This window comes from Carassius carassius, chromosome 3 (assembly GCF_963082965.1).
Source record: "Carassius carassius chromosome 3, fCarCar2.1, whole genome shotgun sequence".
NCBI classification, from domain to species: Eukaryota; Metazoa; Chordata; class Actinopteri; order Cypriniformes; family Cyprinidae; genus Carassius; species Carassius carassius.
Genome location: NC_081757.1, coordinates 6,579,581 through 6,683,132, shown reverse-complemented (window position 1 = coordinate 6,683,132; position 103,552 = coordinate 6,579,581). Strand labels below are relative to the sequence as shown.

General features: G+C 37.2%; 2 protein-coding genes and 1 long non-coding RNA gene across 4 annotated transcripts; all 3 read right to left on the bottom strand.

Annotated features, from left to right (window-relative positions):
* Positions 1–1,074: 1,074 nt before the first annotated feature.
* Positions 1,075–17,160, bottom strand: LOC132113845 (uncharacterized). The gene is made up of 3 exons (XR_009425217.1): positions 17,023–17,160; positions 1,535–1,702; positions 1,075–1,438 (listed from the first exon to the last, which is right to left on the bottom strand). It is a non-coding gene; the product is annotated as an uncharacterized LOC132113845 (long non-coding RNA).
* A 1,570-nt stretch (positions 17,161–18,730) lies between these two features.
* On the bottom strand, positions 18,731–33,881 carry LOC132117548 (A-kinase anchor protein 13-like). 2 transcript variants are annotated; one of them, XM_059526907.1, is made up of 19 exons: positions 33,833–33,881; positions 33,603–33,747; positions 32,381–32,484; positions 31,982–32,128; positions 30,475–30,722; positions 30,062–30,187; positions 29,857–29,974; positions 28,237–28,488; positions 26,650–26,726; positions 25,882–26,063; positions 25,593–25,675; positions 24,803–24,979; positions 24,461–24,613; positions 24,214–24,275; positions 23,281–23,325; positions 23,020–23,070; positions 22,497–22,934; positions 20,787–21,081; positions 18,731–20,525 (listed from the first exon to the last, which is right to left on the bottom strand). In XM_059526907.1, exons 1-19 carry the CDS (start codon positions 33,858–33,860, stop codon positions 20,467–20,469), a joined length of 2,790 nt encoding a protein of 929 aa, XP_059382890.1. In that variant the 5' UTR covers positions 33,861–33,881; the 3' UTR covers positions 18,731–20,466. The 2 variants fall into 2 exon arrangements, with proteins under 2 accessions (XP_059382890.1, XP_059382899.1); XM_059526916.1 differs by having other exon boundaries at positions 23,020–23,067.
* Positions 33,882–34,006: 125 nt separating this feature from the next.
* Positions 34,007–102,332, bottom strand: LOC132128713 (A-kinase anchor protein 13-like). Its single transcript, XM_059540188.1, has 19 exons — positions 102,171–102,332; positions 90,299–90,342; positions 87,854–88,010; positions 80,562–80,849; positions 79,286–79,469; positions 78,291–78,486; positions 75,122–76,877; positions 72,303–72,385; positions 61,468–61,531; positions 52,809–52,930; positions 47,003–47,268; positions 45,457–45,504; positions 41,042–41,101; positions 39,206–39,392; positions 38,896–38,998; positions 37,491–37,533; positions 37,286–37,394; positions 35,431–35,593; positions 34,007–34,077 (listed from the first exon to the last, which is right to left on the bottom strand). Exons 2-19 carry the CDS (start codon positions 90,329–90,331, stop codon positions 34,007–34,009), a joined length of 3,933 nt encoding a protein of 1,310 aa, XP_059396171.1. The 5' UTR covers positions 90,332–90,342; positions 102,171–102,332.
* Positions 102,333–103,552: the final 1,220 nt, after the last annotated feature.

Here is a 103,552-nt window from a genome sequence, read left to right as displayed (position 1 = left end):
GTTTGATCGATGTAATGGAGTCCGTTTAAGAAGCGGAGGGTGCGTGGCCAATTCCCTGGAGCACAGAGAGAGTAAGTTTGATATGATAATGCACCTCGTGCCAGTTCTGTGCACCATATGCCCATCCTTTCATTGGGGAGATTGGTGCAGATGGTCGGCTTGCTGCTAATAAGGGGAATAGAGCAGGATGGGAAAAGGGGTGAATGATCCCTGGTGCAACATTAATGACAAGCCCAATGACAACACCTTCAGTCTAGAACAGCAGGGTCAACTTGTCCTGCCTTCTTCCCAAAATCACAGAAATCTGTCTTGTTGACTACAGGCTGAACTCCTCTTGACTCTTGAATGATTATGTTAGCGGTAAAACGAGTAATTTCTGTGCCAATAGCGGCACCACATGATGGACTCGCTAAAATAATGATTGTTTCCAAACAGGTCTCATAAGGGAAGTGTGCTTTTATATTTATACCACCAAACAATCTGGTGCCACATTCACCCACATTGATATTATTGGATATTATTAGGTGTGAATGATTGCAAATACAGAAATACAGTAGCATGTTTTTGGTTCACTAAAAGGAACCAACTTTTCACAAAAAATTTTTGTGAAAAGTAGATCACTAAAAATATCCAGCACAATTGTTTGTAAATCATAATTTCATTGATTCACCAAAAAGAACTGGCTCATAGTCATTTGTTTGTGAATCACCAGTGGTTGTGCTACTTTTTGATTCACTAACAAGAACCTGCTCAGAAGAGTCATTTGTTTGTGAACAGAAATTGGCCATGCTGCATTTTATTGATTCACTAAAAATAACTGGCTCATGAGAGTCATATGTTCGGGTATCGGACTAATGTACTGATCATGCTTTATGTTTTTTATTAAATAAAAGAACCAATTCATAAGAAGCATTTGTTTGTAAATTGGAATAATCTGGTCGCACTGCGACATATATATATATATATATATATATATATATCATTTCAAATAATGTTTAATTTATTTAAAGCAACAAACTGTTTTTAATGGTTTTAGTTTTAGTTTAGTTGAGAGGAAGGTCTACACAGCTCTGCACTGCATCCATTAGAAACTGCCCGGTGACTGCATCAATAAACATGATATCTTGACACTACACCTACTATTAAAAGGATTCAGTATACAATTCCTTTAAAAGCAGTGAGGTCAGAGGACTGGACATTACTGATGGATACCTTAGGGTATCTGTCCCTTTCATCAGCATCTCTGCTGATATTTCCATGCTTGTTTTCTCACTGTCAGCGGCCATCTGCTGTGCCAAAGTGTAAGCAGTGTTAAGTGACGGCAGCGTGGCAGAGCTGTGGGGAACCTTTGATAAAGATTCATTCTCTCTGACTGACATACAGTACATGTCAACAACTCAATACCTGGTGGAGCACTGATTTTTCACGCAAAGACCATCTGTCAAGAAAGAATAAACGTTCACCCAAAACTCAATGAATGATTTGCAGAAAAACATCTCTACTGTGTGAAAAATAAAAATAGCTGAAAATGTACCTTCAGGCCATCCAAGATTGGAAACACAACGTCTTGCTTCACAAGACATTAATTGATGGACTGGAGTCTTGTAGATTATTGTGATATTTCTATCAGCTGTCTGGACTCTCATTCTGATGGCACCCATTCACTGCAGAGGAGCAAGTAATGTAATGCTATTTTCCAAATCTGTTTCAGAAATGAAGATACAAATTAATTTACATCTTGGATGGCCTGAGGGTGAGTAAATCTTTAGCTAACTTTAATTCTGTGGGTGAACTATTCCTTTAATCTTAAGCTTAAGACTAGTCCTAGACTAAAATGTAAGTCTGAGCTGTTTCCACTGAAATAAACTTGCACTGACTGATCTTAAAAATATATCAGTGCCTTTTTAGTTTTAAGATGCACATCGGTAATGTTTTTTTTCTAAGCATGTTTATAAAAATTACTTAAATGTCCTAATTGATCTATGGTCTAATCCTGGCTTAGTCTAAGCCCTGTCTGTGAAACCGGGCCTTAAAGTTTTTATTTCATTTTGAAGCTGAAGTGTACGATGCAGAGCACAGTATTATTCTTAATCAGGGCAGAATCAATTTGGTCATGCAATGATATTATTAAGCTCTTCACAAACACTCTTATGTGTTAGCACTCCAACTGTTTGGATATGCAGCCAACAGCAACTGGCACCGCAGGGTTCTAATGCGCACAAGTCAGACATCAAATGTGCCAGCTGAAAACTTGGTGTAATGCTTCCAGCTACAGATTCTACAACGAAACTGCATTTTAGTTTCTCAATAGAGTAAAAACCAACCAGCATCCCCATGGTGTGGAATGTTAAATGTGTAGATGCACTAGACCTCTATCACGCGCAATCCTAAGTAAGAAATGTCAAAGCCTGGTACGATGAGAATTCATTACCTTATGTTCCGTGACACTTCATTTCATAGTTAAATAAAAAATAAAAATCACAGTAATAGTTTCCTAGAATACTCTCAATATTTACAATTGTCAGAAAATAATTTATATTTATACTCACAAAGACTGCATTTATTTAATCAACAATACAGTAAAATTTATATATAACACACAATGCTATAATAATATTGTGAAATATATTATAATTTAAAATAACTGCTTTCTATTGTAATATATTTTAAAATATAATTTATTATGATGCAAAGTTGAGTTTTTAGTATCATTTCTCCAGTCTTCATTGTCACATGATCCTACAGAAATCTATATTTGGTTCTTAAGAAACAAATATTATTATCAATGTAGCTGCTCAAAATGTTTTGGAATTTGTTTGTAACAATGTAAAAACAGAGATTATCACTTACTGTGTCAATTATATGTTTAAATAAATATGCAAAAATAAATATTTATAAATATACATGTAATTATGGTGATATCATAATTTGGCAAAATATATGTAATCCTAACAATAATTATTCCATCTCTCTCTCTCTGTTTTTTTTTTTTTTTTTTTTTTTTTTTTTTTTACTTTTTTTTTTATTGTTATTCATGAATTCACCTTCCGGGGAAAGAGAGCTGTCTAATCATGCTAATTGCATTACATACAAAATGCAAAGTTCATTAGAAGATTTTGCGGTTTATTTAATGTTGTTTTTATTATATTAACATGGTCAAATATTAGAGCAACACTGGGATGGTTTGTTTCCCTGAAAGCTGAATAATTAGCTAAATGGGTTTCTCTATTACCAGACAATTTGTTAACATGCATAAGTGATGTGCAAGAATAAATACTGCTACTTTTTGCATTTGTTTTATCTTCAAGGCGGGCACAAATTACAAATATGTAATATTACAAATGTCCAACATTATGATGTGATTTGAGACAAAGCCTGACCCTCGACCATTACACTTTGCTTTGCTGTTAAACTCATTCTAGAAGCCAAATGTCCTACAGATAGCAAAAAAGAAAACCAATGAATACTAAATATTCCAAAAAGCATTTTGACATTTCATGTCATAAACTTTGTATTTGCTACTGCTTAAGGGGTTTTCAGATGGAATTTAAAACATACAGTCTTGAGATGTTTTGAGGTCCAGTGGAAATGATATTCATACATCCATGCCTTACAGATGTGAAATAATTACTTGTATCCTTCATATGCTGTTTGTAGTTGTAAAATGGCTATACGCACACCACACGTACATGAAAGTGTTTTCATTTTATACATGAACATTATTTTTGACAATATTTATGAATCTCTGCTGGGTGTGTTGAATATAACTGCTGGGTCAGTACTTCTATACCATTAACATGAAACATGTTTGCATCTCAATAACTACCTTTGCATGCACAGCACATACGTGCTTTAAATATGTAAACGGTAAGCCATGTGTTACTGGTGTTAGCACTGGTTGCTTAATGAATGTCTCATTAATTGCATTTATTACTGTCACACTAGCTGTGATTCAAATGCCTCAAAGAGCAGCTGAAGTCAAGAGCACCTCATGGTATCAGAAAAGTGCAAAGAATATGACAGATGTCAGAGAAGTTGCCTGGGCCAACAGGGATTTTTGTTCTGTGATTGATTCACTGCAGTCACCTGCCAGACATTACAAATGAGTCAGAGAAATGAGTCCCCAGGAATTATTAATGCTGACTAATCAGCTGCGGGGAATGTAGACGAGGAACTGTAAAAACAGCGAGTGGGTCTGAAAGGCTCCACTTACTCAATGGCTGAAGCAGCCACATGCATAACATCTTTTATCCACTTAAGATCGCAATTCCCGAAAAAAAAGTTTTTGTTAGATTTTGCTGTGAAACTGCATTTGCATATGATGTGAAACAGGTAGGCAAAGACTATTATGTACTCCACATAATAAAGTCAAGTACATCTTAAACATTTTTCATTTAATTATTATTAAATATTTAATAATAAACATATATATATATATATATATATATATATACACACACACACCAGTTTTCATTTTAGTTTAGGTTTAAGTAATTTTGTTATGCACTTGTCATTTTTAGTAAAAAAAATTGTTTTAATATTTCTACTCATCTTTATTTCAGTTTTAATTTACCTTTAGATTTTGTATTGTAAAATAAAATAAAAAAACAGAGTATTTAATCATTTACTTTTATGCATTTGGCAGGTTATAATAAATAACTAAAAAGTTCAAAATACTTTTTTTATTTTATTTAAATTATAAAATTGAAACAATAGAGATATTACTTACGGAGCCCCGCACATGACATGCAGGAAAAAATGTTAGGCTAAATCGTGTGCACGATTTACTAATTTGTTCTCTCAATGTACTAAAACGTGCACACGTTCCCTCGATTTACTATTTAGTTCACTCGATTTATAAATTGTGCGTACAATTTCCTAATTCGTTCACTCGATTTGCTAAATCGTGCGCACGATTTAGTACATTGAGGGAACGAATTTGTAAATCGTGCGCACAATTTATTTATTTTTTCTTGCATGTCATGTGTGGGGCTCCGTAATTACTACTGCAATAAGCTTATTTTATTTTAGTTACTTAATATTTACCAATGCTACATTATTTAAAGTTTCTAATCTGAAGTTTTTCATCTCATGTTTATATTTTGTTTGACCTTATTTCAGCTCAGAATGAAAATATTAATTTTAATTGCTTGTTTTATTTAACAATAAAAACAATGATTCCAGACATGGTGCTTGGATCAGGATGCATCATGGGACCACGGCGTTACCAATTGCTTTTGGAACCGATTCTTAATACTTGAATAAATATCACATCCGAGGAGGGTTTTGATATCCAGTCAGTGCAGTATTGTGAGGAATGCTTAACACTGATCAAACGAGGAATATTCAGCTCCTCACATTGCACACAATTCAAAGCAAAATGGTGTTTTTCTTCAGGGATAATTTCACAGAGCGACGCAGGTCAATTCTGCTCCAAAAAAATATCGACGTACAATACATCTCCTTAGCTCCATAATAGAAATATCCTGAATTCCCTGATTTAATGGAAAGAAAAGTGAAAGCTCTCTGTTGCCAGTGGGAAGCAGAGAAATTTAGTTTGGTAGTAATGAGAGAGTTAGTAAATGAGTCATTTCACTAGCAGTGGAGGAAATGATTTCATAGAGTTAAAAAGTGGATTGACTGAAACAGTATCAGACCCCATTCAATACAACACACTGCGGCTCTATTGAGAGTTGCTTAACTAAAGTCATTTAATTGTAATATCCGGTTTTAACAGGGTTTCTGTTTCTCGGGGGAACAGACGTCCTTTTTTGATTACAAATGGCAAGTGGGTTTTTTTTTCAATTAGGGCTTTAAAAACTACAATCAATGATCAGCTATAAGGACAAAAATAGAAAACTCATTCCCCCATTCAATAAGATAATAATAATAATAATAAGAAGAAGAATATAATTAATTGATCAGTACAGAAATACTATTGCAATAATACTATTGTACTGTAAAATTAAAACTTTAATAATAATTTAAATGCATTTGGTAGTTATTATTATTATAATAATTATTGATATTATATATGCAATAAAAACTAAAAAGTGAATTTACTTTCATGTATTTGTCATTGTATTTTATTACTAATTGTTTCATAATTCATTTGTATGCATTTGGCAGATAATACTACTACTACTACTACTAATAATAATAATAATATCAGGAAAATGTGTTTACAGAACAGTAAAACTATTCAATGATTCATAGAGCTTTTTATTTATTTATTCATTAATATATCATTTAAACAAGTATTTCATAAGATAAGAAGAATAAGAAAACATTTGTTTACAGAACAAAGAGTAAAATTACAATACTACAATATTTAATCTTGATTTATTTGCTTTCAAAGATTAGAACCACAAAGCATTTTTCTTTTTGTCACCAAAGGGTGTATAAATGTATACAGTATACATTTATATAATTAAACTGCCAGTCACGTTTGTCTGAAAAATAAAATGGCTTTAATCTCCACTCAGTGGACATTTCACTTCAAGAAATCTGAACTAAATCCTCTGGATCATCCCATTTCTGCTAAAGGCTCAAATAAGCAGCGTACATTGCTATTGAACGAGTTAAGAGCCAAGCTCCACTCAGGCTTGAGGAGTGGAGTTGGAGAGTGTTTGTCTTTGACTTTTAATGACAGTGATCAAGCACATAAGCATGACTGGAATCGACACGAAGATCATTACCACCCACTGCCATCAGCTCTATTAAGTCTCAACTATTACGTTTCTGTTTATGCAAACAGAAGCTCTGAAGTTTTTATAAATGCAGGTTCATGCGAGCTCCATTGCCCCAAGGACACTTGTTCCAAAGGCCAGACTTGAGTGAAAAGTTAGAGAAGGAAGCTCAGGTTTTTAGCTCTGCTCCCCCGAGGAGAGTTATGTATCTGCAATTCATTCAAGTAGACCCTACTGTCTCATATTAAGAAAAATGATTTAGGCTCATTATGTACTAGACTGTGTTATAATACACTCGATGAAATGACAAATGTCTTTATAGTATTGCAAATGAAATTCACACTATAAACCAGGGCATGTATGCAATATTAAATGCTGAATTTTCCACGTACTGTAGAATAAATAATTTATGTGAGAAAATAATACATTCCTTTTCTCAAAACTGTTGTGTGTAATTTATTACCACACCTGTTCAAAATGTTTTTTTTATATCAATGATTAATATGTAGAGTGGAGTTAGGCTGACTTGCAAAACACTAATCATAATTATATTTAATTATGTATTATGGATTTGGTTGGTAACAATAATAAAGTGTGACTTTAAAATTACAATATTTATTAATAAAAAAAAACATTTGATGTACTGTAGATAGACTGGCTGATTTTAGTTACATTTGTTGAAAATAGTTAAAGTTGTGGATGAAAATACAATCCTTTCCTCAAACTTGGAGACTTTCATTTTTTATCTATGCTTGCGAGAGAAAAAAAAAAGAAAAAAAATTCATATCAAGAGTCTATTACTAGTAAGTTATTAGATTGAGAAGGGTAAACACTGTGGTGCTTGCAAAACACTATATGTACTGCAATTATTTATTTTTATGCATATGGCAGTGAAATGTGTGCGGAACAGCAGTAAAAAAAACAAATGTAATATGAATTAAAAATACAACTCTGATGTACTGAAGCTAGACTGGATGATTTTGGTTAAATTGTTAAATAAGTTATGGATGAAAAATACATTCTTGACCTCAAAACTAAAGTGTGTAATTTTTTATGCTTGTTAAAATATTAAAATGTCTTTACATATTAATCAGGGATATGTGGAGTCAACTATGCACAAGTTATTAGGCTGATTCCTCTAACAGTATGACACAGTATGCAGAAATGCAACGTGATCTCATGAGAATACGTGTGTATTTTTACGTTAAATGTGGTTCTACCACACGTACATTTACTTACGTTTTCATGCACATAAAAACGTACAACTTAGACGTATTTATAGCAGTAAAACGTACAAATACTTACGTGTTAAAAAAACGTAAATAATCTAACGTAAAGTGTGAATTTATATGAATCCCCATGTATTCATATTAAAATCGTGGCTTTAATGATTTAAATCTGTAGTATATAATTGTCATATCAATAAATGTTTTTATTGAATTTATTGAAAGCAGTACTCATCTACTTAATAGGAAATAACATTTCTGTGCATGCTGCAAACCATAGATACACAAAAGCACAACATACAATTACAAATCACATCCATTTTATTTGTTTGCTGTACTCCATATCTTTAGAATCCAGATGTTTGCAAGGAACATATCCATATCAATCGATCTTCATCTTCGTTCTCAGCTATGGAAGGCATTTTCTGCCAAATTTAAATAAATAAATGAAATGATTAAAATTAAAATTAAAACCAGATTAACGATTTCATTACAGAAAACTGTACGCAAAATATGTGACAAAATTGAGAATGAAATTAAATGATTTCATTTTCACTGTGACATACCTGTCAAATTGAAAAATAAAATGCAATTGGTGATTTCACATTTCATTTTCAATACAGTCTCAAGGCAAGACTGCCAATATTAAAATGAAAAGCCAAACGTGAAAAAGAAACTACACATACAGTTTTTACAAAGCTCTTTATTAACGCTCACGCAATAATAGTGACACAATTCAAATTGAAATGTAAATTTTACTTGTCATTTTAATTCCTCTTTTTTTTCACTGTTTTGATTTTCGTTTTCATTTTCAAAGACAACCTGCATGCAAATTATATGTTAATGAGTGGGTGTGGCTCAATTACGTTGTTACGTGGAGGAGCTATAATGGCGATTATGGCCAGTATAGCAGCAGAATTAAACCAGCTAGCAAACATTTCGGATGATAATGACTTCATTTTGCTACGAGTTGAATCAATCTTGGATACACTTGGACATTTTGCAGCCGTCACAAACTCACTTGGACATTTTGCAGCCGTCACAAACTCAGCAGACAGCAGATTTTCCGGGGAGTCTCGTGGAGGCTCAGGCCGAGGAACTGCAGTGGGTCGAGGGTTTGACGCATGCTGGTCAGGCTGGTTGTGTCTTCCACGTTCTAATGCTGCAGCAGCTTCCCGCAAAAGCTCACTAGCAGATTCGCCATGTCTCGATTACAATATATTCACATTTTAATGTCGTTTCACACATTGTTTCAACCACCATTCAACTCATGCTCACGAGACTTCGACGACTGTCTCTAGCGCCGTTACTAGAATAAGCCACTCATTAACATATCATTTGCATGCAGGTTGTCTTTGAAAATGAAAACGAAAATGAAAACAGAGAAATAAAAGAGGAATTAAAATGACAAGTAAAATTTACATTTCAATTTGAATTGTGTCACTATTATTGCGTGAGCGTTAATAAAGAGCTTTGTAAAAACTGTATGTGTAGTTTCTTTTTCACGTTTGCTTTTCATTTTAATATTGGTAGTCTTGCCTTGAGACTGTATTGAAAATGAAATGTGAAATCATCAATTGCATTTTATTTTTCAATTTGACAGGTATGTCACCGTGAAAATGAAATCATTTAATTTCATTCTCAATTTTGTCACATATTTTGCGTACAGCTTTCTTTAATGAAATAGTTAATCTGGTTTTAATTTTAATTTTAATCATTTCATTTATTTATTTAAATTTGGCAGAAAATGCCTTCCATACTCAGCAACAGCGTCCATCACAGTCAAAGCCCGCGCTCGTTATGATTCGAATTTGAAAATAGCGCCAGTGCGCCACAGGAATGTTAGGACATGGTTTACGGCACTAATATCGAACTCTCATTGGTTCTCACATAAATCGTCACAGATTGCGACATGTCGTGTTTCAGTTGATAGACATTTGAAATCAGTACTGCTACTGCGCCAGTGCGCCTTCACGGAGAAAAGACAGATTCATAATTTCACGGATTAATAAATTAAATTCTGCTCTGTACCCTATAAAAACTATTACCTCCAGAGAGGACTGCGACTGGAACTCATTATCATTTGAACTACTTTTGGTACCACTTTTGATATTTTTTCGCAAAAAATAAATGATTGACATTATGTTTGTTTGTCTGTTATTTGTTTATTTATAACAGTAACTTTATGTAGTTTTAAGAAATGGTTATGGGTAGGTTTAGGGGTAGGTGTAAGATTAACGTTAGTGGCTCAAAATAACGTTTTAATGTTATATTTTTACTAAAATTGTTTTATTAAAAATTCATTTTAATAAGTTTTATTCTTGTATAAAATGGGTAGGTTTAGGTTCGGGTGAGGTATAGGGATCTTACATTTATCAAAAAAAAATTATAAAAAGGGAAAGTATACATAAATATTTAAAAAAGTAATCTGATACGCATTGAAAAGCAGCTTCATGAGCAAATTTCTATGGATAACTGACTGGTCAGAGAATACGTTCTATCTGTACGTATTTGAGGTTGTTTTTACGTAAATTTCGATACGTATCGAACCTGTAATTATGTCCAGATAATACGTAAATGACACTGTAAATACGTAAAGGCACATACGTATTGGACAGTTTTAATTTACGTCTAAATATGTACGTTTTGATTGTGAGATCAGGCTGAGAAATGACACATTTCTCCTATAAAAATAAAATAAAAAATGTTGGTGACATCAGGATGCTTTTAGGCCAGCACTGTGCTAATCAAATTATGATATTATCAGTACACTGATATTGATCAATATTGCCCCACCATATCCCATATAAAGTTTTTGTTCCCCTGGTGCAAAATTTTCACATGCTGAAATGCAATTATAGATATGTGTTTTGTGTTACTGGTACAGTGCTTTCATGATGACTGATAAACTATTAGGAGAAATCTCCATCAGTGATGCAAACTTCAAAGTTCACTTCTGAGAACAAAGATTATCTCTACACTACTGACAAAGCTTCTGCTTTCAATCATTTTATATATATTTTCCATACAAGGATCAAAGTTTTTTTTTTTTTATCTCACTTCCACCACATCTCAAAATAAATGAATAAAATGGCTAAATCTTTGCCAGTCTTATAGCCATAGCTTAAATAGATCTGGATCAGAACTATTTATTTATTTATTTGTTTATTTGAAAAGAATTTCATATTTTATTCAGTAAGAACACATTTACTGATCAAAAATGACAATAAAGACTTTCAAACTGTTATAAATTAAAAACCAAATAAATGCTCTATTTTTTTTTCTATTCCTATTTTTTTAAATATTCAAATGTACAATTATGTTACATTGCAATGATATTTCAATGCTTATTTCACAGTAAACTGTAATAATAATAACGTAATATTGTTTATTTGAAATGCAGTCTTAATAACAATTTTAAAACCCAAACATTTGACCAGTAGTGCATACAGGGCACAAATAAATGATAATTTATTCCTTTTTGCTTCACTTAAAATTACAGCTTGATCCACAATAAAAATTATATCATAACTGATATTTACATTGATTTGTTTTTGCAGTTTCTCATTATATATTTTTATTTTATACCACATTGTTGTCTCCTTCATAACCAAGTACACACACACAAAAGTTATTAAACTGTAGAGAGTGGTGGAAATGATGCCATAACTGAGAGACAGACATTAAAATGTATATTAATTCAAATGCTACAAGTATGCAACTTTTATGTGTTAAAGTCAACAGCAACTTGTGTTTTATATAAAACTTTGGCTAAAATTAATGTTTGATTGGGGGGGTAGTGTTACAATACATTACAACTTGAGCTCTGGGTCACAACTAATTAACAACAGAGGGGGTTTTAATAATAAAAAAACTGTAGTGGTACTACTATTTACTGGCCTATTTTCTAACAAGCCAGAACCCATCAGAATCCCTCACACAGAATGAAGTAATCAAGCAGAAATTCACACATGACTGAGCCAGTTGTAAAAATACTGAAAATGCTGATTGCCTTTAACCTAACTCTTAGCAGTTTGTAGCAAACATCTAAAAATCACTCATTCAATAAATCTTGATGACATTCGGTGATCCCTGCATGCATGCATGCACTCACTCTCTTCCCTGCAATCTAGTTGGACTGTTACCTTAGCAACAGGTTTCACAGCATTGCAACCAACAGTTGGAAAAGCCGCATCACTGCCATGAAACTAATGGCTGCAGGGAAACACAGCACAGAGCTTTTACACACAAGCAATGCATTAATCATATGAACGTCAGTGCCAATCACAGGCCATCAGCTCACAGACCTGGGCTCAATCCTGTTATGCAACACCTCAAAAATATGCTTGAATATGCATATGCTGTGATATAAGTATTTCTAAATGATGGATGTTTTCAGAAATATTCTCTGGTCAGTTAAATATTGGATCGGTTAGAAACAGAGCTAAAGTTTGTGATGGGCACTTTCGAAACATTGTTTTAGTACAGTGTTTTACAATCGTAAAGGACACATTTCTCAATGCTAAGGTCATTTTCTCCAACATTCAGCTTGGCACAGCAGTAAATTTCACATCCAAAATGCACTAAAACTACCAAAACACTTCATACAGGTCTTAAATCAAGTCACTCTTCCATAACACTAGGAAAACAAACTTATGAAACAATGACAAGAGAACATTATACTTATTCTGTCAAATGTAAACAATTAAGCCATTTTAGAGGTAACAGAGCTTACTAGAAGCTGCTTTGAATTATGTGTTTTGTGGATGCTGTGCAAATAAAATATCTTGACTTGAATGAGATCTTACTAGATGCTGAACTGTGATGGCCTGGATTTAAACCACACAATGCGTATACATTCATCTTTGTAGTTAGACAGTGCACGGGCTTAGTTATTTGGCTTAAGGTTAAAACATTAACAGCAGATAAAATTCCTCTTTGGCTAAAATGTAATTTTATACAAACAGCAATTTGTTAAAGTTCATTCTTGTAATTAAAATGACTTGAAATGTTTAATACCTGTTGTGTTGTGGGAATGGACCTGCCTAGTGACAAAGATGGAGGACAACATTCCACACCACCTTTACCAGGATACAATAAGTAACAACCTCACTAGACAAAACATACACTGAATTTATAGGAGGTGGCCAGCACCATGAAACAAGACAAGAGGAAACAAAACAATACACATTTTCACAACAACAAATTTGGAATGAACAATACATTTAACTAAATTTAGAGCCATGGATAAATTTTAGTTGATGAAAAAGGATTCTATTAGACTTATTAACTTTCTGGACATGGACAGTAGACCATACACACAATGGAGGGACTGAGAGCTCTCAGACTAAATCTAAAATATCTTAAACCGTGTTCCGAAGATAAATGGAGGTCTCACGGGTTTGGAACGACATGAGGGTGAGTCTTTAATGACATAATTTAAATTTTTCAGTGAACTAACCCTTTATACGAAAGTATCGTGTGCATCATACATACCTAGACGCCTCATTGGCCACTTTGAACCATTGCTGCGATACGGCAACGCATCTGCCATGTTTTTGAGGGAAAGCTGCCTTAAAAATACATGGAAGTAAATGGGGGAGCTGGGATAATAATTTACAAGCCATGATAACGTTTACATTTATCAACCGGTTTCAGAGGTTTGTGATCTACGTGCAGTTAAAAATAACTATGTCTCCAGTTATTTAGTTAGGTTTGGAAAATTATTAATTTTCGTAAGAAATTGTGATCTCACACTTATAATTGAGAGATCTCACTTGTTGATTTTGTTGATATTTTTTCGATTTACAATTCTAATGTTAATGTAGTATAACTGTGATATATAATTGTAATATAAGTTGAATGTACAATAAATTAAGTTATTTCATTGCTTTCTCTGTCTTCAGCCCCGACATTTGAGGTTTTCTTGTGCTTCAGATCAGAACACAGCTCATTCCCTTTGAAATACTGGAAGAAAATCGAAATAATACATCTTTAAACACTAATAATTTACCATCATTGAGAAAATTAAATACAACCAGTGAATACAAAATAAAAAAAGTGACACACTGGTAGCTTTTTATTTTGATAGCACTCTATAGCCTGGATAAACTCCACAAAAACCCACAACAAATCCAGCTGATAAGCCTTTATGGATCCAGTAAAACTTACACTTACACTGGTAAAATATTATGCACTGATACAGTGCACAGTAAAAATATAGTAAAAGTGATATGTAATATTAAAAAGTACATGTAGTACAACTTGTAGTAAAGTGAATATTCTAAAAAGCGAGTAAAATAACATAAGTAATATAATAGATTTATAATAGCACAAATTATATGCATAATACCATAATAAATAAATAAATAACCATAGATGAATAAAATAGCAAGAATGTAATATCAAGGGTTAAATAATAAAGAATAAACAATAATGAAGAATAAATTAACAGTCAATTATAAAGTGAAATAAATAATCATGAAATGTAGTTTTATAATAGTATTTTATGTCATAATTATTAAACCAATTAAGACCTAACTAATGACACAACACAAAAAAATTGTGGAATTCCAAATTGTGTTTAATTAATGAGCTATTATATATACATGTACACACACACACACACACACATACACACACATACACACACATATATATATATATATATATATATATATATATATATATATATATATATATATATATATATATATATCTATATATATATATATATATATATATAAAATAAAAAAATCCTCTGAATAAATCTCAGCTCAAGATACACATTTTATTCCAAGTTTCAATGCTAGCTTTCCCTGGGAATTGAGTGGTTTCGTTGATGACAAAACCTGACTAATAAAGATTAATTCTCCACCACTTCCCTCAAGATTTTCCTATATTTTATTGAATTAATGAGTAAAATAATGTAAAAAACTTGACAATGATTGACAATTTGTTCTATAATGCACAATTAAAGACACGATGCAAAACACAAATTTTGAAACAGTTGTTTTTTTTCCATATATGTTAATACATATGAATGTTTGAGTGAGTGCAGTTTGTTATACAACAAAATGTCAAAGTATAGATATGTTTATCACAGACCAGAATATGAGTGTTATGAAGAGAGTCAGAGGCGTTCGGATCCAAATGCAGTATTTATTTAGAGAATGGTCAAACAGGCAGAAATCAGGAATGGCGTCAGGTGTGTCAGGGACAACCAGAAACAAGCGTAGATCAGGGCAGGCAGCAGAGAAATCAGAGTCGAATACACAGTCCAGAGGTCAAACACGGGAATGACAATCACAGGGGAAAAACATTTGGAAATGTCAGACAGGCTAAACAAGACTTCGCAGTGAGTGAGAGTAATTGTGGTGCTTGTATGTGTGTGTAAATGAGGTGCAGGTGTGGTAAGGAAATTGGCTGATGAATGAGGTGCAGGTGTGGCAAGGTGTTTGTGATGCAGTGACTCATGGGAGATGTAGTTCGGGTGTGGTGCAACAGTATGAGAAGTGCTAGTGTCCAAGTGATGATATGGTGACATCTGGTGGTTGATGGGTAGAATGGTCCTGAGTGGAGTGCCCTCTATTGAAGTTCATGGGCACTCCAGCTAATGATCGTGACGAGATGCTCCCCCTCAAAAAAAAACATGTTCTATTAATCAAAATTAATAATAATTATTACTACATCAAGAGCAATAATAAAAAATTATTTTATCATGATATTTCAGTTGGACTCACTATGAGTTTTTAATTTCTAGGCTATTTACATTATGTAGTTTTTGTGTAAAGACACATACAGCACATGATCAGCATTAAACAGCCTGTGTAAATCATTTTAAATGCAGTCTATAGTATTGTGATCGACTGAAGAAACTGGTTAGATTTAAATAATTAATAATTCCTTACATTTATATAGCGCTTTTCTGGGAACTCAAAAGTGCTTCACATTGAAGGGGGAATCTCCTCATCCTCCAGCAGTGTGCAGCATCCACCTAGCATCCCTAACAACAGAAACATTTAATAAGGTAATTATATTAAATGATATTGTTATAAAAATCACCTTTACAAAGGGGAAAGAGTGAATATGACAAGGGTCATTCTGGCCATTCATACACAGCTGCTCTGGGCTTTAACCATAGACTGTATAAAAACAGGTTTTAACTATTACAAATACAACATTAGTCTGTGGAAGTATAGTCTTGTCTGTTGGAAATTCAGAGAACAGGCTTTTTTCAGCTTTCCTTAAAGGCTGTCCTTTAGGGTGACCATATGAGCCATTTTCCCAGGACGCATCCTTGCCAGGATTTCTATATTGCCTAGAACATCCAAAGTAATTTGACCAATAACATGCATATGTTACATAATCAACCAATCGTGGTGTGTGAGAAGGTGAGATCTGCAGAGAACGATCAAAGCAATGCAAATACACGTACATGTTAGGTGTTTGTTCGTTCATTCAACTTGAAGCGTCGCTGCGCACCGATCATTGTATGACACCAAAGTACCAAGAGAGTGATTTTAATGCATAAGGAACCGTCTGCTCTGCTCTCTATAGCTCTTATGAATGTCATACAATGATCGATCTGCACAGCACAAGCAGCCAAAATCTGGATAATTTAGGCAATATAAAAATCATGGCAAGGACGCGTCCTGGGAAAATGGCTCGTATGGCCACCCTACCTTGTCCTATTTGTAATTGACTAAAAAGGGGAAAAAATATATCCATATAATCACTTCACAGTTTTAAGATAAGCTATGAAATCCTTATAATTAAGTGATAATAAACTTAATCTTTGTAAATGAGCAACGTTAGTGAAATTAAAGAGAGATGCTTTAGCTCCATCACTAATCCTGACATCTTGTCAAAGTGCTCGCTGTACATATTGTGCTCATAACAGAATTTAGTTTATGATATAAACTGCAATATAAAGTTAAAACTTAATAAGAATTTGTTTAAACTTTGAATTATTATAAGTGTCAGCTTTCACAGCTAACTAGCAATATCGTTATCTATTTGTCTGACACTGGTGGTGACTAATTAAGCTATCAACATAATGTTAAAAAATTACCAAAAAACATACAGAAACAATCGTCAAGTCTTACGTGTGAAAGATTATACCCCGAGATCTGTTTTTATTATTGTGTGACGGTCTGTAGATGCCCAAGCTGGCGACGAGTCAGGTAGGCCTATGTTTTCCTGATGTGAGAGTTGCCCACTCCAATATGGCGGCGACGTTGAAGTGCGGTCGAGTGGCGAATGAAGCTTTTAGGTATTTATGTCTATGGTGTGCATTGTAATGTTCAAGGCGGATCTTATAACTGATGTCCGTAGACGGGGAAGATTTTAAAACGAGAGGCTCATTCATAAATTCGTAAGAACTTACCTTAAAGGGATAGTTCACCCAAAAATGAAAATTATTAATTAATCATTAATAAATTCATTATTAATTATTCACCCTCATGTCGTTCCAAACCCGTAAGACCTTTGTTCGTCTTCAGAACACAAATTAAAGTATTGTTGATGAAATCCGAGAGCTTTCGGACATAAACCGCAAGGGAACTGAGGGGCACCTAGTAACATGACCATCTGACAGCTTAAAATGTCTGATCTAATGAAAAATATTTTGTCAATAAAATAAAATTAACTTTTTCAAATAAAATAATGGTTGTTTTAACAGGTTAAAAATAATCTGATTTAGAAGTTTGTCACTAACCACATTGCAACCATGCTTGGGATGGCCCACATAAACAAGTCGAAATGCTATACATTTCTTGAAATAATAATTTCTGAACATTAAACATTGACTGTCAGTCTTCATTCACTGGTTTCTCGAGGTTTCTCTATACAGTTCATTAAAGTAAATTGTGTCACATCGCTAATGTAATATAATAGCATAGTTTCATTATAGCGGGACGCATTTTAACACAGTGTTTTCAATGTTCCCCATCTGCGCATCTGGAATTTATAACTGGTTTAATAGTGTCTTCTGCTAGTTAGCAGCTCTTGCCACCGAACTCAACAAATCCAGTACTCGCCTATGTTTGTGCTGTTGTTGTCCCTCCAAAATGAAGTCACTCCTAAGATGATGAAGTCACCATGGAACTTGAATATTCAAACAATTTTGGTCTGAACTTGGATCTCATATTTTTTATTCTGCCACTGTTTTATAATTTTTTTTGTGGCTTTTTTATTATAATGACATTAAACCTCTCGCATAAATATTAAAACAAAAACCTTAATATTGCTTAAATATTACTATATCTGAAACAAATCCCAGTGTTTTCCTTGTGTGTGTTTTTGTGCTTGTATTATGTTTCCCTGACATGTAACACTTTGATTTGTCTCAGCAAATTGGTCAGAATTTGGCAAAAAAATAACAAAAAACAAAATGCCAACATCTCCTCAAACCTTAAATCATCCCTGTGTCCTCTTAATTGTAAAAATTGTTAAGAATTTTGAAATTGAGTTTAATATTTTTTCAGTATATGAAGACATGATGATGAGGGACATGAAAAGTAGAAATGACCCACCTAATATCTAATCTCTGTCCATCAGTTAGAGGTTATAGTGGAGTCATATTGCATGAAGATGACAGATCAAAGGTCATGCTTATACTTTATTCTACCGTGGCAATTTCTTTAAAAAATGCTTTAATCTTTTTTAAAAGGAAAAGGTAGCCTTGATCTGTTTGTCCAGTGAATTTGAATGAAACATACAATAACCTGCAGTTCAATGGACAGAATAAAAACGAGAGAGAGAGAGAGAGAGAGAGAGAGAGAGAGAGAGAGAGAGAAACAATACAAGCCAAAAAAAATTGCAACAGCTTTTAATGTGAGGAAATATTGTCTTCTTAAGGGGATCACTGATAAATAAAGCCTTACGTCTCACAAAACACATTTTACAAAATTAATCACAAATTAAACAACATTGTCAGAATTTTACATTTAAACATTTATTAAAATATTTACATAATATTCATTCTTCCTTTTTTCTGCAAGAAAACGGATGTACCTCAATGTACAAATGAAACCTTCCTTTCAAAACAAAGATGAAAAAACTAACCTATTCTCCTGAGAAAATGCTGGGTTGTATTTTAGTGCACACCATCATTTCTTTAAGGCTAAGCAACTTAAGTTTACACTTACGCATGAGAGACGGCAACAATACGTATCCCGTCTGGACTGAGTTTTCCCTGTTTGTTCCTGAGGACAAGTGTCGCTGACAGTTCTGTAAGGCCATAGGCACCGTTTTCCTTAAATGATGAACCAATGATTCTCTTTGTACATATGAAGAAATAAAAATTCCTGCACTGCTTCACTGTGTCTCCTCTGACATCATCACTGAGAGGTTATGTAAATCCACAGAGGAGCCTTCAATTATAAAACGCTTCTCTGCTGCCCCCTCATGGAAGAATTAAGTCAGCGCAGGTCAAAGCTGCAACGCAAGCCTGCGCAAATGGGACTTTGAGAGCATGTACTGCATTAAAAAAAAAAAAAAATCTCATTGAACAATAAATAAAACAGGCCAACAGACCGTCTAGCTGAACAAATTCCTGTAGGATTGCAAGGTGAATATTCACACGTGATGAGTGCAAAAAAGACACTCTGAGTGCAAAAACGGTGTTAATTGCATTATTGATATTTAGATATAATATGGTGCATTTGATCCATAATGGTGGATGTATAGGTGAGGTACACTATCCTGCGTGAATGTTTCTCTCTTTTACCTGTCCAGCAGGTTGCTTTAAATATCCCTCAGGGGGTCTACAGTTCATACAGTATTTACAGCTTATCTGTCCTGATAAAGTCATGAAGAATTCAACGCAGAAGGATGAAAATCTCAAACTAGCATGAAATGCCATGGTATGTTATACAATTGCCCCAAAAACTGTCCTTAGGGCTTTATCTTTGGAATGCAAATGAAAAATTGATTTGTCATTTTCCGGGGCAAGGGTAACATGTGAATGGTGTTAAAGTGCTCGTGGCATTTCTAAGACGGGACTCCTTCGAGGAACTAAAATAGAATAGGGGTGATAATTACTAATTATTTTTCCCAATGGTTATTCTCATTACTGTGATGGGGAAATCTTTATTACAGCAAAAAACTACTGTAATAAAACACTATTTAAATGCAGAAAAAGATTTACCTTAGTTTATAAATACTTTACAATTAAAATAATATTTCTACTATTTATACATACGGTAATGAGAATTTGGGGACTAAATTGTTATTAAAATAATGTAATAAAAAATAAAAACAATTCTAGAATATTTCTCATTTGAGTTTGAACATGTTTTGTGAGAATGATTATATTGTAGAAAGTTTGTCTAGAGTCTGATTATATTAATTTGGGTTTGGCAAAATATATTTTGTTCATTTTTCTTTTGGTTTTGGGGTGTGATGCGACTAGGACATGTTTTGTGAGATTTATTATATTGTAGAAAGATTGCCAAAAAAATGTGAAGAGGGCACTTTGGGTGTCTTCCTACATGATTTAATAGAGTCCATGAGAGGGAATGATGTGGACAGAAGGGCTGATGGGTAAATCAGCAGAAGAAGATCTCTCCGTCCATTGAAGGCTCTGTCAGGGGCAGCAGATGTGATGCTGGAGACAAAAAAACAGCAAGATTTGAGGAGAAAATGTATCTATACTGTAAATACATAACACATGACTCAGATCAGAAATCCTATTAGACCTTCAAAAGCAAACCCTTTCCTTCTGGAAACATGTGATGTTCTGTTACAGAGAACTTGTTACCAATTCCAGTCAGAACGGATACAGCGGTAGAGGTTTGCAGACTAATTGAATCAATTATTTATCATTATCTCTATTGAATTAACGTGTGTGTGTGTTCACGGTGTTCACCTGCATCCTGAGGAGGCTGGCTCTTACTCTTCTTCTTCTTTTTGTCCTTCTTCTCCTTGGATGAAGCCAGCTGAAGCAGTCGTGTGGGGATCGGGTTTTGTCCTTCTAAGCTCTGAGCTTTGCTGCCCAGGGAGAAGAGGCTGCGGCCCTTCTGTTTGGAGTCCATCCTGGACAGAGAGTTCTTCCTGGGGCTGGACGATAAGTCGCCCTCCCCGATCTCTCGCTCGATGGAGCTGCTGCTCTGGAGCTTCAGGGAGTCCTCTGATGTGCTGGAGGGCGTGCGCTGAAGCCGAGCCTGGGGAAGAAATTAAAAGAGAATAAATGGTTACGTTAAGGTGCAAAACACATGTTCTGTGAGCTTGGAACTTGTCATTTATTATATTCTACATTAATATTCAAAACTATTATTTGAAGAACGTATATGTAAGGTAATATTAAAATTTAGGACAAATATTGATAAGCCAATAATTATACATATGTGTGTGTGTGTTATGGCAGACAATATATAAATGGCCAATGTTAAACTTCTATACTATTTTGACTAAATACATTTAAAATAATATTATATACAATTGGAGGCAGTACGTTTTTTTTATTTGTTTTTGTAGAATATATTCATTATTTCAATCAGTAAGAAGGCAATAAATTGAGTAAAGACTTTCACATTTGCACAAAAACATGTCTTTCAAATTAATGCTGCTATTTTCCATGTAACAAAAAAAGAACGTGTGTAGGTTCAAGTGACTCTGAAGACTTGAATAATAATGCTGAAAATGCAGGAATGCATCACATGAATAAATTCCATTTTTAAAACATTCAAATATAAAACAAATATTTTCATTTGTAGTAATATTTCAAAATTTTACTGTTTTTACTCTATTTTTGATCAAATAAATGCAGCTTTGCTGAGCATAAGAGACTTTTCAAAAACAAATTCTTAAGATCTCATACTTTTGAACTGTAATATAATTTCCCCATTTTAAAGTATGTCTTTCTATCTATCTATCTATCTATCTATCTATCTATCTATCTATCTATCTATCTATCTATCTATCTATCTATCTATCTATCTATCTATCTGTCTGTCTGTCTGTCTGTCTGTCTGTCTGTCTGTCTGTCTATCTGTCTATCTATCTTTATATACGTGTGTGTGTATTTGTATGTATTATTTATTAGTCCGCATCAAAATGCATGGTAAGAAAAAAATATTTTTATTTAGAAATTAACTATTGATTGCATTTAACAGTGCTATTATCATTGTTTCTAAAGTAAAAAATAATAAAAAATCTAATATTGTACAATAACTGATACAGTTCCAAAGTATTCTGCATCCCTAACTTGTGATATTTTTTAGCATGCAAGTTTTTATCTCATTATAAAATGTTTTTCAAGATGCTATTTCAGTAGTCAAACATCTGTCAATGGTTCATGTCACGTCAAGTTTAAAACTAGACATTACTCATCTCATCCCATTTTATTCAGTCCTAAACAGTCATTGGATAAATTTGCCTGCCTCAAAATATTTCTAATGTGTTTGAATGCTCTCAGTGCCAAAGAGAGAAGAATTCTCAATAAAATACTGCATAAACAAAGATGATGTGAAGTTTAATATTGTGAGTGAATTAATATTGTGAATGAGTTACAGTAATAAGTAATGCATAGATGATTAGGAGGCACAAAACCTTCTTCCGTGTGCAGTTGAAGACTCACCTCCACCTCGCGGAGGTGCTCCACTCTCTCCACCTCCCTCTGTAGCTGCTCCCTGTCCCTCTCCAGCCTCCTCTGAGCATCCCTCAATCTCTCTAGATCCCTCTGATAGTCCTCCTTCCTCCCCAGCAGCTCCTGCTGCGCCTCCTCCAGCTCCTTGTTCCTCCTGTGCATCTCCTCCTCCTTCACGTGCAGCAGCACCTCGCGATCCGTCAGCTCCTGCTCCTTCACATCCCACTCTTTTTCCTTGCGCCGCTTCTCTTCAGCGTGGGCGGCCTGCTGGCGCTGCAGAGCCGTGGCCTCCTGTCGGTGCCGCTCTAAGCTGCGCTGTTTCTCCTGCTCCACCAGCGATGGGGGACGAGAGGAGGAGCGGGACGGGGTGCGCTCGCTCAGAGCCTGACGCTGGTCCTCGATAAAAGTGTCCTGCTGCAGCACTACGGCCTGCAAACAAAATCCATATATTAACCATTTAGATATTGTATATATATATATATATATGTGTGTGTGTATATATATTAATACACACCTGAAGTAAGCTCAGGAGGTCATGAAGGTGAGTGACACTAGTCAGGATCTGCTGTCAGGAAAACAAGCCATCAAGAAAGACAGTCATTTGTCTCAATCTCAAAAAAGCAAGCAAAAAGTCATGAAAATGTATATACTCATCACAAAGGATATATACAACTGAAAATATCTTATTCAAAGAGTCATCCACATTATAAAAGCATCATCCACAGCCCCAAGGAGTGCTGAAGGATAACACCCTGAACTCTAAAAGAAGCATTACCTCGCTGTTTCTCTTCAGCAGGAGCTGCAGGTTGGCGTTTCCTCCCTGTGGAGCAGATAAGCAGAGACAGCTGAGTGTGTTTAATCAGCCCAGCAGAAGACAGAGCAAAGGCCTGAGCCCAGCACACCGCTGCTCATTACACACATTACAGAGTCAGCCGATGCTGGGCGCATTCAGCCCTAATGACTCCCATTAGCTACAAAACCTGACAGGATGTTATGACAGCACTTGACACTGGGGGGCAGGGTGACTCAGTTTGGGTCTGTTTATTGGGATAAAATTTTAAAATGTTGTTTTAAAATACACTGGGAAAACACACGTTTATAGTCTTTGTTTGACTTTATTTAGAACAGAAGTCCAGCAGTCATTAGAAATGAATATTGAAGAAAAATACATCACGCTATTTCTAAGAGTGCCGGATGTTATCGATTTATTTATTCACTTTCTAACGCCATGCCTTTCACCTGGATGTTGTGTGAACAAAACTGTGGCAGAATGTGTAAAACAATGAGTTTAAAACCAGCAAGCTTCCAGTCGCATCAACTTAAAAACAGATAAGTAGCAATCCTACTAAAGTTGGAGAATATTACAAATAATGAATAGACCTGATTAATATTCAGATTAGTTCTTCGTATATGTGACTGATATGAATCCATTAAAACGGAAAATGCCTTTGTTCAGACTCAACAGCTTACATGGTGAGAGTTCAGTGAGATATTTATATTTATAAATGTATAACATTACTGTTGAAATGTTTGGGTCTGTAAAAAATATATATTTTGAAAGTAGGCATAACATGCATTTATTTGATTAAAAATGCAGTAATAACAGCAATATGATTTTTTTTTTTATAATAACAAGAAATAATACGAATAATAATGATCAACTAAATATAAAAGAATGAATCTGAACTGACATTAAAAATATTATTACCTTCTTCAGAACGCTGTCAGATTCTGTCCTCCGAAGATCTTCAGCTTCCTCTTTGTCACCATCTACATACACACACACACACGACTGTGAGCAGGATCGAATCAGCAACTCTGCTTCACATACAGAAGATTTACAATGTTTTGTGAAAGAAATGAAGAAGAAAAAAAACACTTTGTAAGAGGTGCATAAAGTTATTTTGCAAGCTATACAGCCTGAATAGACACATGAAGTACATGAAATGTCTCACGTTTGCAGATGTTCATCTGGTGGCTGTCAAACCCTCCGAAGGTCTCGGCTCTGCGTGGCAGACACACGGGTCCCATGTTCCCCGGTGCACAGGCAACCTGCTGTCCCACCGCCCCTCCCAGAATGCTGTTCACCAGTGCCTGCAACATCTCCACTGCCACACACACACACAAACACGTCACTAACTGCATTATATTAAGTGAGTTACTAGCCCTGGTTGAACATTAGAGCCGGAAATGAGATGTTGCCACAGCTGCCACCAAACACAAATAACTCATAAATAACACATCAGCTTCCAGACAACAGGTGAGGAGCAGCTGAAGACGCTGGTGGCATTGCTTACCCTCTCTGAGAGCGTCCATCATGACGGGTTCCCCCTTGGGGACGTCCTCGTTGTTGGCCCTGAAGAACATTTTGACCGCTGAAGCGGTGTCGTCGGACGAGCCGCACATTTCACGGAAAAGCTTCATCTTCTCCAGCAGTAGTGATACGATCTGTTCATCTTTCCTCTGGAGCATGTCTAACAAACAAAGAAGGTTGTTTTGTTATTTGCTGATTTATCATAAAAACATTCAAATTAAAGCTTTTAGTTTTATAAAAATGCAGATGTGATGAGAAAACCACAAAATAAGAGAAAGATCAAAAACTGATCAAAATGATCTTGCATCGTCTTTGCTGACTGTATGCAATATACAGTGATTCAAGTGATTTATAAACAAACAAACCTTATGAATCAGTTCATTTTAATGGCAAAAAGACTCACAAATCAGTCTCAAATTCCTCAGTTACATTTTAATTGTGGCTTTAATGCTTCTGTTTTCATTAAAAAAAGTAGTGCATATCTATAAACAGACTTTACTAAAAAAAACAAAAAACAATTTGGATAACTTGTTTTTAGAATTATTCATTTATACTATAAAAATATATGGTATATTACTTTGGATAATTGCAATAATTTGAAATAAATTATATATATATATATATATATATATATATATATATATATATATATATATATATATATATATATATACATACATATATATACATACATACATACATACATACACACACACACACACACACTATGAAAAAAGGCAAAGAGCTAAACTAACAGAAAGAAAGCTGTTCACCTCTCATTTCTTTTGTTTTTGTTTCAAGTAGCTTCCTGTCTTCTTCTGTTTCACTCGGGATCCCCTCATCATCATCCTTTTCTCTGTGTGAACACACATACACACACACAAAATATTTCACTTTTTATTGTACATTTTTGGGTATTTTCTGAATGATACCATTAAACTACCCTTGTTTATAAACAATTTTGCTTCTCAAATATCTTGTTTTCAGCTTTAGCTATTTCTTCAATAATTTGCAGTGAATGTCCCTGATGTAAAGGTAAGTTTGTGTATATCTGGTACTCACATTGAGTGCATGGCGTCCTGAATGAGCTGCATCCAGGTGTTGCGCTCCTCTCGGGAACTGGCGTGTACCTCCACCATCTCAGGGTTTGCGATGCCGGCGGTGATGAGGAAGAGGCCGCGCTCCTCGTGGGCTACCTCTCGCACGATCAGCTTCTGCAGGGAGATAACGGTGGCTCGCTGGTCCTGTCGATGAGAAGAGAACATGTGAGACACAGAATGAGGAGGGCGGAGCGAAGCCGAAACAATATGCAGAGAGAGAAAGAGAGAGATGGGAAACAGGGGAGGAGAGAAAACATAAACACTGTAGTCTAAAATGTGTCAGTATTTTCAGTCATATCTAAACCAAAGTATTCAACTTGATAAAACATCATTTAGCCACATTTTATAATAAACACACTATTTCCTCAGACATTAGGTTAAATTAAACACCTATGTTTCTCCAAATGCAAAACATAGGTCTATTTAGAAATTCATGATGAAACAAATCCAAATTAGCTGTGAATGCAACTTTCTTTCTTAGTGCATCATGAAATAGAAAAATTATTTTTTTTAAAAGAAAAAGCCGCCAAGAAACTTGACAAAAGTATTTTTACAATAAGGTTTCGTTTGTTAACTACATTATAGTTACCATGAATTAATAATAAACAGTACTTCTACAGCATTTGTAGAATGAAACCTTAATTCATGTAAATGTCAACATATACAGGACTAATGCGTTTTTAAAACCTCCTTTCTAGTAAAGAAGACACCACAGAATCCAATCACTCACCAAAGATGCAAAAACATATTTCTGGTCTTTTTCTTGGAGGAACAAAAAGATATCAGAAAGAAGAAGTGCATGGACATCTAAGGAAAAAAAAAAAGAAAAGAAAAAATGATGATGCTGCTGTTACAGTAAACATTGAATAAAAAAAATATTACATTATATTTAGAACCATTAATATCAAATACAGATAAATCATTTATTAATACTATTTATGTGAAAATATGCAATATTTTGTGTGTACCTTTGATTAAGTTGTATTATAATCTTATGATTAAGTGATAAAAAAATAAAAAAGTTAAACAAAAAGCTTTACACTGGTGATTTTTTTCCTTGTGAGGATAATGTAAATGAATAAATTTGAGCTTAATGTAAATAGAGATATGCTATAAGTGAAAATCGCAGTATTTTCTTAGTGATATGCTATTTACACTAACCGCAAATAGCTATAGATTCTATTTACATTATGTTAAAATAGTGTGTTTTTCTGCTACTTATACTACTGATAGCAAACAGTAGCAATTATCTGTGCCTCAGTATTGTATTGCATTACAAAACAGTATGCAATAATAATGTATTGAGTGTAAATTATCATTTTAATTCAAATTATTAAATGAATGTCACCTTACTGGGACAATAAAGCCCACCCTAACTGTGTAAATAGACAGCCTGTAAATAAATAAATAAATACTATTCTTTTGTTCCTTTAAATAGTTTTTCCTAAAAAAATATCAGTTTTCTCTTTATTTGTAAACATTAATTGAATGGTTTATTCAACCTTTCCCTCAAAAAGTGAAAAATGCCATTACAATCACACATTATTACCAACTCTCAGTAATCTCAATTGAAGGCTGATCCACAGAGAGTTTTCCGTCGCTACGATGGATTTCCGTCAGTTCATAAAGACAGTCACTTGCTTCATTCCTAAATGATTCAACGGTTCGAACGAATCAGTTGAATGAATGATATAGTGATAAAATCAGTGACTTGCCGCCACCTGCTGGCAGATTTAAGTTTAATTTTTAGCATATCATTTCAGTTATTTAAATCATGTAATATTTCTGTTTTCAAAATTGTATATTCAAAAAATTAATCTCCACATGAATTTAATAGCACTCATGCTTTTGTGTTCTTCTGTGCCACCTCTGTAGTACAAACTAATTTTCTAATACTAATTTCATATGATTGGTAACTTATTTGTCTTATTAAATAAATATTAAATGATTTAAATAACTGAAATTATACACTAAAAATGAAACTAAATCCACCAGCAGGTGGTGGCAAGTCACTGATTTTATCACTGAATCATTCATTTATTTGATTCGTTCAAACGGCTGAATCATTCGTCTTAATGAACTGACGGAAATCCGTCGTAGCGATGGAAAGCTTTAATCCCTGCAGATCGAGCACATGTTCAGATTTCAGCACATAGGATCTTTAACACATTTAGCATAGTATGAAGGTGTTTCATTTTTTTGAAATGGAAGAATCACCCACATATAAAAGTTGTAAGAAGTGGACAGTTTTTTTCAACACGCTGTTAAAGAAATGACGTCTATCAAGATTTACATTAACAGAATTAAGGAGTTTTACCCTTCAGTCTCCCTGCAGTGTTCTTCAGCTGCAGAGGACCGTCATGGAGAAGCCTGCGACTGCGCAGCAGATCCTCTCGGGCGAACATCTGGCCACTCTTCATCCGCGTGATGGACTTGCTGTCCATACGACCGTAGATCTCTTTCAGCCTTTTCTTTTTCTCATGCTCGTTCACTTTATTATCCACTGAAGCAATGATATCTTTCAACAGCTGTAGTGCCTGCGTCAAGTCCTCAAAATCCTTCTCTGTCTCTGCACAAACACACATAGGTTCATATGAAATTGAATTGTGATAAAATCCTATAAACAATAAACCAGTCCACTTTGTTTCATTATAGTATTAGAGTGGCAGGATAAAATCCTCTTGAGAGCTATAATCCCCTTCTCAAATTGCCCCTGAAAGGATATTTGTTACACTTGATGCTCTAATTCACTTTAAAATCTCTTTGTTGGGAACGTGACCAAAAAGTCTTTCAGACTGGCTGTGCAACAGTTGGAAGTGATTTGTGGTAAATGTGGAATGTTTAGACGCTGCGTCTCTGGGCCCATCCATAAGACAAGCATGTTTACTGAGAGTGAAATACTGGAGCGCTATTTAAACACTGACAGACGAGTCGCTTTGGAGAACGCAGGCTTGACTTTGCTTTTCGCCAGCGGCTCTGGCTCAAGTCCAATTTTAAGTGTCTGCTTGTCTCATCTTCTTCTTGTTTTGTTATTTCTTCATCTCTGTGTATTTGGAAAGGACACTGAGAACAAACAAAATCGGAGGAGTTCACGACCTTCGAAAGTGGCCATCATATAGAATAGTACCAGCAAAAAACTGGTAAAAACTGACACTATTGAGAAAGATTTTTACAATTCTGAATAATTGTTTTCTACTTTTTTAACATTCAAATGTTCAGAGTCTTTACTTAAAAGCACAAATAACAATGCAAAACTATTTATGTTGACGTTAGCAATGTTTTGTGTGTAGCTTTGATGAAAATTTAAATTTAAATTTTATGACTTAGTAAAAATTAAATAAAATAAATGTTTACATGAGTAGTTTACATGAGTGTGAATATACATTTCTTTTAAATGCAATTTAAAATGTAAAAATGCTATTTAAAATGTAAATATTTATTTTAAAATGTAATTTATTCCTGTGATTGTACAGTTACAATTTACAGCAGCTACTTCACTCTCACAGTCACATGGTCCTTCAAAAAAAAATCACTCTAATATGCTGTTATAGTGCCCAAGATATATTTTGTATAATCTCAAAAGAAACGTTAAGTCTGAAATCTTTTGTAACACTTTAAATGTCTTTACAGTCAATTTTGATCAATTTAATGCATTCTTGCTGAATACAAATATTTTCTTTCAAAAGAAATTTTTTTTTATTACTTTTTTGTCTATTTATTAAAAATGATTTGGAATTAGAGGGGAAATTAGACTGTCTCACATAGGTCACAACATGAATCTGAGCTCCCACAAAATTAAATTTTCTGCTAGAGTAACCATTTAGCCCAAACACCATTGCTAAGAATTGACTGACTGGTTTCTTTAAAAATAAGATTTAAGACTAAACCGCTTTGTGGTCAGCAGAAGACGCTAGAACCCCTGACAGCTAAACCTCACCTTTGGTGTGCTGCAGGATTCTCTGTAAAAGCACCGGGTACTTTGTTATGCGCTGAGTCACCAGTAATATGCACTCTGGGATGCCCAGACGCCGGACAACACTGCTGCTCATTTTTTTCTGGAAACAAGAGCACACTGAGGATCATTAGGTATCTTCGTGAATTTACTGGGAGCAATGACCAGCATAATGAAGTGAGGCATTTACCCTGATGAATGCCTGGAAGTGTTTGTCTCTGGCATGCAGCTCCTTGTAAAAGTTCACTGCTTCACTGTGTCGACTGCAAAATCTGCCATAGATTTTCTTCATGCTTTCTGCATTGGAGTCTGAGAACTGAAGCACATCATGTGGCATAAATCAAAACAGGAGCTTGGATGTGAACAATGAATCCTCTGTATAATTCAAGTTGACGTATGCTTGTCAAACTGAACAAAATGCCTTTTTTTTTTTCATCCATTAAACATGCCATAACAACATTTAGAATTTCTACTCAATTTCTACCATTTTTTGGAGATTCAACCCCACTAGTAAGCAAACTTTGCTAGTAAGCAAAAAAAAAAAAAAAGGTCCTTAAAATGAAACACTGAAACGCATTAATGTATATAATCAAATGTCCTCACCTGACTGACCAGCACATCTCCTATCCTGTTGATTATAAATCCACCCGTCTCTTCCAGCTTGCCTTCCTTCTTCCTCTCTAGCAGAGCACTAAAGAAGAACGAATGGAGCTCCAGGAGATCTTCCAGCATGGGGAACATCTTCTCCACCATCTGGCCCTCCAGCTGGAGATCTGTCAGCAGGCCCCTACTGTACACATCAGACATGATCCGTAACGTCCGCAGGTGATGCATCTCCGTCTGGATCAGCTCTGGATTGATAAAGGAAGAGGATGTTTAGATCCAGACATCTGAAAAAAAAGCAGTATTTATCATACTTATTGCTTCTGAGTCTGTGAATGAAGATGTAAACTCTTTGAGATTTCCATGTAAAAGTTGGATACTGGCTGTTTTACATAAAGTCAACATTTTCACAACCAAAAATCTATCAATCAATCAAAAATTATCACAGTTATTTTAGTATCCTTGAACTACTATTTTATTTTTATTATTACTTTTATTATTCACTATTATATTTTTTATCATCTTAGTTTTTATTTTCTTAAAAAAAAATGTTTGTTGAATTTGTTTGAATTTTTTATATGAAAATTATAAATACATTTTGTTACATTTTTATTCATTTTTTTATTTATATTTTTATTTTAGTACATTAAGTTGAACTAAATGAAAATGAGAAATGTGGCTAGTGCCAATAAAGTACTATACATAAAAAATATTTTATTATTTTATATATATATATACACACACACACATACAGTACAGACCAAAAGTTTGGACACACCTTCTCATTCAAAGAGTTTTCTTTATTTTTATGACTATGAAAATTGTAGAGTCACACTGAAGGCATCAAGGGCTATTTGACCAAGAAGGAGAGTGATGGGGTGCTGCGCCAGATGACCTGGTCTCCACAGTCACCGGACCTGAACCCAATCGAGATGGTTTAGGGGTGACCTGGACCGCAGACAGAAGACAAAAGGACCAACAAGTGCTAAGCATCTCTCGGGGAACTCCTTCAAGACTGTTGGAAGACCATTTCAGGTGACTACCTCTTGAAGCTCATCAAGAGAATGCCAAGAGTGTGCAAAGCAGTAATCAAAGCAAAAGGTGGCTACTTTGAAGAACCTAGAATATGACATATTTTCAGTTGTTTCACACTTTTCTGTTATGTATATAATTCAATTTATAATTCCACATGTGTTAATTCATAGTTTTGATGCCTTCAGTGTGAATTTACAATTTTTATAATCATGAAAATTATATATATACACACACACACACACACACACACACACACACACACACACACACACACACACATACATATATATATATATATATATATATATATATATATATATATAGTAGTAAACTATAGTAACCCTGTTTAGTAGACACTTTACCCTGGACACATTCTGCATTCATTTAGACAGAGTTTGTGAATAAAAACTCACAAAACAGCAAATGCTTTTGAACATAACTGGAAACGCATTCAATTCCTCCATTGTCCTACCATAGATGACATCTTGTCTCTTGATGACGTCCTTTTTGAGTTGCTTCAGATATTTCTTATCTACAGTAAGGCTCCAGGAGTCAGCCTCCAGTTCCTTAGCATCTGTTTCAAAGTCTCCCATCAGCCGGCTGTCAACCATTTCAGTTCCTTCAGCAACAAAGAAAATGTTTACCCATGCATTACTGGAAAAATTAACACAACTTTACACTTTAAATAGCCTTTTCACTGATAGCGAAAGTGAGGAATGACAGGAAATAAGAAGAACATCATGACAAAACACAGGCCAGATTTAAACCCAGTCTCCCAGATGAGCACTAAATTAATTACTTGTTAATTTCCCCCTTAAACATCTCAGTTTGAAAGCTCTTTGAAGCTTGGGAGAGAAATATAGCTGCTTACCTTCATCTAGAGACTCAGTGGACGCGGTCACCTTGATGGGTTTGTGGAGGGAGTCTGTGGATTGAGACAGATACCACCTGCTTCTCAGAGGCGCATCGTCAAACCTGAAGGAAGAGGTCGAGGTGCTGTGGTTATAACAGAAGGCCAGTAAGGTCAAGTGTCCTACTGACAGATTCACTGGCTGTCAATCAGTATCTTGATTTGTAAGAGTCAGCGATACATTTGTATGTTGGGAATGGCATAATACCACACTTCTCCTACTAAGAAAGCAGTATGCATGCTGCTTACAGTATATACTGTATGCACTTAACATCAATATAACCTATTATATTTTACCAAATGTGAATAATATTAGGGAAGCTGTGCTAAATATGGTTTCCCACAATGTTATAAGCTTGACTTGATCTTTTTATCATGATTATAATGTCTACAACCATCTACTTAGTGGTTTACTTGATCGAACTTCCAAAAGTTAGGAAGTTTCAACAAAATTAATTAAAAAAAACCCTTCTGAACAAACTGGCAAGATGATAAAGGTGATAAGGTGTGTGTGTGTGTGTGTGTGTGTGTGTGCATATGCATATATATATATATATATATATATATATATACACACACACACACACACACACACACACACACATATATATACATATATATATATATATATATATATATCGTAGGGAAGTCGTGGCCTAATGGTTAGAGAGTCGGACTCCCAATCGAAAGGTTGTGAGTTCGAGTCCCGGGCCGGCAGGAATTGTGGGTGGGGGGAGTGCATGTACAGTTCTCTCTCCACCTTCAATACCACGACTTAGGTGCCCTTGAGCAAGGCATCGAACCCCCAACTGCTCCCCGGGCGCCGCAGCATAAAAGGCTGCCCACTGCTCCGGGTGTGTGCTCACAGTGTGTGTGTGTGTTCACTGCTGTGTGTGTGCACTTCGGATGGGTTAAATGCAGAGCACAAATTCTGAGTATGGGTCACCATACTTGGCTGAATGTCACTTCACTCACCTTCACTCACCATATATATATATATATATATATATGCATATGCAAATTTATACATATACATATTTATACATATATATGAAATATAAATGAATACATAAATATTAAAATATATAAAATATTAAAACCTGACAATACTAATAAATACTAAAATATATATAAAAATGAAAATCCTGACAATACTTTTTGGTGTATGTGTTTATGCACTAACATTGCAATATTGTTGATGGACATGCTTTTTGAGAGGTTGCTGCCGTGGAAGGGCATAATACTGGCAGGTCGTCTGGACGGGACAATCACAGAATGTTCCTCTGGAGAAAAGATAGCAGACCAGGGCCGATCCCGCAGTGTGGACGCTGCACACAAAAATCTCATGCAACATTAGGATCAGCTGACATAAAAATAAGAGTATAGAAAGAGAAAGAAAGCCAGCAAACCCACATTTTGTTCGTAGAGTGACGTCAGGCATAGTGGTGGACTCTGGTATCCCAAACTGTCGTTTATGAAACAGAAAAAAGGAAGAGATTTGAAACAGAACACAATGCAAACAATTCTCTAGATGTGTAACACAGCATATGGTACATTTAAAAAATAATAATAATAAAATAAAAAACCTCAAACCTTTCTGCTTTTGGAACAAACTGGGAGGCTTTCTCTACAACTCTTGTGAACTCTCACATTGCAATCTGCAAAAACACGTCAATAGAAAACATCAGGAATGTACTCATTTGCAGTTCACTTCTTCAATAAAGATGCTACATTCTAGATGCTGCAAGCATACAGTATTAAGATGCAGTCACATTTGCAGTGACTTTTGTCTCTCCATTGAAATGAATGGGATTCTGTTGCTTTTTTTGTAGCGTGTAGCTTGTAGTGTGAACAGGGCTTTATATTTCAGTTTTGCCACCCAAGCATAAAAACAGCTTTTTCTCTTTGCAAAGATTTCTCCTCTTTGACACAAGGTGTTAATATAGTTTAACGCAAGTATTTGTGTTTGCTATTCTGGCTCTTGGTCAAAGTAGTAAAGATAGCAGTAGGGCTTAGGCTTAGGAATTCCTTCCAGTGAGGAAACTCCACCAAACGCACATTTTAAATGCCACGAACATCCCAACAAGCTCTAGAAATAAACATTTGTCCTAAAGATCATTGATCATGTCGTCAGATGGATCCTGGAGGAAATACTGTATTCATAAACACAGCAACACTTTCAAACCCAAAAGCATCTCCATGACAATAAAACTACAGCAAGAATAAAAGTTACGGCTTCTTTCTTTGCATAAACATTTGGGCGATGTTATGCAAATCTTCCCACATCGTGACGTAGAGATGTGGGGGCATGTTAGAACGAGGCGGTTTAGGAGGGCGTGGACAATTTTTAACTTTTATAAAGAATATCTCTTTGGATTTGAGACTTTAGTCTTTGCAACTTATCAACTCTGTTTCATTATCACGGAGCTTATCTATTCACGAACGGCATGTAGGAAAACAAGAAATCGCGTCATAGGACCCCTTTAAAATAACTGCATTTACGGTTTATAATTTATTTATTTCTATTTTTATATAGATATATTGGTCGGGATATAAGGCTATGGAGAGATTTCAGTGAGGACTTACAGGAATTTTATACACACAAATATGAATATGCGATTAAAATATAAAACAAACAAAGAGGGGGAAAAGAATAGAAACAATACAACAAAGACTTCTCCCTGAATGAACAGGATTTTCTCTTCAGCAGCTCCATGAGGAAGTGAATGATGTTACCAGAACTGCTTCCTATTTTTAAGCAACGAGTCTTTTGAAATACATGACACAACAGTTCAGATATTTAAAAAAAATGTTTTCTTATTCTATTTTCTTACTAAAAAAACAAAAATATGTTTTATTATATGCATTCTGCACATGATTCTGCTATCTTTTAAATAAAGATGATGAAAGGATATACCCACTATAATCTAGTATTAGGGTATAAATAACAAAAACGGCATTGACACCCGGTGTGCATGTACTGAAACCCTCAATGATGAAGTGTTTCTTACTTGTGCAGTTGACAGTATCTTTAGTGTTGAGGGTTTTGTTGCATTGCTGGCACAAAGCTGGATGCAGCAAGCTTGATGTGCTGAACACGTGTCCATTCACTGATTTCTTCTCTCTCTCTTTGGCCTCTCGGTCTTTCTCCCGATTCTTTTCCTTTTCTCTTTCCTGCGCCAGAAAAAGAATAAGAAATATTACAACAGGTGACAGCCGTTAACACTTAGTGCTCAAATATGCTGAGCACCGTAATGGCATGTCAGTTTAAACCCATTAACTTGAATTGCTCATCATTTTCTTTAATGGTGTTTCTGCAAAGTCATTTACTGCACAACCCTGTCTTCATGCTCCAAAACAAGGTGCTTGTTTGCTATTACTAAATGTACAGGACTTAAGCACCCCAGATTGGAGCTAATAAGTATGCAATGCAAAAAATTACCTTAGTGGGCACACCAGACAACAACCCTGCTTGTTTGTGCAATATGGTAAAAAATGAAAAAAGGTGCAATGTCATTTCAAACTGAGGACATGTTCATTGTGATTCAGTGAGTCATGAACAAACATCCTCTCTATAGTTGTCAAGTTCTCTTGTAACAAAGTTCAGCTTCCTACTTGTAAAAACAGCAACTGTACAGAAACAACAATTTTTGGTAATAAAAAGTCAAAGAAACAAATATCATCTGGCTTACTTTAAACATGAAATATTAATTTATTACGCACCATAATTCAAAAACACTACTGTCAATAATGTGTCGGTTGTGGATGAAATGCACTAAAAAGATCATCACTATGACAAATAAACAGTGAGCAAGTCATTGGACTCCAATGTTAGGCAACTAAGGAGTTAACCATTTCAGAAAATGTGAACATCTAGAGGTGAGAAGAGACAAAACACACACACACACACAGACTAAACAAACCATAAGAAAAGTCAACAGGGCAAACTGTCACTCTCCTCAATCGAGGCAGTGTCTGAGATTCGGCCTACCTCTTCTCCTTTCAAGCTCCTTATCCTCTGATAGCGGCCCTGCACCTCGCAAAACTTTCTATATAACATTACTGTAGGAGGCAGAGCCTTTGCAAGACTCTCGACTGAGACAAGAAGTTCAGCATCACCTCAGATTCAAGAGGAAGTGATCCAATTTGAGCTGGGAGGTGCTGTGACTCTAACTTCCTTTTTTTATTGCACTGTTCTCAGAACGGCAAAGTGCTAATGAAATCTGTACATTTTGGTGTAAAAACGCCCTTATGAAAACATTTCTAGACACGAAGAAGAACTGCGATCCTTTCAGGGTATAAACTGAATGTTTAAAGTGTATTCAACTCCAAAGTTCCTGTATGATGCAGAGGGATTGATTTTAGTGCTTCATTTTACATTGCACAAAATGTTTTCAAACATCTTGAAATCCGAGTCCTGAATGGCTTTTGGGAAGTTCCGAGTATTAATAGGAGGCCAATTCAGAAATAATATATGTAAAGTAGCCTAAAAATATATATTTAAAAAAATTACATATAAAATATTTTGAATAAGCATTACTTTTGTGCCCCACTTCACATTATGCCTCTGCAGTTTGTAAATAAAGTGCTGGCCCTTTAAATGGGTAAAATGCTGAGCTATGAGCAAAGGATGAAACATTATTGTGCCTCCACTTCCTGTCTTATTTCCTCTAGTGCTCAGAAAGAACCTGACACAATATACTTCTTCATTCAGTTTAGTAAATCCCTGTCTTTCAGTTGATTGACCGGGTGATAATTTGCACCCAGTCATCAGTATGAATGATCTAACAGATTATCTAATCTACATTCTTGGAAGAGAGGAAATGACTTGACCACAAAAAAAGTTGACCACAAAAGTAAACTTACTCTGGCTTTCTTGTACATTTTGTTCTTCAAGTAGCTGAACGTCCGGCTCACTTTAGTGGTACTTTTTTCAAATTCTCCTCTTAAAGGTCCAGGTTCCTCCTCTGTGATGCTAAAAAAACAAGATATAAAGGCATGAATTGCTGTGCTTCCAGTGGTTCCAGAAATGTCAATATGAAATGAGCCAAAATATTAATAGTCGTCTTACCTGTATCCCATTGATCTGGTGGTACTGGTGAATGATGTCATGCCTACAAGCACAATGATGGAGTCAAATTAGCATCCGCAACAACAAACAGCCTCCATCGCCCCGTGGTAGAGCCTGATTTACGTACACATGCAAAACTGGCTTTTTGAGAAAGAGTTAAGATTGGTTAAGCAATCGACCAGATTAAAATGACTCTGTGTGATTATCATATTCAATTTATATCATCAAATCATATTTAGTTGCATGTATAGGGGAAACATGCTATATTAAAAATAGTTAAATTCATTAAAAAAAAAAAAAAAAAATGTTTACATGCATGGTTTTGTCTGCTCTAATAATTTTTTAATGTGATTATAAATATTTATTAAAAAATTCAATTAACAACAGTAATCGTTTCAAATAAAATAAAATGTTTTTAGTTTTACCAAAACTAAAATGAATGTTTTCATGAAAACCAAAACTAAAAATGCAATTTTGGTCATTAAATTTGGGTAATTAGGAAATGAACTCAGAATGTTTTTCAGGGTGTCATGTTGTCATTAAATGATAAATTAAACCATTCTCTTAATATTTCAGCTGAACAAATTGTACATATTTAAAAATGTTTTGGATATTTAAATTTATTTTTGGTATTGTAAAAATGCTAGATAGATAGATAGATAGATAGATAGATAGATAGATAGATAGATAGATAGATAGATAGATAGATAGATAGATAGATAGATAGATAGATAGACAGATAGATGCTAGAAATGCTAAAGAAATGCTAACTAAACAGCACTGTTTCTGTCAATAATTTCAGCCAAAACTAAAAATTTGTTTTGATCGCATGTTTTTGGTTGCACTCCTTTATTATATGAAAGAAAAGACAGTTGAAAACTGTTCCAGAAAATGTATTGGTCTATAAGAGGGATGGGTTTTAAAGGAGGGGGGCATATTTCATCTATCTCTACATCTACTGTTCTGTGAATCACAGGACATCATCTAGGGACGAGATGCTGGAGGTTACTATGCTGAGGATGCCATTATCCTGAAGATCCTACTGCAACTTACTTATGATGTCCTCCTCATCACTAGATGAAGAGCTGACAGTAAAGACACTTTTAGATTTGGGGAGGAGCGGAGAGAGTTTGAAGGTAAAAGAGATCTGCCTCTTTCGCCGAATCCTTCCTATCGCAGGGCAGCCGCATCGGGGATGGAAAAATCAGAGCAAGTACTTTATAACCCAGATGATTTATGGCCTGAGAAACGGGTGGAGAATGACTAACACAAACCAGATGAAGAAAACTAATTATGTTATACTGGTACCACCTGTACTCCTACAACCTCTGAAACAAGGAATTAATAAGATGTTTCCAGTACAAAATCTGTTGTATAATCAATCCACAGAAGCAGCTTTACTTACCATCTATGTCCCGTTGGCTGATGGAAAGCATAGAGACTGATTTTTTGAGGGGGAGGGTCACAGAGGGACCACTGCGTCTGAACTGATGGTACTTCCTCGATTTCTGAAAACACAAACTCAGATGCTCAGTGCTTAAGTTAAGTGCATGGAAACATACTGCTCACTCTACTTTTTCCACCTAAAGTGCTTTCAGGAAAACAGAGTGCTAGGGATTGTTAACTGTTTTTGCTCAGGTTGTTTTAAGTTGGTACATTTCAAATGGTTTGTTTATTTTAACCCAAATGTCATGGTTCGGAGACTCTTGTCTTACCTGTTCAGCTGGACTGCTGCATTCTCCCAAATCGGACTCGGGACCTTCTTCTGTGAGGGACATCAGTGAGCCCCTCTCCTCACTCTCCTGCCTCTGAACCCCTCTCTGATCCTCGGACGGACCTCCGGACTGTTGTATCCAACGTTTGCCATCCTCAATCCCTGCTGCTAGACCCTCCAAACTATAACTACAACAGAACACATCATAAAGAACTCAGTTACGCTATGAATGAATTAAAAAAAAAAAAAAATTAAAAAGAAAACAAATTATAAATAAATATAAAAACAATACAATTATTGTTAAAATATTAACAAATAAATTACAACAAAATATATATGAAAAAAAAGTTTATAAAAATAGTGTATGAAAACACAAAAGAAAGAAAGAAAGAACTTTGAGAGCCGTCTTATTTAAAGCAACAGAAATAAATAAAGTACATGCTGTTTTGTACTTGCTGATCATCATGTCTAATATTTCCAAAACTATCCGGAGAACTCTAGACTTTCACACATCTGTCCCTCACTATTTTTAAATCACTTCAAAATAAATAATGTTTTTACATGGTTTCCTTTTCACCCAAAAAGGCATAGGCATGTGTCTGTGTGCGGTGTACTACTGACCAACCAGATGCAAAATATGCAAAGCGGATGTTCATACTGCACTACACCCAACACAGATGTATCCACACTAAAAATGCATTACTTATTATTATACAATAAGATAACTTTTAGAAAATAACTATTATGCGCAGCTACTTAAATACTGCAATATAATTAAAAAACTTCTTGGGAAATTATTAATTAAAGTACTAAAAGTGCAGAATCAAAATGTAGCTGGGTGGTCTGAGACTATACAAAGCTAACAGGTTTAGGCTATTTCTTTAAAGTCTAGTATTTGAAAATAGTGAATTTCCCCAACAGAATGGCTGCTGTTAGTACAAGACACCAAGACCTTATCTTAGAACCAATGTCATATACAAAACACAAGCTCAAAGCAGCACATTGAAGAGCACAAGAGCAAACCAAGGCAAATGGAGAAGTGTTTTGGGATGCTAATATATACACGAGCATGTATTCCACATTCAAACCACAAAATAAATTAAAATACAAACACTCAATTACCTAAGAGAAATAAAAAACAAACAAATATATATATATATATATATATATATATATATATATATATATATATATATATATATATATATATATATATATATATATATATACAGTAGTTGCTAGAATTTTTTTCAAATGTGGAAATTTTAATTACATACAGGTCACAATTATTGTAAACCTCAAAATAAATACATAAATTTCATAGCAAAAAAAAAAAAACTACTACTACACTACTACACTACACTGTACACAAGTGAAAATGTTAATTATTTCTTACTGACCTGGAATTTAAAAATGACTTTAAAAATGCTGTAACCTACTGTAGTCATGCCAAATCAATACTATTTTACATTTCAGTGAAACAATCTGAAGCAGGTTTGTTACAAACATCCTCTTACCTGACATTCGGACCAGTTACGAGGACAACAATATTAGTCATCATGTAATGATAAACAAAAAAAAAAGGTACAACAAAACCTACACAGAAAAAAGCAGCTCCTCTAATTATCTCGGCAGCAACACATCGAACCTTTAGAAGCCATCATTTCTCTAAGCTTTACTGAGGCTGACTGAAGCAGCACAGAATAAGGCCTAAACAAACGCTTCTCTTTGCTCTGACAAACAGGTAATGCAAATGATGATGCAAAAGCTCTTTGTGCTAGTTAGAGGGGTTGGCTCTTCGGTTGGATTTACAGGAAGCTTGCACACAACGCAGTACCTGATGAGCTCTCTAATTTCTTCCAGTTCTCGACAGGGTTCACTGGGGCACCAGCTCAGACTGACCGAAAAAAAGGGGCACCAATGGGCACAAACCAGTTAGAGGGTTAGTAGAATGGAAAAATGAGCATTTATTCAGTGAACAGTTTGTTGAAAGTTACTGGATAGATTATTACACTCAAATAGAGCACAATAGCAGGGTTCCAGAAGTTCAAATCCTATTCATTTTTTTTATTTGATTTATTTATTGGATTAGTTTTTTTGAGGGGGGGCTATATATATATATATATAAACAATTAATTCACGATTAATCGCATCCAAATTGTTTTAGATAACGTGTGTATAGTGTGTACATTATGTATATATAAATACAAACAAATGAATGTATATATTTAAGAAAAATATGTAATGTTTATTCAATTACTATTAAATATATTATAAATATATTTTATACATAATATAAAATATAAAAATATTCATACATAAATGTACATACATACTCATGAAAATATTTTCAAAATATATACTTTGTATTTTTATCTATGCATAATAAATATACACAGTACACATAAAGTTTTATTTTAGATGTGATTAATCGCAAATAATCATTTGACAGAACTAATTAATTAATTAATTAATAATAATAATAATAATAATAATAATAAATATATATATATATTTTATATATATATATATATATATATATATATATATATAATTTTATTAATATAAGAATAAAATTGTCACGTTTGGTGTTACAGAACACACAGGAGAGAGAACCAATTGCGTGTATGTCTTTATTAGGGGTTAATCCACAGAGAATAAACAGTCCAGGCGTGAGTCGAAAACCAGAAGAGCAATCCAAACATAAACTAAACAAGACGGCAAGGCAAGGCAAGGCAAGGCAAGATGACGGACAAGAATTAACGTTTAACATTAAACAAGGACTCCGTGACTAAGACTCAGACAGACCAGGTATAAATACACACAAGGATGATGGGGAAACAGGAGACAGGTGGGGAACAATCAATTACCTAAACAAGGAGGAAGGTGACCAAATAAGGAGACAGGAAGTGATAAGGTGACAGACACCGTGAGAAAGGAGGACATCTAGTGGACACCCAGGGACACAACCCAGACACTGTGACAGAACCCCCCCTCTACGGAGCGGCTCCCAGACGCTCCACGACAGACACAAAACAGACCAGGAGGGAGGCGGACAGGTGGAGGCTCAGGGGGAGGGACGGAGGGCCAGAAAAGAAAGACATTGGAAACAGGCACCAGACAGTAAACACAAAACAGGAAGACCAGGAGGGAGGAGGACTGGAGAAGGTTCAGGGGGAGGGATGGAGGGCCAGACTACAGAGAGGAACAGGGACAGGAGTAAATACAAAAACAACAGACAAAAAACAACATGAAGCCCCCCAGGGCGGGGCAGAAGACCACCATGTCCGTGTGGTCAGAGCAGAAGCCCCCCAGGGTGGAGCAGAAGACCACCACATCCTCGTGGTCAGAGCGGACGCCCCCCAGGGCGGAATGGAAGACCACCACGTCCTCGTGGTCAGAGCGGAAGCCCCCCAGGGTGGAGCGGAGGACCACCACGTCCTCGTGGTCGACGCCAGAGTCCCCCAGGGCGGAGCGGATGACCACCACCCCCCTGTGGTCGATGCCGGAGTCCAACAGGCCCGAGCAGCAGCCCACCCAGTGACTTGACTTGACTCCGAACTTCCCACGGTGACCCGCCCTGACTCTGGAAGGTCATAAGTGGCTGGCCCTGACTCTAGACCGGTCTTGGGCACCGAATCGGGAACGGCATCGGGCACCGCCTCGGCCTCGGGAACGGCATCGGGCACCGCCTCGGCCTCGGGAACGGCATCGGGCACCGCCTCGCCCTCCGGAACCGCCTCGCCCTCCGGAACAGCATCGGCCTCGGGCACCGCCTCGCCCTCCGGAACAGCATCGGCCTCGGGCACCGCCTCGCCCTCCGGAACAGCATCGGCCTCGGGCACCGCCTCGGCCTCCGGAACAGCATCGGCCTCGGGCACCGCCTCGGCCTCCGGAACAGCATCGGCCTCGGGCACCGCCTCGGCCTCCGGAACAGCATCGGGCACCGCCTCGGCATCGGGCACCGCATCGCCCTCCGGACCAGCATCGGGCACCGCCTCGGCCTCCGGAACCGCATCGGGCACCGCCTCGGCATCGGACACCGCCTCGGCCTCCGGAACAGCATCGGCCTCCGGAACAGCATCGGCCTCCGGAACAGCATCGGGCACCGCCTCGGCCTCCGGAACAGCATCGGGCACCGCCTCGGCCTCCGGAACAGCATCGGGCACCGCCTCGGCATCGGGCACCGCCTCGGCCTCCGGAACCGCATCGGGCACCGCCTCGGCCTCGGGAACAGCATCGGGCACCGCCTCGGCTTCGGGCACCGCCTCGGCCTCGGGAACAGCATCGGGCACCGCCTCGGCCTCGGGAACAGCATCGGGCACCGCCTCGGCCTCGGGAACAGCATCGGGCACCGCCTCGGCCTCGGGAACAGCCTCGGGCACCGCCTCGGCCTCGGGAACAGCCTCGGGCACAGCCTCGGCCTCGGGAACAGCCTCGGGCACCGCCTCGGCTTCGGGAACAGCCTCGGGCACCGCCTCGGCCTCGGGAACAGCCTCGGGCACCGCCTCGGCCTCGGGAACAGCATCGGGCACCGCCTCGGGAACGTCCTCTGGGCTTTGAGGAACGGTAGACGCCTGTCTCCTCCTCCTCCGCCCTCTATGTTGGCGAGTCGGTGACACCTTGTCTGGAGACTCAGGCGTTGGGTCGGCCATCTTGTGCTGTGGCGCTGGGCTGGCGGCCATCTTGTGCTGTGGCGCTGGGCTGGCGGCCATCTTGTGCTGTGGCGCTGGGCTGGCGGCCATCTTGTGCTGTGGCGCTGGGCTGGTGGCCATCTTGTGCTGTGGCTCTGGGCTGGCGGCCATCTTGTGCTGTGGCTCTGGGCTGGCGGCCATCTTGTGCTGTGGCTCTGGGCTGACGGCCATCTTGTGCTGTGGCTCTGGGCTGGCAGCCATCTTGTGCTGTGGCGCTGGCTCAGCAGCCATGACATTAACCGTCTTGGGAATCTCTAGGATCTTGGACAGCGTAGCGAAATAATCCAAGAAGGAGTCAGCGGCCCTCTTGGGCGTTGGCGCTGAGCTGGCGGCCATCTTGCACCGTGGCGCTGGGCTGGTGGCCATCTTGTGCTGTGGTGCTGGACCCGCGTTCATCATGGGCAGTGTCGCTGGCTTTCTCCTTCTGCCCTGGCGAGACGGCGGCTCTGGTCCCTCCCACGTGAGCCCAGAGTCAAAGGGGGGCCATGGTGGAGAGCGATGCTGGGCTTCCTCTCGCCCACCTCCCCCTCGGCGCCCTCCCCTGGTTCCGCGAAACACGACCAGGCGGGTTCCCTCAAACTGAATGCCTCTTTCCCGCTCGGTGGCTGGGGAAGAAGCGTAAATCGACATACCGCTGGATCTCAAAGAGACGGAGTCCTTCTGTCACGTTTGGTGTTACAGAACACACAGGAGAGAGAACCAATTGCGTGTATGTCTTTATTAGGGGTTAATCCACAGAGAATAAACAGTCCAGGCGTGAGTCGAAAACCAGAAGAGCAATCCAAACATAAACTAAACAAGACGGCAAGGCAAGGCAAGGCAAGGCAAGATGACGGACAAGAATTAACGTTTAACATTAAACAAGGACTCCGTGACTAAGACTCAGACAGACCAGGTATAAATACACACAAGGATGATGGGGAAACAGGAGACAGGTGGGGAACAATCAATTACCTAAACAAGGAGGAAGGTGACCAAATAAGGAGACAGGAAGTGATAAGGTGACAGACACCGTGAGAAAGGAGGACATCTAGTGGACACCCAGGGACACAACCCAGACACTGTGACAAAAATTGCATGGAAATTGATATATAAATATAAAAATATTAATTATAAAAAATGAATAGACAGACAGACAAATGCTGTAGATAGTATGGAAATGAATAAATTCATATAAAATATACAAAATATATTTCATACAAAATTAAAAAAAATATTTAATACATAAAACATTTACAAATTATAAAAATAAATACATTTTAAATAAATGTATGAATTATACAATAAATAATTCAAATTTAAAAAAAATTAAGTACTGTGTTACTTAACTGTAGGGAAAAACTATGGAGAACATTACTTTATTACTTCTGGCAAATATTTATTTATTTTAATACACATTTAGTTTTTAAACCAAATAAAACTGTGTTTTAACTGCCAATTTCTCAGTACTGTGATTTCTGTGATGCGTGGAAATGGAAATCACTGTTGTGCTCTATAAGGACTTCAGATACTAATGAACTTCTCAAAATACTCAAGAATATAAAAGAAAACAGGATACCTTCTTCGGTAAAACACAGGCTTTTCCTCTCCTGCACTTCGTACAGAACTGGAAATGGAAAGATGACGAGAGAAAATATGAGATGTTTAATCTACTACGACTATAATAAGAGTCTCTGAAAGGTCAAAGTGAAACTAGTAAAGTATGAAATGTGAATTCAAATGAGTAACAGAGGGAAGAGCAGGGTGAGAACGACTGCAAAGACATCAGGGTGTCACATGATGGAGAAGTGTGAGCGACGTCATTCTCAGAGCAAGGCATGCTTTGGTGTGTTGTGTTTAAAGTGCTAAAGCATTAGCATTCAGTGTGTACTGAGACAGTGTGAATTCAGAGCCTCAAAACCTGAAAACCCAAACACAATTTGGGCAGTTGTCTGTGAAAAGATGTACATTTCCATCATATTCATTTACCCTATAGCTCTAGCATTTACAAATGGATTACAAACCCATTGAATTTGGCAACACTTTACTTATTTACGCACATACATTTACACTACCATTCAAAAGTTTGGGATCATGAATTGTGTTTAAATAAATTAATACTTCTATTTAGCAAGAATGCATTCAACTGATCAGATGGGATGGTCAAGACATTTATAATGCTAAAAGATTTCCATTTCAAATAAATGCTGCTCTTTTGCTTTTAAAGTATCACAATTCCACAAAAATATGCATCTAGACTTCCATTTCAAAATGCATAATTATAAATGAAAATGATTCTTGAGCAGCAAATCAGCATATTAGAATGATTTCTGAAGGATTATGTCACATTGAAGACTAAAAATTCAGCATTTCCATCACAGAAATAAATTACATTTTAAAATATATTGAAATTAACAACAGGTATTTTCAACTGAAATAATATTTCACAATTTTACCACTTTTTGCTGTATTTTTAAACAAATAAATACTGCCCCTGTGAGAATAAGAGGCTTTTAGCAAAAGCATAAAAAAAAATCTCGGTAACACTTTAGTATAGGGTCCAATTCACACTAATAAGTAGTTGCTTATTAGCATGTCTATTATTAACATATTGGCTGTTTATTAGTGCTTATAAAGTACATATAATGCATGACATCCATAATCCTACACAATACCCTAAACTTAACAACTACCTTATAAACTATTAATAAGCAGCAAATAAGGAGTTAATTGAGGCAAAAGTCATAGTTAATGGTTAGTTAATAGTGAGAATTGGACCTTAAAATAAAGTGTGACCAAAATCTCATCGACCCCAAAACTTTGAATTGTAGTTTGTCTGTATATCATATGTTAGTACCAATAAGACATCTTGCATTGCAACATTATGACAACTAAGCACGCCTAAAAAAAAAAAAAAAAAAAGACTAAATATTTTTCTTAAGAATTATCTTATAATATATCATTTTCATTATTATTTAAATCCAGTATGTTAAATACTACTTTGATGTTTAAATATACAATTTTCAAAATATTTTCGAATTCATATATTAAATAATGCACTGAGAGTCAGTTTTCACAGAGCAGAAAGTATGCATGGTCCTAATAAGAACCATGAAGTCAGGTACCTGCGCTGGTTCATCTCTTCTTCCCCTCCCTGGTTCTTCCCAGGACCCCAGCTGTGTCTGCGGAAGGGAGAGAGCGAGTGTACGGTGGGCAGCGGCCCCTCTGTTAAGCTGTCTTTGGCCTCCTCTTCCGCCTCCCCTCCGTGCCGCACCTCCTCTGAGCTCTCGGCCGAGGAGCTGGGATGGCCCACGCTTGCCGTGTCGTCTGTGGAGGAGCAGGAGACGGACACCTCGCTCGTGCTGTCGCCTCCCCCTACTGCCTCCTGCCCCTGAGCAAGAAACAATCAGACACACAAATGAACAAATACCGTTTTGTTCAGACATGAAAATTACTCAGTAAAGTGCTACAGTGCTACAAAACCTGGATATGTCTGAATAATAAACGGACAGTGTGCAAAAGAAAAAAAAAATGATTCAACTTAAACAACTATGGTAGTTATGCTGCCAAAAATGCCATTACAAGTAATCAAGTATATAATTTTTTTTTTAAGTGTATCACAGTATGACAGGAAAAAAATATTTGAAAAGATTCTATGTTCTTTATGATAGAACTATGCTGATTCTATCGCTATCATTTATATACCATTCTCAAATTTTAGAAATTTTGTTTCGTGCTTTTGTCATTTTTATACATTTCTTTTTAACTTTAAATCTGAATTTAACTGAATTAAAAAAATAAATTAGTCAACTTATTTTATTTCATTTAGATGCCAAAGCAACATTTCAAATTTTTGTTAAAGTTTGTTGTAAGTTTTTCATCTAAGAAAAAACTTTGTTTTTGTTAAATGAAATAAAGAAGCTCATATTCTTTAAAAGCTTGAGATTTAGATTACAATAATTATATATATATAACCCAACCCATCCATTCCTCCCTGTGCTGAACCATCCCAGCCCAAGTCCACCAGCTATGTACCTAATTTCCCAAACAATCGTTCCCTCCCCAATTCCACTAATCGCCGCCCCCCCTTCTTTCTCTGGCAGGCAACTCTGCATCAGCTTCAATGCCGGCAGGTGATCAAGACAACGCTGCCAGTCATGCATATTTGCAACTTTTGCGGCGGCGCTCACGCCCGCTTGATTTGTCCTGTACAAAAAGAAAGAATTAATTAAGAAAGAAATAGACGCTGATTTCATGATCAGCCCTTTTTCCGTTCCCCCCTTCAACATCTTCCGCGTCAGCCCCATAGGCGTAGCAACTAGAAAATTTTCTGGTAAAAAATGCCTCATAATCGATCTTTCTTCCCCACATAATTCCCCGCTCCCGAGCATTAACAGCCTCATCCCACTCGATGAATTTTCTCTTCACTACCACGACATCGACCAAGTCATCACTATGATCAAAGACGCAGGACGCGGCGCTTGGATGGCCAAAGTCGACATCACCTCTGCGTTTAAAGTGATGCCCATCCACCCAGATTTTTGGCACTTATTCGGCGTCTGCTGGAGAAAGAAATTTGACTTTTCCGTCCGCCTCACGTTCGGCTGCAGAAGCAGCCCAAAGATTTTTGACATGTTGTCAGAAGCAATTTGCTGGATCCTTTCCAACAATTACGCCGTACCCTAGCTAATTCACCTCTTAGACGATTTCTTAATCATATCACCGCCTGACTCCATCCAGGCAGCAAGCCTCATGACAACTCAAAAGGTTTTCGAAGCGCTCAGGATTCCCCTCACTCAGGAAAAAACTTCAGGTCCAAGCACTTCCATCGAATTTTTGGGAATCAACCTAGATTAACAAAAGTTTCAAGCTTCTCTACCCCAGGAAAAAATCGACAGAACTATTCTGGTGGCTTCCACTCTCTTAGCAAATCCAAATTGCTCCAAACGTGAGCTGCTATCCGTCCTCGGTCATTTAAATTTCGCGATGCGCATAATCCCTCAAGGCCGCCCCTTCTTCTCTCACCTCCTCTCTCTCACGACCTCCGTTCACGAGCTAGAGGACCATTTATTCATAACCAATCCATGGGGAGACGAGCTCAGTTTGTGGATATCCTTCCTTAATCAATGGAACGGATTATCCTTCTTTTACAGTGATTTGGTTTCATCCCCAACCGACATCCAATTATTTAAAGACGCCGCCCCCTCCATCGGTTTCTGAGGATTTTACCAAAACCGCTGGTTCGCTTCTACATGGCCCTCCCAGCTGTTAGATTTACCCCAGCCATTAATATCCTCAGCCCTTTTCGAGCTATATCCTATCGTTGTGGCAGCCTTTCTATGGGGAAAAGAGTGGTCCACCACCAGCATTGCTATTCACTGCGATAACGAGGATACCGTACATTGCATTAATAACGGCCGTTCTCATTCCCCCACCTTAATGCCCTTACTAAGACGTCTAATCTGGATTTCAGCTTCCAATCAGTTCATCATAACCGCAAAACACATTCCCAGGGTAAAGAACCAAATAGCTGACTCTCTCTCTCGTTTTGCCTTTCAGAAATTCAGGCTGTTGGCACCGCAGGCGGAACCATTCCCAATCCCAGTGCCTCCTTATTCAGAGCTAATATTCCTCTGAATCATCCTCTGAGACCCCTTCTTGAAACTTCAAGAAATTCTATTCTCCAAGCCATTTCCCCCAGTACCCTGCAGTCATACTTCACAGCATGGAAATGCTTTAAAACATTCCACGCCACCTATAATCTACCGTTCCCTGATTTTTCCCTGCTCTCCATCACCTCATTTATATCGCACCTCAACATTAACAAAACCCTCCAAGTCAGCTCCATTAAAAGCTATCTAAGTGGAATCCAATTTTTCCATAAACTCATATTTGCTTCACCCTCACCCCAAATAGCCAATTCACAGACCTCCCTTCTCATCAAAGGCATACAAAGAGCCCACCCCACGCGCCCAGACTCCAGGCAGCCCATAATCTTTGAAATCCTGACTAAATGCATTTCTACGCTTCGCAAAGGTTACCATTCCGTCCACACTGCTCGAACGCTAGATGCCATGTTTATTCTAGCCTTCTTCGGCTTTCTCAGATGCTCAGAGTTCACTACCACTTCCAGCTTTAAACCGAATATCCACCCCACCAATTTTGATCTAGCAGTCCTGGACGATGAAACCATGTCATTTCATATAAAACGAAGTAAAACAGATCAGACCATGAAGGGCCACTTTATTTATATTTTTAACCTCCAATCACCTATTCTCCAATACCAAACTCTCCTAGCCTTCCTCCAGCTCAGGAAAGCCCAAGCTAAATCCCTTTCCGACCCTCTTTTCACAGATGACTGTAGCCGCCCTGTCTCCCGTTTTTGGTTCCAAAAACACTTAAAATCTGTCTTACGTCTGTCCGGCATCTCAGCTGACAATTTCTCCAGCCATTCCTTGAGAATAGGTGCAGCCACCACAGCGGCTCAAAATGGCCTTTCCCAACATCAGATCCAAACACTCGGTCGCTGGTCATCAGAAACTTTTAAGAGCTACATCCGATCAGACTGCTTAAATCTCAAGAAAGCCCACCAAACCCTCATCAGCCACCCATTTTTTCCCTAGCCATCTCCATTTCCCAATCCAACAGCCCCCCGCTACTTCAGGAGCCATTATATCTCTCTCCCACTGCTACAGCAGTGTCAGCTCCCGCAGGAGCCTTTAAGTATTTTCTCACTGCCGCAGCAGTGCCAGCTCCCGCAGGAGCCTTTACGTATTTCCTCACTGCCGCAGCAGCGTCAGCTCCCGCAGGAGCCTTTACGAATTTCCTCACTGCCGCAGCAGCTTCAGCTCTCGCAGGAGCCTTTATGAATTTCCTCACTGCCGCAGCAGCGTCAGCTCCCACAGGAGCCTTTACGAATTTCCTCACTGCCGCAGCAGCGTCAGCTCCCGCAGGAGCCTTTACGTATTTCCCCACTGCCGCAGCAGCGTCAGCTCCCGCAGGAGCCTTTCCGTATTTCCCCACTGCTGCAGCAGTGTCAGCTCCCGCAGGAGCCTTTCCGTATTTCCTCACTAACGCAGCAGTGTCAGCTCCCGCAGGAGCCTTTACATATTTCCTCTCTGCCGCAGCAGTGTCAGCTCCCGCAGGAGCCTTTCCGTATTTCCTCTCTGCCGCAGCAGTGTCAGCTCCCGCAGGAGCCTTTCCGTATTTCCTCACTGCCCCAGCAGCGTCAGCTCCCGCAGGAGCCTTTCCGTATTTCCTCACTACCGCAGCAGTGTCAGCTCCCGCAGGAGCCTTTACGTATTTCCTCACTACCGCAGCAGTGTCAGCTCCCGCAGGAGCCTTTACGTATTTCCTCACTGCCGCAGCAGTGTCAGCTCCCGCAGGAGCCTTTCCGTATTTCCTCACTGCCCCAGTCTCGGGAGTCTTGCCGGGCTCAGAGCTCTCTCCCCGGACAGCACGCCAAATATGCTTAACCTTTATTTAATTATAAGTAAATGTGAACTCGTGAATCAATAACACTCACTCCTGTCTGACTCCTACAGTCCACTCTGTTTCCCTCAGACTTGTGTGCATCTCTCACACTTCTGTCTGTCACTTTAAAGTGAAAAGTATGTCACTGAATCATCAGAAGGCTGAAATGAGTCTGCTAGACTGACCGAGACGTCTACACACCAACACACACTCACAGACTCCTAATTTTCATCCATCCAGGCATCCTGTGACACACACAGACCGTAACCTATGATCTCTAAAACCTAAACTTAAAGCAGTGGTGAGGTTTTGATGAGTCTATTGTGTCAAGCGCTGGTGCCATGAGAGACAAGGGGAAGAGGATTTGAGCTTCTGACACACACTGAGGTTTTTGTCAGTGCTCTGGGGGGATGAAAGCCCTCTATTCATGTGCCCCTGAAACAGCTTCTATTGAGCATGTGTACAAGGAAGCAGAGGGGGTGGTTTATAAGCGTGTGTGTGTGAGTGTGCAAGAGGTTTAAAAGGGTTCTAGAGAACTTAGAACCACGTGACCCAGTGGAAAAAAACCCTCCGGTGGATTTTAACATTTAGGTGTCCTAAAAATCACCAACAAAAAAACCCAGACCTGGTGTCACATGAACACAAGAATGACCAATTCAGCGTGCATCATCGGATATGTATCATAATTCTTAATTTCTTCTCTGCATTATGTGGTTATTAGTGTTTTTTGGGTTCACAAATGGGTGCACTTTACAGAGAGAGAGAAAAAATATATTATAAAATTAAATTATTAAATTAAATTAAAATATACATACATACAGTACATACATACTGAATGTCTCATTATTACTCATGTACTGTATTCTTTATTCTAAAGACTGGTCCAAAATCGTGACATTAATCACAACTTTTTTATTCGATTGGTTTATTGTTTTATATCTAGTAGTACTGTAATGCTGAGTAGAAACAGACCTTTTTTATATATAAAATGCAAGAAATATGTTTTTAAATATTATTTGAAAAGCTTTTCTTTTTAATTATTAATTTACAACATATACAGTCCTTGCAAAAGGATCGTATTATCAAAATTTTTTTAATAAGGAATCGCTTTTATTATTCCTCATACTTAAAGTTAGGGACTTTTCAAAGCTCTTATGCATGAGTCATTGCACATTCTGCACAGACATGGATGAAACCGCAAATCATGCAGCTTGTTGTGCCCTATTATTTTTTAAGCGAACAGACTAACAATTTTTATTGGTGGACCAGAAAAAATACAATTTAAAAATGTAAAAATCAAAAAAAATAAATAAATAAATAAAAATAAACTAAAAAATAAAAACGTATAATAATAAAATAAAATAAATTAAAAACTTAAGCAGTAAGCAACCACATAACAATGCCCAATGTGGCAAACAACTCACACTTCTTCAGAAAAGGTACAAATCTTTCTCTCACCTTTCTGAAGATGTTGTCTTCTCCAGTGTCGGGACTGAGAAATCCATCCGTATCGCTTCCTGAGTCTCGAAATGGGACCGTTTCTGAATTGCAAGTGTGAAACTCAGGATACTGTGAACTTTCTGCAACAAACACACAGTTTTACACAATGACAGACCAATGTACAGCTACTATAAAAAGCTGTGCAAAAAATTTTTTTTATTGTTTATCCAGTTAAAATCAGTCATAACTGTCTCTTACTAAAGCCCAATGTCCTCTTAAACAAAACATGCGATTTCCTCTTCAGAACAGATCTTCGTACAACAGCACATGTATTCACGACAGCGAAGTCTGACAGTCTTCATAAGAAATGTATCTGATTCATCTGTCAGTACCATACCGTCGCGTGGGTAACAAAACCATATCACGTGGGAGACAAAACCATCATGATAAGCCTCAACAGATTCCATCACCTAGAAAAATACCGCCTGTTTCCCTTCCTCTCTCACTTTCACTTTCGTCTAGTCATTCAAAGTGCAGCACACTCTCTGTGTAAGTATATAGAGTCAGAGAAGAGAGCGAATGTTATGGAAGTAAAATAATGACTTATGTCTTTGAAACAAAAAAGCATGCTGAATAGCACTAACTGAAAAATAATGCATTGCATTAACAGTACTTGCATTTTAATGCCTTGAATTTCCAGGGCTAGCATTGTTAGGACATGAAATTTTATATAGTTGTTCATTTAAGCTGTGAATATTTAAATTGAAAATATTTCACACACCTTTTCATAATTAAAAAATCAATAATTCATATTCACGTTCCAGAATTCACTTCCAAAATATTAAATCGGTTAAAAAATACGATGTATAATATTCAACAGGCAAATTTCGGTCCATTTTATTTTACTTTACAAATTCGCTTCCACAAATTCAGTGGTAAAAATTCGGCAGATAATTCGCCCTTTCACATCCGGGAGCTGCAGGAATAGCAGTAGAGCACAGAGGCATAATCTCCAACTGCTGTCAATTGCTCACCAGCAGGTGGTGCAAGCGGCTTCTGATGAAGACCAAAGCAACAGGTGGATTAAGTAATACAGTTACAAAAACTGATCTGCAGAAATTAAGCAAGCGCTAAGTAGAAGTTTTGATTATCGGGGCATGTGGAAAAGCTGATTGTGTGTATGTTTATTTCAACCTCTTTGCTGTTACCAAGCAAGCAGCATTCAAAGGAGATTATAATGGTGTTTTACCCAACGCTGAATTACAGAACTAACATTACATCTAAGGAAGACACATATTGCTTTCGGTTGTTTAGTTTCCGTAACTTTGTGTCATGGCTTTTGCGTCGCTGAGCTGTAATACTGGGGATCCCCTCACATCACACTCCAGGATTCCCCAATGACGAGTAATGCTTCTCAGTCAAATAATACTGTGATATAAGACCTCAGATCTCAGAATAGATTTTATTGATGATTATGCAAACTATATACAGGCAAGCAAATTGGGTCAAAAAGAATCCAATGCGCTGCATTTTCTTTATAATTGATTTCCATTACCGCTGATCTATAAAGTCGACAGTCACACAAAGATATCAATACCATGATTAGTTTTAACAATATGCAACCAATTTATATTAACATAAAAAAATGAGTTAAAAACAATCTAGGTATATTCTGAAAATTTAAACTGAAGAAATTATTGACGTGCTACCGCACCCAAGGGACCGTCTGACAATTCCACTGACTGGGTTAAAAGGTCCAATGTGTTTTAATAAAAATTTTAAATAACACAGTCAAATTCTTAATCTTGTATTTTCTCATAGTGATTTTCTACAGGTGAGATTTTGCCAATACCTCCCTTCATATATTTACAGTATACAATTATTTACTAGGGATGGGCATTTTCTACAAATATCACATTCGAATATTTGAGCTCACAAAAAAAAGAATATTCGAATATTCGTTTATTTAAATTAAGTTTAATGAGTCATACGTTATTTTTCAGCAACATTTGTTTTCGACATTTTGAACAAGCTTACACACAATAAGCTTGAACATTACACATCGTGTTTTGTAGCTGAAAACCTTTAACAATGCGTGCAAACAAATAAAAGTACAAATTAAAAGCAAAAAAATAATAATAATAAGTGAACAAAGAAAAAACGTAAAGCAGCATGCAGCAATTAGGCTATTTTACACTTAACTTTTAAACTGTCAGCAAATCTTTTTTGCTTTTTTTTCTATTGTTTTACATGTTCTTGTTAAGAAATATGGGCATGAAAACATGATCGGGGGAAAGTCGGCTCCTTAGTCTGTTAACACTAAGGCCGGCCGCGGAGAAAACGCGCTCTGACGGCACAGACGTTGTCGGGACTCACAAATAACGGTGTGCTAAGCGAATAAGTTTTGTGAAGCGCTTCGTGTTTTCGTTTCACCACTAAATGGGATCCTCATCTGGTGGAATACATGGAATACATGGCTCCAGCAAGAACTGTTCCCACTCGTCTCGGCTGGACTCTCTGTAATCATCGCTGAAGAACTGGCTCAGCCTTTTCCAACGAGTGGGCATTGCATCCTCTTCATCGTTGGTGACGGCGGCTGCATCCGCACCACTCGCATCAAGAAAAATGTTCTGATGATGTTCAAAAAAAGTGTTTTTTTTCTTACTTCTCTCATGTTTTCATCGAGAAACCTGAGATGTTTGTGCCGAGGGTCTAGGGCAGACACGAGAAGAGGAGTTTTCACTGCATTCTCCAAGTTAGCCGTGTTTATTCGTTGCTTGAGAGATGCCGCAACAATGTTCTTGAATTCGGTCACTTTCTGTGATTCTCCACGGCATATTTGAAGTAGAAGCCTGCAGTTCTTAGGGGGCGTTCACATATCGCGTCTTTTGCATGCTCAAGTTCGTTATTTCCAATGTAGGTGCGCGGTATGCGCGCTCATAATGGAAGCGACGCGGTCGCGATGCGCACGCGGTGCGATGCGCCGCAACGCGCCGCGACGCGCCCGTTTTTTCCAGGCGCGTCCGCACTGCATCGAGTTAAAAACATCTCAACTTTCATAATGCCACAAGCGCACCGCAGGTTATGTGACAAGAACTAAACATTCAGCTTCATCCTTTCCCGTAAACGTTTAAAGCTCAGCCAAGATGAAGGAACTGCTGATCATAGCTGTATATGGATTGCCATTTTGAAATAAATTTCAAATTTTTTTTCTTTTGTGCTGCAAATCCATTTATCCTTTGCTGAAATTTCCGCGTCTTCATGGAGAGAGCAGGTCATTGTTGCTTAGCCTCAGGAGAGCTTCTGCCCGAGCGCTTTGGAAAAAAGGAGAAAGCGGCGCGCATAGCCTTTTCCATGCGTTATTAGGCGCAATACGTGAATGGCCCCTTAGTCATTCATTAATTATTTTTTAAATAAATTATTTTATATATATAACATGCACTTTTTCTTGTTCCGTAACTTGCGTTCATATCCTCATCAGTCTGTATATAGTTTGCATCATCAGTAAGATGCGAGTTTGTCTTTTAATCGCTCACTGTTAGTGCGCTGAGCCACATAGGCTAATGTGTTTTCTTTTCTTTAACAGATTTCTGAGGGAAACCGCGTGAAACCTTGAGCGTTCGTTCATATTTTACATCTGCTTAACTGTCTATATAGTTTGCATAATCATCAATAAAATGTATTCTGAGGTCTTATATCGCAGTATTAGCTGATTGAGGGAGTCATTGGGGAATCCTGGAGTGTGACGTGAGGGGATCCCCAGTATTAGGGTACAGCACAGCGACGCAAAAGCCATGACACAAAGTTACTGAAACTAAACAACCGAAAGCAATATGTGTCTTCCTTAGATGTAATGTTAGTTCTGTAATTCAAGCATTGGGTAAAACACCATTATAATCTCCTTTGAATGCTGCTTACTTGGTAACAGCAAAGAGGTTGAAATAAACATACGCACAATCAGCTTTTCCACATGCCCCGATAATCAAAACTTCTACTTAGCGCTTGCTTAATTTCTGCAGATCAGTTTTTGTAACTGTATTACTTAATCCACCTGTTGCTTTGGTCTTCATCAGAAGCCGCTTGCACCACCTGCTGGTGAGCAATTGACAGCAGTTGGAGATTATGCCTCTGTGCTCTACTGCTATTCCTGCAGCTCCCGGATGTGAAAGGGCGAATTATCTGCCGAATTTTAACCACTGAATTTGTGGAAGCGAATTTGGAAAGTGAAATAAAATGGACCGAAATTTGCCTGTCGAATATTATACATCGTATTTTTTAACCGATTTAATATTTTGGAAGTGAATTCTGGAACGTGAATATGAATTAGTGATTTTTTAATTATGAAAAAGTGTGTGAAATATTTTTAATTGAAATATTCACAGCTTAAACGAACAACTATATTAAATTTCAGGACCTAAAGATGCAAGCCCTGGAAATACAAGGTATTAAAATGCAAGTACTGTTAATTTAATGCATTATTTTTTCAGATAGTGCTATTCAGCATGCTTTTTTGTTTCAAAGACATAAGTCATTATTTTACTTCCATAGAATGTGAAGGCTGGGATCAGCACTCGGAGATCTATCAAGAGAGTGTGAGCTTTGTCAGCTGTCACACAACACACAGGTGGCTCCATGTTTTGGGATGTGAAAGAGGGACCGCCACAGCTGCCCTTTCTCTACGTGTGTCAATGCTGGAGTAAAAGCAAACGTCATGACCTCAGCTGCTGATAAACAACTGTCAACATAAACACAGGTCATGACAGGCCTCTGAGAAGAAAGTCAGCTTATTGTATCTATATATAATCCCAGGTATATTTCAGTATTTTTATTAATATGTCCCAGTACTTGGAAACAGTAAACATTGTGGCTCTGCTTCTTTAAAACATTGAAAAATAAAATAAAAATACTTTTTGCATGTTAATGAAAGTAGAAAAGTAAAAAATATTTTATATGTTAAAAAATGTCTCTTGTCCCAGTACTTTGAAACTGTAAACATTGTGGCCCTGCAGCTTTTAAATAAAATAAAATAAAATAAAATAAAATAAAATAAAATAAAATAAAATAAAATAAAATAAAATAAAATAAAATAAAATAAAATAAAATAAAATAAAATAAAATAAAATAAAATAAAATAAAATAAAATAAAATAAAATAAAATAAAATAAAATAAAATAAAATAAAATAAAATAAAATAAAATAAAATTAAAATTAAATAAATTAAATAAAAATTAAAATAAAATATTTTAAAATAAAAATACTTTTTTGCATGTTAATAAAAGTAGAAAAGTAAAAAACATATATTTTTTAGAACATTAGTAAATGACGAAAGTTCCGAAAATGTAAATTAAATATTTAAAATGTTTAATAAATTTGTGATGAATCTTGAACCATGAAATTAGAATGACATTTCACATGAATAATAATAAAGAGCTATTATTAATCATTTTTTCCACATATATATATATATTTTATATATATTATATAAAGTAAATATATATATATATAAAATTATATATATATTACGAACATATTAAGTGGCGGAAGTCTCCACGTTTAGCGCAAATCCGGCCCTGCAGATGATTCTAAGGCCGGTGACACACTGGATGCGTGGCGCAAGCGTCTCAGCTGCGTGGCGTGTCCGTTTTTAATTCAGCTCCCATGTTAACAGGTTAGAGCTTGCAGACTGCCTGTGTGAGACGCGCATCTCAGGCGCGGCTCGAGCCGCGCGGAAAACGCGTGCATGCTAAAAATAAAACTGATGCCTATTTTTCACGTGACACGCAAGCGTGTTGGAAGCGTTTCCAGGCAAAATAGAATAGGAAAATATGTTTATATGTCATTTTGTACACAGATACATGTTAATTCATGACACTTTGATGTTTGAATGTCTATAGGTTGACATAAATTCAGATATAAATGTAATTTAAAAAATAAATTAATAATTATTGATTTTTTAAATATTGCACCTGTCAAACATAGTCTATTTTGCCGTCAATACTGTTGACGGTGTCCTTTATCAGTAGGCTTTATATTTATGCTCAACATGAAGTGTAGTTGTTTTTCTTGAGAGGTCCTTGTATTTGAATGATTTTTGAATGATTGGATGTGTGTATGTTTTTAGCTATGTTATGTTTATGTATGCCTGCTATCTTGTATGTAGCATTTTAATATGTTGTTTATGTATGGCTGCTACCTTGGCCAATGTTTGCATTTCTTTCCCTTACTGTATCGAAAATGAACCAACCGTGACTTTAAAACCGAGGTACGTACCGAACCGTGATTTTTGCGTACCGTTACACCCCTAATATATATATATATATATTTTTTTTTTTTTTTCAGTTTAACTAAAAAGTAAACAATAATTTTTTTTTATAAATAAATAATAAAATACAATAAAACAATTGTTAATGAAAATTTTTACTTTAAATAAAATGCTAAAATATATATTTTTTTATTTATGATGGTTTTAAAAGCACTGCACTGACAAAACTGAAACCATGCAACTATATTGCAAAATTGTTAAATGTTGTAAACATGTTTGACGCTTGCAAAGAAGTGATTTATAAATCTCAACCCACTTCCTACATTTACAAAAAAATAGCAGTGATAAGTGATAAAGTGATATGTGATAAAGCTGTGAGTTCAAGACGATCCAGTCAGAAGAGTCTAACTGGAAAAAAGCAAGCTATGGCCACTTATGTTCACAATAAGTGAAAAAACAAACAAAAAACCTAAAACTTTCTGTACCAGACACTACTGTTGTGTTAAAGGTATTCAGAATAGTTCATAGTTACAAGTACAGATAAACAATGTCATCATGCTCCACTATATTAGCACTTGTGATTACCATCATCTGCTCCTTGTGCACCGCACAATTCCTCATAATTCATGAGGAACCTCAAAATGAAACCTCTCTGGGAATCTAGCCAATCTTAACAGAAGTCATTTACATTCTGTATAGAATTCTTAAAGGTACGAATACCAAAACAGCCCTTTCAATTCTAATGGTCAGAGAGAGGGTGGAAATGTTTTTGTACAAGTAACCGTGGCTTAACTGTATACTGCCTACACAGACAGCATCCTAACAGTCAAGGAAGTAAGCACACACGCCACACAAAACACCACTCATCACATGAAGCACATGAGCAATGTGACTCACAAATTAATCGGAGAGAAAATGACGTTCACATGTTACAACTTACAACATAAGCTCAAAGAATAAAATAAAAGCCGTTTAATATAATTAAAAATTGACAGCTTAAAACAATTGTTTGCTATCAAAACTTTGGTAACACTTTAAAATAAGGTCACATTGGTTAATGGATTAACTAAAAAGCATTATCAATGAGCAGTTTATTTGTTACAGTGCTTTGTTTACAAACAAAAAAATACTGTTTATTGTTACTTCATGTCAGTTAAGATACATTAAATAATATTAACTGCCACAATTTGTATTTTATTTTAATAAAATCATAATAAATGTTGAAATGAACATCAACTATGATTAATAAATGCTTTAGAAGTATTTTTCATTGTTAGTTTGTTAACTAATGCAGTTACTTAATGTTAAAGGAGCTATGTGGAGGTTTTTACTTAAAAAAAATCTTTAAGATAGAGTTTTCATTTGTACATGTATGAGCCAACCATGATGTAAAAAAAAGAAAAAACACCTCGACTGTCCACCACGGTTGCCTCTATCAGCCTGTAGGCTTAATTGTGTGTGGAGGAGTCGGGCCTGAATTGGCGCGAAAATTCACAAAATGTGACTTCATGCGCATTCTCGTCTACTTGGGCTTACAGCCGTACGGCACGCCAGCCATTATAGTAAGCAGCGGCAATAGTGTTTTCAAATGGACTCTGCGGATGGAAAGAAGCGACCAGCCTCCAGCACAATTCAGACACCCACGGACACTCCTCGTAAGTTAAAAAAAAAAAAAGAGCGTGCGCACTGAGAACGAGCATGAGACTGGCTGCAGTTCCTCTAACGGCCACTGGTGTCAGTAATGGTTAGAAATTTCAGAACCTACGCAATGCTCCTTTAACAAATTATTGTTGTACTGTAGTGTTATAAAAAGTAAAAAAAAAATTTGGTAAAAAGTTATCATAATTCAGATATTTTAATGTTTTTAAGTCTTTTGCTCACCAAGGCTGCATTTTTTTATTTTATTTAAAATACAGTGAAAGCATTAATATTTTAAAATATTGTTACAATCTAAAATAATATATAATAATATTTGAATACATATTTTAATGAGGAATTTCTTTCTTTTTTATTACGGCAAAACTGAATTTTCAGCACCCATTACATCCTTGTCACATGATCCTTCAAAAATCATTCGAATATGCTGATTTGCTGCTTAACAAACATTTGTTATTTATCAATGTTGCTACACTATCATTCAAAAGTCTGTGGTAACATTAAAAAATAATAATTATTATTATTTATTCAGCAAGGTTTTTCACATGAATAATAATTAAGAACTATTACTAATAATTTAGTACCAATAATAACTGAGCAGCGGATCAGCACATTAGAATGATTTCTGAAGGATCATGTGACACTGAAGACTGGAGTAATGATGCTAATATTGATATGCTAAAATTAAACCCTGCTAGGTATATTATTAGTATTGATTTACATAACCGACAACATGACCTCAAGGAAGTGTGATCTTACCTGTGGATAAGCTGTGTCTCTTCTGGGAATCACTGGAACTCAGTGTGTCTTTGTCTCTGTGCATCTGGGGACAGAAAGAGGAAGATATGGTCTTGTGCATGTGACTGTATGAACGAAAAAAGCTGTCTGATACATTCAAAGTAAATATAAACATCAGACTGCATGAAAAATTTGATGAGTTTTTTATTTTTTCATTGCAGAAAAGGGGAGTGTAGCTGAGTGTTTCTAATGAATGCATGAAGCGAAAGGGAAACAGAAGCAGCAGCTTTGCTCACACGCGCTCAGAGACTGCAGCATATATGAGTTTAGAGCTCAGTCTGTGGTTTGTGGACACCATAACAGCTGCATCTCACTCATCACAGACCACACAGCACCTCACACCGGCCCTGAGGGACGACGGCGGCTTCAGCGATCAGGATCCAATGCGGAGATGCTCCCCACAAACAAACTAACACTGGCTGAATTCGAACCAATTATAAAACCCAGCTTATAAAACAGATCCAGCTCAAATAAGATAAGCTACGTCTGAGTCTGGTGTAAAATAAAGGAAAACACTGAGAGGCAGTCAACTCACTCCCTTAATAAAAAGTTAAGTTTAATTTTAAAAAGACATTTATGGAAATAAATAAATACTAACTTGTGATATTTTGAAAGCATCTTTAAGAATGTTTTGACAACAATCAGTTTTTTTTTTTCGTATACCATAATTTAAAAAAATATAAAAAAAAAGTGTGATTATGAATAAATTCAGTTATATGTTATAGCTTGTTGCAGTTTTCTTTTTTGTAGGAAAAAAAGTGGGAAAAAATAACTAAAGAAAACGTAGCATTTAATGAAACAAAATTCTAGCAAATATATATATTTTTTAAATCATTGTCAAACCATAAACAATGGTATCCAGTAGAATAAATATCCAAATTGTTGCGCTCTTTAAACTAATAATTATAAATAAAAAAAAATGGTCCATTTTTTAAGAAATTAATTATTTTATTCTAGCAATACATTAATAAATAAACATAAATAAATTGTCACGGGGACATCTTGCTGATTAGGGAACTTTGAAGTATTGCGGTTCCCTGTTTTTAACATTGATAATAATAAGAAATATAAGAATCTTTAGCAGCAAATCAGAATATTAAAATGATTTCTGAAGTATCATGTAGCAATTATGCTGAAAATTCAGATTTAATGACAGGAATAAATGACATTTTAATATTATATATTAAACTAGATAAAATTAAAACTTTATAATTTTTCTAAATATGACTAATAATATCAAATAAAGCCTGAATGAGAATATTTACAAAAATATTTTTGAACGCTAATGTATATGAACATAATTGTCTTTTATCACATTGCAGATGTAAAAGCACTGAGAGGGAATGAGTTTTGCCATTCTTCATTTGTTTTAAGCAGATCAACAGACAAAGCAGTCCTATTACAGTTCACATAAAGCTTGGTGGTTGGTGCTAAAAAAAAAAAAAGTCTCAGCAATCTATTGTATCATCAATACCGTACTTTATTTTTCAAAGTCCACTTTCAGTCTGTATTATACTAAAGAGGCCCAATAATGCCATGCATGCTTACCTACTATATGTCAGCTTTTGATCTGAGGCACTGAAAGGGTGAATACATACAGTCTACTGGAAATGTTTACACAGATCTCAAGTTACGGTCAGTACTGCTACTGAACAGCAACCTGTACAAAGCTCCCACAATAGAAAGCCTGTATTAAAGCGACCTGCACCGCTGATGGTTATTCACTCAGCTGGAAAGCTCTTTCGCCTTTGTTATAACCCAGCTACAGGGTCACACAGGTGATGCAAGATCGGACGGGGGAGAAAGACGGTCAACAAAGGATCCCTAGAGGGAGGGAATACAGGAGGAAAACGTGAGGAACCAGAGAAATGGCTTCTGATTTGACCCAAGAGGAGTTCACGTATCCATCCTAGCCAGGGACTAATTATGTTCACACCCTCAAAAAACCAAGCGGTCGTGCACAGTTTTAAATCCATTAACAATGCACAACGCTGCATTGATGATCATGTCCATGCCAGGCCTCAAACTGTCCGCTGTGTACCTCTGAGAAGGCAATGCTTATGGAGAACACTGTCGCCTGTTGTGCCGAACACAAGCCCTGCCTACAGACGGGCCGGAGAGCACAAACACGCACTCTTTGGGTTATTTGTACAGCAGTTCCAATCATAGTGTGTGCTGTTATCACAAAAAACCAAAAGAGATTAAAGAGATTATAAATGAAAAGAGCTGTATTGTTTAGGCATAATCGGTAGAACTACAGCTGTAAGATAGTGACCGAGTCCGACAAAGGTTTGTTTAATTATAAAGTGTACGATATGTTTTCACTGGATGAATTAAATATTTCTTCACACTAAAATCAGATCCATTTGTCCAGGGGAGTCAAACATGGCATGTACAGACATCATCAAATGTGCGAGTTTTAATAGTATATACAGACACATCTAAAACAAAAATAGCATATTGTGAAAAAGTTTATTTTCTTGTGTGTGTAACATTTCAAAAAGCGAAACTTTCATATTTTCTAGATTCATTACATGTAAAGTTAAACATTTCAAAAGATTTTTTGTTTTAATTTTGATGATTATTGCTTACAGCTCATGAAAGTCAAAAATCCAGTATCTCAAAATGTTAGAATATTTCCTAAGATCAATTAAAAAAAAAGGATTTGCAAAACAGAAATGTTCAAGTCCTTTAAAGTATGTTCATTGCACTCAGTACTTGGTAGGGGCTCCTTAAGCACAAACTCCAGCATCAGTGAGGTGTGTGGCATTGAAGCGATCAGTCTGTGGCACTGCTGAGGCACTAATGAGCCTTCAGCTCGTCTGTATTGTTAAATCGACTATTTCTCTTTCTCTTAAAAATATCCCATAGAATCCATTTGTCCTTAGCCCAGGTGAGATGCTTCTGACAATGTTTCTGTTTCAGAAGTGGCTTGGTATCTCCTTTTTAAAAGACGGCCGATTGTGGTGACTCTTGATGCACTGACTTCAGCTTCAGTCCACTCCTTGTGAAGCTCTCAAAAGAAATTTTTTATTGGCTTGTTTGACAGTATTCTCAAACTTGCGGTCATCCCTGTTGCTTGTGCATCTTTTCCTACCCAATTTCTTCCTTCCAGTCAACTTTGCATTTAAAATGCTTTGATACAGCACTCTTTGAGCAGCCACCCCTTTCAGTAATGACCTTCTGTGACTTACTCTCTTGGTGGAGGGTGTCAATGATTGTTTTCAGTCTGCAGTCTTCCCCATTATTGTGGTTTCAAAGAACAAGAGAAACCCAGAATTTATACTGTAGGGCTGGTAATTTAATGACACTCAAATGTAAATATTCTAATATTTTGAGATATTGGATTTTTGACTTTTATGAGCTGTAAGCTCTAATGATCAAAATTAAAACTTTTTTTATAGTACTAGGTGAAACCGTTTTTGGCAAGCAAAGAGGTCAGACATTTTTTGTACTTGGTCACCAGGTTTGCACACATCTCAGGAGGGATTTTGGTTCACTCCTCTTTACAGATCCTCTATAAATCCTTATGGTTTCTTGGCTGTTGTTTGGCAACTCGAAGTTTCAGCTCCCTCCACAGATTTGATTGAGGTATAGAGACTGGCTAGGCCACTCCATGACCTTAATGTGCTTCTTCTTGATCTTGCACAGAGCTCCAGGTCAAGACTGATTGATGGTTGTTTAGTATTTCTTCCATTTCCGAATAATCGCTCCAAGAGTTCTCTCCTTCTCACCAAGCTTCTTGCTAATGGTCTTGTAGCCCATTCCAGCCTTGTGCAGATCTACAGTCTTGTCTAGATACAGATTGTGTGGACGGGTGTCTTATACACCTAACGAGCTGACATTAGGAGTAACTTCTTGAAGTGACAGGACTAATCTGTGTTCCTCATGGGCACATAACCAATCTGTGGGAGACAGAATTTTTGCTGGTTGGTAGGGGATCAAATACTTATTTCACTCACTAAAATGCAAATTTAATGTGTTTTATTTCTGGATTTTTTGGTTGGGATTCTGTCTCTATCCATTAAAATAAACCTACCATAAAAATTAGAGAACATTTGTTTCTTTGTAAGCGGGCAAAATTACAAAACCAGCAGGTGATCAAATAAATATTTTCCCCCCTGCATTTAAGAAAAATGTTATGTTTATATATTAAATATATTTATATATATTATAAAATATAATAATATAAATATATAAATGTATATTCATGTAAATGTTTTAAAATATATACAGTATTTTTTATTAATAAAATACAGTAAATTTGCAATTTAAAATAACTTTTCTATTTAAATATACTTCAAAATATAATTTATTGCTGTGACGCAAAGCTGAATTTTCAGTATCATAACTCCATTCTTAAATGTCACATGAATCTTCAGAAACCATTCTAAAATGCTGACTTGCATTTGTTCAATACTTTTATGGATATCAGGATAATTTATTTTATTTTTTTAATGAATGTAAAGTTCAAAAGAACATTATTTATAGAATAATTGCAACAATGTAAAAGTCTTGCAACTTTTGATCAATTTTATGCATCCTTGCTGGAAAAAAGTAATAATTTCTTCCTGACCTAGAACGTTTGACCTCTTATAGTGTTCTGCTGCATTTTAATGTAGTAAAACAAAACAAAAAACTTTATTTGTAACACATTAATACTGATTCAATGCAAAAGTTTGACTGAGCAGCAGACTACAAACATTTGAGTTGGATAGGCCAAAAAGACTCCAATATAGTACTGAATACTGAATACTGAAATATAGCATATTTAACCTATAACACTTCATTAGACAGGGACAAATATAAAATGCAATGCAATCACATTTAGTATGTACATTAGCATAGACTTCATTTCAAAAACCAACTCTGTGAATAAAAAACAAACCAGCTTGATCAGAGAGTAAACATTTGCATCTCTAACTGCCACAGAGCTATATGTAAACAAAAGCCACGGACATTTAAATATATAAAACAAAACCGACATGAGGCCGACAAAAATAAAGGTTCAATACTGGCATCTATGATTTTATGAAGAAACTTTCAAATCCATGGAATATAACCATATAAAAGTTTTTTTTTTTTTTTTGTGCTAAAGGGCTTGTTAGATTTAATAAACAGTTCTTATGAGAACTGTACACTAAAAGGTTCTTTGGGGAACCAAAAATGGTTGTTCTTGGGCATCACTGTTAAAATCCCATTTTAAATGTTTCTTTAGGAGAGTGCATGGGAGTGTATTTATCAATTTCCCATTATCTTCAGTTGACAATTCAAAATGCAATTTTCAAAGTCACTGAATACGTTTTATAACAAATGTGCAAAACATAATCAAAAAACAAAAAGCATGCATGCAGAGCTGCAGTGCAACAGTTAGAACAACACATTGAGCTGTGGTGCTCATTCCAGAAAATCAGGTTTTAGGGCACGTGATGTGTCTAGATCTCTCTTTTCCTGTCTTTCTCTTACCTATTTATCTATCTGTCTGTCTGTCTATCTGATAAAAAAAATTACATTAAACACAAATCCGCATGCTTGTCGACCACTATATTTTGTGATGCTCTAAAGAAGCTTAAAACCGCTCTCTATAACACAGGCACAAACCCTGAAATCTGCTCAGAGCCAAACATGGCCCAGTGTCCCTTTCCAGAATCTGGCACTGCTGCCGTTCTCACAGCATATTTGCGGCGCTAGGGGAGAAACCAACAGGGCAATGCCAGCAGACTCTGTAGAGCGCTGAGAGCATTCAGAAGTGTACCCAATAAAAACACATCTGGTTTGAAAATGCACAAACTGTGCACTGGCCCTCGATGCATACAGTGCGAACAAAAGCTGTAATAGAAAAGCAACTGCTTCAGGATAAAATTGATGGCACGATAAGATGATGTTAATCAGTTAGTGGGACAATTTGAATCTAATTTCTGTGCCTGACGTTGCTATGTTCCTACAGGACCATTTGTGTTTCCAAGATCTGTGCCTTAAAACTGCGCAAAGCTGAAAGCTCTTATATCTCTGGTTTGTGCTGATTGTAAAGATGGTGATTTTTAGTTGCAGTACAGCGCTATGAAGTCACTTGGCAGGCGGCCCGTTTCCATCATTCTCTCCAGGCTGAGAGCCAAAGGAAACCGTTAGGATTTGAGCAGCAGCTCCCAGACTGTCACCAAACTGAGACGCCCCTCGACTCCACATGCATGCGCAAACACACGCACACACTCATGCACAAACTCCATTTACAGTCAAAACATTATATCTGAGCTTTCCCAGAGGAATTTCTCCAATCCAACTGCCATCCAGTCTTCAGGAATCATTAAGAGCGGAAGGCTCTCAAAAACATCTAGAGAAATGCACTTAATGAAAAATGTACTAGGAACAGTCAATGGCACTTGCAAAGTATTTTACTTCTAAAATACACTACAGTTCAAAAGTTTGGGGTCAGAATTATTTTATTTTGAATAAATGAATACTTGTATGAATTAAACTGATTAAAAGTGTCATATAAGACTTTAAAAAAACATTCTACTTCAAATAAATGCTGCTTTTTATTTCCATTTTCCAAAGAATTCTGGGGGGGGGGGGGGTGTATCACAGTTTCCACAAAAATATTAAGCAGCACAACTGTTTTCAAATTGTATAATAATAATAATAGTTTCTTGCAAAGCAAATTAGTATATTAGAATGATTTCTGAAGGATCATGTGACACTGAAGACTGGAGTACAGTTACATAACAGAAATAAATTACATTTTAAAATATATTCAAATTGAATAAATTGAATATTTTAAATTGAAATAATGTTTCATAATATTACTGTATATATATTTTTTCAAATAAATGCAGCCTTTGAGAGCACAAGAGACTTCTTTAAAAACATGAAATTAATTTAACTTTTTATGAAGTTTGAGTGAAAAGCCATAATCAAAATGTTTATGTGGCGTGGTAGTTAATCCATCAGGAATTCATTTGACTGTAAAAATGGACAAAAATGTTGAAAAATAAAAGAGATTGATCACCTGAAAAGTTAGGTTAGGGTTATTTTTACAAAGCCAAGTATTGCACTTCTATAGAATAATGTGCAATGCTGAATCATTTACAATAAACCTATGAATTCTGTTTATATTGACTTCAAATGCACTGATTCAACTGTACTGAATCAAATGACTCAGTGACTCTATGACCACATGCATTCAAATTCAAAAGAGGAAAATGAGTCATGAATTGCCATGTGAGAGAACATCTGAAACACACAAAAGTTTAATGGCAATAACACTGAACACACAGTTCAATAGTTACTGAGAGCCTAAGGATTTGAGGTTTGGAAGAAATGACATCTGGGCTAATGACTGTTAAGACCGATCAAGCCACACGTCTTCTTCACTGTATGATCAATCTGGCAGATCAGCGCTTCAGGGTGTTTGTCAGTTGAACCACATTAAACAGTTGAGAACGAGCCGCACCTTGTGTGCTCACACATAAACACACACAGTTTTAAGTCTGGCATGATGTGTGAATGTCAGATGTCTCAAGCCAACAAAAGAACTATGAATCAACAAATAAGACACGACAGCAATTGGAAGCTCAGAAAAAGCCAGCTGACTGCAAACGCCATAGACACGACCATCATGTTTTTCTGGAACAGATGCTTTCTATGAACAGAAACTACTAATTAGCTGGGAAAAACACTACAAGTTGTCAATAATAATTGCATACATAGGAAATATCACAAATGAGATATCAATTGCGATCTGTTCTGAAACTGAGATATTATAAATGTCTCAAACTGTGTGACTGATAGCAAACTCTGCAATAAAACGTCCGAAATTTCAACATGAAACATTTTTCACCACAGACTTCCATCAATGTATCTGACAAGCGATGCTGTCCACATTCATTTTATAACACAAACGTCAAACTTAAACAAAAAGTTCAGACTTAAGTGAAGCATAACTGAGTTTTATAAAAATGTTTGTTAGAAATCATGCATATACACTTTTTTGAATAGCATAATTTTTTGCTATTTTATGCCACAAAAAACCTCCATCTATACTGTACAAGTACATGTATGCTGTTAAAGCTAAAATAAACTAAAAACTCAACTAAAACAGATATTTTAGGCCATTTTAAGATTCGCTAGTGATTTAAAACCTCATTTAAATACTACAGTTTATACTATATAAAATCATAATGCAACAGCACTGAATGTCAACATTTCAGATCTTCTTACCTTGATTAAAACTACATCCAGAGTTCTCTCTCCTTTGGCACACAAACTATACCTCCGCTTGTATCTCTCATACATCTTTCCAACACGCGTAAGAAGAAACTGTGACAATGAACAAAGCTTATTTCCCACATGAGGTCCTGACAGGCACAGTCTCCATGGCTCAAGCGTTTGGAAAAATGAGACGCTCCTAATCTTTCACATCTGTGTGAAGGGCCGGCCCCTTTCCCTTGCTCATCCCCCACTCTCTCTCTCTCTCTCTCTCTCTCTCTCTCACACACACACACACACACACACTCACACTCTCTTGCATATGCGAACAGTCTCTTTTCTTCTTTCTTTGCTCTATCCCACCCTGCTGGCTCTTTCTCACACATCTGCACATGGGTCATTCCTGCTATTAAGTATCTTTAATTAGTAAAAGTTGTCTTAACATTGGATCAGATATTATATTCATCATTTTTACACATGCAAACCATATTATCTGGTTCAAAATTAGTTGCACATGAATAAAAAAAATTCTTTACCATGTAGAATATTTGTTATCTAAATAAAAAACAAATATAAATTAACTAATAACTCGTCAAAACAACAAAACTACTAATATTTACATAAGAACTACAATGAAAACAGAAAATATATATCAAATACATTGTTTATAGATTTTGTTTTTATGTGCTCTTAGTGTTTTGTAACATACCTAAACTAACAAAAGCTAGTACCTTGATTAAATCATCCTCCAGGAAGTGACATCATTTGGAATGGAAAACAACAACACTATTATCTAATCTGTATTAGAAATGGTTTTGAGGAATTCTGTGGTATTAGTTTATTTCTGTCTAAAATATCCCCCAAAAATATCTAAATTAACAAGTTGACATGTTAACTTTAGCTATTTTTTTCCCCTCTTAAATGTCTTGGCATTGTGCAAACAATCAAGTTATATTTAAAGCGTCTTATCTTGACCAGAGCATTTTTCTGAGAGTCTGATACCCTTTTATAGAAATGCCTCCTTATTAGCATTTTTACAAAGTTTGAAAATCACTGCAGAACAAGAACACCTCACACAGTCGCTTTCCTTTCCCTGCATCTCTGTTCTCCTTCCTTCTCTGAGTTAAGTCCCTGCAGGAAAGCCTGTCTGGTGGGATACGCAGATAACAGCTCTGATGCCTCTCTGATGGACACCACCATTGAACCATCGTCAAAGCTTTTCAGTGTTTAGGGCACCATGTATACACACAATCACAAACACACCCTATTGCCCAGAGGAAACGAGGCCGAGCAACACCTACTAGTGATTTCTTCCATCTGCTCATGATCTCCAGAGGTTAAATAAGCAGAAACCGAGGCTCTGAGTGTTGCCAGGACAGGGCTGGTTAGAATTTGCCGGAAAAGGTCTGCAGCACTTGTGGTTCACATAAAAGGATAACCCCAGCCCCCATTCCCCTAAACGCTTGTAAAGAAGCCTGTGGATGAACAGCTGGCCCAGAGGTCACGACATTAAACTGTCAACGTCCAACAGGAGAATGGCTGATCTACCCAAACTACAGCTCTAAACACACAGTGCTGTGAAAAATCATTATGTAACTTGTTACATTGTGCCCTACTACGTAAATCAACTGCATTTTGTCAACTGCTTGTTTAAAAACAGTATATACACACACACACACACACACACGAGTACAGCACTTTAGAGTAAACCAACAAAACTGAAACCGATTTTTTTTTTATTGTCTCATGCTCACCAAAGGCTGCATTTATTTGCCTAAAATACAGTAAAATTTGTAATTTAAGTTTGTATTTTGTTAAATTACTTAATTTTTGTGACTTTTTTTTTTTACATTTATTTAAAATAGAAATATTTTGTAACATGACAAATGCATCCACAGTGAATAGCAGCATTAATTTCTTATCAAAAAGAGAAAACTTCTGAATGGAAGTGTATTCCTCCTATCTATTCTAGCACTGGCTCTACATGTACAAATATATATTACTGCTGGATATTCAGATGTTTTTAATAATTCTCAGATCTTTTCATAACTAGCAGGCCTAAAGATGAAAAGGAGGACCACATCTGTTATTGGTTATACACGGGCCCGACACCATGGGGACCCGACCGAAATGCTGCTGAGTTACGTTATGTTTTTAGGGGAAATATCGCCCCCATTTGGAGCTTGGTGCTCAGAATTATTTACTTCAAAGCAACTGTAAATATTACCCCCTCACTGAATATTCAGGATCTTGATGACAGGGATCATGAAAAAAAAAAAAATGAAAAAACTATTTTGGTGAAAAAGAGATTTGAAAATCACATTTGTCTTGTAAGGTTTGCAATTATCAATTTTTTTTAAATATATTACATGATCATGATCTGCAAGACTGAATCTTCACAGTCAAAACCATCCATCAGCATAAAACAAAGAAGTGACAGAAACAATAATAAATGACTGAAAGCTCTAGTTTTTTTGCAACATAATCATGGGATGTCATTCATGTCACAACAAACACCCACGGCGTATTTCTTAAGTGAAGTGCAGTAAATTAAGTTTATAGTCTCAAAACACTATATTTTTAGTACTTACCACTGGTGCGTCTTTTTTTTCTGTGATATCAGGCCACATTGTCTTCTGAGAGTCAGTCTGATCCTCCAAACTTGCATCTGACTCTGTGAGAGAACATACAATAACTTTAATCAGTCAGATATAAACAATCAAAAAGGTCAAAGAACAAACAGTGCAAATTTGTTAATGAAAATAAAGAAAAAAAAATTACTACTAATAACATAATAATATTTTTATTCCACTCAAGAATGGAATATCAAAGTCATTATAGAGTTATAGAGTAAAAAAACAGTACACAGAATCTTGTAGATTACAATCTGCAACTAGACGGATGTACTGCTACTTCCTCTACAGTCAAAAATCTGGGTGTTATATTAGACAGCAACTTGTCTTTTGAAAAACCATATTTCCCATGTTACAAAAACCGCATTCTTCCATCTATGAAACATTGCCAAGCTACGAAACATGTTATCTGTTTCTGATGCAGAAAAGCTAGTTCATGCATTCATGACCTCTAGACTGGACTATTGTAATGCACTTCTAGGTTGTTGTCCTGCTTCTTCAATAAACAAGCTACAGGTAATCCAAAATGCAGCAGCTAGAGTCCTTACCAGGTCAAGAAAATATGATCATAACCCAATTTTTACAGTCTCTGCACTGGCTACCTATTAATTTCCATATCAGTTACAAATTATCATTATTTACCTATAAGGCCCTAAATGGTTTAGCTCCTGCGTACCTAACTAGCCTTATGCCACGCTACAATCCATCAAGCTCCCTAAGGTCTCAAAACGCTTTTTCACATTTGGCTCCCAAACTCTGGAATAGCCTTCCTGATAACGTTCGGGGTTCAGACACACTCTCTCTGTTTAAATCTAGATTAAAAACGCATATCTTTCGCCAAGCATTCGAATAATGCATCTCTTAAATTGTGACTGCAGTTGCATCTGATCAAATGCGCATTTTTATTCTTTAGCTTGGGTTAAACTAATTAATTATACTTTGTTGGAACAGCAGCTACACTAATTATGTTTCTATTTGTCTCTCTGTTTTGCCAGGAATTACACAAGCTCCAGTCTGGATCCAGAACACCAAGAACAACAAGAGATGATGCCAACCCCTCAGAGGACCTCAGATGATGCTAACCCTGTATCAACAAAGAGAACTAACAAATATTGCTACAAGTATGACTGCATCATATAATAATTGCTGTTAATAATCTTCATCGTTTGGCTGACTACGTCTTGTATACATTTTTCTGAAAAATCCTGTCATATGCACACAAACTGACAGCACCACTTATAAGCTACTACTAAATATTGTAGAAACGTAATTTTCTGTAAAGTTGCTTTGTAATGATTTGTATCGTAAAAAGCGCTATACAAATAAACTTGAATTGAATTGAATTATTTATTAGATGATAAATTAACTAAAAAACATGTCCTGTACTGCAAAAGCATCAACCAAACAGGCATGTTTCTGGAAATGGTAAGTCTGGCCATTGTAGTTCAGTTACATAACTCCGCAAAGATAACAATACTCTTTAAAAACATGGGAGTACCAATGTACTTTTTCAGTCACTGAAAACGGAAGGTGAAAAAAATTCAGGAAATGGATGCTGACCTCGTCTTGTCCCAAAATTACATCACCTGTTGCTAAGCTACTTTTTGTTATGTACATAAATCATGATGAATACACCCTGTTCGCTCAGGCGTGTGCGTGTCAGAGACGCACAGGCTACTTTCAATTATTCTGTTGGATCAGAAAGGTATAATTACTTAATTTTGGTCTATGATGGAAGGCGGGTGCTCTTGAAGAGACTTGGAAAGCCTGTTATGCAATTACAGTGTAATATTTGATCAGTGATTAAATTAAACATGAATCTTGGCAAATGATTATTATTTTTTTTTTAGTTTCTCCTTGATTCAGACTTGCAAAATGTCATTTTTTTGAACCAAGAAAACTGTTGGAGTAAATAAATATTTGTGTCAACAAATGCATATAATACTATAGTTTTAGGGCTATAAGTCATGGTTTTAATATAATCTGATATGTGCTGCAACTTTTTTTCCAAAACAACCTGTATCATGCAATTCACATTAAGCATGCAAAACATGCGCAAAATTCACATCTTTTAGCTTTGAGAGGTACGTGATCTTCTCAAAGGTAAGTTTATTTGTTAATCACTTTATCCAATTTTGTATAGTTTTGGCATTTATAATAAATGTTTATAAGGAATACCACTGTAATTTATGATGGTCTATGTACTTTTCATTTCTGTTCTGCTCTGAATACCAATAAATTTTAAAGTTTTGTTGTGCAGTGACTGGAGTTTTAATACATATATAAGAGCCCGACGGATATATTGTTTTGCCAATATTACCGGCCGATATGAGCCTGTCACCGATATATCAGTATCAGCAAATATGCAGCCGATATTATTATTATTTTTTACATAACATATAATGCAGATAAAATGCTTGAAATGGTGTCATTAGTTTGTCCAGCAGAGTTGGGTTAGGGTTAATTTTATTAATAAACTTAAACTTTACTGTTCAGTGCACTGATGTCAGACTCATTTTGGATAATAAAGTTTGTTAAATTGTTAAATGCCCTGTCTCCATTTCATATCTCTGTCACTTCACCATAAGTGTTTGATCACCACATTGGAATAATCATTGAAAAAAAATGTTTATGTATATATATGCTGTTTATGTATATGCTGTATTCTATATATATATAGTACCAGTCAAATGTTTGGACACTCGAATTATCAGGTGCAGCTTTTTTTTTTTCAGAAAACAGTTCAAATATTTTACACTTTTTATTGGTCAACTCACCCTTCAGTAGGCCGTCTTCACCCATTGGTTGTACAGCTTCCTGTGCTGTAGCTTCTATCTCTTGAGACAAAGGATCTAAGCTTGCTTGGGCTTGCTCAGGACATACAGAAGAAACTATAACGTCTTCCTCAGCAAGAGCATTTGGGACATGTAAGGCACCATCTACATGGTCAGTGTGGACCAAAACACCTAACAGATCTTCTGCATTGACTGTCAGGCATTCCTCAGAGATTCCAAACTCATTTGACTGGGCTAATATGTCCAAGGGATCCAACAAGACACGCTGATCTCCTGATTCATCTGTGTTTTCAAAAGCTACAGCCGCATCCTCTTCTGAAAGGTCTACTGCTGCCGTGCCCCACATGACCTCACTGTTTGAGGTCATATCCTGTCTGGGATCCTGAGAGGAGTCATCTGGGAGATTCACTTTCTCCATATCTGCGGAAATTGCTGACTCAAGAACTTCCTCCTCTGATGCCTGAGCTTCCCAAACAGGTTGGTTCTTCTGGTTCCCCTGAACCTTCTCCATCCTCTCAAAACTAGAACCTAAAAGAACCTCTAGATCTTCTAAGGTGTCCTCACTAGTTGCTGTGGTTGATCCAGATTCTGGACTAAGCTCAGTTTGTAAGACGCTGGAAGAACTTCGTTTCTGTCCATCAAACTCACTTTCTTCAATTGAAGGAATTGTCTTTTCTACAGGCAACAGAACTCGATTTACTTCATGCATGTGTAAAATGCTATCATCTTCAGCAACCATAGTCCTTGAGGTTGTATCACTAAGTTGGTTGCCATCTGTTTCAAAGTATGGCATTTCTAGACTCTCCTGAAACTCCTCATCAGTGTCTTCTTGACCACAGATTCCTGAAGAATCAAGATCTCGCCTACCTTTCACACTACACGTGATCTTCTCACAAATGCCTTCCTCAAGTTGGGTTACTGTGTCATCTGTTTTATCACAAACATCTTCACAAGCATGCACCAAATTTTGTTGCGAGCAATCTAGACGTGTATCTCCATCAGGATTTAGATCCAGTGGCTTCTTGCTTTCTTCTCGAACCTCCTCTGGATCTATGAAATCTCCGCACTCATCCTCTTCTTGATCATCAGTCTCTGCACCCTGAGAACAAGATTCAACATCCGAGCTCTCCGGTGTGTCCAAAGACTGAGTGATTCCCATATCTCCTGCCTCAACGAACGAGCTCCGTTCAGATGGCTCCTTCTCCTCCAAAAACTTGTGTCCTTTTTCCTGATTTTCCTCTTCAGGTCCCTCAGCAAAAAACGGGGTTTCACAGATTAAGTCATCTGCTTTATCAGCTTCCTCTTTCTGTTGTCCGCAGGAAGAGGTTCTGTTGACTATGCTCTCAGAACAGCTCTGCAAACCATCACTATTATCTCCAACATCACCGGTACTAACTATACCAGTATTTGAATACTTCTCTTGCTCTTTGCAATCAGTCTCACTGTTTTCACAAGCACACGCCCGCTGATCTGCGCTATTACCATTGTGTGGGAGAGCCGGGTCAGTTTCACAGCTGAGCGAGGGACCTCCTTCACCCTCCCTGATTTGAGAAGGATCAAGGCGGTCATTACATTCTCCTTTGTTTTCCTCTGTGCTAAAATGAGCGAGCCCTTGTTCTCTCGTCTTTAGGGAGTCAATCGGTGCCTCTTCACAACCACAATCTCTGGTCTCCAGGCCGTCATCACATTCTTGGGCAATGTGTGGAGAGTCTGAGCTCTGCTGAAAGGCAACTCCTCCCTGAACATGAACACAGAACAACAGCTTAAAGTTGTCTCCCCTTCAAGCAATTCTCTAACTCTACAGTTATGTCAATGCAATGAATAGCAGATCTACAGCTGTTATGGTGGAGGTTGAAATCTGAGGGATATTTCTTGGCAAACAAGTTCCCTTCTGTTGACTGCATAATAGTATGTATTCATTTAGCAGACTTGCAAAGAGAAGACAACAAAGTGATTCATCCTAAAGTGGCTGTAACATGAGATGAAAAGTACAATGTCTTAAGCTGTTTAGAGAAATGTATATATATATATATATATATATATATATATATATATATATATATATATATATATATATATATACAGTATATACATGCACAAACATAATACACATATACATGTAGTATATGTGTGTGTGTATATAAATAAAATGAAATATTGTATGGGTACTGTATATGTATGTGTGTGAGTGTGTGTATAAAACTAAATATTTCGGAATGTTAAATATTTATAAATATTTTAGTATGATAAATATATTTTAAAAATCATATTATTGTGATATGATATTGCATACACTACCATTCAATAGTAATTAGTAAGTACAACATTTTAAAGAAATTAATACTTTTATTCAGCAAGGCCACATCAAAATGATCAAAAGTTACAGTAAAGATGCTTATGATGTTACAAGAGTGTGAATTTCTGTTTTCATCAAAGAATAATGACAAAAATACATTAAGGTGTTCCCTAAAATATGAAGCAGAAAATATGATATTTAATATTTGAAAGCATGATGATAAGAATAATTTCTTAAGAATAAGAAATGTTTCATAAGAGCACTATTAGGATACTAAAATGATTTCTAAAGGATCATGTGACACTAAAAACTGCTGAATAAACTGGAAAATAAAAACATTATTTCTCTTCAGAATTGCAGCCATCTGCAAACTGAAAATTGGCACATTATCACCATTATTCTCTCATAGGTTGCATCTATTGAAATGAGACGTACGTATGTGTGTGTGTGTATGTATATATATAATATAATATTATATATAATATATATATAATATATATATATATATATAATATATATATATATATATATATATATATATATATATATATATATATATATATATATAATATTTTTATTTATTTTTATTGTATATTTGATCACTTGAAATTACAGATTTAAACACATGGTTAAAACTAATGTTTCCCTTATAGTATGCCTTTATCAATATATTATTATTATCATTATTCTTCATATGTTTACACATGATGTCCTCGTCATGCTGAATAACTCAACTCCGGAGAGGCTCAGACAAAAAAAAAAAAAAAAAAAAAGGACAATGAGCAAGAGACACAGTTAAACAGGTAACAAAAAAAGAAAGTTTTCTCCACATTTGGACAAACACACCTGACTCACCTTCTCTTGACAATGGCTAAGGATTAGTCTGTACAGTTCCAGGATGTCGACCTGTAGGTTGGGTGTTACGCCGCCCGGCTGGGTGCCCACAGATAGGGTGTAGGTGTTCAGAGAGGGGTGGTGCCACACCACACGACTGCCCGAGGAGGAGAGCTGTCTGAGCGTCTCAACTTCAATGTCTGTGTGTAAACTCTCCCTAAATCAAAACAAGCCATCCAATGAACAGGAGATGCTCAAACTGTTCCAGCTTTAAACAAAATAACACCCTGCTGTCATCAAGACACTCAATTAACTGTAATTAAAGTTCTTATGGATGTACTGATTTGTTTTATATGTTCAAGAGGCAGTGGAGAATGATCCAAATGTACGAATGGAATTATAATGCAGCTCAATGCATATTTTCTACCCTTTTGCCAACTCGAGAGTGTTAATAATCAGAGGTAATGGTTCAAATCTGGGCCTAGAGAATAGACTAATACTGGGTAGAGTGATTGTCATCAAAGGAAAGCAACTGTCACTGCTGTCTGAAGCAGCATGCAGCAGATGAAAGAATAATACACAAATAGATCGCTTTAATGTCTGAGCAATGAGATTAAATAGAGCTAATGGAGACTTCCTGCTTCTCAGATGTTTCTTGTGTGGAAAACACGCACTAATAATGTTTCTCAATTCGATTTTAAGATGATTTTAAAAGTCTCGAACAATACAATAGTGGCCAAAATTATTAGAACACTAGTATTTTGACAGTTAAGTCAGTTATTTCTTTCTTTTGCTGTGATATAAGTTTACATTTCCAAACAGTTAATTTGCCATTAATTGTGATAATTCAGTGAGATCTCTGTTTGCACAACAGCCAGTGCTGCACACAGAGATCTGGAATGACATGACAAAACAGAACAGAACAAACTGAGACAGACTCAATCCAGAAGAACCGTGACAATGTGAGATCTGTGTTGATGTGAATAAGAGTCTGTGTATGAAAGCGCATCACTCACCGGCTGAAGAGCTCCAGCAGAGCCGTATGTCCTCGACTCTGGGCGATGACTACTGGTGTGGAGCCCTGTTTATTACACAAGCTGAGGGTCTCTCGGGCCCCTGGCTGCTTGAGGAGAAATCTGGCCACTTTGAGGAGACCGCGACGGGCTGCGAAGTGAAGGAGGGTCTCTTGAGGTTCCAGCCCTGAAAGAGAGAAATGAGAGTGTTCAATCAGAGTATTTATCAATTTATTGCATCATTGCTGAACAAAAGTATCAATTTAAAAAAAAAGTTTTTTTATAAAATAATAAAATAAACTTACTGACCCAACACCTACAACCGGTAGTGTGTATGTACAGTATGTGTGTATGAATATTTTTCTCAATATGTCCTTGTATTTGGACATTGCATAACAAAATATCACACCAGGTTAGATGCGTTTTTTGTTTTTGTTTTTGTTTTTTTTTATAAAGAGCAAAAGCACATTTTTCTAACATAATAATTCACCACACACATTTGAACAAGAACCAGACCAAAAATAATGTAAATAAAATAAATATTTGAAAAGACTGGCCTCCTGTAATTAACGCTACACTGTAACTGACCTGTCAACCGTCACATGACCATTATGAACTCAAAGGAACTGCTCTGATTACTTGGAACCTGATCTGCAATGTCATTTAAGGAAGTTTATTTGGCTGCAGGTACGAGCTCTGGAATATCATCCAGTACATTCTCTTCTAAACAAATGATTCCCAAAAAAAGATTGAAAAAAAAAGAGAAAAAGCAGTCACAGGCCAAGAATAACGTGAGATCGCTACACAAAAATATTATTAGCTCTCCAAAAGCAGTTCATATTTTTACATTACAATACATAAGATATTAATTAAAATTTGGCTGTAAATTATATTATTATTATATTATTATTCATTTTTGTAGAGAATGTTAGAAATAAATAAATAAAGCACGATCCTGATGACATAATGCTATAACGCCCCCTAAAGGATCTACCACAGCATAACTACCCTTGATAAAATACACCAGTTTATATAAAGTCCTATTGAACAATTCAAAGAGATATGAAACATCTCATCATTGTGTCAAACAGATATTTTAATAAAGTAGATGTACTTAAATTCTGAAATCAAATGGACCACATTAAAGAGCAACTACAGGAGAACAGCCGGGTGTTGCACATAATGCAACAGACGATTACTACAACAACCCTATTTGAACCCACAACCTTTTGATTTCCAGCCCAGATCTAAGCGCTAGCTTCCACCGAGCTACACTCACGTGTGCTATTCCCCAGCAGGCTCCAGCCAGGGGGTAGCGTGATATGTTTGAGGGCCAGGGTAAGACTCTGGTCCAGCTTTTCGCACTCCTGCAGAGGGATCTGATGTTCATCTAGTAGCAGAGCCTCCTCCAGCAGATTTTTCTGCCCCACTGCGCTCACCAGGAACTGGGCCATGTCGAAGGCCAGGTCCTGCACGAAGTGTAGGTGCTCAGTAGCCAGAGTAAGAATGTTACCATCCGGTCCTGCTGAGCACAGGGTGACCAGCACCGACTCACAGCAGTTATGAGCTGCACAGAGAAGAAAAGACAATGACAGCAGTCAAACACATTCAAAACGGTAAATAATGCTGATGACTTATGTCACAAGGAAATGGGGGGGGGGGGCTGTGCTTTGCTATAAAATGAAAATATAAATATTCAATGAAAAAAATACACAATTTAATAATTTAATTAAAATAACATGGGGGGGGGGGGTACATGATATGATGTAACTTCTATTTCCAAAAGAAATATTTGGGCAATGTCCCATTAACAAACTTTACAGCAGAGAGATGCAAGAACAGGATACCAGTTTTAGAAATACTTAAGCTAAATAATGTCAAATATTTCAGAGTGAAACAGAATGTTAATCAAGAAATAATGTAAACTTAAATACAAAAAGTGATTAAATATCGCAACGTTACTGGTTATTGTAATTTTCCTCTATAATTTAAAAAGAAAATAATGATTTTGAGTCGTGTGGATTATTGTGATGTTTTTATCAGGCATTTTGAAACTGATTCTGACGGCACCCATTCACTGCAGCGGATCCATTTGGACTGAGCAAGTGGTGTAATGCAACATTTCTGATGAAGAAACAAACTCATCTACATTTTGGATGGCCTAAGAGTGAGTAAAACTGCAGAAAATGTTCATTCTTTTGTGAACGACTCCTGGTATAATTAAGTAAAAGTTCCATTTTCAATGCAAAAGTCATTTATAAACACAAAAACTAGTTTCACAAGTGCCAAACATGGTCTCTCCCTATAATCTCCCTCCATCAGAGGATCATCCCCATCACTAACTGCTGAGGCATTATGACTGAACATAATGACTGAAACACAAGACTTAAGCATTGCTGCGATCCACGTCATTCATTCATGCTGACTTAACATCTCCATAGAGAGCGGGTTCGCTTCAGTGACCAAACAGCCCTAAATAAACACTCATATCACTCGAACAATAAGATAAGAAAAGACTTATGCATATAGATATGCCTAAAAACAAGCCACAGAAATAGGAGATCAATTTCTCCATTGAACTCTCTCTATGGGACTGAGCTACACCGTGTTTATTCGGACTCAATCCAGCTGAGTCCTTAATGGGATCACCAAGCAAACAGATTTTGTTGACAGGAACAAGGGCTGCCATCTCTGTTAGGCCGAAGACAAACACTGTCCACAATGAGGACTTGCATGAGGGTTTATTCATATAACATGATATTTGATAGAAACCTATAGCTTAAAACACAGGTTATGTACATGAGCTAAATGTGTAAACTGTACAGAGTGCTCATTTTTCTCTGTCAAAAGTCATTTCTTAAAAAAAAGGACAGAGGGCAGCATGTTCACCCAATTCATCTTCCCCCAACTGAGTAAACAAAAAAGTCAAAAAGTCCCTAAATACACAGTCAGAAGAACATGGACAGTTAAACATTCGTCACAGTGAATAACCACATTCCTCAACTTCGATATATGTGAAGTTAATGTGAAACTTAATTTCTCAATCCATATGAAATGTGGTGAGTGTCATTTTTTTGTCATATTTTAATGCTAAAACACTTTATCTTGTCCCTGTTCATGCAGAGAAAACTAGAAGTAATTTATAGCTTGATTTTTTTTTTGTAAAGTGTTTTTAAAATATTGACCCATCACCCGTACTGCAAGTAGAGATGCACAATATATCATATCAATTATGGGCCGATGTCTGCTTTTTTTTAACAGTATCAGCTGATATTGGATATTTAAAATATTTTATTTTAAGCTCATTCATTTATCACTAAATTAAAATGATAGCCAAAATAAAAAGATTTAAAGATTTTTAAAAACTTTTTATAGCACTTCGATATTGAAGCACAAACCTCTTGAAGACCAATTTCACTTTAAAAATGCATGTTGGCGTGTCGTGCAACATGCAAGTATTGAATCCAAGTTTTTTATATATATATATATATATATATATGTGCTTAATATTTAATAATAATAATAAAAAACATACTCGGTTACTAACGTAACCTCGGTTCCCTGAAATTCCTGGAACGAGTACTGCGTCAAAGACGCTCATGGGAAAAACTCCTTTTTTCTCCTAAACTGAAGCCTTATTCAATCACGCAGTGAAACTGCACGGCCATTGGTTCGTGCAGTGTTATTAAAACAAACCAATGGGTAGGCAGCGGTGCTGCACGAACCTATGGCAGCGAAGTACGTTCCCTTTCAATACTTCACTCGTACTCATGGGAACCCAGTTCAATCACGCCATGCTAAGAAGGGGGGGCGACCAACGCAATCATACTTGATCTGTGATACCAAGATTTGACATTAACAACTAGGAGCAGAATAAGATCAATGAGGTTACGTCTGGCCTAGCCTGATCATCCCGTGTTCGTATCGCCTCAGTACCAAAGGGACCGAGTGCATACGAGCAGAGTTTGAGTCTTGGGCAAAGAATGGCCAAGAGCATGCAAATTAGGAACAAAAAGGTGACCTTTACACAGAAAGTACCCTAGCATGAAGTGCCGGGATGTCTAGATTATAAAATCTAGCAAATGTGGAGGGTGAGTTCCAACCAGCCGCCACACAAATTTTTGCGATAGTCACACCACTAGACCATACCCAGGATGAAGACACTGCTCTCGTCGAATGGGCTCTTACTCCAATTGGGCTTTGCAGGCCCAAAGAAGAGTAGGCTAGCTGGATTGCATCCACAATCCACTTCGAAAGCCTTTGCTTTGAGACAGGTAACCTTCTGGCGCGGTTTCCAAAGCATATGAAGAGCTGCTCTGATCGCCTTGTCGGTGCAGAACGCTCCATGTAGACTTTTAGTGCCCTCACTGGGCAAAGCAGATTCAGCTCTCGATCGTCCTCTGTGTTTTGTAATGCAGAGAGAGTGACCACTTGTGCTCTGAAAGGTGTGGAGAGCACCTTTGGTACATAGCCATGCCTTGGCTTCAGGACGACCTTCGAGTCGTTAGGCCCGAATTCTAGGCAATAAGGGCTTATTGAGGGTGCTTGCAAATCGATTACACGCTTAACAGACGCTAGTGCCAACAGCAGAGCGGTCTTTAGCGACAGGGCCTTAAGGCCTCTGGACTGTAGCGGTTCAGAGGCGTCGTTTAGACGGAGCTCTAGCCTGTGAAATTGTGTTTAGCACAAGCTCAGGGAGTCCCGTGCTCTGGGTCCATTCCAGCAGTCGTGACGTTAGTCTGAAGAGACACGTCGATGACAGCCCACCTTGGTGATTTATGTAAGAGACCACTGTCATACTGTCTGATCTGACCAGCACGTGGTGGCTCTTTAGGTCTGACAGGAAGCTCTGCCAGGCTCGTTGAACTGCAATCATCTCGAGGCAGTTGATGTGAAGCCTGCTCTCCTCTTTCGACCATCGGCCGAAAGAGGGTTTCCCTTCGCACAGTGCGCCCCATCCTTTGTTGGACGCGTTTGTGGAGATCACTTTCCTTCTGCAGACCATACCAAGCGGGGCACCCCGTTCCATCCATTGCATGTTCTTCCAAGGGGTCAGGGCCGAATGCAGTCCTGACTCACCTTGATATTCAGGCATCCGTGACACCACACATGAGGTGGAACACATGGTTTCAGCCAAAATTGGAGGGGACACATACGTAGCAGCCCGAGCTCTGGCGATGCTGCTGCCATAAGGACCAGCAACTTCTGGAATGTTTTTTAGGGGGCGAGAAGCCCTTATTTTGAAAGAAGCCGCGAGTCGCTGTAGAGCCGCGGCGCGCTCATTCACCATTGTTGCCCTCATCGTAACTGAGTCTAACACAGTTCCAGAAAGGATATCCTTTGGCTGGGGGACAGCGAACTCTTGACAAAAATTTACACTGAGCCCCAGGCATTCCAGATGGCTGAGGAGCAAAGTTCTGTAACTCAATGCCTCCCCCAATGACTGAGCTAGAACTAGCCAGTCGTCGAGGTAACTGAGAATGCGGATTCCCTTCTGCCTGAGAGGGGAGAGAGCCGCATCCATGCACTTTGTAAACATGCGAGGCGCCAGAGACATCCCAAAGGGGAGGACCTTGTATTGGTAAGCCACACCCTCAAAGGCAAATCTCAAGAATGGCCTGTGACGGGGGGCTATCTGGATGTGAAAGTAAGCGTCTTTCAGATCCAGCGAAAAGAAGTAATCCCCTAAGCGTATTTGTGAGAGGATTTGTTTCAACGTGATCATTCTGAAGCGCCGTCTCATGAGGGCACGGTTCAGATGTCTTAAATCGAGGATGGGATGCGGCCCGCCATCCTTCTTGGGAACTAGAAGTAATGGCTGTAAAACCCTGATTCGCGGTGCGCTGGGGGAACGACTTCTATAGCTCCCTTCACCAGCAGATTTTCTCGTTCTCAGCGTTCTCGTTGTGCACCAAAGTAGTGACCACCCCATGAAAGCGTGGTGGTCGTCGTGCGAACTGAAGGGAATAGCCGTGTTTTATTATTTCCATGAATCCAATCTGATACCCCGGGAATGGCTTGCCATTGTGAGGCCCGGATGGACAGAGGTTGGATTAACTCGAGTGTTTGTCTGCCGTGAGGGAACATAGCACTCGTGAGTGTTATGTGAGGAAAACTGCTCTCTTTGTGAAGGTGTGTTTTTTTTTGCGCTATAACAGCGCTTTGCGGTCTGGGTGCTAAAAAGGTCCCATTGTTTGCAGCAAAAACAACTTCGTCGACACCTGGAGATGGACGGCAAAACACACGGGGCAGTTTGGGGGGTGGCTCGGCCGCAGCGAGACTTAGCCCCCTCCTCTTTCTTGCCTGTAGATCAGGATGACGGCGGCGGCGCAAGGTCCAGCACTATCTTGGGCCGGGGTCCCATGCGTTTAGGGAACTGAAACTGTCTGGTGGCCGAGCGAGAACGGTGTCGGGGCTCGGATTCCACAGGCTGGGCAGCGGCGGTAGCAGCGGGTGCTTGCTTGGGAGGCTGACGAGTAGGCACCTCTCTGGGGCGACTGGCAGTGGCAGATGAAGCGGGTTTTGGCCAGAAGTGTCGCATCGCCTGGGACGACTTCTGTGCCTCCGTGAAGCGTTCAGCGAACCCTTTAATCGCTGGACCGAAGAGGCCGCTGGGGGAGATCGGCGCGTCCAGGAACTGGGCTCTGTCAGCATCCTTGATCTCCGTGAGGTTAAGCCACAAGTGGCGCTCCAGGACGACCAGGTTAGCCATCGAGCGCCCTATAGCCTGTGCAGTTCTCTTGGTAGCACACAGTGCCAAGTCCGTTGCACTTCTCAGCTCCCTGAGCGTGGCGACATCCGGGCCAGACTCATCAGTGGTGGCGAGAAGTTTGGCGCCGACGTCGTACGGCAGGGTTTGGACGGATGGTTGGCCTTGGCTTTCCATCCAATAGCCGTGGGCGGGGAGAGAGATGCGCGGCAACAGACTCGTCCAGCGGCGGCAATCACTCGTATCCCCTTTCTTCAGCGCAGTCAATCGAGTTGAGGGCAGATGAAGATGAAGTACGCAAGCGCGCCGAGTAGGGGGTGCGCCACGATTTTGTAAGCTCGTCGTGGACCCCCGGGAAGAATGGGGCGGTTCTCTGACAAGGGGCTTGCTGGCGCCCCGGCAGAAACCATTCATCCAGACGGCTACGAGATGGTTCCTCTGGAGGAGACCATTCCAGACCCAGCTCATCCACTGCCCTGGAGAGAACGCGGATAAGTTCGGCGTCCATTCCGCGTTTCGTGCAGCTGGGTTCAGATAACATCGAGGGGGCAGGGTCCGGCGAGCCCGACAGCTCCTCAGCATCTGAAGCAGCTAGAGACATGCTGTCCTCTAGCAGTTCCTCCTCAGTCCCTCCAAACATGACCAGATCACTCCTGGCAGCAGAGGGACGTTGGTCTGGCTGAATAAAGAGGACTGGGGAATCCCCTCAGGGCCGGCATGAGCTCTAATCCTCTGCCCCGCCTTTTCTTCCTTGCCGGCTTGCGGGAGGAAGAAAACGGGAGGGCCCGAGGAGCGAGATCGCTCTCTGAAAAGAAAGCGATTCTCGAGCGCAGAGAGGCGAAATTCATGTTCTCACAACGAAACAGGAATTCCCCGCGAGTGCTGCTTCAGCGTGGGGTTTCCCCAAGCACGCGACACACTCGCTGTGCCCGTCATCAGCGTGCAGAGCTGCAATGATGAGACGGCATTTGAAACAATGCCGTAGAAAAGGCTCTTTTAGAGAAATTTGCTCTTTCAATGTATCTCACCGGATGGCCGCAAGGAAGAGATGTATCTGCAGCGGGGACCGGCAGTCGCATTCCAGTGCGAGGCGTGTCAATGGCGAGCAGTTCAGTGGAGATCAGCAAGGCGATGTGACGTCGTCGCTGAAGGAGAAGAAATCTGAATTCCTGTGGCAAAGTGGACAATATATAGCCAGATCCCCCGCCCATTTTGGCGGGCTTCGCTGCCATAGGTTCGTGCAGCACCGCTGCCTAGCCATTGGTTTGTTTTAATAACACTGCACGAACCAATGGCCGTGCAGTTTCACTGCGTGATTGAATAAGGCTTCAGTTCAGGAGAAAAAAGGAGTTTTTCCCATGAGCGTCTTCGACGCAGTACGAGTGAGGTATTGAAAGGGAACTAGTATAGATTTAGGCCTAAAATAGCACAATTTATTAGCGATCATCTATAAAACACACACACACACATTTATCATGATTTCAGTACTCGTGCATCCCCATTAATAACTTTGGCTCAGTCCATATGCAGTTTCTTTTTCTTTATAGTGCTAGTGACTACTAGAGCACCACATTTTAGAGCAATCTTTAGCCTTTATAGAACAAGCATTCAAATACTTTTTTGTCAGCCCTTTCGACTTAAAATATGTTAAGCATGACCTGAGATTTTAAGTTCAATAATTCGACAACACATTTGCATTTCAATGGTTCTCTGATGCTGGTCAATGTGTTTGACATGCAGTGAAAAAAAATTTATAAGATATCTTTTTTTACCCCAACAGTTCCCTCATGAGGTTGAGAGGTCATGGTTGGGATGCAGGTGGTTATAACGTAACAGATCTAAGGGCCCAGTAATGCACTCACCTGGACACACAGCCTGAAGGGTCGCATGGTTGACCTTCAGTGTGCTGGTGAGATGTCTCTGAGCAGAGCCAGTGAACAACAGGAAGAACTGCACCTCCCCCTGTTCTCCTTCACCGAGCGCCTCATCACAGAGCTGAACTGTTAGCACACACTTGCCCTGACACAGGAAAGAGAGAATTGTGAGAAACAAAATTGTGTTTCTGAATAAGAATTTAATGTATTATTGGGCAAAAGCACAAACAAAATGGTCCAAGCTTCCACCTGTTCCAATGTTGAATGCAATGTTCATATTCTGTATTTTCAGCAAACTTGACCATTAATCCACGGTTTGAAAAAACACATGAATAATTTCTACATGATTTATTAGACAGAGGCACTTTATGAATGTGAAAGGTTAACAAAAAGTATACTTTCCTAGCTTTTAAATGGAACCTTTCATATATTTTTAACCCAAGAACTCAAACACAAAGAGTCAAACACAATGAAAAATAACTGAAGTTGTGGTTACAACAGGATATCACACTCGTGTTGGTCTGCACAGATTAGCACAGATATCAGTGAGAAGTTAACAGCATACACCCTGATGTTCTACATGAGAAGCTCCCCTCCTACTGTCACACTTTCACAAATTAATTTAGAAAAAAAAAACATCTATATAAATAATATTCAGACATGTTCACAGTTTTGCTCAGTTGCCAGTGGAACCACTGCAAAAGCCTTTATGAATTTATACTGTGACTTATAAACAGTCATGCATTCTTACAAATAAAGGTTCTAATTAGAATCTAAATGTATTTCTTATTTAAATAGGACAATGGAATTATGAAAAAAAAAAAATCATAAAAAAAGCATACTTCTATTTATTAAATTGACCAAAAGGTTTCCATTTCAAATAAATGCGGTTCTTTTAAATTTTAAATTGGAAAAATGAAAATGCATCACAGTTTCCACAAAAATATTAAGCAGCTCAGCGATTTTCAACCCTGATAATAATTTAATACATGTTTCTTGCGCAAGCAAACCATCATATTAGAACGATTTCGAAGACTGGAGTTGTGATGCTGAAAATTTAGCTTCATATCACAGAAATAAATTCCATCTTAAAATATATTTAAATGGAAAACAGTTGTTTTAAATTTTATTAATAATAATAATAATATTACTGTTTTTACTGTATTTTTGGTCATATAAATACAGCCCTGGTGAGCATAAGAGACTTCTTTCAAAAACCTCATTAAATCTAAGGATAAAACAAAAAAAAAGCCACAAAAGTGCCATTGGGATTTAATGGTGACTTAGAAGAAATACTGTAAGAAGCACCACTGTAACAGTTTTTCATGGTTAAAGAATGCAGAAACGACTGTGCCGATCTTAATAGCTTTTTAACCTTCTTTGCTGACCTTAAAGTGCTAGAAAGAACCACTGGTTCACGGCAAAGTCCTTTAATAGAGTAACAGAAAGGATATTTGAGTTTCGGTGGAGGCTGTCCTATATGGTATGATCGACAATCAGATAAAATGTAAGAAATCTGAGCTGCATACTGACTCCTGAAATTATTTCAGGAGAAGAAAGATGTCTATGGGAATAAAGACACAATAAGGGGTGTCACACATACATCTGTGCTCAAAACCATCCTAATCCGTCCTCTATCACTATCACCATTGTATCCATTCATCTCAGTCCTTTGGATAATCTAATATCGTTTCAGCAGTTAATTACACACATTTACACAAAGATAAGTGTCTTTGAACCCTCGTCAGATTTCAAAGCAATGGAGGGAAAATCCCTTCTCTTTGTTGACTGTACGCCGTACATCAGATGGGCTTCTTGTGATAGTAACACAATACCAGTCATACATCCTTCCCACTGCTTGAATCAATTTCTGTTCTTGTAAGGCGCTGACAGTCATATTCCCCTTCGGGATCTAGATTAGCCATATTCCCTAGGTAGCATTCAATCAGGGGTCACCGTTACCAACCGGCAAAGCCAAAATGTTTTTAAATGGGTTCTGCTCATATTATTGCAGAAAATGTATGTGTTAAAATACTTTCTTCTAGTACAGCTTTATGTGCAGAGACAACTATAAGCAAGACATCTGTTAATTGATCTGTTTGCTCTATTTGTTTTAGCATCTTGATTTCTTACATTGTTTCTGTCAATCGTACCATAAGGCATCCTTGCTGTCTATGGAGGGTTTGAGAGCTCTCAGATTTCATCAAAATATCTTAATTTGTTTTCCGAAAATGAACATACGTCTTACAGGTTTGGTACAACATGAGGGTGAGTAATTAATGACAGAATTTTCAATTTGGTTTAACTAACCCTTAAAACACACACGATTCTGTCTAGTTATAATAATAATAATAATAATAATGCATCTGCATCCATAAAAGATTTGACTGAGCAAATAAAGAGAAATGCAAAATAAGCATAGAGGATACTTACATATAATGGGGCTTGACAAGGACTAAGTTTCATGACTCTGGACACTGAGAAGATAAAAAAAAAAAAAAAAAAAAAACAAGATGTCAATGCAAATCAGATCAACCAGATTACCGATGCTGCTTTCAGCCCAATTATAAAAGGTTTATAACTCGATAAGTTTGAGCATGAAAATAGCCTCAGCAACTGTGGAACCAATTCAAATTAGCACCTCTACTGACAATATAACTGCTGTTTGATAAACAGCACTTCAGGCCTAAAAGATATTCATGAGTGTGACTCACACCTTCAGTCTTAGTGAGTGCATGACACACTAAAATACACTGTTAATTCACAGGCCTGCAATTAGCAGAAAAGTGATGCATTTAAATGTTTAAGGGAAGAACAAGCTCATGGGTAAATCTTAAGAAACATGATAAAATTATGTCCTGGTCGTATTTTACTCCGAAAAGTAAAAGAGACAGGACATACTATATTGTGAACATTTTGAATTACAAAAAAAAACTGATGCATTACGTTAATCTTAAATTAGTATGGAAGTGTCCTTAATTTACATGAAAATAAAATCACAATAAATTAAAATGAACCTTGGTCCTAAAAGTATAGGCTTAATTTTCTTCATATAGAATGTCTTTTTAAGCAGCTTCATAGACTAAACAAATTCTTTAATTATCATACAGTCTTACATGCAATCCATCGGCTGTTCATTCCTTCATTGGTTAAAAAATCTTACCAACAAACATACACTCGTTTTCTCGTCTCTAAACTCATCCTTTCTAATCATCCTACTACTTGTCCACTTGATCCTATTCCAACTCATTTCTTTCAAGCCATTTCTCCTGCCGTTGTACCTGCACTCACATCGTTAATACATCCCTTCATACTGGTGTTTTCCCCTCAACGTTAAAACAGGCACTTATAACCCCAGTTCTTAAGAAACCCACTCTTAACCCAAGCAATCTGGCTTCAAAAGTAGATATTCAACCAAGACTGCCTTGCTCGCAGTTGTTGAAGGCTTCCAAATCTTCTGTACTTATTTTGCTGGATCTGTCTGCTGCTTTTGATATGGTTTACCACCAGATTCTCCTGTCAACCCTATTGGAAAATGGCATCTCAGGAACCGCATGCCAGTGGTTTGAGTCTTACCTCTCAGACAGATCCTTCAAGGTATCTTGGAGAAGAGAGGTGTCCAAGTCGCAACATCTAGCTACTGGGGTGCCTCAGGGCTCAGTTCTTGGACCACTTCTCTTGTCTGTTGTCATGGCATCATTAGGTTCTGTCATTCAGAAACATGGCTTTTCATGTCACTGCTATGCTGATGACACTCACCTCTAACCCTCATTCCATCCTGATGATCCGACGATAGCTGCTCGCATCTTAGCATGTCTTACAGACATTTCTTGTTGGATGACAGACCATCACCTTCAACTCAACCTGGCTAAGATAGAACTGCCTGTGGTTTCAACAAACCAATCACTTTATCAAAATTTCACCATCCAGTTAGGCTCATCAACCATAACTCTTTCAAAAACAGCTAGAAACCATGGAGTTGTGTTTGATGATAATGTAAATTTCTCAGACCACAACGCTAAAACTGACCAGTCCTGCAGATTGGCTTTATACAAGATTAGGAAAATCAGGCCCTTTCTTTAAGAACATGCTGCACAACTTGTTCAAGCTCTTGTTCTGTCCAGGCTGGACTATTGCAATGCTCTCTTGGCAGGTCTTCCAGCCACTTCTATCAAACCTATACAATTAATCCAAAATGCTGCATCAAGATTAATCTTTAATGAGCTGAAAAAAATTGTCTGCTAAATGACTAACTGTAAATGTAAAACAGTGCTGCTATATTTAAGGTGAAAGGATAAAAAGAGACAGCTAATAATATCCATCCTAATCATATTCTCCTGCACTCAGTTCGATCTACCTTCCCTCTTCACACAATCTTCACATTTTACCTTTAATACCTGATTTTGCAATGCAAATTACTTTGTTTTCAGCATACTTCTCTTGTTTTCGTAGAGAAAGCATATCAGCACTTTACTTGAGAGGCATAATTGTGTAACTATAAGTTTGGTTTTCAAAAAATAAACCTTTACAACATCTTGCACATATATTTATTTTTTGTAATCATAAATCTAACAAATTTTGTAAGGTTTATCCTAAAAACAAGAAAAAAAAATTGCCAATGCTCAAGAAATTTAATTTAAGACCACATTTCTTAGTTTTGCTTCTAAACTAAATGCATCTTGATTAAAGTCTAAGTAGATATTTTACTTAAAAACAAGACAATGGGTGTCACTAACCATACATATTTACGAAAATATTAACTTCATATATATATATATATATTGTGACGCGTGTCCCGGGCGCTCATCAGCGTCGCCCTGGCAACGGCGCAGACACACCTGCGGCTACTCATCACGGGCTGAGCGCCCACACCTGCGTGTCATCAGCCGCTGCCCTTTTAAACCCCGCAAGCAGCCACAGAGGTGAGAGATGTCTCCAAGAGAAACGGCTAACATTGTCTTCTCCTTTTGCCCTAGACAGAAGCGTGTGACCGCCAGCCCCAATGCCACAGAAGAGCACGGACCCACACTGCACTAGAGCACTACCAAGACAGGACGTCGAGCACCGAACACCCAAACCACCTCACAGCACCGCCAGTTCTCACACGGATTCTTTAATAAATCCACCCTTCGGGGAATTTACCGTCCTCCACGTGTCGTGTCCTACTTCACAATATACAATATGTGTGTATATATATATATATACAGCCCTGGTGAGCATATATATATATATATACTTAACACTTCATATTTATATACTTCATCTTAAAATATGTTTTATCATATATCTACTGTGTACGTGTGTGCTGTGCATGGTCAAATACACCATTCTTATCCATACAGAATGAGAACGAAACACCTGGCTGAGCCTGAATGCAGTAATGACTAGTGACTGCCTTTACGTTGTCTAACATTTCAATTCACCTGCTGTAAGATGATATATACACAAGTTTATACCGTAAATACTTCCCACCTTGAGGTGTGGCTTTTCTGGGTTCCTTTCATAAAGTTCTACTGGACAAAGAGCAATGCCATGCAGCAACAATTTAAAAGGGGAAGTTATTTCATCACACACAGGCACTGAAACGCTTTTCTGATGTGACAATAACAAAGATCAAATATAGATATCCTCCCAGCTGAAATGGTTAAGGAAACCTCTTTCTCTGACACCTGCATATTCATAATGAACAATACTGACTCCATGAGTACGGAAGGAAACAAGCAGACCTGGAGACAAACTGACTTTGACCCTACTGCATGGGCATTATATAAACCGACTGAGGCAAAGCTGTTATTAATTAATTATTAATTATTTTCAACATTGATAATAATGAGAAAAGTTTCTTTAGTAGCAAATCAGCACATTAGAATGGTTTCTGAAGGATCATGTGACACTGGAGACTGGAGTAATGATGCTGAAAATTCAGTTTTGCATCGTAGGAATAAATAAACTATATTTTAAAATAGAAAATAATTAAAACTGTAATCCAAAACTTACTGCAAAAGGATAGGGGTTAAAGCTCAAGTTTGAGCACTAGAGAATTACTAAAAAAATCTACCAGCATGTTTGCCCCTCAAGCAAGGCATCCATCGCATGATGATCAATGGGGACCCTGCAATTAATGTCTTTAAGGCCTTTTCGAATAACATGCATCTGCGAAATTACAAATTATAATAATTCGATCTGACCTAATAATCAGGGCAGCTTATCTGAATTAGGAGATAATTATTATGTGTCTCTGAATGGAAGCCCAAGAGGATTATGAGGGCTTTGGGTTAGGTAAACCTCAATGATCAGCATAGTGCAATTTCCTATGGACTTTTGTGTGGCAGGCAGCACAGTCAATGTTTTAAACATGCAATGGCATGTGTTAGCCTTTATAGGGTAGAAATAATCAGCGCTGCATTAGTGCCTCAGGTGTGAAGATTTAATAAGTGGAAGTCTAAAATATTGCTGAAGTAGCAGGTGCTATTGTTTTGGTTTTTTAATCTTTTTTGCCCCCAAGTGATATAACAAACTCTATTAAAATCTATTTAAACATGCCAGTATTAAAAACAAAAAACTCAATCTAGGACTATCCAAGATGCAAATGAGTTGATTTTCATCAGAGCAAATTTTGAGAAATTTTGCATTGCATCACTTGCTCACCAATGGATCATCTGCAGTGAATGTGTGCTGCCAGAATGAGAGTCCAAACAGCTGATAAAAACATTACAGCAATCCACAGGACTCCAGTCCATCCACTGACATCTTGAAGTGAAAAGCTGTGTGTTTGTAAGAAACAAATCCTTTATAAAAGGTGTTTTAAGCATCCACTTGTTCAAGTAGAAAACGACCACCCCCTGCTGTCCCCTCATCCTCAGCTGTTTTTGTTTCAAACTGTTTTGGACTGTTGATTTGATTGTAGATGGTACATATTTCTATCCTGATTCTGAAAATAGTAAGTTTTCACAGGAAAAAACAATATAGGAGATAGACTTGCGGATAGAAGCAATGGTTTAAAATAAAAACATCATAATGATGAAATTGTTTCTTACAAGCACACAGCTTTTGGTTTCACAAGATGTCTTGTGGATTATTGTGATGTTCATTCTGACGGCACCCATTCACCGCAGAGTATCCATTGGTGAGCAAGGGCAAAATTTTTCCAAATCTGTTCTAGTGAAGAAAGTAATTCATCTAAGTTGTCCATACCACGAATAGCCACATAAACAGGTTTAGATTATGGGTAGGGCAGTATTTTGTGGGTTTCAGGCATTATTCAGAATTGCTAAGGAAGCACTGAGACATACAGCATATGACCAAATTCAATGCAGTCACTTGCCGATTGTGTGAGGAAAAACGTGACTGTACTATATTGAAAATTGCACAGCATCAGGTAAATACCACTGTTTTTGTTTTGGTGTGACGGTGTTCAAGCACATGGAACAGCAACACTCAATAGTGACATCTGATACTGGTTTCCCTCGCTGACACCTGATCATGACGATACTGAGCCTACTTCGTTTTTACATGTGAGAAAAGACTCAGCTAGATAACCCTGCATAAACACGTTTGGTTATAGCTAAACTGGAAGGTACTAAGAAGAAATACCAAACAGAAATTGTAGTCTATTGACATGAGTATCAAGATTTGTTATGAATATCTTAAGTGCAATATAAATGTCAACAATTAACATTAAAAATTCAGTTTTATAAATTGTCCTTCTGGGTGTGGAAACTGCGTGTTATTAAATGTCATTTGAGACATAAAGCTTGTTTTATTACGCTGACCTGAAAAGACCACACGTTTTGAAGTGGCTCCTGATCTACTGCAGTTCAAAAGCTGTGGTGAATTCGTAACTGTTTGAATGTAGTTCTCCAGAGAGCCACATTGGTAACGCTTGAGTGAGTGACTATATGTGTGTGTGAGTTTTTTTGGGGGGGAGGGTCACAGCTGAAACGGTGTAGAGGTGGAGCTTGATGTTTAACTACTTGGTTTGTTTGAATTTCCATGGCAACAAGGATTGACACTTCAAAGCATGAGAGCCACTGTTCTATCCAAGACCATGAGATAAACGTTGCAGCTGGAAAACCGCAGCATACTTATCAACATACCCACTAAAATCAGAATTCGCTTTATTTGCCAGTTGTGCACAAACACGCAAATCATCTGTTTAATCAAGATCTTTACCTGCCAAGACAAGCAGCACTTTTATTCCTCAAACACTTCTATTTTTTATAGAAATGTAATTCGTAAATATCTTAAAATCAGGTTGGACACTTAAGAAGACTGGAGTAATGATGCAGAAAATGTAGCTTTGCATCACAGGAATGAATTACATAAAAAAAAAAAAAAAAAAAATTTTTTTTTTTTTTAATTATATTTTATATATATATATATATATATATATATATATATATATATATATATATATATATATATATATATATATATATATAGATATAGATATATAGATATACAACCCGAATTCCGGAGAAGTTGGGACGATTTTTAAATTTTAATAAAATGGAAACTAAAAGACTTTCAAATCACATGAGACAATATTTTATTCACAATAAAACAGAGATAACATAGCAAATGTTTAAACTGAGAAAGTTTACAATTTTATGCACAAAATGAGCTCATTTCAATTTTGATTTCTGCTACAGGTCTCAAAATAGTTGGGACGGGGCATGTTTACCATGGTGTAGCATCTCCTTTTCTTTTCAAAACAGTTTGAAGACGTCTGGGCATTGAGGCTATGAGTTGCTGGAATTTTGCTGTTGGAATTTGGTCCCATTCTTGCCTTATATAGATCTCCAGCTGCTGAAGAGTTCGTGGTCGTCTTTGACGTATTTTTCGTTTAATGATGCGCCAAATGTTCTCTATAGGTGAAAGATCTGGACTGCAGGCAGGCCAGGTTAGCACCCGGACTCTTCTACGACGAAGCCATGCTGTTGTTATAGCTGCAGTATGTGGTTTTGCATTGTCCTGCTGAAATAAACAAGGCCTTCCCTGAAATAGACGTTGTTTGGAGGGAAGCATATGTTGCTCTAAAACCTTTATATACCTTTCAGCATTCACAGAGCCTTCCAAAACATGCAAGCTGCCCATACCGTATGCACTTATGCACCCCCATACCATCAGAGATGCTGGCTTTTGAACTGAACGCTGATAACATGCTGGAAGGTCTCCCTCCTCTTTAGCCCGGAGGACACGGCGTCCGTGATTTCCAACAAGAATGTCAAATTTGGACTCGTCTGACCATAAAACACTATTCCACTTTGAAATAGTCCATTTAAAATGAGCCTTGGCCCACAGGACACGACGGCGCTTCTGGTTCATGTTCACATATGGCTTCCTTTTTGCATGATAGAGCTTTAGTTGGCATCTGCTGATGGCACGGCGGATTGTGTTTACCGACAGTGGTTTCTGAAAGTATTCCTGGGCCCATTTAGTAATGTCATTGACACAATCATGCCGATGAGTGATGCAGTGTCGTCTGAGAGCCCGAAGACCACGGGCATCCAATAAAGGTCTCCGGCCTTGTCCCTTACGCACAGAGATTTCTCCAGTTTCTCTGAATCTTTTGATGATGTTATGCACTGTAGATAATGAGATTTGCAAAGCCTTTGCAATTTGACGTTGAGGAACATTATTTTTAAAGTTTTCCACAATTTTTTTACGCAGTCTTTCACAGATTCTTTACTTCTGAGAGACTCTGCTTCTCTAAGACAAAGATTTTATATCTAATCATGTTACAGACCTGATATCAATTAACTTAATTAATCACTAGATGTTCTCCCAGCTGAATCTTTTCAAAACTGCTTGCTTTTTTAGCCATTTGTTGCCCCCGTGCCAACTTTTTTGAGACCTGTAGCAGGCATTAAAATTTAAATGAGCTAATTAAGTGGATAAAAGTGTAAAATTTCTCAGTTTAAACATTTGCTACGTTATCTATGTTCTATTGTGAATAAAATATTGGCTCATGTGATTTGAAATTCCTTTAGTTTTCATTTTATTACAATTTAAAAAACGTCCCAACTTTTCCGGAATTCGGGTTGTATATATATATATATATATATATATATATAAGATTTTGCAATACAGAGGGAAAGAAAAATATGATTCCTGGAATTTTGATGCCTTATTCAATTCTAGGCCAGCCTGAAGCACTGTGTCTTTTAGTCTCATTTGATGAAATCTTGGGACTTGGGCACTGATAAGAGGATAAAAGTACAATTCATTATTCGGCACATGATTCAACTCAGAAACAATACTATTAGCCAGCCTTATCAGATAACACATATACCTTTTAGAGGCTGCCCTCAATCTTTGAGCAAATCGTTATTTGTTTTTAACCTAGCAGACAAGCTCATGGTCCCAGACATGAAGAACAGTATTTTCAGCACCCAAAAGAATCTTTCAGCAAACAGTTCCTAAAAGAACAAAGTCCTTTCTTAGTGTGAAGAACATTGTTAAAAAAAAAAAAAATTGTGTATTTGGTGTAATGCAATGTGTTTATGCGGTTTAAGTTTCAATAAACACATTATTTTCCACATACTGTACATTATCGTTTCCCCTCTAAGCACCGCCTTTCTGAAATGCGGCGACTTTTACAAAAGCTCATCGTTCTGAAAAGCGAGGTTTGCTCTGATTGGCCAGCTATCCAGTGCATTGTGATTGGCCGAATGCCTCAAGTGTGCAAAGGAAATGTTACGCCCCTCACCATACTGTGATGACGTCTCCCGGCATGACCAGACAAAAACAATAAAACTCATTACAAATTAGGCATTTGTTTGCATCCAGTGGGAACATAATTACTGATTATAATGACTTACACTTTTTACATGTTGCATTGCGTATTGCGCCGCATAAACATAAAACCATGTCAGCATTTGTGATTGGAGAAATGACAAACAACAAGTGCTACTCTACACTGCTGAAAAAACTCGCGTTTGAACCATCAGTGGCAAATTCTTTAAATATGAAAACGTACTTACAGACTGTGAGTAAGCATTATTTGTCAGTACACTCCCTGGAAACAGACCTTGCCCTCTGTAAATAAACTTTGATTTCTAGTTGTGTCTTCTTTTAGAAGGCCGAACAAAGATAGCTTCACTTTCACAACAAAAACACAGTGTCTCCACAACATGATGGCACAACAGCAAGAATAAAAGTTACGCCTTCTTTCTTTGCGTGAACATTTGGGTGGTGTTATGCAAATCTTCCAACATAGTGACGTAGACATGTGTAGGAGTGTTAAAATTAGGCGTTTTAGGAGGGCGTAGATTAGTGTTGGGCGATATGGTCATTTTTCAAATCGTCATATCGTCAGCGCGTGAGATCGACTATACACAATATTATCGAGCATGGGTGGAGCAAGAGAGAGACTCTTTGTTCTTGTCATAGCATAACTATTGGGTGTTTTAAACCGCGCAGGTGCGCGAGAGAGAGCCTATGGAGTCACCAATAATAATAAAAAAATTACTTCCAAACATACTGACTGATTTAACTAACGTTAAATATAAAAATACTGTATTTAAAACAGCTAGTTCATACATAGTCGGACGCAACTGTCATATTGCACGTCCGCATCTGCGCAGGGAAGTTATTAGTCTAAATGTTCTGCAAAATCAGTCAACAGTGAAAATAAATAGTACATTTAATTTAAAGTCCAACACTTTAACACTAATATTTGGCATAAACAAACATTTAAATATAAAGTATTTAAAACAGGTAAGTTGATATATTTGTAGTAAAGTTGAATTGAACTGATGCATCAGTCATAGCGCTCCGGACCGCGCGCCTCATGACAAGTCTGACGCACCGCCACAGAAACAAGAATGAGATGCATTCTAACATAAATGTGGCATTAAACTCAGTTAGTGAGGGCTCGTTTAATATATTGCACATACAGTATATAGGCTGTTTAGATTACTTGTTAAAGTGCAATGAAATACCTTATATCTGCAGACGATGTACGTCTGTTTGTGGATGGAGACTTTGTAACGGCCAAAAATATGTATTTCGCATGCATCACATTATAGTGCGGTGTGCATGAAAATAATAACAAGGCGGCAGATTGAACTTATTATCCATAGTGGTTCTCACGTAGTCCTTCTACGTCATCACCACATAGTGTGTTTTATAAATTAAGTGATCAGTCTTTAAGAAAAGGACTACGTGAGAACCATGCACTATGGATGATAAATTCGCTCTGCCGCCTTGTTAATTATTTTGTCTTTACTTTATTTGTGACACCAAGAAAGAGTTAATCTCTCATGTATGAGAAGAGCGCGTTGCCGTATACCAGCCATTAAATGTGTGGGACACCAACTCGTCGTTTTCTATCTCTTTCATTTCATGGATTTAACGAATTATCCGAGTCAAAGCGTTACAACTTCACCGACTACATGCTCTAATCCTCCTGAGCGTGCGAGGTGTGTGTGTGAAATGCGGGCAGTGAAATTAAGTAAAATAGCTGGGCAGTTTAAAAGCCGAATTATAATAAGCAGCCTAATAAAAATAAAAATAATAGTTATTATTACTATAATCTAATACATTAATAGGAAAATGAGCCTAATATCGTCTTGATTATCGACAGAGAATTCTGCTTATGTCGATATCTCTGACGATCGTCGATACACGATACTATCGTCTATCGGCACAACCCTAGCGTAGATGAATCTTAACTTTTATAAAGAATATCTCTTCGGGTTTTAGACTTCAGTCTTTGCAATTTTAGGGATCTTATCTATTCACGAACAGCTAGTAACACTCCAAAGAGAAAGAAAAACTTGAAATCACATCATATGACCACTTTAAAGAAAAACATCGAAAAATCATACCGACCCCAAACATTTGGACAGTAATGAATAATGTTCCAGCTTGTGGTTCACTCTTGACAGCTTTACAGCTGGTACAGCTTTGCATTTCATGTGACATATGACTCTATGATTTTGATCACATTTAAACTACTCAAAGGCACCTTTAAAAGAAATTCCAAATTAACGGTCTGCTGCCAATCAAACCGCTAAATTTGCACCACAGGTTTTTTTTAATACATAAATTTCACATGCATTTCTCCTCACATTTGAACAAACTCCTCAGACGACATCTTACCTCAGATCTCAAGAACTCCAAGCGGAGTCCAGCAGAGCTCATAGATCCATTATTTCAGCATATTACGTCAATCAAACGAACCAAAAAGCACACCTGAATCTTCATGCATCTCCAGAGCATGGCAGGTCAGGTCAAAGCGTTGATTACTGCCAGCTAAATGCGGCTTTGTGTTTGGCAGCAGATAAGAGCTGTGTGATGTCATTGGTGGGGGAGGACAAGGAGGCTGTGGCTCAGGTATCCGTTTCCATGAGCACTTGAGTAACAGAGGCCTGATGCCTGTCTAGTTAATGTTCTCCTACCTGATGCTCTCAAAACCTGCTGTTATTTGCTGTTTGGTCCTGCTGTTTTACTCCCTCAGGGAACGGTAACCTATTTATGGGTCAACATTTACCTGTATTGCCTTACTAACATCACATTTTATTAACTGAAGGAGGAAACCCTGGCAAGAAACATTATAAACAACACACATAATTAATCAATAATAAAAATCGATTGGTCAGTCCACCAGAGATGGAAAAGTTCAAGGAAAAGTTTTCGCATTAGTGGTTTGACTTTCAATTAAAGCAATTTTCATTTGAAATGCAATACATGAGCACATTAGTTAAATAAATAAACAAACAAACAAACTTCCATCTAGAGGTAAGCCTAAGTTTCATATATAGCTGGGTTAAGACCCATTATTTTTCAGATAAAAGATTAAAATAAGAATAAAACGCAAAAGAAAAACCTGATTAAACTTTTTACAAGAATACTAGTGAATTATGAAGACAGTGGCTGTAGTCGCTTAAAAAAATGAACTTAACTTGAAATTTACATTACATATTGGTATTTTATTGTGGATTTAAAAATCTTCTCAATTTTAGGTCCTTAATGATAAAAGTGCGAAATAAACACAGAGAAAAAAGTATTAAAAATAATCATTCTGCAAGTTTTTTTTATTTTTGAATATGTTTTGTATGAGCATTCACTGATTAAAACGCTAGGCTTTGTGCACCTGATGACTTTTGAGTCAAATTCAATGTCCTTATTAAAAAACTGATAAGCCGTCTGATAGTAAACATGGGGAAATATAAAACCTGTTTTGATGTTTGCCCTGTTAAAAACACGTCCATAATAATACATGTCGGATGAATCCAGAAAGTATAACTAAACAAAAGCCTTTATATTTCTACAAGTATGCATGAAATAAACCTCTTACCTCCTAAATAAATAAGTCTACCTCCGTATCTTGCCTTTAGGACGCAACAGGATGCAAATAAACTGGAAACAGGTCCGATGAAATCCACGTTTCATGATACTTTCTGACGAAGCATATTAACCTGTGAACTTCAGCCAGTGGGAGGCAAACCCAAATGACCAAAAAAAAGGGCTTTCCTATCAGTATTTTCACCATCGAGACGCATTGAAATCTTACGTCGTTTTTTTCCTTACCACAGACTTTTATACACTGAAAAGCATAGTCATTTGTATTTATTATTTATAAGGAATAGCACCTGACAGTCAAACAGAAATCCGCTCTAGTAATCTCTATGAAATTATCACACAAAATACTTTATTTTGTAACCACAATCGGCTGTGATTGGCCCGTCTCGATCAGCGATGAGAAAAGTATCAGGTATCAGGAGACATCGGTGCGTCAGCAGCGATTTGGATAATAATTTAGGTTTCTAATACTGGTAAATTAGTATCATGGTTTTGATTATTTTGCCTTATGCAATCACAATCTACTTTTTAGTTTGAGGATGTAAACAGCTGAATGTTTTCAATAGGATTTGTCATCAGAATAGTTTGCTGCTCCGCCTCCTGGCGATAAATAAATAGACTGCAATTCAAAAACTCATAATGATATCTAGACGTGTGCGAGCAATTCTCTGTCTAAATTCTAAATGTAATTATTTCATTCTCCTTTCCGGTCAGAAATCAATAGATTAATAAATTCTCTAATTAGGGTGAATTGCCCTAAAGTGGGACAGTGCCTAATGTGGGACATAAGGTTTCGTGTTTGTAGCTCCCCCATAAATACATGAATGCCAGTGAAACTCTGGGTTACCAAAGCTGGGGACACATCCTGGGGTTGTGGATTTAATGTTTTGGTTACACATTGCAATATGTCACAGAAATCTGTTTAATTCCTATTTTTCACAGAAAAAAATGTCAAGTTTTTTGTTTTATAAGAAAAGCATATAAACAAATAGGAGTGAATTGCCCTAATGTGGGAAATTTTTTGCATTTCAGATTTCTGTGACATATTGCGATGTGTAACCAAAACATTATTTTTCCTGCTTTTCTTATTTAAAAAAACTTGACATTTTTTTTCTGTGAAAAATAGAAATTAATCTCATGTACTTTTTGAACTTTTAATTTTTTTTTTTACTTTGAATGCAACTTTTAATTAAAAACAAATATTTCCCAAATAATATTTGAACAAGTTTAGAAAAATGACACTGTACTGTAAAATCTAAAGTATGTTATATTTACTTAGTAATATGTTTAAAAAAATCAGTATAAATTTATTTTCACACATTCAAATATACAGCTATCAACAGTGTCCCCAAAAAAGGGTCATTATCAGTGTCCTAA

Coding starts and splice junctions, on each gene's coding strand:
- LOC132128713 (XM_059540188.1), bottom strand. CDS start 90,331: ATGAAACTTAGTCCTTGTCAAGCCCCATTATAT. Junction 80,850..87,853: donor CCTTCAGGCTGTGTGTCCAG/GTGAGTGCATTA, acceptor TTCTCTGTGCAG/CTCATAACTGCTGTGAGTCG. Junction 47,269..52,808: donor AAGACAACATCTTCAGAAAG/GTGAGAGAAAGA, acceptor TTTCTTGCTCAG/GGGCAGGAGGCAGTAGGGGG.
- LOC132117548 (XM_059526907.1), bottom strand. CDS start 33,860: ATGCCTGACGTCACTCTACGAACAAAAT. Junction 26,064..26,649: donor AATATGTTTTTGCATCTTTG/GTGAGTGATTGG, acceptor TCTCATCGACAG/GACCAGCGAGCCACCGTTAT. Junction 25,676..25,881: donor CAGGACGCCATGCACTCAAT/GTGAGTACCAGA, acceptor GTGTTCACACAG/AGAAAAGGATGATGATGAGG.